At 38.2% G+C, this 135,366-nt stretch overlaps 1 protein-coding gene across 4 annotated transcripts; it reads left to right on the top strand.

Annotated features, from left to right (window-relative positions):
- Positions 1-56,486: 56,486 nt before the first annotated feature.
- On the top strand, positions 56,487-134,026 carry GOLGA4 (golgin A4). 4 transcript variants are annotated; one of them, XM_066557627.1, is made up of 25 exons: positions 56,487-56,725; positions 62,483-62,578; positions 81,487-81,552; positions 82,645-82,959; positions 84,987-85,034; positions 85,423-85,479; positions 89,104-89,202; positions 89,723-89,861; positions 92,491-92,678; positions 93,659-93,742; positions 94,544-94,691; positions 101,313-101,491; positions 102,498-102,629; positions 104,593-104,748; positions 107,288-111,366; positions 112,078-112,199; positions 113,322-113,452; positions 117,552-117,665; positions 124,230-124,250; positions 124,415-124,483; positions 125,112-125,187; positions 126,908-127,011; positions 128,670-128,756; positions 131,149-131,212; positions 133,288-134,026. In XM_066557627.1, exons 1-24 carry the CDS (start codon positions 56,639-56,641, stop codon positions 131,176-131,178), a joined length of 6,627 nt encoding a protein of 2,208 aa, XP_066413724.1. In that variant the 5' UTR covers positions 56,487-56,638; the 3' UTR covers positions 131,179-131,212; positions 133,288-134,026. The 4 variants fall into 4 exon arrangements, with proteins under 4 accessions (XP_066413724.1, XP_066413716.1, XP_066413739.1 ...); XM_066557619.1 differs by having other exon boundaries at positions 128,670-128,765; XM_066557642.1 differs by lacking the exon at positions 131,149-131,212.
- Positions 134,027-135,366: the final 1,340 nt, after the last annotated feature.

Here is a 135,366-nt window from a genome sequence, read left to right as displayed (position 1 = left end):
AGGAAGGAAGGAAGGAAGGAAGGAAGGAAGGAAGGAAGGAAGGAAGGAAATGAGAAAAAGAAAGAAAGTAAAGAAAGAAAAAGAAAGAAAGAAAAAAAAAGAAAAGAAAGAAAAAGAATGAAAGAAAAAAAGAAAGGAAAGAGAAAGAAAGAAAAGAAAGAAAGAAAAGAAAGAAAACGAAAGAAAAAGAAAGAAAACAAAGAAAGAAAAAGGAAAAGAAAGAAAGAAAGGAAGGAAAAAAGAAAGAAAGAAAAAGAAAGAAAGAAAAAAGAAAAAGAAAGAAAAAAGAGAAAGAAAAGAAAAAGAAAAGAGAAAGAAAAGAAAAGAGAAAGAAAGAAAAGAAAAAGAAAAGAAGAAAAGAGAAAGAAAGGAAAGAAAGAAAAAGAAAGAGAAAGAGAAAGAAAGGAAAGGAAAGAAAGAAAAAGAAAGAAAAAGAAAAGGAAAGAAAGAAAAAGAAAAGGAAAGAAAGAAAAGGAAAGAAAGAAAAAGAAAGAAAAAGAAAAGGAAAGAAAGAAAAAGAAAGAAAAGAAAAGAAAGAAAGGAAAGAAAGAAAGGAAAGAAAGAAAAAGAAAGAAAGGAAAGAAAGAAAAAGAAAGAAAGGAAAGAAAGAAAATGAAAGAAAATGAAAGAAAGGAAAGAAAGGAAAGAAAGAAAAAGAAAGAAAGGAAAGAAAGAAAATGAAAGAAAAAGAAAGAAAAGAAAAAGAAAGGAAAGAAAGAAAATGAAAGAAAGGAAAGAAAGAAAAAGAAAGAAAAAGAAAGAAAAGAAAAAGAAAGGAAAGAAAGAAAATGAAAGAAAGGAAAGAAAGAAAAAGAAAGAAAAAGAAAGAAAGAAAATGAAAGAAAGAAAAAGAAAGAAAATGAAAGAAAGAAAAAGAAAGAAAGGAAAGAAAGAAAATGAAAGAAAGGAAAGAAAGAAAAAGAAATAAAGGAAAGAAAGGAATAGAAATAAAGGAAAGAAAGGAATAGAAAGAAAAAAGAAAGAAAGGAGAAAAAAAAAGAGAAAGAAAGAAAAGAAAAAGAAAGAAAGGAAGAAAGGAAAGGAAAGGAAAGGAAAGGAAAGGAAGGAAGGAAGGAAGGAAGGAAGGAAGGAAGAAAGAAAGAAAGGAAGAAAGAAAGAAAGAAAGAAAGAAAGAAAGAAAGAAAGAAAGAAAGAAAGAAAGAAAGAAAGAAAGAAAGAAAGAAAGAAAGAAAGAAAGAAAGAAAGAAAGAAAGAAAGAAAGAAAGAAAGAAAGAAAGAGGAAGAAAGGAAAGGAAAGGAAAGAAAAAGAAAGAAAGAAAAAAGAAAGAAAGAAAGAGAAAGAAAGGAAGGAAAGGAAAGAAAGAGAAAGAAAGAAAGGAAAAGAAAGAAAAGAAAGAGAGAAAAAAAAGAAAGAAAGAAAAGAAAAAGAAAGGAAAGAAAGGAAAGGAAAGAAAGAAAAAGAAGAAAGAAAAAGAAAGGAAAAGAAAGAGAGAGAAAGAAAGAAAAAGGAAAGGAAAGAAAAAGAAGGTAAAAGAAAGAAAGGAAAGAAAGGAAAGGAAAGAAAGAAAAAGAAGAAAGAAAAAGAAAAGAAAAAGAAAGGAAAAGAAAGAGAGAGAGAAAGAAAGGAAAGGAAAGAAAAAGAAGGTAAAAGAAAGAAAGGAAAGGAGAGAATGAAAAAGAAAGGAAAGAAAGAGAAAGAAAAAGAAAGTAAAAGAGAAAAAGAAAGGAAAAGAAAGAGAAAGAAAAAAGAAGAAGAAAGAAGAAAGGAAAGAAAGAAAGAGAAAGGGAAAGAAAGGAAGGAAAGGAAAGAAAGAGAAGGAAGGAAAGGAAAGAAAGAGAAGGAAGGAAAGGAAAGAAAGAGAAGGAAAGAAAGGAAAAGAAACAGGAAAAGAAAGGAAAGGAAAGAAAGAAAAAGAATGGAAAGGAAAAGAAAGAAAAAGAAAGGAAAGAACGGAAAGGAGAGAAAGAAAGAAAGAAAGAAAGAAAGAAAGAAAGAAAGAAAGAAAGAAAGAAAGAAAGAAAGAAAGAAAGAAAGAAAGAAAGAAAGAAAGAGAAAGAAAGAAAGAGAAAGGAAAGAAAGAGAAAGAAAGAAAGAGAAAGGAAAGAAAGAAAGAAAGAAAGAGAAAGGAAAGAAAGAAAGAAAGAAAGAAAGAAAGAAAGAAAGAAAGAAAGAAAGAAAGAAAGAAAGAAAGAAAGAAAGAAAAGAAAGAAAGAAAGAAAGAAAGAAAGAAAGAAAAGAAAGAAAGAAAGAAAGAAAGAAAGAAAGGAAAGAAAGAAAGGAAAGGAAAGAAAGAGAAGGAAAGAAAAAAGAAGGAAAGGAAGGAAAGGAAAGAAAGAAAGAAGAAAGGAAAGAAAAAGCAAAGAAAGGAAAGAAAAAGCAAAGAAAGAGAAGAAAGAAAAAGAAAGGAAAAGAAAAAGAAGGAAAGAAAAGAAAGGAAAGAAAGAAAAAGAAAGAAGAAGAAGGAAAGGAAAGAAAGAAAAAGAAAGTAAAAGAAAGGAAAGGAGAGAAAGAAGAACAAAAGAGAAAGAGAAAGAAAGAGAAAGAGAAAGAAAGAAAAAGAACGAAAGGAAAGAAAGGAAAAAGAGAAAGAAAGAAAAAGAACGAAAGGAAAGAAAGAAAAAGAAGGAAAAAGAAAGGAAAGGAAAAGAAAAAGAAAGAAAGAAAAGAAAATAAAAGAAAGAAAAAGGAGGAAAGGAAAGAAAAAAAGAAAAGAAAGGGAAATGACAAAAAGAAAGAAAGAAAGAAAGAAAGAAAGAAAGAAAGAAAGAAAGAAAGAAAGAAAGAAAGAAAGAAAGAAAGAAAGAAAGAAAGAAAGAAAGAAGAGAAGGAAAATAAAGGAAAGGAAAGAAAGAAAAAGGAAGAAAGGAAAGAAAGAGAAAGAGAAAGGAAAAGAAAGAAAGAAAGGAAGAAAGGAAAGGAAAGAAAGAAAAAAAAGAGAAAGAAAGAGAAAGAAAGAAAAGAGAAAGAAAAAAAGAGAGGAAAAGAAAGAGAAAGAAAGAAAAGAGAAAGAAAAAAAAAGAGAGGAAAAGAAAGAGAAAGAAAGAAAGAGAAAGAAAGAAAAGAGAAAGGAAAAGAAAGAGAAAGAAAGAAAGGAAGGAAGGAAGGAAAGAAAGGAAAGAAAGAAAAAGAAAGAAAAAGAAAGAGAAAGAAAGAAAAAGAAAGGAAAAGAAAGAGAAAGAAAAGAAAGAAAGGAAAGGAAAAGAAAAAGAAAGGAAAGGAAAAGAAAAAGAAAGTAAGAAAAAGAAAGAAAGGAAAGGAAAGAAAAGAAAGAAAAAAGAAAAGAAAAGAGAAAAGAAAAGAAAGAAAGAAAAAATTGTGTGTATGATACTTGTGTGCCGGGACTGTTACTAGATATAGTAATGCTAAATGGAACATATATGTGAGACCAAAACAGTTAAATTCATTGGATGTCAGTTTCTCAGAATCAATGGTCTGGTTTTTCTATCTTGAACTACATACTGCTACTGCACAGAACGAATATTATGATGGAATAATAGAATCGTTTGGGTTGGAAGGGACCGTAAAGTTCACCTAATTTCACCCCCCATGTCATTGGCAGGGACACCTTCCAGTAGACTGTGTTAAGCTCAAAGACCCATTCACGCTGGCCTTGAACACTTCCAGGAATGGGTCACCCACAATATGTTCCAGTGTGTCACAACCCTCCTGGCAAGGAATTTCCTCCCAATATCCAAAGGAAACATATACTCTTCAGGTTTTAAAGCCATCAACACTTTTCCTATCACTACGTGCCCTTGTGCAGTTCATCTGCCTCCTTCTGGTAGGCTGCCTTCAGATACTGGAGGGCTGCTCTAACATTTTCCCAGAGTCCGCTTGTCTCCAGACTGACAAGATGCCTGAATGACTCTGGCTTGATGACAGACTCCATGTGCTGCACTGGGGGCTCAGGCCATTCTTCTTCTTGGAATTGTTGTAGGATGCTCAGCCACTGTTGATTGTTCTTCATTGTGATACAGGTAATAAATAGTTGATTACTTTCATATAGACACACTTGAAATGATAAGAGCTAAATTTTAAAGAAAAATTAATTTGAGAAAGATTCCTAAACCTGTGGCCTGTTACCCCGACCCATCTATTGATTGTAAATGACATTCCTTGCAGATGTTATGATCCATGAACCAAAGCCAAGTGAAGTATACTACTTAAGACAGATGTTCTACCTGCTTACTGGAATATGTTCTTATCGTTCTAAAACAATTCCCTGAACTTTAAGAACAACAGATTACATCATGAAGTAATGGAATGCTTTGGTTGAAAGTAAAATGCATTTGAAGGAAATGGGTTTCGGGGCTAGCACAGCAAGATCTCAGAAATGAAGTGCCAGCTTAGTTCTCTGGTTCAGAGACAAGTGAAGCAATTCAGGAGTGTCCTCCTGTGAAAACAGTCGACAGATCTTTTGCACAGCAGTTAACAACCAGCATCAGAAATGTGTGCAAATAAAATACTAGCCACTGCAAGTTTGCCATCCATGAGTAGTAGAGCAACTCAGACTCATAGCAGTGGTTTTGCTGTTGTGCCTGTTAGAATAGACAGAAAAGAATGAGGAGAATGATTTTTTCCATCTAGTTTGTTTCAGTATTGGTATAAAGACTATTTTCCTGCCCTCAGGAGACAGCAAAAACTGTTAACAACTGAAATGCTTCAGAAATGGAAATGATCTGAATCACAAATATTTCTTTTCAAATAAAATTTAAAACGTAAGTCATAACTATAAAACAGAGCTATTTCAAGATGAATTCACTATACATACTAAAGTATTCCCAGAGATAACTATTGTATCTTAAGTCTGTTTAAAAGTCTAGAGTTCCTGGTAAAAAACTTGTACACAACTGAGTTATATTCTCATTTCAGCTTAATTATACTCTTCAGTCTCACCACCTCTACCAACTGATTTCCACAAGTCCTTAGAAAACAGTAATTTAACTTTTTTAGTTCTATTTTTTTAAATTACAGTTATTTGCACTCCCTATTTTCTGAAAAGCCTGAACATCAAGCCTTAAGAACTTGATCTTGAATTTTATTTCATATCAAACTAAATTTAAAGCAAGGGGCAGAGAGAATGGGAGCCTGAAGCAAAAGGATTTAGGCTTCTAATTCTTATATTGTCTTCTTACTTACCTATGACAAGAACTGGAAAGAGAATTGATCAGGGTTAACAGCTGTTTGACATTTGTACACACTCTTCCACTAAAGAAGATGGCTTCCTGGCCCTCCCTCCACAAGCTGCAGTATAGGTATGTGTTCCTCCACAGTTCTCCAGGGACCGCTGGGAGACAACCTGCTTCACTATGATGTCCTCCAGGGACTGTGGGGGATTCTCTGCTCTGTCAGCTGGAGCACCTTCTCCTCCTTCTTGTCTCACTTTAGTGTCACGGAGCTGCTTCTCATACTCTTTTTTCCCCTCCCTTGTCACTGCCTATTCATATGTTTTGTGCTTTTTACAATATGTTTTCACAGAGACTGATGGGCTCAGTTGCAAAAATGTGTCTTGCTAGAAAATTACATGCTTTACAAAACCATGATTTTATAGAAAAGAATAGTGGAAGTACAAATATACTGCTAAAGAACTGGGAAATTGTCAATGCTTCATTGTAATACGTCCCCTCATTTTGCCTTCTTGCTCCTTAAGATCTGGAAAGAATACTGGGCAGGAGACAGTGTTGTTTCAAGGAAAAGACTTTTTTAGGATTCTAGAGTGCATGTTCCAATTTCTTGAGAAAATTGAGAAAAGGCACTTTGTCTTTTGTGATAAATATCATTAGCTGTGACTGTGGTCACAAGGGTTTTCAGGATGAAGAAGAGACAAGAATGTTGGCTCCATGATCAGAAGGCTTGATTTATTATTTTATGATATATGTTACATTAGACTATACTAAAAAGCAATAGAAAGGAAAAGTTTCTTGAGAAGCTAGCTAAGCTAAGAATAGAAAAGAATGAATAACAAGGATCTGTGTCTCAGACAGAGCAAGAGCCAGCTCTGCCATGAGTGGTCAAGAAATCCAAACACCCACAGGAGACCAATCACCTGTTGCATTCCACAGCAGCAGATAACCATTGTTTACTTTGGTTGCTGAACTGCAGCTTGTCACAAGGAAAAATCCTAAGAAAGGATTTTTCATGAAAGATGTCTGCGACATGTCACCTTTTTTTATTTAGTTAAATTAAAAGGAAAAAGTGTTTGTCATTTTCTCTGCTGTACTCATGCCGAAGAAAAAGACAAACACTTGACAGGTTATCTGTTGCCAATCAAACTCCACTCAAGTGCTCCTGTGGAATGCACTGGGAATTTCTTCACCTGTAGAACATAAAATTCTATCATATTACTAAAACAATTCTATAATATAAGAAAATGCAAAAACAATGCAAAGAAAATTCAAGTCCAAGCAGCTGAGTTTCAGGAAAAGTCCATGGCTTGAAGATGTTCCTCTTTGCCATATCTGAAAGTTTCTTTTGGTCCTGAAACAGGCTTGCTACAGAAAGGTCCATCAATATTTATCAAAAGTCCATTGACAGTCTTCAAACAATTTTGAGAAAATTAGAAAATTTCTGAAATGTCTTGCCACAGCCCTTCATTGAACAACTTGGGCTGAAGCCAATCCCTGGCTCCTCAATGCCTCTGAGCTGCTGCCAGCTCTTTCACCCTTTTTTATTCAATTTAAATTTTTTTTTTTTTTTTTTTTTTTTTTTTTTTTTTTTTTTTTTTGTCTTGTCGGAAAGAGCAGCAGCAGCAGCAGAGGAGCCAGAGAGAGGCCCTTGGGGGCCCTGGCCCATGTGGAAGGATCAGGAACCCCAGACCTGGCCCACTGAAAGGTGGCCCAGGACCAGAAGGGGGAAGCAAAGCCCCCAAACTCAACAGGAGGCTGGGAGGTGGCCCTGGCCCAAGCAACCAAGCCAGACAGCCCAGGCCCAGCCCCCGAGGCAGGCTCTGCATTGGCACAGACCCGCACCCTTTTGCCAGTACAATGGCAGAAGGGGTGACCAAACGCTTCCTTTCCCCAAAATCACCGAGGCATGCCGGCAATGGGAAGACAGAAGCTGTCCCGAGAAACTTCGTCTCGGGTCTGGGGATGTCCTTTCCCCACAGCAGACAAGCGATGCTCGCTTCCTGCTGTGCCCTCTGCCTCTGCAATGCAAATGCAACAGGTGTTCCTCCCATCTGCCTCACGGCACCACCTCCACCCCCTCTGGGCTGGGGACCAGGGGCAGAACTTTCGGGACCCACCTTCCCCTCGCCGCTGGGGCGCGCGAGGGGCGGCAGAGAGATTCGCATCCCCCAGGGGGAAACCCCGGACCAAACACCCCCCAACCCGCCAAGAATGCTGATCTTGAAAACAGGCAGTCGCGCTGCGCCCACAGCCAGCTGTCGGGCCATGCCTCCTCCACGGAAGGACAGGCTGACGCCCTCTTCCCCTGTCCCAGCTCCCCCCGTAGGGGCAGCCCCGGGACAACCCGAAAAACTCGGGGAGGAAGTCACGCTGGATGCAGGAGGCGCCTCTGCTGCTGCCGCCGGCTCCAAGGCAGCCTCTGACGCAGACATGGAGAACGGAGTCCCCGCAGGGGCGGGCAGCGGGGCCACCTGGGGAGGCGGCGGGGGCGGCGGGGGCGGCACGGGGTCGGCAGCATCTTCTGCGCCGGACTCTGACATCGGCCGCGGAACCGCAGTCGCAGAAGGCGGCGGGACGGCCGGGGGGAGCGGTGGATCGCTGTTGCCCAGCAACATCGGCGCAGCCGCGGGAAGCGGTGTCTCTGAGATAGATGCAGGCAGGGAAGCCGGTGGAACCGCGGCTGGAGCGCCCACAGGCTCCCCCGGAGGGGCGGCCGCGGGACGGGCCGCGCGGGGAACCGCCCGCACCCGCGGGGCGGGTTGGGGCGGCGCCCGCGGCGCTGGCCGGGGTGGTGCTCGCGGCGCTGGCCGGGGCGGTGCCCGTGGCGCTGGCCGGGGTGGTGCTTGCGGCGCTGGCCGGGGCGGCGCCGCCCACTCCCATCCCCCCTGAGAGCAACGGGAGGGGGGAACAAACGGCTCCGTCTGAGCATGCTCCGAAGACGCAGTAAAAAAAACTTCGGCTGCGGGCGAAACTTCGCCCCCCCACTGTGGTTCGGGGGGGCTGGAAAGCAGCAGAGCGTCCCCCTCCAAAGGGTCTTCCCCCGGAATTGGGGGGAACGGGGCTTTCCCCTTGCAGTTAGCAATCCAGGGAAAAACAGCTGCTCTCCGTTTCAAGACTAGAAAGAGCTTCAAAAAGGTTGGATAAATCAAGGGGCATCCGAACCCCCGGTATAAAAAGAATTGGAAAATGGAGCCCATACACTCCCAGACAAACACATCGAGGGCGTATAGCACATTCGTAAAAAACCCAAAGAGCTTCGCCCATCGAAAAAACTCATAGAGATCTGCCTCCAACAGGAGAATTCTGTCCTCTTCATCCCATTTTTGCCAGAGGGCAATAAGTTTCTCCTCTGAAGGGGAGAATGGAACCTCATCCTCTAGGGGAGGAGTCCTCCAGATGAGCAGCCACAAACTGCGAATGACCTCATCTTTAGGAGGGGAAAAACCAACAGTACCTTGTGACAGTGTCCAGGACTCTCTGGCTATCTGCACGGTTCTGCTGAACTTTCCGAACATCTTCCTGGAGGCTTTTCAGAAGGTTCCCTTTGTGGTCAGCCTTGCTGTGAACTCTGTCCAAATTCGGATCTTCAGTTCTTCAGCTCCTGGCTAGAATCCACTTCTGTGGTCACTTGTGAAGCAACCATCAATGCCACACATTTGAGATTTACCCAGTGCAGCAATGCTCCTCTGGTGGTCTCACCAAGTGATGATTGTCCTCCTCAGTCGGGGGTCACCAATTGTGACTGTGGTCACAAGGGTTTTCAGGATGAAGAAGAGACAAGAATGTTGGCTCCATGATCAGAAGGCTTGATTTATTATTTTATGATATATGTTACATTAGACTATACTAAAAAGCAATAGAAAGGAAAAGTTTCTTGAGAAGCTAGCTAAGCTAAGAATAGAAAAGAATGAATAACAAGGATCTGTGTCTCAGACAGAGCAAGAGCCAGCTCTGCCATGAGTGGTCAAGAAATCCAAACACCCACAGGAGACCAATCACCTGTTGCATTCCACAGCAGCAGATAACCATTGTTTACTTTGGTTGCTGAACTGCAGCTTGTCACAAGGAAAAATCCTAAGAAAGGATTTTTCATGAAAGATGTCTGCGACAATTAGCCAGTAGTGACAAATTCTGACCAACAAGAGCAGATCAAAATCTGGTCAGACCAAGCAATATACCTTGAGTGGCCAGGACAGAACCATAGAGTTGTAGAATCAGTTGCATTGGAAGAGGCCTATCAGGATCATCAAGTCCAACTCCTGGCCTTGCATGGGACCATCCTTGAGAATCACACCATATGCCTGAGAGCAATGTCCCAAACTCAGACAGGCGTGATGCTGTGACCACTCCCTGGAGAGACTCTTCCAGTGCCCTGCCATCCTCTGGTTAAAAAACTTTTTCCTGATACCTGACCTAAACCTCCCCTGACTCAGCTGCATGCCATTTCTTTGAGTCCTGTCTTTGTAGACCTCATTTGAGGACTTTCTAATACCAAGGTGAGGCCGCCCCAAAGCAGAGCAGAGCAGAGCAAGACAATCCCCTCCCTTGCTCAGCTGGTGATGCTGTGCCTGATGCACCCCAGGACAGGCTTGGCCCTCCTGGCTGCCAGGGCACTGCTGATGCACATTCAGCTTGCCATTGGCCAGGAGCCTGCGTCCCTTTCTGCAGCGCTTCTCTCCAGCCTCTTGCTCCCTACTCTATACACACACCAGGATTGCCCTGTCCCGGGTGCTGAATCCAGCACTTGCCCTTGTTCTACTCCATGTGGTTGGTGACTGCCTGTGGGAATCCTTAAAAACAAAGGGTTTTGGGAAAGCTGCAAAAGTCAGGCCTCAGAGACAGCAGGACTGTGACTGGAGCTAAGCAGTAGTCATAAGGTTTGTCAGCAGAAAAATTGTATAAGAAGTAGAAAAGTAAGGACAAATAGAACAATGATCTGTCTATTAATGCTTGTCTAGAATAACTCCCTAAGCTACAGCAAAGTATATCTAGCCAGATGTTAGGTAGTTCTAAGCTTAATAATGGAGCTCTGTGCATTGTATCTTAAGGCTTACAAGCGGGTCTTTTATTCAAAATAAGCAAGCATTGTTTTATCCACAGGTACATGTGCTTATAGTGATTGGATAGAACTACTGTCAATATGCTTTTGCTTTGTGTGATTGGTCAAAAAACTTTTAAAGTAAGTTGTGACATCAAGTTTTTTGTCTGCTGCCAGGGACATGAGCTGCTGGCAGCTTCCCATTTTCATCACCATGTAATGAGACTGATGCTGGAAAATACAACAGCTTGAGATGCCGTCCCCAGCAGTCCCGCCCCTTTTGTGATTTGTGCATAGACTCCTGGCTGGCAATAAGTGCCCATCTCTCTTATTTGTCAAGATCTCTCTGCAGGGTCTCTTTGCCCTCATGAGAGTTAGTTCACAGCTCCTCCCAATTTAGTGTCTTTGGCAAACTTGCTCAATATTCCTTCAACTCCCGTGTCCAAGTTGTTCAAAAGATGTTGAAGAGAACTGGCCCAAGGATGATGTCTTAGCCACTGAAATTAGCGCTTCATACTTCTTCTTGTTCCTTAGTGCAGAAATCACAACAAATGTCTTCTTTGTTTCTTTTCTATCCATGCAGATATCTTTGCTTATGCTCATGCTTTTTATCCCAACAGCAGCTGACAAGACATTTACACACACAGCAACAGCACACTTTTCCTGCTGTTACTAGACTTAACAATTTTGCAATCTGTGAATCAGTGACCTTTGCAACTAAATTGAGACCTTCAGCATTTCTCATAAAAAGAGTAAAATGTCCTCAGAAGAAGAGAAAACTTTGCTGCATACTCTGTAAGACTCCAGAATATATGATAATGAGTTAGCATCACAATCATTTAAGCACAGACCCTATACTTTAGCAGGGAAAAGATTAAAATAAGAGTTATTTTATGCAACAACATATCTGAGAAACAAAACAACTAGGATCTTCCAAACTGTTCCCTGTGGTAGAAATGTACTTGTAAGAATACAGAAGATAAAAGATGTGGTTTTGAAAGGCTATATCCTTGCCAAGCTAAATTGGATCTCATCCTGTAGATCAAAGATCAAGGAGCTCAAAGTGGAGCTAGAGAGACACGTCCAGATAATGAGATACAGCAAAGCATTTTTCACGAGAATTCAGCATTCTGGTGGACTGAGCAGTTAGGTTAAATCTGCCACACCCATTTACTTTTGGGGACTGAATTGTGGAGTGCTAAACCATATCTGCTGCTGTGCAAAGTAAAAGAGATCCATCCAAATGGTATGGTTAGTGTGAACACTCTCACTCTCTATTGTAAAACACTTAATAAGATATAAACCAGTCTTAAAAACAAAATTAAATAAAGCCGTTATACCATCTTGGAATGGGAAAATATGTTCAAAATATTTTTTTTCCTTATGGTGTTTGGTTTTGTTTTTTTTTTTTTTATCTCACAACATGTGAATCATAATTTCAACCATTCTGGAATGCTTTCAACAGATGAACCCAGCATAGTATTTTTATTACAGGTTCTTGCCCCTCTATGCTTCATTACAGTTTTGGAATATACTCCACAGTCATGAGCAGTTTTTTATCTCTTTTGCCAGAGAAAACTTTTAAAGGACTACTTAACCCCAAAAATCATAATATCTCTGGTTTCTTGAAGCTTTTTGAGAAAGTTGTTTTGTTTGGTTTGGTTTTTTTAAATATTGCATCATTCCTAATGACTTCAGACCTACTACAAGCAGAAGTTTAAAATAAATCTTATCTTAAAGAGACTGTTAAAGGTAATGTACTGCCAGTCTTGGTATTTGTATGTTTCTAAATCCTTTTAATTTCAAGGTTGCCTTCCTGAATTCTCAGTTTAATTAGAAAACATTGTGTTTATAAAACAGCCCCAGTTCAATTGCTTCTGCAAATTCACCTTTATTTTATAGGATTGTACTTCAAGAAATCTTGTTTCATTCAAACATTAAAAGTGTAGATTTGACATCATATGTGACCCTTTCATCTGTCTGAACTGTATTTCATTGTGTGAATTTCTCAGTTGCTTCAAATAAGGACAGATTCTTTTCAATTTGCATAGCATGTTATCTGAAGATCTCCTCTCTGCTTTCTTCACTTGCTTAATGGGAAGGCAAGGGAAATACATTCTGAATGTTATCTTTTATAGTCTACTTTTACCTACCAGTATGCTTATATCTACTAGAACCAATTTCAGCTTGAAAGAACGTATTGATGATCTGCTCATACGAACAGGGGTGGTGATGGTTCCTTAACTGATCTCGGAGTGCAACAGACAACACAGAAAGGGGATTGCAATATCAATCCAAACAAATGCACCTTTATAGAATGACCACAGCAAATGCCTTAAAGGAATTAGGGAGAGGAAAAGAACAGAAAAGAGAGGGAGAAAGAGAGAGTGAGTATAGCTACCAAACGTGGAGAGACAGAGTCCTGGTAGTCCAGCCAATGGAGTTTGCCTAGTCACATCGGGAAGATCTCCAAATCCTGGTTGACTCAAGGTTCTATTATATTCCATTGCTGAGGGGCAAACAGATCTTGAAATGGCTGAGGGGGAACAGATACACTCAAGAAGAAGTCTATTGAAATGGCTGAGGGGGAAAGAGGTATTGAAGACAGGTAGAGACAGTCCATGTTCTCAGCAGGATAAGTCAATATCAGCAGTGAGTGGGACCCATTGTTTCAGGACTGTTTTCTATGGGAAATCACTCTAGGTCCAGTGAACACATCTGCAGGCAACACTTAGCAGGCATCCTGCTTCAGTCAGGCAGGCACCCCTGCGTCAGAATGATGGGCATCTTTGTCTCAGTCCTTGGCAGAGGGGCTTCAATCTCCGTCCCTCACGGTGGTAGTGAAGCAGATGAAGGTTTTTCCATGGGGGGGCTACCAAAGTTGCCCCAGCAAATCCATCTGGCCAAGAGGTAGGAAAACTCCTGGGCTATTGTCATGAAGCAGGTCCAAGCATATAGGGCGCGTCGCCCCTTGGCAGGCCCTGCTAGAAGCAGTCACTGTAGCCACAGAGGTGAACAATCATTTGGCAGGCCCAAATTCTGCTCAGGGGCCTCAGGATTTTTGGTGTTCATCCACCACCAGCAGGCCAGCATTCCGATCAGGGTCCTCAGGGTCCTGATGTCTGTCCTCTGGACGGTCGTGAGGCAAATAAGAGGAACTTCAGACCGTCTTTCCCACGTGTCAGAAAATCTATTTACTATAATGGCCCACAAGAATGCGTAACATTTAGAATTAAGAAAAAAAAAAAAAACACCAAAACTTTGGAGCAATGTCATTCTAGAGAATGCCATGTATCTATGAGAAGTACAAAAAACTTCTATTTTCAAATGCACTTACTAATCACCATTTTGCATCTGTTTTTCTGTTTGAAAACTCTGGCACTTATCTGGTTCCTTTTTGAGCTAGTTCAGCTCATTAATCTGGTAAGAAAGCAGTTAAAAATAAACCGAAAAACCTATGGAGAACAGGATGCCACTTCAGCCATGTTGTAGTGAAGAGTTAGGTCAGCCTTCTGTGTTGTAGAAATATGTCTGTCATGTTTGAAAAGCAACACATAGCACTATCTTATTTTAAACTTTCTCATTGCTACTGGCAACCTGAATGATCAAGATGGTTTAAAAACAGCACCCAGCCCTCTAAGATACTCCCCAAACTATTCCAATGGAATAACCTTATCAGATGAAGAGCTCACTATGCAAAAGCTGAATATGATGTCAAGAATGCTTTGTTGTGGATTACCATTGTTTGGGATCGTTTATCCCTTACCCTCCCATGTAGGTATAGGAAAAAAATTAAGTAGCCACAAGGTTTTTAGAGCTGTTCTTGTATTTTGGGATAGTAAGGATTTAGGGTAGTGAACAAATCTATGGTGAGTTTTACTATTGACTTTATTGCTTTTTCACTTTGAATTAACTGCTTTGCGTTTCAGCTTACCCATCAGTATAATGAGAAGAATAATATCTTCCTTCCTGCCCAAAAGATGTTTAATTATGCCTAAGTGATGTCATGGACTTAGAAACAAAAAACATTGTGATTGAAAGGAAGTATTGGCATGCGACAGGGTAACTGCAGTGAGATGTGTTTCCTCCTCAGCTTCACTGTTCTACTCTGATTGTAGAATTTTAATTAGCAGTTCCAAAACTTTGTCTTAGCATCGTCTGGTGACATATCTCAATAGAGCAGTGTCCTAGGGTGACTTTATGATGCTTGTATCCCCAGCCATCTGTTCTGTTAATGCTGGATATTATATTCTCTGCCTTCAAGACTGGTTCTGAGAGCCAAGGTAGGGAGAAGAAGAAGAAGCACTGAGATTATTATCAGGGACTGCACTCACTCCTCTAAAAGCAACACTCCTCCACATTCTGCACTGGACTGTGTTGTCTGGGCACTGATGGAGCAGAACAGAGCTCTCCTTTGCTTTTTAATTGGTTTAGCTAGCTGAGGAAGAATTTTCCCTGGACTGTTTTTTTTTTTCTTTCCCTTTTCTTGGAACTGTTCCAACCTTCTCTGGACTGGGGACCTGGGGAGCAGCAAGAGCTTGCATTTTGTGGCCTATGGGAGCCTACTCTGGGCAGTGGCCCTCTTTTGGAGGTTTTCTGCCAAATTTGCCCTAAACCAGGACAAGCAGGATATGAAACTTGTAGAGAATGATGGAATCACTTTGGTTGGAAAAGACCTTTAAGAACATTGAGTCTAAATGTAATTAGCAAATGCAATCATCAAGAAGTGTTTGGCTGTTTGAAGAGAAGACAATTTATCTGGTAAGCTTTTCAAGTATTTGTGTCATCACAAGCACACATGTCCAATGCATTAGATGGGAATATAATAAGAAACCTGTGTAAATCAACAGAATGATTCTCAGGGTAGGATATTTGCATGTTTCATCCTTCTTCCTGACTTCTTCAGATGAATTATTTTTATAAAGTAATGATTGCAATTGTTACTCTTTTGACAGTTCTTAGTGTATTACTGACATTTTTGGCATAGGAATGCCAAATGGGTTGATTCACCTAGTTTGTCAGATAAAGACCGAGATTTAGTGTTGCTTAAGGTGGAGGCAGAAATATTTAAATCCTCCAGCCTCCTTCTTAGTACCTAATTGGTATTACAAAATCAGTGCACAATCTTGTCCCTTAAGGTCCAGCTGTCAGCCAGCTGAGCTAGCTCACTTTATACCAACAGGGTAACATTAGTACGGCTCATGTGATGCTGCACACAGAAGCCCTCAGTGTGCAGCTATAGCAAACAGTAATTCCATGCAGTTGGGCAATCCCAGGGCTGACTTTGGATCACCAGAAGAGTAGAACTAGAGAGATTTAATGGAGAGGTCTCTGGAGGAAGTGGCCTGAAGAAGATGGCAGAAACCCCATCTCTGTGTTTGTACAAATAATTTAAATACCATTTACAGAAAAAGATCTTCAAATCTATCTAGCTTTTTCTGCAAATTATTTGTAAACTATATGCATTACATGGACAGTTTCACTGAGCATCTGAAATACAGCTGTGTTTAAGTGGATTGAATCAGGGTTGGGAAGCAGTAAAATAAAGCTTTTCAGGAATACCTGACATCCAAGTCCCGCAGAAATTTGTCTATTTTTCATGTCCAGATGCTTTTTAAAAGAATGGGTGATCATTTAGCTACCTAATATTTTTAATTGTAAATACAAAGAAAATTTTAAACTCCCATCTTTTATAGCTTGAATTTTTTTCTTTGTTTATTTCCTGGTTTCCAATTCAGTTATACAATTCAGATGATTAGGTAATGAGAACTCATGCTGTATAAAAATATTTAATGCTACACTTCCAAGTTTAGGCCATTTTTTTCCTGGAACTGTTTAAAACAAAAAAGCCTATCTGGATTCTCTCTTCCCCACACTCATTATTATGTGAAATTAATTTAAATAATTTTTATTGCACCTTTACATGGTGCAATTATATTCAGAAATTCAAGGCTCTATTGTTAGATTGTTTACATAGTTTTCTGGCTATTCTAACTTCCCACAACCACTCTTTGCAGCTATATATTTTTGCAGTAAGGCATCACAGGGGTCTGTGAGAAGTTTTAATGTGAAGCAGAACTAACATGCAAAATACTGGTGACATATTCGACATATTTCACTTCAGAAAGTTACAGTATGCTTAGATGGGATGAAATAGGAAATAAATAAACTTAACACAACATTTCTAAATCTTGGAAATCTATTACCTGGACTTTGAGTCAGTTTGCAGGACTCTGTAGAAAAGCAAACGTGAAGTCCAAGGAATAGAGCAGAAGGTGTAGTGGGCAGGGGTACAGAAGATTGCTCTGAAGGGTGATGTAAGCAAGATTGCATCCCATAAAGATAGCAGCTGCTTCTGCTGGTGCCAACATAGAGAATCTGTGCCACCAGCCTAGTTTTCTGGGGACATTTGTCCTGTACACTCTTGAGGGCTTGCAGATGTGAATGAATCTGTCCTTTGATCCTTTGAATGTCTATGACTTGATCTGGTATTGTGTACTGTACCGTATCGTTTTATAAACAGACATGTTTCATCTGTTTGAAAGCTGTAGTTGAAAGGGAGGTTGCAATTATGAGTTGGCTGTCAAAAGAATTAATTTTCTGGTTTAAGCAAAATATCAATAGAAACATTCAATCCACTCCTATGATACAGATCCATTTTGAATTTACAGGGTTATTTGCACTAGTGGTCGTACCGCATGTGCAATAAATATGACTTGCTTGGTTTCTAATGATGATAATAGTCCTCTTTGTATTACTACAAGGATTGAATCTACCATCATTATTTTCCTATTGCTATTGTTCTGTAAAGGAAAAATGGTTTTGCATTAACTAAGGAGTAAAATGCATGTATTTAGCATCATTCTTGCAGGTAGTCCTCAATTCTGAAAATACCTCTCAGGAGCTGCATCAAACGGGAAAGCTAGACAGATGGCAGAATGCAGAACCTGCCATTTAGGATCGACTACAAAATAACACCCAAGAAATTCTTCATGGATGCTGCGTAAGTACAAAGATGCCATTATTTAAGTTGAAAAATAGTCACTGTGAAACTTGTTCAATGAATAAGAAACTATGATAATCAAAAGACTACAGTGCCAAGTGTGCTACAAGGCATTTTTATAATTCACATCATTCCCAGCATGGAAAAATACTATTTTTATTGTAGATTGTATAAGAGTGCACAACAGTTTCAAAAAAGTGCTTTTCTTTTTCTATTAATAAGAACAGCGTATCATTCTAAGAGATACTGTAAACAGGTTTTTGAAAACAATGTTATTTTAAAGGTTAATTCTATTCATAAATGCTTCACATGAAAAAAATTTGATTTGCTGTTAATCCTGAAGACTCTTAAAGGAAAATGTCTTTGTTGCATTCTCTTCTCACTAGTACAGGAGCTCAGTCTTACCTGCATTCTAAACGCTTTTTTATGTTCCTGATGGCACATCTTAGACATCCTTGTTTCCATTACCATCATGATTTCCATATCAAGTGATGAGAATTTTTGTTCATGACTGGTGAAGTTAAGTGTCATAACATTTATGTCACATCAATTTGAAGTCTCTTTTTCAAAAGGAGTCCCTTCCTAATGAAAACCATTGGCAATAGCAAACCTACTCAGCTTTTCAGAAAGTGAAATAATACACCTGCACTGTACAATTTCTTCAGTTTTTTTTTCACCAAAACTGCTGTTTTCTTCTTCTATCACCTTAGACTTACTTTATTCAAAATCGTTTTACACCTTTGAATTTCTATTTATAGCTAATTCCTTTCACAGTGTGCTATAGCATATGTATTTCAAAAGGCCAGTTTTACACATTCAAATGGCTTCCTTCTATTCTATTAAGAAATGGCTGTACTTATATTAAGAAAACAAAAGGTGCAGTAATATTTTATCTTATACAAAATTTTAAAAAAACCCAACTATTAAAAATGATAACAGCAAATGATGTCTGTATGACTGTGGCAGGAGGTTTTATCCAGAACAATGTGCAGTTCTTCCCAATTCTATTTTTCCCTCTGATTACTTAGTACAAAATATTTTTACACAGTCTTCTAACAGTGGCATGTTACTAGTGGGGTAGAGTATTGCCCTGCCACCATTGGAATTGACTCCATTGTAGTTGTGTTCAAATTTGCTAATGGGACAAGGGGTTTTTTTGCTGAACACACTTTAGCAAGCAAGAGAGCTTCTTAGTCTTAAGATGCTATGAGTCCCAGAAGAAGATGAATGAGGTGATGACATGCCTTGTGTTCTGAAGAGAGATCAAAACTTATTTCTGGGGTCACCCCCTCCTGGTAGAGAAAGCACACAGAGGGCTTTGAAGCAGCACTTTCACCCTCTTTGCATTCACTAGTAAATCGGAGACAGAGCTTGCCCCAAGGTTTGTGCAAAAATACTCTTTTGATGCAACTGTTAACCAGACAATATCTTTGGGAAGATTTGCAGTGGCAGAAAGCAAGTCCTTCCTGGGAAATCTACTGAAACGGTTCAGAAGTTATTCCCATTCACTGTTGCTAATCTCTGCAGTCTAGCTGTCAGATAGGTTTAGGACCATGTTGAAATAATTCTAAACAATGTAATGATGCTGCAATATTGAGCAAACATAGGTATTTTCCATAGGTGTCAGGGAAAAATATTTCTATCGGTAAAAATGAGTTTAATATAAAAAAAGTAACAGCATGGTAGAAAAAAAATTACATCAATAGAATAAAGATGGCCAGAATTCTTATTCTGAAGTTACACACTGAGTGAATATTTTCTAAAGAAGGTTGTGAAACTTATTAAGAAGTAGGAGTACATTCCACATGACTGGCGCACAAGCTCGTGGTTCCAACTTATAAAAAACATATTATTAAAAGAAAAATGTTCTGCCTTGTGGAAAAGCAGTCCATTAGTAATTTGATCAAAGATAGGATTAGATCAAGTATTCCTACAAGACAGTAGCAGTACTACAAAAAGCCTTTTGGCGTCTATTTAACTACAGGAAACTTGAGAAAGCGGAAGAGTGTCTTTTCCTTCTGCAAGCTGTACTTCTATTTGCTAGTGCTGCTTAAACATTGTCTAAAGAAAACTTGCCAAAATAAGACTATTGTATACAAGCAACTGTGACTATCCATTCCGTTCCAGCCAATTTTAACTAGCAAGTATGAGAGACACACTGTAGTTGAATATTCTAATGCATAGACGGAGTATACCATCACTAATAAATGGGGACTCTGAACAAAGGAGCAAATGCAGATGAATTTCAGGGAAGGAAATGATTGGAGAGCTAACTGCAGTCCCTCGACTTTACAAGGAATGATGTCCAGTAATCCCAACCAGAAACATATATAACTCCATTTTCAAATGGGTTGCATTTATGGTCCTCTGTTCTTCCTATATGAAGTGTTTTGAATCAATCTTCAAAATGCTATGGCTAAAGACCTTAGATGCCTCCATTTTTTTTTTCCCAGAAGCAACAGTCTCAACACCTCTTTAAAGCTGACTTTTCCACTTAAGATGCCATATTTTTAAATAACATCTTGTCATTTAACAGGGTATTCCAAATATCATTCACAAGTTTAGACTCTTTAGAGTGACACTCTTCTTAGTAATCTTTCTTTTTTTACAGCTCAGTGCTAACATAGGCAGCAAAGAAGAGAAGAGACCACAGCTCTTTCTGGAGCATCTTGAACAAATGCCCTTGCTTATGTTCTGATCATTCACTTCACTAAAATACCTAACAAAGAAGACAAGGTTGTGAAGGCATTACAGGTAGTATTATATGGCAATGGATGGGTGTGATTTCTCAAGTAGAATTTGTGTCACATAGATGATACTTGGCAAACAGCAAATGAAGGGGTTTTCTTCGGCTCTCAGACTGATGTTACATGTCAGTAATTTAATAAAAAGATAACAAGAAAGATATTTTTTACCAGTTGACATGAAACTTAATTACACCCCTACCATGGACATCTGAATCTTATGAATAGACAGGGTCTGATTAAGAAAAAAAATAAAGAATTATCACAGTTCAAAGAAACATGTGACCATAAACACTTTGCTGATGGAACATAGCCTATTCATTGGCTGAAATGAAGCAGGTAGACAGGACATATGAAATATTTTTTTGTGGATCAAGCATTTATTTTCTAAAGTGATGCTGACAGATGGTGAACTCACCAACCTAGAAATTGCACAGTAGATAAGGGTACATAACTTGCTCCATCAAGTTATTCCTTGGAATCATCATCCATGGGGATTTTCCCTTGCATCTGTGAAAATGTGTTTACCTTTTCCACACTACTTTTGCAGCAGCATTGTTAGGCCTGATCAGCTGGTATGGAGGGTGAATTATCAGCAGCAAGGTGACTGGCCAGGGTAATTTCCTTCAATGGATTTTGATCTACCAGGTGTTTTGAAGACCTGCTTCAGCCCTGTTTGTCAAACACAGCCTTTAAATGGTGCTAAACAATTGTTCAGGCCGTGGATCACATGAAGAAGTACTTTCTGGTGTCTGTACTGGGCCATATGCTCTTTATTCTCTCCCTCAACTTCTCCATCACCTCTCATCTGTTTCACATGAGCTATGTTCAAGGTCCACAGGCTACTTTTCACAGAATCTTGAGGCCTGATGCAGTAAGAATGATGAATAGAACACAGCTGGGGTGAATATTCCAGTTTGGATAAAATGTATTGTGCACACAAATCCAATGAGAAGGTGCTCCCCCTATACCGGAAAAACATTCACTAGTACTAGTGTTCTACATAAAATGCAACTTAGTCTGAAATAAAAACTTTTTTCTGAAAGTGTCTGAGAGGTTTGTATGAAGCACAGATATTTGACAGATGCAATTTTGAATATCAGAGGAAAAAGAAAACGGCAAAAAGTTTTAATTTTACTGGTTTTAATTTTAAGTTCCATGCACTTTTCCAGAAAATGTCAAGCTCAAATGCCCATCAACATATTTTATTCATCTGTAAGTTAGTATTCACATAAAATGTGTTTCAAATCAAAAGAACTTCAAACCATTCCTCAAGTTTATATGCCTAGATTTATTATTTCTGACATATATTATATAAAAAGAAGACATTTTTTACTGTGGGGGTGCTGGAACACTGGAGCAGGTTGCCCAGAGAAGTTGTGGATGTCCCATCCCTGAAAGTATTCAAGGTCAGGTTGGATGGGGCTTTGAGCAGCAACAAATGAGACTCTTGATGGTAGAGAAACGAAGTTTGAATATAGAAGAAACTCAGATTGAAGTATAGGAGCAAGTTTCTCTCAGCTCTTGGGGTAAATTCAAAGTTGTACAAAATTGCATTTATCTGTGATTTTCACTACTGTAACAGAAAGGTTCATGAAAACTATGCAGAAGATATCAAATTTTAAAATAGATAAGAATTACAACATAAAATACATGGGATGGTTTTCAACATGGGACACTATCTAAGAGAAAATCTCTGTATTTCAACACTTCAACATGTTAGGATTTCATGAAGTGCCAAAGAAGATGGCAAAATATCATTCAGGACATTATTTACTGTCGTTCAGCCTGGCCATTAGTAGGAATTGGTGTTTGAACTAATGTAGATATATCACACACACTTTCCATTCACTGAAAAATTACTGTTTACAACCAATAAGCAATGAGGATCAAAATTGATTGAAAGCATCTTAAAAATGTAAAGTATTTCATTGTAAATGATCTGTGATTAAAATACTTGTTCCACCTTAGTGAGGGATAAATCAATTTTTCCATGTCATGATGGTTTAAAATGGTATAAACCAATGTTTTCTTCTGAAAAGATATCATCTATTTTTTTCTATTTTGAGAAGAAAATATTCCTAGCCATACAGCACGTAAGAATTAAGTAATTTTAAAGAAACAAATGAAATTAAAATATTCTGCAAATATAATTAAATGAAAAGCTGTGTTTTAAATAAGAGGTAGATATTAAACAGAATTTTTGTACTAGTTATTTGAATTATTATACCAGCTATTTTCCCCACCAAGAGAGGTTTTTAGCATTTCAGTCTTTTCCAAGGTGTTCATGATCTGCTAGGCTGATCTCTGTGTGTGCCCAGGTGTGTGTGGAAGGGGATGCATGCGAAGGGGAGTGTGTATGTTTGCTTAACGCTTGTAGAGGCAGATTCCTGCCTCAGCTCCATAATTGTTTTAGAAACTTCACAGAGAGTGGATATGAAGTTTAATATTAACAGGAGATCAATTCCCAAGGAGATCAATTCCCAAATCATGCATTTTCCTCTACCTTATAAATCATATGCTTTGTTGCGTATTTTATCAAATATACTTTCAAGCCACATGGAGGAATGAGAATGTGGAGAATCCCTCCAATGTCTTGCAACTTTTATGCAAATAGATTTTCAACTAAATCATAATTTCTCTTTTGAATACTCTTTTTCACTAAAATCACTCTTTTTTTAAAGACTCTTTTTCTCTGGGACAGGCATGATGGTGGTGTCAACCTGTTGGGGTTTTGGCACTGGGAGAAGTTGTACAAAAGGATTGGTTTTTACCAATTGACCAGTTACTGAATCAAGTGCATGAATACATTTGAAATTCAACTTGGGTTTCCTTTTTCTAGCAGACTACTTCTAGAATTAGCTTGCAGACTCAAGCTGACTCTTTTTCTCTGGTTTTGTTTATTTCCTATTTTCTTGGCTTCTTTGCCACTTTATATACAATTTTAGGAATTTTTCCCAACTAAAATTGTTTCATAGTCCGATAATTATGATACATTTTTTACAAGGAATTTTTAAAATCTTTGTTAGAGTTAAGACAGTTAAGGACTTAGGTCTTTTTCTTGCCTTATGAATATTGCAATGAAATTGTTAAATAAAGACCAACTCCTTATTTTTATTTTGAACACAAGTAGATAATTCCCATACATTAATACATTTTGTGGACCAATATCTGCCATTCTGATGTAAGTTGTCACTTCTTAACAATATACCTTCCGTGACTATGTTGACAACACTTTTGGTGAAGATCCTGACTGGTCTTAGACACACATAGGGAGAAATCTGCTCAGCCAGTGTCAGTCTTAGGCATGTGTATCATAAGAACTTTATATCCCTGGGAATTTTCCCATGAAAAGGATTCAGTTATGGAAGAGACAATTATCCCAGAGTTTTACATTCTTCTTGAACACTACTTAAGGACCTTCAATCCCACGCCCATTTGGATCTCTCTCTGCACAGGACTTTGTCATGCCAGTCCTTGAAATGCATCCCTCAGAGAATTCACTATCACAGAATGAATGAGGATGGAAGGGGTCTGTGGGGCTCACCAGGTCCAACCCCCCTGCTTAAACCAGGATACCTAGAGCCTGTTGCCCAGGATTCTATCTGGGCATCATTTTAATGTCTTCAAAGATCCAGACTCCACAATCTTTCTGTGCCCATGGTTCAGTCACACTCACAGTAAAAAATCATTTTGTGATGTTCGGAGGCAATCTCCTGTATTTCAGTGTTTGTCCACTGCCTCTTGTCTTTTCACTGAGCATCACTGAAAAGACAGTGGTTCCCTCCTCTTTGCACTATTCCCTTCCTGTATGTACGTGTGCTGCTATGTAGATAAATGTCAAAAACCTCCCTGAAGCCCAGGCAGACAATGTTCTCTTCATCTACCAGGCAAGTTAATTCGTCAGATGAGTTTAAAAAGTTGTCAAGCATGAATTTCCCCGAGTAAATCCATGCTGACTACATTATTTTCTCCTCCTTCATGTGCCTGGCAATGCTTTCCATCGACTTCCTGGGGATAAAAATGAGGCTGGCTGGCTTGTGCTTTTCTGAGTCATCCTAGTTGCCTTTTTTGAAGATGGGTGACATTTGCTTTCATCCAGTCTTTGGGCACTTTCCTCACTCACCATGATCCACCAAACATGATTAGGAGTAGCCTCATAATAACATCTGCTAACACCCTTGAGACCTGTGGATCCATCTCAACAGGGCCTGTGGACTTCATGGAATACTTACCAATTCAGTGACTATGCCCATAAAAATTTGCATGGGATAATAGGACATATTAACAGGTACCTGAAGATTGAGTGAAAAGCTATGGAAGCAATCCAAAAGGACAAAGACGAGAGTTTCCTTATAAGACAAAGCATCCTATCATGGAGCTGAGCAGCTTTAGATGCAGGTAACCTTCCCCTCTGAAAGGATACAGAAGGCATGCTTTTACCTTATCTAGTAATAAAATGCATTGACCATTCACTTGCAATACAAAAAATGAAATTATTTCCAAAATTACTGCCGCCTAACTAGACAATAATGTACTGGCTGGGTATTCCCCTAACAGATAAGAGCACCTCTTGCTATCTCTTATGCATACAGACTTTTCTAATTAGGTCATTTAAGTGGGGATTACTAGTCTTTGAACTTTCTTCTGATGAATTTGGAGTATTTACTGAAGCAAGGACCTGAAGATGAAAACTTCATTTCCCATCAGTGCACTCTAACATCCATGGCTGTAATGCCATTGTTTCTTACCGAGTCAAGAATTTATGAGTGCAAAGTGGAACAGCTCCAAAAGGAAATATAAAGGCTGGATAATAGTCTCTCTTGGTAAAGGTATGTATCTCAAATGAAGTGACCAAATTCTAATCATTCACTGGCCTAAAGCTATGAGGAGGGGGAGATGGACCAGGTTTTCCTTCCACTGCTGTTCTCTTTGTCACCTCAGTGTTTAATATGGGTATGAAGAGATTCAAAAAGATAGCTGTGCTGAATTCATAAAATTCAATCTTAAAAAATAATTTTTCAGCAGCTGAAATGAAAAGAACAAATAAAATGCAATTAATTCCATGGAAGATTGAAATTATTATTTCTTCATTTTGCATTTGGTGATGTATATTGTGTACGTTTGTCTTGCCTTGTTCTACTGGTTTTCTAACTGGCACACCTTTCCTTATGAATGCACTGTCCTTTCCTAAATACTCTCATATGGAGGAACATGCTTCTGATAAGAAGAGCACTAAGATGTCTTTATTTGACCTTTTATTTTTACTGATGCTTGGCCGTCTGAAATGACTGTTTTTTTAAAATTGAAATGTGTTACTATTGTTCCCACGGGGTAATCCTCAGACTCTTCCTGTCAGATCTGTCACTAGTCAGCTATTCTCCTATCTGCCCTTAAGCAGTTGAATGTTCTTGTCTAAAAGTAGCACCATCTATGCAGCCATGCTCTTAGTTGCCAGTGCCATCTTCAATCCAAACACCCTCCTGCGAAGGACTGCCAGTTCTGCAGTCAACTAAGGAAAAAAAAGCGGTCCATTCTTGCTTCCTGATCTAAAATGTTAGGGTATGGTGTCCCTACACAATTCTCTGCAGTTGAACACTACTTATCTTTGCTGTGTTTCTTCAACTCACTTGCAAGTCATTAATGAGTTAGGTTATTGTGAGAATTGCTTGGTTTGAAGATGATTTAAAAGGGTATGAGAACACTTTTGTGCCTCTGGTATGAGGATACTTTTCAAATCCTTGCTTGCTGCAAATGCAAAAACCTTCAGCCTGTATTGTCCTAGGTCACAATATAAAGATGTATTCTATTCCCATCCTCAAGAGCTGCTGAAACCAGGAGGGGCATAGTTTTTTTCCTTATCTCCTATTAATGAGCCCATCAATGTCTTGCCTCATGACTCAGAGATAACTCCCTCTGGATATCAAATGTGTATCCCATGGGGCGCTACACCAGGACAGAGCAGACTGGGGCAGAGCAGGGCCGTTGCAGGTGATGGGCCCATGCAGAGACTGAGGCAGTCATGGAGGAGCTACAGGCATTCCTAGATGGGATGAACTGACCTGCCCTGTGTTATGCACTAAATCTGGGTTATGCAGATGTTACTGGAGCAAGTGGAAGTGTCCCAGGCGGAGACGCGGGCACTGCCATGCCACAGCTGTCGCTGGATGACCAGCAGAGCAGGTTTGGCTTTTAGCAGTGTCCTGCAGCATGCACTCACATGGTTTGGCACGCGGATGGCACTGGCTGCCAATGATGGCGAGGCCAGTGGGGTGCAAGAGTATCGCTGCCACAGCTGAAGCAAGCCTTCTACAGCATTGAAGCACTGCTGCCTGCAGGGTTGTGCTGTGGTGCTGCTGTATTTGTGTACTTCATCTTAAAAGTGTTCCTGCGGCTGCTCTTCTGGACCATATTCTGTGGCACTTTCCTTCACTGCTCACGCACTCTGGTACTTCTTGCTGCCAGGACCTCTAAGCTTCAGACATGTGGGCTGGGGGTTGTTTTAAAAGGGAATACACTCAGCAAAGGGCTGGAGGGGGGTAACCTCCCCTTGTATGCAAAATGTGGCTGCAGCATGACCCCTGTGAACAGACCGTTTTTACAGACACATCCAGCAAAACCAACAAAGCTGCAGTAGTCTAGCATGGCGGTGACTATGTCCATAGCATAAGAGAGTAAGTATTAATATTAAACAATGCTTCTGTGCAAATTTTAGAATTGACTGCTATGCCTTTCCATTATTTCCACAGGAACCACTTACCATCATAACTAATTCTTCATATGCTGCCAATGTTGTATCCCATTCAGAATTTTCCTGTTTAAAGCATATTAATAACCATTTTTTCTTTACAAAGTTAAGAGTCCCACACAGGTTTACAAGAGACTACAAAAGATAACAACTATACAGGAAAGGTTGTGTTCAACCTACTTGGTCTCTAAATAATAGTTTATCTCTAATTTGTGTTTATGATGTTTCATAGTATTTTCACATTCTGCAAATTTTGTCAAATATGCATTTTGGTGCCTTTAGTGTTGTGTCCAATAGTCATACAAACTCTCATTGAGAGATTGTGAAGCCCCTTACACAAAATCCATGGAGTCAGAGATCCCCGAGTTCCTTCATGTAGTCTTTACAAGTTTGGAGTAGATAGCAATTTTGGATGCCCAAGAGAATGGTATTATGCATAGTGGGCAGTATTTAAAAACTAAGCAGTGATTAGGTCAGCATTTCATTCCACTGAAAAGACTATGATATCTTCAGTGCACCTAGTTCCTACTAAAGTGTGGAGAAGAAACCCCCATCTGCATTCGCTTTGACGACTAACTGTGGAAGCTAAAACTACCCTTGCACACTGTGTTCAAGCCCTCAGAACAAGAACAGCTTTCTGTAAAAACAAACAAACAAACAAAACAAAACCAAATAAAAACGAACAAAAAAAAATAACAACCAAAAAAAAAACCAACAAAAAGAGACCATTTCCTATTTAGAACCATATTTGGCTTCTTCTTTTCCCCCAAATTATATTAGGAGCCACAAGACTGAAAATAAAGACACCTCTTAAATTCAGCACATTTACAAAATATTCATTATGATAGTTCAACACCCACACTGCCTTTTTTTTTTTAATTATAAGATCTAGCTGGCTATGGAGGATATTTTTGTTGCCTCTAGTTAACAGACACCATGCTCTTCAGTCATTATAAAGAAATAGAAGTCACTTAACTCACAATCGATACAGAAAGAAACCAGAAACATGTAAGATTCCATATCTTTCCAGTACTCATAAGAATCCTGTAGGTGTTGTCACGTATAACAATTATGCAGATGTCACTGTGATGACAGGTGTGGTACCAATTATTTTTGATCTCACAACTTTTTAATACAAATGAAGAGATTTTAGTTGCTTTCTGACAAAAGCTGTTGTGTTTAAAGGGCTGAGGGTTTCTTTTCATGCAAATATTTTTCCAGCGTATTGGCAACAGCATATCAGTACACTTTATTTAAAACTGAGATTTTGGTATGGTTTCATACTTGGTACATTTGAAAGGAGATCATTGTACAATAGATCTCTAATTTAAAATAGATGATAAGCAAGCCATTCTCTTACAAATCTTTAATTTTAGTGTAGAAAATTGCAGCATGCAGTAAAGGAATGTCTTGTTCAGTCTTAATCATCATTAGCAGTTGAAACAGTATTAAGCTATGGACTTTGCAATGCTTCATGACATGAAACTTGAAAAAGTCTTTACTAGATTGCAGAAAACACCAGGCAGCAATTTCAATTAACTTTCTCACAAACCCTTGATATTGTGTTGTCCTACTGATGTTACCTATACCCCGCTGTTTAGCAGTTTAAAATATGTTTATATATGTTTTAAGTGTCTTGTTAAATTTACTTCAAAGGTACTTCAGACAGCAAGACTGGCAATGATATGTTGCATTTCATTTCAATAATGCTTGCTAGTTTCTTTTGTACATAACTCCTAAGATTAATTTCCTTAAAATATTTTTTAATTTATACAGAAGAATGTTAAGTGCTGATTTGACAATATTAAGTACTGCAATATTTAAGTACCAGAATATGACCTGTAAAATCTACCTGAGACAGAGATGTTTCCTTTGATAGTTTTGAATTGGTTTTTTTGTGACGAAAACATAAATGGTATTTTCAAATAATTGTATATATAAGCACATAGTTACAGTTATTTACAAGTTATTTATGAGAAAGCCAGCTGTTCTGCAAGTTATTACTGAGAATTTATTTTAAAGATAGGATAGGGAAGCTCCTCCCAGTCTAAGTCTTAGCCCTGGTCAGGCTATGGCCTTGACTGACAGAAAAAGTATCAAAACCAGGTGTTTCTGTGCTAAAGATGAAAGCAAGTCACTTTGCCTAGCTGACTTGGCTTTGCAGAAGCTGGACCACTTTCCTTTGAGATAGACATGGACGCCTCGTCCAGAAGAGGCTTTCCAAGTCCTCTTTGTGAAAAGAAGGCTCCTTGGCAGACCCTGGGTCATAGCAAAGCTTAGAGGCAGTTGTAAGTTTTACCTTGTTAATTTTGTTCAAAAGTGTATGTTTTATTAGAAGTGAATTATATTCCTGTTAAGTTATTTTTGCTTACACCATGGTGCTATCTGGCATTGGCTCTCTTGTTTTACCACTCTAGGCTTTCCAGATACCATCAAAATGGACAATGGACCTGCCTACCCCTCGGATTAAATTCATAACTTCTTGAAGCAATGGAGTGTGTCTCACAAAACAGACATTCTCCACTCTCCCACAAAGCAAGAACTTCATTCAATTTAAAAACAAAAGGAGGGGCAGTTGGGGTGCCCTCATAACAAAGTAGCTAAAAGCTCTAAAGTCCTCAGTTTTTAAACTGGGATGAGGTAGGACAGACTTCATGCGAGAGACAGTGGATTCCATCACAGCATGTGCGACCTTTTGTCGCACCATTCTGATGTAGTTGCTATGTTATAGGCATGTTACAGTTTTTGAAAAGTTGTTACAGTTATTATCATTGTTACTTAAAAAAAAAAAAAAAAAAGGAGTGAGATGTGGGATATGAGGTTGTGTTTGTTTAAAGGTGATAATAGTTCTTTTTACCAGAAAGCCCTGTGGGAGGGCACAGCAGCAGACTGGGCTGTAAGAGGTCAGCTGGGAGATGAGAGGCAGTTGTGGGGAGAGAGGCATGGACAGCATGTGAGCAGGAAGCTGATTGGGTGGTGAGACACATGGAACAGCAGCACTGCAGCTGAGCAGCCAATGGATGCCCTTCTTAAGTTTTGGTTATGTCCAGTGGAAGCTAAAGATGAAAGGCAGGTGTATATAAGGGAGGTATTTTCTACAGTAAAGCAATTTCCTTCGTATACACAAGGGAGCCTGTGTGTCTTTGTTCCCCATTGCTACATTGTAATATTCCCCTGTGACAGGTGGAAAATCAACTTTCTGTGTCTACACTGGAAAGTAAGTGTAAACTGCTTTTGTAATGTAGGAAGAAATCTTGCTTTTTTATTTGTTTTGATTTTCAAAACAATTATTGGATATGCGTACAGAAGATTCTTCCATCATCTTTTGTTAAGAATTTAATTTCTACTGAAGATACGTTTCTGTCATCAGACACAGACACAAATACATATAGGATAAGTGTTTTCAATCCCAGCATCGATATGGTTTTTTAAATTTCAAGAGGAAAAGAAGCACAAAAGATGCCTTTTTTTAGGTTACTTTTTTTATGTGATCTTCTCTCCACCAATTTTTAAACTCCAAAATCATTAGAATATCTCTACAAAATCCTTCTAATCTTCCACAGAATTTATTGGAATATAGAGGGACTATTGTCAGACTTTCCATGTATGGTTTTTGCATACATATAACATTCACCAAGTTGTGGAAAAAAAACAAGCATTCAAAATTCCCATCTGTTTTTTGTGGGCAGATGCACATTTCACAGTTGTTATTATAGACTACAAAGTTTCTGATAGTGCTAGGTAGTGCAGAATGAGTGAGATTTAGTTTTTCCTTTTACCTGGTTTACTTTAGTACTGGAAAAATCTGTAGGACGCAGTAGGAATTATGCACATATATGTGCATTTTGATGGGGATGCTCTCTAGCAGTAGAACTGCATGAGTTTCCATTCTGTTCCAATCAATTGCATCCTCAGCAGTAAAAGAATTAGGCTGGCTGTTGAATAGCTGTGGGTGGAGCTAACTAAAAAATTTGTATTCTAATGTTTTCCAAAAAAACCTAGACAACAAAGCAAATGCACCCTTTTTTAGAAAACTTCCATTTTAACACAGATTATTTAATTGACCAAACAATTGAAAGCAGAATGTTCTTGATATTCTAGATTTTCATTGTTTTGGTAATTTTGTGTGTGTGTGTGTTGGTTTATTTCTGTGCTTGGAGTATTTTTAAGTCTTTCAGAAACAAGGTAAGCATTAGAATAATGTGATTTATGTTTAGAATGTGTTTTTAGGATGATTTTTTTAAATTGCTATGGATCAGTATCCATGAGTCTCATTTTGAAAGACAGGTATCTGCCAAGGAAGGTGGGAATCTTCTTTGGAATGGAAAATGTGATCCCCTTCCCTCCAAATTATTATAACTATGACATTACTGGGCTGTCAGGCAAAGCTATGGGGAAAGGAATAACAGCTCTTTACTAAGTGTGCATAAATATACATAAAGATAGATAGATAGATAGATAGATAGATAGATAGATAGATAGATAGATAGATAGATAGATAGATATAGATAGATAGATATAAAACAAGGCAAACAAACGACCACAACAGCAGCAACACCAAACAGAAGAACAGAAACCCATTAAGAGGTTTCTCCCGGCTGTGGCACTTTCCCCTTTGGTGCAGTTACAGTCACAGCCGGCAGGGGCGCTGTTGGCTCCTGGCCGGGCAGGTGCGATGAGTCCCCCACAGCTGCAGGGGGCGCTGTGGCACGAGCCCCGCTGCCTCTCCCGTGTCTAATAGCAGCACTGTTGGGGGAAGACATAGAAAGGGGCTTCCTTTAAAAACTCATGGGAGGCAGCTGGTCCCAGTGGCCCTCCAGATGGCAAAATGGGCTGTAGCAGGAACCTCAGAGCAGCAAGCTGGAATGGCAGAGGCAAGCAGACCCCGGGGTGGCAAACAAAATGTAGCAGAAACCCTGCAGCCATAGCAGGAGCCATGGGGGGTTGGGAAGAGATGGGGTCTCAAGTTAAAGAGTAGCAAAAAACCCAAAGCAGCAGCAGAAAAGAGTGGGGCTGGACAGCTGCAGCTGAGCTCCCACCAACAGCTGTGAGACACTCCCTTGGTGGAGGAGGGGAAGGGATTGGGGTTCTAGATTTTCCTCTGGGGCACCTGAGTAGATGGTGAGTAGTGGTGTTAATAAAGTCTCAGTTCAATGGCTGCTCTTACAACCAAAGGCTCACTTACAGTAAGGAAGAAGCAGTAAAGGACAGAACTCCACAGTAGAAGGGAATTCTCCCCACAGCAGCAACAGCACCGTCTCCTCCCCTGGTCCCGAGAGCAAGAGAGAGCAAGCGAGCAGCTGAGCCCTTACCCCTCAGCCAAAATCTCATGGTATCTCTGCACTTCCAAAGAGAAAGCCCACCAGCTCCATAGCACACTGCACTCTTCCTCCTCCTCTTTGCTACATTTTTGTCTCTCTTAAGTACTATTGTGATAATCTCTTAGGCAGCAAATGGCAGAAAAATCCTTGAAAGAAAAAATAAAGAAAAAAAATCCTAACCTTCAACATCATGGTTATATAATAAAATATTAAGAACTGGAGTTTCTGAACAGTGTTCCAACATCAACTAGATAGACAGATATTATTAAGAATTACGGGGAAGATGCATTGTTTTGATCATCCCATTTAGATGAAGGTAAATTATTAAATATCTTAACAAGGTTTGTGGATGAAGATTTTTTATTTCTAAAGAAAAATATGAAACAATATTCTAAAATTAAAGTTTTATTTTAAAATTTGGAGATAATTATACTATACATAGCAGTATATTTAATTTTCATGTAAAACTTTTCCATTCCAGCTAGAGATCCAAGTGTCATCATACTTACAGACCTGATAGACATACTTCCAGATGTCTTTATGTTCTGTTTGATCTATATAGAAATGGTGATAATTTCCCATGCTAAGATCCTTCTTGAAAACTCAATCTGGAGTCCGTTCTATCTATTCTATGTGTGCTATATATCCTGAAGAGAGGTTGTGTAAATGTTAATTGATTTACTGATGGTGTACGAGCCACATAGAGGAAATCACTTGCTTTTACATAGTTTTGTTGAGCTTGTAAAACTTAAAAGCAGTCACTGGGTTATGTGAGTAAACATGGATCTTTCAGTATGTACTCATTTTTCTTTGCCACTTTTCTGACTCCCATTATATTTTAAAATTTAGAAATGTCATTAAAATGAAAAGTTTAAATGCAAATTTTAATACATTTATATTTTTATAACACACTAAAATCTAATGAACATTTATCATAACTCTTCTATGCCGATGTCCCCACAACCCAATCCTCACCTATTACAGTGAAAATCAGGTATGCGGAGATAAAGAAATTTTTCATTACTAAGACATATCTACTATGGATTTTTTGGCATTTTTTAAAAAATATAATAAGAATTTAAATGCTCCTATTTTTATTCCTAGGTGAAGCAACCACTCCTTTATGATTCTCTTCAAAATCTCAAATGCATAGATTCTTCATACAGCAAAAATAGTTTTCTCTAAACCTCCTACAAAGGTGATTGCTATAAGGGCTAAGAGAAGAATGACTCCGACGTTTCAGGTTTCTTTACTTAGGTATGAGCTGTAGTAGAATCCTCGGCCAATGTGTAAGTAGATGCAAATGAAGAAGAGGGAGGCTCTGTTTGTGTGGAGGTTATGGGTGAGTCAGCTGAATTGCACATCTCCGCATATGTGGGCAACGGAGGAAAAGGCTAGGTTGGTGTCTGCTGTGTAGTGCATGGCTAGCAGGAGAGCTGTGACAATTTGAGTAATTAAGCAAACACCTAATAGAGACCTGAAGTTTCATCATGTTGAGATATTTGATGGTGCTGGGAGGTCAGTCAAGGCATCATTGATGATTTTCAGGATTTGGTGGTTTTTACGAAGATTGAGGGCCATTGGTTGTTTCTGTATGTGGAGATGAGGATGATGAGGATGGATAGGGCAAATGATCCTAGGTAGACTTTGATTAGGCTGGAATGGAGGGTAGTTGCAGTTTTGGTTGCTATGAGTTGTAGGTTGGCTAGTCCTTCTGGGCCTAGTATTTTGTATTAGGAAAGGTCAATTAGGTGAGAGGCAATGTTTTGTCTTCCGTTGAGGAAGTTAGTTATGCTTAGGAGGTGGATTAAAGGGTTAAAGTATCCTAGAGATGTGGAGAAGTTTGAGAAAGGGGTTTGTTTTGTGAGGATGAGTCTTTGGGCTATTTTTGAGATTTTTAGGGCTAAAGCAATGCCTAGGGCTGTTACAATCAGGGCAGTTATTTTAATGGAGAATGGTATGGTTGTTGGAGGGGTTTTTGTGGGGATGATAAATGAAGTGATGAGGAATCCTGCTAGGATGCTTCCTAGTGCGAGTAATTGGAGAGGTTACTGCGGGGTTGTTTTCATTTATTTGGGTTAAGGGCAGAATTCGAATGAAGCCGGTTTGTACTAGTACAGTCATGCGGACTGTGTATACTGCGGTGAATGATGTGGCTAGTAGGGTTAGGAGAAGGGCTCAGCAACAAAGCTGATGCTGTGTAATGTATTTTATAAATAACCAAGCAGAATAGCTGACAGCCAGACAGAGAGAGATGCTTCCTTTCCATTAGTGTTGGGACTGTGCTGCTGCTTGCAGCTTCAGTTCACTTCTCTGTTGGTCTATGCCTAACATTAATTTGTGTCATCATTTGAATATGAAGGTGGATTTTCCTTCACACAAGTACTGTTAAAGTGGAGAAGCAAAAGGACACTGAAATTTAAATTCTAAATCTCAAGGTCTGAACTGTACTTTTGAGATTGTCCAATCTGTTTATTGCTTGCAGAAAGAATCAATGGTAAATTTGTATCTTCTTTTGTATGCGTAATCACCAGCTCCTGAGCAGTTGCTGCCTCTTCAGTCAAGGGCTGCTGTGGATGATTAGCACTCCAGAGAAAAACAGTCCATTCCAAATAAGCAGATTTAGTTCAATAATTTTGTTTGCTGAACTGAAAATCAGAAGGCTGGAATGAAGTAATATTTGTCTATAAGGCATGTGCACCCCAGATCTACAGCAAAACCAGCTTTGCAGGTCATATTAGAGAAGATAATAGCTAAAACACTTAAAATTTTAGAGCTATCATGCTATACAAATGTTTCTTGGATTTTTGTGGTATTTTTTAAAGGTAAGTTTATATTCTTAACATTTTAGGGAATTTAGAATTTAGAACATTTAGAGAAATGCAGAGCTGATAGAATTCAAACACTAGGAATCAATAAGGAAAAATGTGAAAAGTTCACATAATCATTAATTTAACTAAAAACACATGAATTAAAAAATAAACTAAATACAGTTTAAACCATGTCTTACTTACCTGTAAAATATTGCCTGATTAAATTTGTCTTTAATTTAGTAATTTACTTTATATAGGGTTTTAATACAGCATATCCACCTGTAATCTTTCTTATGACAATATGGAGACCTTTCCTTTAATGAAATTAATGGAGCTACCAGAAGACTCCAAATATCTAGTTGTAACATTCATATTGGCCAAAGTGAAAAGTGAATAAATCATTTAAACCTTTAAACAAATTAATTCAACTAAATTAAATTGACAATACTCCTTGAATATACATTGCATTTTAGAGATTGAACATACTTGCTTAATTAGGTTTTGTAGCAAATTTATGCATATTTTGTGTTGAATTTTCTGAGGGTGATCGCAGCTCAACCTTTTTGAGCCAGGAGTAAAAAGCAAATATTTACGTTTCTGTATGTAATGTGTAGTTCTGATCTAAAACTAATATTGTAGAATTCTGTATTTGATGAATAAACAAAAAAGATTATATTCAGTTTCTGAGATTTTGTTTGGCCTTTTCAGGGTTTATTAAGATAATCTTGCAAATAGTCATGATTGTTAAGGGACATCCTAAATTTTACCTATGCATAATATCTATGCAGTTCTGTGAGACTTCTTGAATTATATTAGCAAAAGTCAAACCAACTGAAAGAGAGTAAAGAAGGCTATAGATTACACAAGTGGAAGAATCTGTCTTCAACTGTTTCTAGTCTGAACAAATGTAAAAGCACTATAAAAACAAGATGCTACTCTAAGTATATACTGGACAATTCTACTTCCAGACATGACTTAATTCTGAAAAGTGACATGACAGTCTTGTTTAACACTTCTGTAGAATTTGAAAGGAGAGACAGGGTAACTTTTCTGATGATTCGTGCCTGAATATTTTGAACACTTACTGTTCTGACTATCTCAGTTTAAAAAGTGAGGGAGAGCACACACAACTGGATTATAGGTACTTGTGCAGACTGGTTTATAAGCATCCACTTGAGAGACGGTTGCAACTGAGCTCAACTTTAACAGATGTCACCAAAGTCAACTGAGCTCAACTTTAACAGATGTCACCATACATACAAATGGGACCAAAGTCCCATTAAATAATGGGATTACACAGCTGTAATGAGGATACTATTTTGTAAGGGAGTACATTTATTACAGGAAGTGAGATGGGAGCAAGAAATAATGCTGGGTGATTAAAGGAGCCAAGGCTGGTTTTGTACATCTGGCAGTATTTTTTGTAAAAAACCAAAAAAATACCTGCCCAAAATACTCTCCTAAATAAACCCAAACACCCAAAAAACCCCAAATCCCATCTCTCTGCATGACTATGGAAAGTACATGCTATGTCAGAATCAAGGCAAAATAAATACAGATCCTTTTTCATGCTGTTTTTATGTGAGTTTTTCGGAACAAAACTATAAGTTGAACCATATCTTAAGATTTTATGCAACAACTTAGCTTTGTTACTTTGTTACAGACATCAGTTTATTTAATCACTTAAGACTGAAACAAAAAACTTTTAGGATTTGTAAATAATAGAATGGATTAATCCACCAATTCAAGAGTCCTTCACATCACCCACTAATAAAGCCTCTATTCTGGCCTTATTCTCAAGCAGTGCAAGATAGCTCAGGAGCCCAGCAGTCAGGGGGACAGGGTGCCTGAAAGCTAGGCAAGCTCGAGGCCGGTGCTGCGGGCCAGCCCTCATAGCAAGCTTGGTGATTAACAGCTCTATAGTGATCGCAAGCTCTCTTAGGATTTCAGCTCTTGCTTGCTAGGTAGGGTGCCCTTAGCTGAGGCTGCAGCAGATGGAGAGGGAGGAGAAGGAGAGGTGCTGGCAGTTCCACAGAGATGGTTTTGTTGGGGGAGTCTGTGAAGGGTCCCAGCGATAGCTCTTCTTCTGTCAAATGGGCTAAAGTATGCCCCTTTTATAGGGTTAAGGGGAATCCAAACTTGACCAATAGTAAGGGTTAAGTAACATAGCCTATAGGGTTACAGAGATAAGCTTTGGGGCGGGGGTCAGGGAGACAGGAAATCCTGTTGCTGTCTCAGCATTCCTATTGTTCGATTCTCCATGGAGCTTTACCTAAGTCCATGGGGTTTACTACAACCCACTGAAATTGTAACTTTTCACTTTATGTATAAAATACAGATACATGAAAAATCTATAAACTAGAACATCATATGCTAATAAATTAAGTATTAAAACTGATAGAGGCTGAACAGAATCTAAAACATGTCCCAGTCTCTAATGACAATCAATTACTTACATAACCATTTATTGTTGTTAGGTTGTAACTTCATCAAAGATGTTATGGTATTCTCTTAACTTTCCATGTGTGCTTTGTGTCAAAACTTCTGTGAAAAAATTAAAATTGACACCAGACTAGTGTAAGTAAGATGTGTACTGACTTTTCAAGCTTGGCCTGTTTCCTGAAAGCAATATTACAAGTCTCAATTCCTGTTAAGCAAGACATCCATGCTTATTTTTAGAAAAATCAGTTCTGCATCTGCATTTGTCCACTTTTTATGTTATGGGGAGAACACTTAGCTGGGTTGCTTGTAAAAAATGGTACCAAGAATAATCAGTAGGATGAAAACTGCTTTCTAAACATAGAAGTATGGGTTAATGGAACTAGAATTTAATTGATTGGGACTACATAATACTTGTTGTGTTTCTCATAATTTGTCATTGATAAGTGTAGAAGTAATATCTGCAGTATAACCTAGAACAAGAAAAAAGTGGCTTCCTATCTAAATGTTGTTACTGAAAAGACAAACACTCTTTCTTAAAAAAAAAAAGAAAAAAGACCCCTCATTGCAGTTGAGACAGAAGCAATGACACAAAATTCCATTTTCATGCGACAATAGCCAACTTACTTGGCTTACTGGGAACTGTTCGCCTTATACAGCTTTGAAAGCCCACGCAGTTATTTCTGATTGGCTAAGTTAGTTGCCACCTGACTAACTGGCCAATGGCTGCCTGTGTCCCCATCAGCCTAGACCTGCTCCCCAGTGATCCAGACTGGTCAAGTGATATAATTAAGGTAATTATATAATTACTTATATAAAATTATAATTGGGATTAATTAAAACTGTAAGCCCTCCATGCCAGTAGTTAGCCATGACAGTTCCCCTTTTTTGTTTTTAAATACAAAGGCACTGTCTGTCATCCTCTGCAGGTGCCTTGCAGACAGGGTTACAAACACAGCACGATGTACCGAACAATCATGATGATATAATCCAGGAGCCATCAGGAACAGCTTCACAGGATGGTATGTCACAAACTCTTCACAACCATAACCCAATTATAACAAACACCTAACTTTCTTAGAAAACTGTTAAACCTTAAAAACTACTATGGGTAACATTTTATAAACATATAAATTATTTTCAAATAGTTAAACCTTAAAAACAATTATGGGTAACGCTTTGCTGGTTTGTTTCTATTGAAAGGTACAAATCCAAGTGCTTAGTTTTGTTCCCAAAATGTCTGTCTTCTTGAGACTAAGTAAAGTTACAGGTAGAGGTAGACTGTCATTCCACTGGTCCCACATCTTCCTACAGTGGTGGTAAGTGTCATTCCAATTACTGCTCTACAACATCTGCTGCAGGATTGTCAGGGAGATGTGGTTGGGTGTGATCCCGAGCAGGGTGTAGAGCAGGACGCACACACCAAGCAGGCACCTGTCGGATGCCAAAATCAGTGGAAATGCAGGCATAACTGCATCCCAGAGTAACAAGGTCCTAGGGACCTTCCCATTTATTGGTAAGGAGGTTCTTTACTGACACCTTAAGTTTGGGTGACTGAATGTCACTAAAGATTGCATTGATAAAAAATTATTTAAAATGACAGGATTCTGAGAATTAGCATGTACTGTTAAGTGATTTAAAGTGTAAAATGCTTTAGTCACCTGTCTTAAGTTGAATGATGTAGCTAAGAATGAGTGTTCTATTTGCCATCTGTTAGAAAATATCTTCTGTTAATTGAGCAATTTTCTTTATTTCTAACAACCAATCCTCTCTCCAGGAAATATGTTCTTTTATTGGGCCACTGAATCTCACTGCATGACTAATAAAATTACATAATTCCATTGTGAGATCCTTTGCCCAAGGGGAGAAGTCAAGCATTCCTCCTTAGATATAATCTGAGATTTAGAACACCAGAGACAGCCTTTTCCCACCAGATTCTCAGAGGAGCAGTTTTCTTCTCCACTGGATTCCCAAAGGAAGACCAGGCCCATCTACACCACCACTGGACCTTCAGAAGAAAACTACACCTTTCTAAAAGATCACTGCTTCAACAAAACCACATCTGTCACTCCAAGAAGACTACAGCCACCATTTAATCGGATTGCTACAGACACCCTGACCAACAGGGTGTCAGGTTGTACTTTGACTGTGTCAGTGGGGTTTTTTTGGTTGGTACTACTGCATTTATATTTTTAATTTTCCTAGTAAAGAACTGTTATTCATATTCCCATATCTTTGCCTGAGACCCTCTTAATTTCAAAATTATAATAATTTGGAGAGAAAGAGTTTACATTTTCCATTTCAAAGGAGGCTACTGCCTTCCTTAAGAGACACCTATCTTTTCAAACCAAGATATTACCCTACTCTGTAGGATTTCACCACACATTCCCTCCTTTTGTTTTTAAAATATGTGCTTTATGGTGCAATGGGCACACTCAACAACGGCCTGTCCCATAGGGGAATGAGGAATACCAGTGTGGCGAAACACATCCCAGAGTTTTAAAAGTGCCGAGTATTTTGCAAAATGTGTACTGGACCATTATTGGTTTTTAATGTATGGGGAATGCCTGCAGCAGCAAAGGCTGAATGCCAATGTGCAATGACATCACAGCCTCTTTCCCCTGTGTGGACTGAGGCCCATATGGCTGATGAAAAGGTGTCCACTGAGACATGCATATATTTTAAACATCCAAATTCAGAGGCAAGGGTGACATCTGTCTGCCATATGTGTAAGTCTCGCAGACCACAGGAGTTTACCCCCATCTGCAGTGGTGTAATGTGACCTTGACAGTTGGTACAAGAGTTAGCAATGTTGCATGCATCTGTCAGTAAGAATTGCCCTTGTAATGCTCTAACACCTTGATGAAAAAAGGCATGGGATGCTCTTGCCTGTGTCAGCATGTCAGATTGTGGTGCTGTCCAGGCAGAACTAGCTAACCAAACAGCCTGAGCATTACCCTCTGCTATAAAACCAGGCAAATTAGTATGACTCCAAATCTATAAAATATAATAAAGACATATTCTGACTTTGATTGTATGCCACAAACTTTTAAACAGTTCAAATAATGCAGCATTATTAATTTCTTTCAGTAAAGCCTGGTCTAATCTTTGTGTTGTATCTGCAACATAGGCAGAATCAGTTACGATATTTAAGGAAGTGGGAGGAAATTTTTGGAAAGCCATAGTGATAGCCTGTAACTGCAGTAATTGGGGTGGTTCAGTATCATGCCCTTTGAGTGTTTGCCACCCATTGTCCTCCTTCCAGGTCACCTTGCCTTTCCCCATTTTCCCAGATCCATCAGTAAAAGACAGTGAGACCTTTCAGTGGCGTACTGGTCTCAGTGACAATGCAGTGGACCCACTTAATTGCAGTGGTTTATGACTAGGTAGGTGGTAGGTGATTTGTCCTGAATAATTTTGTAAAGCACTTTGCAGTGCCATGGTGTTTGCAAAGCACCATTCAAAATATTCCTGTGGAACAGGTATAATAATTTTTGCAGGATTTTTGGCATTTAATTGTAAGCCTCTTTGGTGACACTTAACAATTAATTGAGCAATTAATTCAAATATGGAAAGTGCTTTCTTTTTAGGTTGATATGGTAGAAAAACCCATTCCAGAATAAGTAGTGGGTCTGACCACTGAGAGTCCCGTTGCCCAATGATACTCGTAGGATGTAAATCAGCAATAACAACTAATGCTGTAACACAAACCTTTGGACATATCCGATACACTTGTCTGTTTGTTATGGCCCGTTCTGCTAAGTCAAACACAGTTTTTGCCTCTGGTGTTAATTTTCTTGATGAGGTTAAGTCAGGGTCACCTTTAAGGATGTTAAATAAAGGTTCCAATTGTGGAGTGGTTAATCCTAAATAAGATCTTACCCAATTAATGATGCCCAAAAGTTTCTGTGCATCATTTAAAGTCTGAAGTTTCATTGAAAATTGAAGTTTTTGCAGTTGTATGGTTTGATCTAATATTTTGACTCCCAGGTATTTCCACAGTGGATTTGTTGTACCTTCTCTGGTGCAATTTGTAAGCCAAATTTTTGCAGTGCCTGCATCAATTCGGCCATGTTTTTAAAAGGCCTCCTTTGGTTGGTGTTGCTATTAGGATGTCATGCATATAATGATAACAATATGCCCCTGGAAACTGTTCTCTCAATATTTAAAGTGCCTGTGCAACATACCGCTGGCAAATTGTGGGGCTGTTCTTCATTCCCTGTGGGAGCACTTTCCATTGGTACCCCTCCCGTGTGGCTCTTGCTTGAGCACATGGTAAATGGATTATACCAGAAGACCCCAAGCCCATACAGTTTGTAGGTACTATATTACCCAATGAGACTTTCTGACATTGTTCACACCTGTAAGAAATTAAAAGGTTTTAACAGAGGTTGGCAAGAAGGAAAGCAGTATGTTATTTGCTTATTTGTTCCTAATGGACTAGCAGAAGTCTGGACTTCTAGACTATGAAGAACAAAATATCCAGAAAAATACTTTGAATAATAAAATTAGTGAATGTGTGATACTTGTGCCTATATAGATAAAAGTAAATAAACTGGTTTTTAATACATGGAGGAAGAGAAGAAAATACTGCATGAAACAATTTCAGTGCATCCATTAGGGTACAGTTTGAACAAGAATTATATAATACCTTGCTACAGTACAAGCTGTCTTGTAGTAGACAATTAATTTGGTTACAAATAGGAAACCCAGCCTAGTTCCAATCAACCCATCCTGGCTTGAGCTATGATACAATGGATTTAAATATATACAGGAACTTCACCCTATCACATTTCACCCTAAGCTGCAGACATCTCACTGGCACAGGATCTGGGTGGTGTTTAAGCCAGACCAATGAGCTGTCTGGACCGGGAGATTCAAATCCTCCTATTTTAGGAAGGTAGGAACAATAAAACACACTGCTGTCACATAAAGACCTGGGAGGGTGTGTCGTCTCTGTCTCCAACCCACTTTCCCCCTCATTACAATACACGATGCTGGTTAATGCATTATGAGAGCATGTGAATACTTACCTTTCTTTCAGTATCTGAACAGAGCCAAAAGGAAGTTATGCCTTCCTTTTAAGAATTCCAGTGCATATTTATAGTATAATCATGAAATTTTAACTGTTAGCAACATTTTTTCTCACAATAATAATAATCTCTTTCTCTCGGTGTACCAACAGAAATATTATCTTTGTGCTTTGGATTGTGGCACTTTATACTGAAGAATGAGGTGAATAGGGGTCTAGAGACTTACATGGCACAGTAATAACATTAGTAACTATTTTGAATAGTTACAGGGATGAACTGAATAAGGTAGGATAATAGAAGAACAATAAATAACAGTTTACACTTGTATATCAGAGACTATTCAAAGACTATTCTAGTCATTACGGGTAGGAGACAGAACAACATCTTGGTGTATCCATGAGTTCTGTGTATTTTGATTCAAGAAGCCACAGCAGGCCTCCCTGCTTGAGAATGTCTGCTATTCATCTCAGGCAAATAATTCAGTGTAGCACTTCTGTGAGGAAGTAGTATCACGTGTTTAATAGATAAGAATCACAAGAGTAGAAATCATACTGCAAATTCTTCAGGGAGCAGTGATTTCCATCATACTTCTGAGTTTCTTTGGGTGCATGCAAATTGCTGTTAAATCAGGGTTGAGAAGCTCCCAGTATGATTCCTGGTTTCATAAGGACTTAACAGTAATGGAAGTATAAAAAGAAATTGCCTGCAATTATTTAATTTAGCCAGACAGAGTAATAAAACACAGTTGTCTTATTCTTTTTATGCCTGGCTAGCTCACTCTATGTTGTAGTACTAAAAAAACTTGTAAAATTTCTAGTATCTTTCTAGAGCTGAACTTTCTGATTGTGGTGTCTGTCTGACCCTAATATACTGAATACAGTTTAATACTGAGACAATCATGATCAACACAACATCTGTTTTATTTCCCGAAGTTGCTATTCCAAATGAATTGGTACTGCAGGACAAGCTGAGGTCAGCCTAGTTTTTCATAACAGAATAATCTGAGTTCAAATTTGGTTTATTAAAAATGTAACTGTGTAATTGCAACCCCTTAAGTTAAACCCCCTTCCCCTTCAAGAGTCTCATGGAAAAGTTTAAGTGGTTTGAAGGAAATTACCAGAGGAAATACTTGCGTGAAGACTCCTCACTGTTTTGTGGTGATAAGGGTTTTTTAAAAGTGTTTCTTTTTCTTGTGTAAATGTAACATTGCAATACTTCAATTGCAGCCATCGGAGTTTATTTTGAATTGTTCGAAAACAGTTACCTTGCTACTTAGAAATTATGTGTTCCATTTTAATAGATGAACTCATCAATAAGTAACATTTTATATTAGTAAACCAAGATGTTATATTTTATATTAACAGTTAAGCGTAAGTATTCTGTGAGCTGTACCTGATTTTTAACCTAATATCTCTGGCCTTTTCTGCAAAAGCAGAGAAAGACCTAATGTGTGAGAAAGGGGTATGGAATCAAAGTGACAAAGTGGACAAAGTCTGAGAGAGAACAGTTTGATTATTAGAATTTAATTTAATTTTAAATAGTGCACAGTAAAAGATGAAGATACGTAATGTCTTGGGGTGATTTTATGAGTATCACTATTCCCTGCTCATCTGCTTTATGTGCAGAAAATGGCTGCTGTAGCCTTAAGATGAACCCGTGGCCGGAGCCTGAGAGAACCCCAGTGTTCAAACTCTCCTCGCCCCAATGTGGTCAGGTGCAGCACAGATTGTTACTTCATTGCCTTCACTGGATTAGTTTTTGTCAGTTTAGGCAAGGAGCTTCTGGTATTTTTCCTTGCCATGGCCTGGAGGCTTTTTACCAGCAAATACTCTCAGCGGCCTTTTGTTTGTTTTGTTGGTTTTTTTGGTCGGTTGGTTGGTTTTTCTTGACCTGTTTCAGGCTGGCTCTTTTTTTTCCTTTGGTCCGTTCAGGCATCTGGTCGGGGGAAGGTGGCCCAAACCTGAGACCTCGGAGAAGCTGAACCATCACGAAAAAGGACATTAAACTCTATCAACTTCACCCGCTGCAAGGAGGAGACCCATGTCAGAAATCCATCAGGTTCCCAACTGCTTTGTGAACTCTTTCCTCTCCTTCCCTGAGACAAAGAGGGGTAGCCACCATCTTTGCCTCATGGCCATGCAGTCTGGTGGGGGGTGGGGGTTAAGGTTTTGAAATTGAAATCCTTTTCTGTGCCTTGCATGCACACCACCCACTCCCCCTCCCTTTTCTTTTTTGTTAATAAACAGTTGGTTGGTTGGTTGGTTTGGGTTTTTTTTTTTTCCACATGCTGGTATCCATTTCTCTCTATGGCAGAATAAAAGAAACTTATTAAAGTCCTTTCTCTTTAGAGAAGATGCTCATTCCAGGGAGTTTTCTCATGAAATTTGTCTTGATACCAAAACACAGACTCACATACCTACAGCATTCTGAGCAGTTTGGTAATTGCTTCCCTTTATATATATTTTCCAAGTCAAAGATTTTCACATCTCAAGATTCTCCATTAGCATTATTTCTTTGTAGACAAGGGGGAGAATAAAAAGGAAGCCTGTCATCCTTATATATAGGTGAGCTCCTAGAAATCATAAAAGAGCATGAAAATGCAACAAAGGAAGCATCTATTTTCATAGTGGATTTACAGAGTTACATAACTGTCTTCTAGCTAAAGGATTAACAATATTTTAAATTATAAATTTTGAGAACAGTATCAAATAGTCCACACTTCAATTCCATTGCCATCACTAAGTTGCTGTGCAGTATCTTGTGGTTTCCAGAACTTACTTTACTCACCTGTAAAATTACTTGTGTTTATTTTATGGGCATGCCATCAGACCTGGCATGCATTTGTTTATAAAGCGCTTCAAGAAAGCCAGATATTATGTGTGCAAATCAATACTGAATAATAACTGTGGTTCTGTTTTAGTTCAGGAGAGGTGATGAAGTGTGGTATTTTCAGGGTCCCCAGGATGAAGGAGGAATTGAGAATCTGACTCCATTTTCTTACAAGGCTAATTTATTATTATATGTTACTATATTATATTAAAGAATGCTACACTAAAACTATACTAAAGAATAGAGAAAGGATAGTTACAGAAGGCTTAACAAGATACTAATGAATCTCGTGACTCTCTTCCAGAGTCCTGACACAGCCTGACATGATTGGCCATTAAGTTAAAACAATTCACATGTTGGATAAACAATCTTCAGCCACATTCCAAAGCAGCAAAGCACAGGAGAAGCAAATGAGATTATATTGTTTTCATTTTTCTCTGAGGCCTCTCAGCTTCCCAGGAGAAGAAATCGTGGGCAAAGGATTTTTCAGAAAATATGATGGTGACAATGAAGTACTCTCTATTTTCAACTGAAAGGCAAATTACTCTTCTTTATGTAGAAGTGCCCTATGGGCCTCTTACTGAAGTAGATAAGACATGAAAGTAATTTCAAGCTTCAAGCCTTTGGTCTCTTCAACCAGATACTCCACCCTATTCAGTGGGTGGCAAAATTTGTACTTAATCCTGGGAGCTAGAAAAGGGAGTTATGTAGGGTGAGAAACACCTCCCTCCAAAACATTTCATTGAAAAATATAAGGAGTAGGGAATAGAGTATGCCAATACTCAAGCAACAATATAGCAGTATCCAGATATTATCTTAAATGCTGACAAGTTTCTAATCTGAAAGTGGTGCCGTTAGAGATCTGTTACTTTCATAATCCTTATGTCCTGAATGCAAGCACTAATTGATAGATCTAGCTACATAAAACTGTTGTCCTTTGTGAAATTGTAATGGCTTTGTGCAAACAGACGGGAAAAAAAGTGTATTTGTTCTGTGTGAGAGACTGGAATGGTTTATGCCTTAAACATTGTTTAAGGGGTTTCATCCATTATAGCAAAACCCGTGTAAAGACAACCACAGAAGCCTCCTTGAAGATGCCTGACTCAAACTTTGGACAGTGAGATAAGCAAATAAGATTAAGGGGATTGTGAAAAACGCCAATCACTTGTTTTTAGAATTTTAAAAGTCTAATAGAAATAAAATGGTTATTAAAATAGTAATATAATTAGAATAATAAAAATTTGGACAATTAGGATTTAGGACTATATGAGACAATAAAAACAAAGAGTTACGGACAGGCCAGGTACCTCTTTCTGGGTAAAATAACCCAGAAAAAGGACACACGTTAACAGAGTGTGTACCTTAAAAGCAACAGTCTGTTGCATGTTCAATACACTTCATACATGATGCATAAATTCCATTCAAACACAGGATTCTGTATAGTCAGTGTCAACTTCTTCCTCTGAATCCTGACGGCATCTTCAGGGCTGAGCAAAGCAGGAAGAAGTTCGTTTCTTCTGATAAGGAAGGCATAAATTCTTTTTCTCTGAAAGACTTAGGTGTCCTGTGGCTGCTATCTTGGTGCGAGTCCTCTCTTAAAAAAAGTATCTTACATAGTATAATTTCTATTTTAACATTATGTTATAACCTAAAACTATATTTATCACAGTAAAGAAAATTAATACTGTATAACTTTCTAACATAACGCATATAATATTAATTTTAATATTTGCGAAAAGCCAATCATAAAATATGCATTTTTCACAGGATGCTATTGTTCAATCATCTCAGGTATAGGGAGAAAAAAATAAGGCTGAAGGAAAGGAATGCATCTACAAGAAAGCCAAATTTAGCAGAAAATCATCCCTGGCTGGGTTTGGTGTGAGGATACCACAGCCCCCAGAAACCAGGCTTACACAGACTTCTCCCAGCTGAGGAGAGAGGAAGAGGCTTCGCAGTATGGCGTAACCTCTGATCAGAGGCGCTGAACATCCATCTTCCTGTACACAAACCAGCCCAGCTGTGAAACCCCCAGCCCCACAGGCCACATCCAAAGGACATTCATGCAACAGGCAACTGAGGAGGTGTCATAATCCATCAAAGACCCCCCAAGGTGCTTCCCAGTCTTATTTCTGAGGTCATGCACCACAGCATTGCATGTGATGCAAAGGAATGCAACCAACCCAGAATCCGCTGCAAGAGACTGTGTCAAACTGCATTCCCCTCAGGAGAGGTACCTGGGAGTTCCCGCCCGGTCCGAGCATATATTAATCCACTGGATTCTGTCCTTTTTGGGGGGGGATGATCACCACCCAGAAGACCAGCTGGAGAGGATCAACAGAATTTAGTTGGGATCCATAGAGTATTGAGATACTGGGACACAAGACAGACAATAGACTTTGGACCTGGTTAACATAAGATATTTGATAACAGGATGCCTTGGCAAAAGCAAACAGAACTTTGAAAATTAGACCTAGATTGCAAGAAGATTCAATCAGACAGGTTTACCAGAAAAAGAAAATCCCATTAAACTCTGCAAGCAAGAGATGTTGTTATATGCATAAGTTTGTGCATGTGATTTTAACCTAATCATTGTAGTACACATTACTAGTCTCCCTAAAATAGCATATAAATATCTGTATCCCACAATAAAATCAGATTCTGATCACTGAGCCAGTCTCCATCTCTCTCCATCACTGTCATAGAGTGGTGATATTTTCTTTAATATGTCTCTCTTTCTGTCCCCCACCTCTTTTCTACTTTTTTATCTTCCTTTTCTTTCTCTCTCTCTCTCATATTTACTATTAAATAAAATTTGTACTATTAACTTTGGCATATGGTCTCATTTGCACCTTAATTCAGGCAGAAGCATTTCTAATAACCTAAAAAAACTAGACTGTAACAATTCTGTTTCATAGATTCCAGAAACTGTGATTCAGAGAAGTATTCTAATTTATTCCTAAATTGTAACTTTCTGTGTTCTGCATACATCAGTTTGTTATAGATGGATAATGAGACAATTGGCTCTTGCAATTAAGGGATTAATAACGTGTGAATATTAAGAGACGCTTTATTGAGGTACAGTTATGTTACTGTAGTTTAGATGTCCTCTGTACTCCCCATAGTTCCCTTCCCCCCCCTCCCCCCCCCGGTATTGCGGTATTGTTGCCATCAGACAGCCTGGGTTGTCTAGGACAGGTAGAGGGAAGGCGTGCACATGTGTCCCTTACCTGGGGCAGTTGGAAATGGAAAAGCTTGTTGCTAAAGGGCCTGACAACGCCTGATCTCCAATCAAGTTACCAGAAAGCAGTCTCCACTGATAAATGGCAAAGAAGAGCTGACTGACAGACTTTGGGAGGAGCCAGGGCTGGCTGATGCAACCCTCAGGAGTATAAAAGTCTGAGCATCCATCTTGAAGATGAACCAGCCATGTGGTGTACAGCTACGAGGGCAGGTTCCAGGCCTGTTTTTGCCTTATTTAGGCCTTTTGTTGTATTTTTGTTAAGGTTTAATAAACCTTTTAAATTTCTGAAGAGATTAGTCATCTCTCACAAGTTTCATAAATTTGATGCCATAGAAGGAAAGTGAGCATTTTTCTTAATGACCAATCAAATTATACAGTACTGTAATTGGGAAAAATACTTTCTGATTCTCCTTAAAATAGCTGCTTATTTTGATGGTGGCAAAAGTTATTCAGTACATTTCTTTAAAAATCTATTAGGCTATAACTTAGTGACTTTTCTCAGCTGTTTTCTACTTGGTGCAGCATCTCCAGTGATGTGGTTTTAGATGTTCTGTATTTTAGCTAAAGGAATCATACATATTAGGGGTTTTTTAACTCTTCCCAAATCAGTGTCTCAAGATCTTTGCATGAATTCTTACCCCTGTTGACTAGAAATTATTAAGCAAAATAATTTGCTGTTTCTTAATGTTCGTGTTTAGAGAAAAATATTATCATAGAATAAGAAAAATCCCAGCAGTCCTAGTTGTGTTTTATGGCTGTAGATCTCACAACAACTAAAAAGCAACTAAATAAGCAGTCATTCCTTCAAACTTGTTGGGATTTAGGATTCCTCCTTTTGTTTTTTTCTCTCAGAGAATTTTCTCCCATATGTGCTGCTAGGAGACAATAATGACTGTGTATTTAAGAGAGACAAAGAAGCTGCTAAGCTCAGGGGAGAAGGGCAAGTGGCTTCACTCCTCTTATTTGAGGGTTTCTCTTGGAGGGGCAGAGATATTTGAGAAGTGGGCTAAGAAAAAAGGGGCTGGGGCAGCTTCTAGCCTGCTCTTGCTCTCTCAGCATACAGAGGGGAATAAGGCTGCAGTCATTGTGGGAAGAATCCACCACCATTGCAGGATTCTGTCTTCTGCTACCTTCTACTGTGAGTGGAGCTCTGCTCCTTAGAGCGACTGTTGCATTGGGACCTTATTAACACCATACCGCACTGAAAAGGACTTTCACCATTGTTATAAATGATCAATCAAAAGCCAAATTATCAAAAATGTGAAAAGATTTATTTATCTTTTTCAGCGACCAAAATACGGTCCTCAAAACCACCACAGTCACAAAGACAGCGTTGAGCCCGGGTTCGGTGCTGGGTGAACCTGGATCTGACCTCTATCGCCTGGACCCTCCCCCGTTCACAAGAACCGCTTCTAGTGGGGATGTTTTATACAGTTTATTATGCCCGAGGTGAAGGAGTCCCAGTTTCTTTTGTAACTCTGCACATTCTTTCACTGTGCAGAGCTGGACAATCGCCATTTCCTGGCTGATAGCCAGCATTGATCGAATCCTGGGAAGTTGCGTATTCACATGTATCTTTCTGCTGACTTCGGCTATCTTGATCAATGTTATCAACAGGGCAATGATCGCTCTTAGGTGTCTTCCGATGGCGATGGCTCGGGATAGCGATGATCATCGCGCTGGGTGCGTCTATTCATAAGATGGGTGCGTCTATTCATAAGCTAAGTGCTGATTGTTCTCCTGCCGCCTTCAGGAATTTCAGAATTCAAATAGAGGTCCGCCTCTTGGGCTGCTTGTGGTCAGAGACTCGTTTGGATTTCACAATCTTTATAAAATACATTCTTTTATAGCATGAATTATTTCCCAACATATATTACACCATCCACTCAGGTGCCTCATGGGAAAACCCGGGATCCCTGAGCCCCCTCCCCCTCCAAGGGAGCCTCTTTCTCCTGTCACTGGAGCCCAGCAGCCACTGCCCAGCCCCCACTGTTTTTTGCCACTGCTCCGAAGTTTACTTGCTACACTGTAACTCACACCCCTGCCCCGCAGGGAGGCCCTGCAGTTCCAGCTACAACTGTTGAGCTTCTGATACATCTCATCTACCACCCCAGAATTTTGCTCATCTCTGCCTTCCTAGCTTGCCACTCTGAGGTTTCTGCTACAGCTCCTTTTGCTATCCAGAGGGGACAGAAGGATGGACTGAGTGAGTTTGCAAGGGAAGCCCCCTCTCCATCCCTTTCTGCCGGCTGCGTCCGCCATTACCGTGTGGAGAGAGGTGGCGCCACAGCGCCCCCTGCAGCTGCAGGGGAATCATCGCACCTGCCCTGCCTGGCTGGGAGCCAACAGCGCCCCTGCCGGCTGTGACCATAACTGCACCAAAGGCAAAGTGCCGCGGCCGAGTGAAGGGCGTTACTGCGTTCTGGGTCTGTTTGTTGTCACTCCCACTGTTGCCTTGTTATCCATATACTTACTAGTAAAGAACTGTTATTCCTTTTCTCATGTCTTTGCCTGAAAGCCCCCAATTTCAAAATTGTAATAATTTGGAGGGAAGGGGGTCATATTTTCCATTCCAAGGGAGGCTCCTATCTTCCTTAGCAGATATCTTGGTCTTTCAAACCAAGACAGACCTTTCTATCATGAGCAAGACCGACAAGATAAGAGGAAAACTAACCATGTGTTTGCAGGAAATTGGATAGGATCACTGTTTCTCATAAAAATACCAATGGAAGCACAAAGATGCAAAATAGCTTTCCCACTATGGGTGACCAGGACACTGGAAGATCTAGGAATAGAGCCTAGGTTTCCTTCAAAACCAGCCAAGTCCTCTGCTCTGAAACAGCTCTGTCTTCAGGAGCAAGTTATTTTCTCTTTTTTGATCAAGGTCCCTGCTTATATAGATTTGTTTGGGCGGGGGTATGGAAGGGAAGAGGTGTCACTGTCATATTTTCTGAAAAATCTCCTCATCAGGATTTCTTCTCCTGGGAAGCTGAGAAGCCTTAGAGAGAAATGAAAACAATAATTACCTGATTACTTCTCCTGTGTTTGCTGCTTTGGAATGTGGTCTGGAGATTGTTTACTAACTGGTCATTGTTTTAACCAAGAGATTGTTTACCAACTGGTGAATTGTTTTAACTTAATGACCAATCACCATCCAGCTGTGTTGGGACTGTGAGGAGTCAGTAATGAATTTTTAATTAGTATCTTGTTAAGCCTTCTGATGTATCCTTTCTCCATTCTTTAGTATATCATTCTTTAATATAAGTAACATAAAATAAAAAATTAGCCTTCTAAGAACATGGAGTCCAATTCATCAATTCCTCCTTCATCCTGGAGACCTCAATAATACCACCGGGAGGAATGTTTGGGGGTTTTTTGTTCATATTGTAATGACAGAAATAGGGACGACGTGGTCACTCAAGTGACCATCTTATGCGAACTAATTTAAAGTCAAACTCATTACTTGTATTACTATTGATAAAAATGGTTGCTGGTTTATTGTATCATTAGCTCCCTTTCCATGGTATTCAGAGTTTTTAAGATAATTAAATTAATTAAAGTAAAATAGAATTTAAAAAAAAGGTTCTGACACTCTAGAGAAAGCAGAAAGGAAATACCACTTAACAAGGTAGTGATAAAATTAATATTTTTGTTTTAGGAAAGTCAGACTCTTGCAAGATCACACCATGCCACTCAATTTTAAATCTCTTGATCTTTTATATTCCCATTCATATAAAAAAAAGATATCTCATGTGAGCCAGCTTACTGCAGTGGTTCTTAGTAGTTTGTCTTTAATGGCTGAGCTTGCACTTTGTACTTTTGGAAAGAGAGGTATATGGCAATGTGATCTCAACTTTCCCATTAAAACAGAGAGGTTCTGCTCCCTCTCAAGGTGCAGAGCAGTGATGCCTATTATTTCTTCTTCTCTCTGAAGTGACTTCATTCCTCTCATCTTCTCAGCATGAACAATTTCAGCCTTTATGGTACCTTTCAGCACTTTCAGACAGTGCTCTTGCTCTTTTCATAGCCTTGTGCATTTTGAACACGCTCACTGACTTCTCTCTCATGCCACTCACCATCTTTATTCAATTAATTAATGAACCTCTTTCCTCTATTTTACTTGCACTGAGTTCAGGCCACTATCTGGGCAGGTGAATATATGAATGCATAAATCAACAGCATGGACTTTTTGCTATGAACTCAGGCACACGGTAAAGAAATTTTGTATTTGATATCCAGTAATTTACTTAGAGTAACCTATACTTTGTACAGAGAATGATTATACAGCTGACAAAGAAACTCTGGGTTTTGTTTGCCCCTGACCTGAATGGTGTTAATTCCTTTCTCGTTGGTATGGTTTTGCATTTGTAATACTGACAATGACTCTGCAGAGGTATAATCTCCTAGAACAGTGTCATCTGGTGGTGGTTGTAAGTCACAACATCTAAATAGAAAAGTAAAATTAGCAGTCAGATCAGGCTAGAAAAATGCTCTGATTACATCTTTTATTTAGATTAAGGCTTTTAGGGTTCAAATCACAGGAGTATAATGAACTCACTTTGCACAACTGCTTCTCATTCTGTAGGTTGCAAGTATAATGAGTTGCCACAATTTTCACTGTCAGGTAATGTGCTGTGTTTTGTAACATTTGTATTGAAGTAAAGATCAAAATATTTCCGAACTGAAAATTATTACCTGTGTAACTGTGCATGATATACTCCCTGACTACTTTAACATCAACAATAGTATTTTGATTTTTATGAGTAGGAGTAGAAACTGCAAATATTACTAAATGCAACATTCTGTAAACTGTGTGCAAAGAACAGTGGTTTGTACATAGGCTCTGGAGAGTAACTCCTGTTACATGATCAGTACTTCTTTATTCTTAGTTTTTTTACTCTATTACCAGTTCTTGTTAATTTATTTTTAAAAGAATTCCCTCAATGTCAAATATTATCCAGGTGGAATAATAGGAATGTTCAACAGTGTTTTAACAGCACGATGATGAAGTAAAGAAAAATTCAAACATGAAAAACCTCCTTCCCAAAAAAATATGAACCAACATTAAAAAGTTGGTTTTTATGTTACTCTTTTCTATATCTTTTAATATTTGTGTTGGATAACTGGATTGAAAGAACTAGCTGCTAGCATATTCATATGTCTGTCCTAAAGTATTTGGATTTGAATGTGCGGGAAAATATATTGAAAGCCATATTCATAATTTATGCCCATGCTTTTTTGTGACTTCCAGAAAGCTACAATATTAGACAGCATTTTAAAAATTAGATTAGATTGGCTAAAGACTTTATGCATCAGTAAGCTGAAGGCTAAAGACTTCAGCCATCAGTAGGAACTAAGATATTTGAGATACTTCCACTTCTTCCACTTCTAAATCTGCTAGGATCAGATCAACCCTTTAGAAATAAGGTATCATTCAGTTAAGTATGGAATTTTGACATTCTGTGTGTAAGAATGTAATTTGAGACATTTTCCCCAGGATTTCTGTGGGGTTTAGAGTAAACACTTTGTTTGTTTCAATATGTTTCAATCAAATCTGCTCAGATGCTAAAACATTTAAATCCCATTTAGAAGGCTTATGGTAAGAGTTATCATACATATCTTCAGAATTTGGACACTGCTGCTTAATGTGGGAATCCACTTTGTATTATTGGAGCAATACTAGACACATAGCTATGTATCACAAAAGATACCAATTCAGGAGTACAAAAATTCACATTAATTTTTTTTAAATGCCACCAATCTATATATGATTAAATGATATATACAAATATTATTTCATCTCTTTCTAAAACCCAGGTTAGGCATCTCCTGTGAAGAACAGGAGGTGATTAAGTACCTTGAAACTGACACAACAAAAGACCTTGCTGTAGTAAAAAAAGTCCTGTAGAAAATATCCAATTATCATATGCTTATTAGATTACTGTTATTGCAGCCTATTATCAGAGTTTCAACTAATAAATCCCCTTACCATTTTCTGTAGTAATTAGGAATTTAGTGTAGGAAAAAATTACTTATTTTGTAATAGTTTCTCATCTCAGATTTGTTCTATTCCACACAGCCTTTAGTCCTACAAAAACATCAGTACATGAGAAACACTCACAACATACCATTTCAAGCTTTAAATTTTCTAAGGAAATAAATACAGAGCTCTCTTTTGTGTTGTATACATTTTAGGAATGAATTAAAAAAGCTGTGCTTTTCTATTTGATAGCTACAGGAGCTAGTGTCCTTTCAATTATGCATCTGTCCATCAAATTCACATACTACATCTAGTGACTTAGGTTTAAATCAGAAGAGTAATCTGAACAGAAAAAGAGACTATGAGCTAGCATTTGTAATAGAGAACATAGGTATGAGAGCGTAATGGATTTATTAGGTTATTGAAGGTTGTTAAAGGGTTTCCCAAAGCATTCATCAGGCAATGTTCCTCTCACTTGATAATCTCTGAATTTTACCACATGCTGCTGCATATGATATTTAGAGGAAACAGAAGCTACCCCACTGAAGCAGAAAATGTTTAATTTTTATGGATGCAATAAACTTAATTGCCCATTTGATCTTATTTCCTTATGGACTGCTATTCAGATGGTTTTGCCTTTTTAATTCTGGGGACTTTTTCCTATAATTCTGTTTCAACCTACAGGAAAGATACCCTACAAATCTTCAAGATACTTACCTGGCTATTACAGCTTGTAGGTTCAGATTAGCTTTTTTGAAGATGTTTGAATTCAACAGTTGCTCTCACGAAAAATCAGTAGAGTGTGCAAGTCACTGCTGTCATCTGAAGTATGCATACAGTCTTAATAGGAACACACAATATGCATATAGTCTTAACAGGAACACACAAACAAATGGGTCACTACCAGTCACAGTTTATCTACAATTAAACAGACTGTAAAAAAAAATGTTTTTTAAAAAAGGGGGTTTCTTTGCTATTTAAAACATAAAACCATATTTTTATGTTTATTTAATATGGCAAAAAAACCTAGGAAAACCAGCAATTTATTTTTGCTGTATATTTATCTTGATTACTTTTTTAGTCAGTGTAAAACAAATGGGAAAATAATTTCCTATCCGTTCCCCCCCCCCCCCCCCCATCCAAATTACTTAGAGATTTCAGGAGTGTATTTCAGTGAAAACATTTCTGGGCATTTGTGATTATTGCATACAGCCTCCCTAGTAGAAAGCTTTATAGAAGAACGCGTGGTTCATTGTTTCTTGCAAACAGCACCATGTATTTTTTAGCCTTCATACAATGCCACTGTCAACACAGTAAGTTTGAAAATAGTCCCGTTGTTGGAGAATGAATGCTGGCTACTGCTGACAGCCCTTTGCGTCTACATTCGCAGCACTGAACACACACGCACAAACGTCATCCAACAAGGGATCTAAAGCCAGAGGTTTTAACCTTGAGCAGCCAAGAACATTTCTGCCACAGTGTCGTGGAGACAGTAAAAGCAAATGGTAGCGGTAGTAGCAAACACTGTCTTTCCACCTTCAATGGAAGGTTTTAGTTGTAACAGTGTATCTCAGGTTTACTCAAAAGAAAAACGTCGCGACTTATTAGCAGATAGGTTTCCAGGCAGCTTCAAAAAGCAACTATTGGGCATTTTTTTAGTCGGAAGCTTTCACAGGTCTTAGAACCGAGCACCTTTTTGTTACCTTGCTGTCCGGTTCTTCGGCTTGTGAAAGCTTGTCCTCGACACTATCGCTGACCGACTCAGCTGTAAGTCCTCTTACGCGAGGACTTACAGCCCCTCAGAGTCAGCATGCTGGCAAGTCAAGCGTCTCCGTGGCGCGGTTCAGGGTACGGAATCAAACGGCTACGGCGGCGGAAAGACGCAGCGAGGCGGCAGCTTGTACTGCTCTGTTTTTCGTCCGTCCGGACAGAAGTAATCACTCCTCCGCCTGCTACATTCCCAGGACGGCACCGCCTCCCTCGCTCTCCGGGAGAGATGGAGCAAGTAAAGAGATGGAGGCCAGGCAAAGCCGCTTTGCCCCGCCGCAGTCCTGACGCCCAGGGCCGCTCAAACTGCACCTCCGCCCGGGTTGTGGGAGGAATAGCGCCGCGCATTGCGTTTGGAAGTTTGTGCCTCGCCGCACACCGTGCCGACCGAAGCGCTCGGCTCCACGTTGGCTGCGCAGGCGCAGCGGTCGCGGCTGCCTGTGCCCCGCGGAGGGGGTCCGAGGGCGGAGCGGTGGTGGCTCCGCGGGCCGGGGTGAGGAGAGATCGGTTCCACCGCCCCCTGGGCGCCCCTTGCCGCCTGACCAGCCGGCCCGGAAGCCGTACCCTCATCCTCTTCTCCCTCCCGCCACCATGTTCAAGAAACTGAAGCAGAAGATTGGCGAGGAGCAGATGCTGCCGCGCGGAGCGGGTGGACGTGCGAGCTCCCTCCCACCGCAGGTACGGCGAGGAGGGGCTGCTGGGAGACGTGTCCGCCGGACCGTTGTGGGCGCTAGTGACGGCCTTTCACCTGTCGGGACAGGGCCGCCCTTCGCCCGGCAAGGCCTTGGTGTCCTGCAGGTCGGCCGGCCAGGCCTGCGCGACGCGACCCTCCCGCGGCTGCGGCGGCGGGGCCGGTCCGATCGAAGGCTCCGGGGTCGGTCGGCTGGCGGGAATCGCTGCCGGGTCGCTGTCAGCGCGGGGCGGCTTCGCTGGAACTTCGTCATCTAAGTTCTTACCGATCCTCCTCCTGCTAGAAACTGTGCTTCGTTTTTTCCACTCTACAAAAGCTGTCTTGTGGAAGAATGTAAAAACCACCTCTTGCCTGAACGTACAATAGCATGAAACAGAAATGGATTTCTTCTTTAGCATTTAAAGTAATGATACTTTTACGTGTAGTGAATAACAATCCAGCATTGAGTTCCCTAGTTATCCTTTTCTTTCATCTTAATGCTTGTTCTTTCAGTTCTGTACGTCCCTTCTGTTAACATCTTGTAGAGGGCTGGTTTGCTTACCTCGACCTTATTCTTGCATTTTTTGCATTTTTTTAACTGTAGATTAATTGAGAATATAGTATAAATCTGAGAACAAGGCACTTATGTATTCGTTCTAGTAATAATTTAATTGGCCATTTTCCTCTTGTGTGTACTTTCTTTCACTAAGTTATTATAAATGTATTCTAGTAAAGGCTATTTTTAAGTGATAATAATACCCACCAGATAGGGCATGTGTCCAGAGTATGTAAGTGAAAGTGGCCAAAAAAAAGTTGTGATGATTTAATGCATGTGTCAAAGCGGAATATTTTAGGTAGAAAGACTTCAGCAAGTTAACATCCTATTGGCAAAGTCTGCTGATAATGGCTGCCTGTGTCTCATTCTAGGTTAAGTATCCGTGTATCTTGGAATCTAAAAGTATAAAAACTAATATAAACTCTGAATCCTGTGAATGTTAAGCTAGAGACAGGTAATTTAATTAATTTGACAAATAGGTGATTAGTTGCTTGCGCTTGATCTGAATGTAATTTGAACCACTGGGAGATTTGGCACTGCATAGTCACAGTATTAGACCATGGTTTCAAAACTGCTGACAGTTATGTTCTATTATTTGAATCACTCATTTGTGAAATAGAGGTAAGATTTTTGGAAATGGATCTATTGTGAAGTTTTGTGTAGCTTGTTGAGTCTTACTTTAAGGCCTTCCATAGTATTCATTCTGTGCCTTGTCTAGTTAGTGAAGTATGTTTGTGTTAGTTAAGTTTAGAGTGCTGTCTTAATTGCCATATGTGGTGAGCTTTCAGTGCAGTGTAAAAGAGTTTGCAGAGTTTACTGTTTTCAATGTGCAGCAGGTAAATTATGATACCTTTCACACAGCATTGTAATCCACTTAGTTCAGGATATTGTAATCCGCTTTGTTCGGGATGCTCTGTGCATGTGTTCAAGAGTTGATACTCTCTGAAAATCATTCTGCTGAATAAATATGGGCTTACGTGCATATATGCACCCAACAGCATAATATACTTTAGTCTTTATCTGGCTCTTGAAAAATTAGCTTTGACAAATACTCTGAAACCTGATATGAGAGTTTATAGTAAATTATACCTAGTCTATAGACCTAGTCTGCTGTACTGTGGACAGAGCAGATTATGTAACTCAAGGGTTGACATAAATGGAAAGGCAAAAGCAAGAAATTACAACAAGACATTACAACAATTTTATTTCATGTGAAATAGTTGTCTTGCAATGTTTCTTACTACTCAGTTGCTCTCAAGTAACACTAGGGGGAAATAGTTAAATTTGATCTTAGGAGTAAACTAAGTTTGTCTTCTCACTTCTTGTATCTCATTTGAAAACAGAGTCTGAAGGAAAAAGTGAGGTTTTGAGGCTTATACTGTTGTCTTGCAAAAAGTGTGGGATATGCTTTTTTTCATTTGCTTTTATTCAGATCAGTAATTCAGATCCTCATAATGCATTCCTTCCTGGCAAAACATTTTCAGACCAAATTTTCCTAACTCTTACCATTTCTTAGTTTATGAAACTCATGTTTGCATTAATTTTTGCTCTTTTTTTCCCTACACCCTGTTGTAGAGAGGCTTCACTCACTATGCTCTCTACCCTCTATGCTCTACTTATATCCCTTACTTTGAGACCTAGAACTTCACATTTGTACTTTGGTTTGTAGTGTCCAAGACTAAATTTACTAATTTAAGACTGGTGTAAAACTGGAGGTAAAATTTCTCAAGTATAACTTGAGAAATATAACCTTTTCTGAGGAGGTGTTTGTAGGCCTTCCTCTTTCATATGAATGGTTAGCTAACTGATGTCATCTGTCAAATTGAGAATAGCTGTCCCTCATAGTCTGAGGAGCACATCTCTTTCTGATGGCTGACAGGGTGGAAAAAAAGCGCCGTTGCAATTACCAATGTCTTAAACTGCTACTTGTCCAAGATTGTCACCTGACAAATAGGGATGAAGAAAAAGTGGAGACAGGCAGTACTTTCTTTGCCACAGTTTTTAATAGTACTGACAGACCTTGGTCTGCCTGGTCCTGAGTCAGAGGACCATGACTGCAGGAACATTAACTTTTCATTTGTGAGCACGGAAATTTTAACAGACAAGTTGTGTCAGTTGAATGAATGTTTATAAGTTCATGGGGCCTATGGGATTCAACCCAGGGTACTAAAGGAGCTAGGAGATGTTACGGGTAGGACCCCTCTCAGCCGTCCTGGGAATCTGGGGAGGTCCCTGCTGACTGGGAGCTAGCCAGTGTTATTCCAGGTTACTGGAAGGGCATGAGGAAACATGCAGGAAACTACAGAGTTAACCTCAGAACCTGGGAAAATTATTAAGAAAATCATATTGTATGCTGTTGAAAGACATGTAAAGAACAGTGCAATCATCAGACAGTCAACGTAGGTTCACAAAGGGAGAATCCTGTTTAAAAAACCTTCTGCAGTAAGTTCACTTGCCTGGTAGACAAAGGGAAGGTGGTGGATGTAGTTTTTCTGGGTTCAATAAAGGCTTTTGGTACTGTTCTTCCCGGTATTTCTTCCAGCAAGTTTTCCAACAGTGTGATGAGCAGGTATGCAGTGCACTGGGTGAAGAACTGGTTGAAGAGCAGGGCTCAAATTATTGCAGCAAACAGGACATCTGGCTGCTGACCTGTTACCAGTGGTGTTCCTCAGGGCTCAGGTCTAGAGGCAGCTCTGTTCAGTCTCTTCATCAGTGATCTGGAGGCTGCAGTTGAATGTGCAGATAGTTAGGTGATGATACCAAACTGGGAAGTGCTGCTGACTCTCTCATGGGGTAAGAGGCTTTGCCTTGCAGAGGGATCTGGATTGATTGGAGCATTGAGCAGTCACCAGTGACATGAAGCTGAGCAAGACCAACCAAATGCTGGGTTCTGCACCTGGATGGAGTAATTCCAGACACAAGTGTGAAGTGGGAGAGGAATAGCTGGAGGGCAGCCCTGCAGAAGGGGGTTTGGGGGTGCTGGTTGGCAGGAAGATCAATGGCATCAGCAGTGTGTGTGCCCTGGCAGCCAAGGGGGCAAACCTCATCTGGGGGTGCATCAAACACAGCATCACCAGCCAGCCAAGAGAGGTGATTATCCCACTGAATTCAGCACCGGTGCAGCCTCACCTCGAGTACTGTGTGCAGTGCTGGGCCCCACTATTTTAAAGGGATGTGAAGGTCCTTGAGTATGTCCTGAGAAGGGCACCAAAGCAGGGGAAAGGGCTGGCAGGAATGTGCTCTGGGGAGAACTGAGGGCACTGGGCTTGTCTGGTTTGGAGAGGAGGAGGCTGAGGGGTGACCTCACTGCTCCCTACAGCTTCCTGAGGAGGAGAAGTAGAGAGGGAGATAGTGAGCTCTTCTCCCTGGTACATAGCACCAGAACATGCAGGAATAACTCAAACTGTGTCTGTCATGGGAGATTTGGACTTGACATAAGGAAACACTTTTTTACCCAGAGGGTGGCCAAAACATGGAATAGGCTTCCTGGAGAGGTGGTTGGTGCCTTCCTCACCCTTGCCTGTTAGTGCTGAAGAGGCATGGGCAGTGCCCTTAAAGCCATGCTTTAACTTTTAGTCAACCCTGAGCTGGTCAGGAAGTTGAACCCTTCCAATTTAACTGTACTATCCTGTTTCAGCTCTTTTTGGTTTTGCATAAGATCAATGAATATTGGTGCTGCAAAGCTTAGTGCCACTGAAATGACTGTAAATTGACAAGAAGTCTGAATGCAGCAGTGAGAACTGTAGAACCATTAAGGTCAGGGTGAAGAGATGTGTTCATACTGCTTCTAAGCAGTGACAAAGTGACCTTGAATGTTTCTGGCCCTCACCAAACAGAAGGAAATTGATTTTCAAATAATCTTTAAAACCCTGGCATTAGATTGAGGGTAGGAATAAAAGAAGAGTAGGCTGTCAGCATTAATAGGTTAGGTTTTGTATAAATCCTATGAATACTTTGGTATGATTGTTTTCAGCAGAACATAAAGCTTTCATGATGAATAGCTATTTGGTACTAGGTAAGCTGTTTGACTTTTGAATAGTATTTTCAAGTTGAGACATTGGCCTGCCTCTTCAGACCTGTAACTATGACTGATTTTAGAATAATTTTGATATAAAAAAGAAAAAATACAGCTACCACTCCTGGTTCCAGACCTATTCAGCTGATAGAAATTTCAAGAAGAGGTAGGGTCAAAACATGCATGTGCTTGCCTTATATCCTGGGTGAAGTACCCCTGGGCCCTTCCCACAGGTGGAACTTCTGGTCATCTGACCACTCTGGGCCTGGATTTGGGCTCCAGGGGCAGAGTATGGCACATTTCCTCAGGTGTGCCAGGTATTGGCAGCCACTGCACGACTGGGATACAGGTCCAGAGGGATGGGGTCTGTGCAGGAAGGCATCACCTCATCAAAGCAAGGCCTGACCTTCCTCTTCCTCCTGCCACATGCCTGAAATATTTCCTTCCAGCATTTCACAATATCTGATGAGAAATCTTGCTAATTACTTTCTTTTGTATAGATCTGCTTGTTGATAACTTTATTACTCATTACATTTACACTGAAATTTTATATTTGAAGTTTGAATGATAAGGTTGGCAAGGTAGTTTCTTTGAGTTGGTGTGACTTTTTAGAACCTCAGTTTGAATGAAGTTGTAAAATTCCTGTGAATAGATGTTTAGTTTTGATAGGAACAACAAGTACATATAGACATCAAAATATATAGCAATTTCTTGCTCCTTTTTCATTGTTTAGATTCAGTGTTATAAATACCACAAATTTAAAGTTCATAAATTTTCTTAGTGTAATTTTTTGTTGTTAATTTTCTAAGTTCTTGATCAGATTCTGGTCCACTTCTAAATACTTGAATACTTGACCCTGTCAAATCACTAAACTTTTAAACCTCAAGCAACTGTAATATGTTCCTAAAATATTAGGAGGCTTGTTTTTCCAATATGGTCTAAGAGGACCATAGTCAGAAATAATGAAAATAACCCATTTTATTGTTTGTTCTTGTGGCTGATTCATGACACATTTTGCTCTGGGGACTTTTTAAGAAGGTAGAACTTGTCACAGACAGTTGTTTTCTTTAAAAAGATCTAGGCTAGGTTTCACTGAGATGATACAGTTAGTAATTCTTGAAGTAAATTATGATACAGAAAAATTAGTTCTGGAGTTAATAGTATAACTTGTTGATATACATGATCTCTCTATAGGTCCCTTCCAGATCCCCTCCATCAACTGGCAACAGAATAAGGACAACTTCATTTACAGATCAGAATCATGAAGGCACTTTAACACCAGACAAAGAGGTCAGTTGAGAACTGTTTTTCTCTGCTTTTCACCTTAAAAAATCTGACTTTATGTCCTTTTTTTATTTCTCAATCTCACTATTTTCTGTGTATTTATAGCTATGAATAGTCTGTTTTTTAGGTTAAATACTGAAGTGTTTAATAGTAATAAAACAGATCTTTAGGCTGTAGTGATTAACCCCCAGATTAGGAAACGCTTTAAGTCTTCAGGTCTTAAAAATCTTACTCCTGAACTGAACTCAGTGAGGTAGTGGGACAGAGGATACATTCAGAGAGACTCACTTCTTTTTTGTCCCACTTTTGGTTGAAAAGCTAGGTGAATCCAGGTAATTTGAGGTGGATGATCCAAAGGATTTATACCGAGCATTTGTGATTGTTTCTAACTATGCCAGTAGTAAGTATCAAACTCTTATTTCCCTCACTCCACTTCCTTTCTCCCCTCCCCCCAAACTTAAAACCAACCCAAGCCCCCCTGCCTTCCTCCCACCCCCCCGCCCCCCCAAAAAACTGAACAACAAACTAAACTGAGTCTAAATTATCAGTCATAAAATACCATTAAAATCATTATCAGGATGATGGGTAACCTTGACTTGCATAATAAAGCAAACAAAGAAGATAATCTGCACTTACCTTGTTTCATATGAAGTACTATGGCTCTTTTGAAGCAACTTGATTTAAAAAAAAAGGCAACAAATGCAAATAAACAAAACATTTCCCTGGCTTAGTGAGCATGGACATAGTCTGGTAGCATAAAACAGGATGCTTCTGTGATTCTGTGAACTTTTTCAGAGGAAATGTTTTGTCCTTGTCAGAGAATTCAGTTGCTTTGTTTTGCTACAAAAAATGATGCATTTTATTGCAGTGGATCAATCCACTTTAATTTTTAACACCATTTTTTCTTTAGGAGATAATCAGCTATACCTGAAATTTGTAATGGATTTCATTATGAATGCTATCAGTGATTCCAGCTTGGCAGTTTGCTTCCTGCAATAGTAGAAATTGAAGGGAAAGTACTTCATGATTTTGTTTTGTATTTTGGTCCTTTTTAATAAATGCTTATTTTTTCTACTGTGATATGTATATATATATGTGTGTGTGTGTGTATGTATATACATCTGTAATGAATTCCCTCTCTCCTTGGAAAAAGATTTTCTGTTAACTGGTGCTCCAGAATGTTAGCAAGCAGCATCACTTGGGATAATACTAAGTTTTTCAGTAAGGAGAGTTTTCTGTTTTTAATACAGGGTATAGAAGTAGCATATTGCCACATGAGAACTACTACTGTGGCCTAGAGGGAGTTGGTACTGAGAGTTGATTCCCCTGTTTGGTTTTTTTTTTTTTTTTTTTTTTTTAATTGTATAACCTGCAAAAGAACTGATTTGGCCAAGGTTTTCTTCATGATTTCTATTGAGAACTACATTTACTTCATTACATAAGTGTTGTCCCCAGCAAACTCCATTTTCAGAGTGCTGTTCCAGAGAAACAAGAGAAGCAAAGGATTCTCCATAGCACATGCCAAGTTACATTGGAAGAACATTAATCTCTAAATAGACTGGTTAGACTGGAATGACCAGAGAGGCAGAAGAAGAAAGAAGATTAGGAGTAGAAACAGAAGTATTAAAGTACCATCAGATTTGCAGTTATCCTTGGTCTTAGGGGAGCTGCCATAACAGTTTTACTTGTGAAACACATCCTTTAATTAGAAATTCAAGAAGTAGTGAATTCCTAGGGGGATGAAAACCTCTTTTTTTTTTGTTGGTTTTACATCAAACAGAATATTTTACAAAAAATTAAGTTTAAATGATTAAAACAAGAAACCTAATTTCTCCAAAATTTCTCATAAATGTTGGCAGTATGATTAAAAGTAAATCATCTTTGAAATCTGTTGGATTAAATTTTCATAAAATTCAGTTCAGCAGCAGTATACAATGCTTAAATAAGATGCAGATATTGCATATTGTCACTGAAAATACATGCCCTGATTCTATGAATGCATTAAGTCTTTTGGAGGGTTTTTTTTTGCGGTGTTCTCATTTGACCAGGCAGTTGTTTTATGTGCCGGTGTCAATGGCAGTGGCATTACAGTGAGCTGTTAGGCTACATTTAATACACTGAAAATATTTGGTTGAGGAGTATTGTATGCTAAAACGTTTTTGCAGTACATGAATAATTGCTATCCCTTTTTAGTACTGAAAGCTAAGCAAAATTAGTGTTTCATAATTTTTTTGTATGTTTTGTGTCCTCTGTGAGCTATGTTTTAGTATGTCTTTAAATAGATCAGGATTTTGTATTTTTACTTCCATAGTATTAAAATTGCAAGTATCACACATGAAATCTTTGGTTTATTCTCAGAATATTTTTATAATAAAAATAATTTCAGAATTAGTTACAGTTGTAAATGACATCATTAGTCTAATCAAATAATTATAATAAAACATACGTGCCAGCATTTTTGCTTTATACTCTACAATGAGAAGATTTAAAAAATAATATTTCAAGATTCCAAGATGCTATCAGTTTAAAATAAACCTACAACTTGTATGCTCCATTTATGTAATACCAGGTAAGTTTCTTTTTAATGCCAGCTTTCCTTTTCAGCTTGTATTTTATTTGATATATGAATCTGCAGTAGCAGTGTTACAGAAAACCTCAAAATTTTTTAATGTATAGGAAAAGGCAGAGGTCTGACTAGTTCTGTATTCTCTTACTGCAAGTAGCTTGTAAAACATGATCACATTGTGAGGTAAAACTACTTCCGGAGAACTTCACTGACATTTTGCATACCCAGTGCTTTTTGATTTGGTATGCTGCTATTTGAAACAGCCCTAGACTATTAAAATATGCTTATTTAGTGAGTTCCTTCTTTTCTATGGAAAAATAGTGTTCAGTTTTCAAACTGTTACCACATTGACTTTTGAACAGAGTTTGAGGTGAAATACATAAATTGTATTCATTACAGCTCCTGTAAGTTAAAAATGTTATTTTTATTCTACGACGTTATACTTGTTTACAAGTATACAAGACCCAACTGCAGAAGATAATAAAGCTAGTGCTAGTTTGCTATCAGCTGAGAGCAAGCAGCTGATGGATTGCTGTGGGTGACCTACCAGTCATGCATCCAAATGTCACTGATATCATAATGAGTGTTATGGAAGTGACAGCAGAACACAATATATGTAGCACTTAGACCTAAAGAAACTTAACCAAGGTACTTTTTGGTCTCAGTTTAATGGTATATAATGGCTGTTTTAGTAAATTAGTTGAAATGTTTCTTTAACATTGGTTATTAATGAAGCATGACAAGTAAAGCTGAAATAATATACCTTCAGTACCTTTGTTATTCCTGTGTCTTTTCTGTATTCATATACTTTATTTGAAGTACTTCTAAATAGGTGTTGCCATGCAAAGATGGTAGTGGTTCAGATATATCTGTATTTTTTTCCTTTCTGATATTTAGGACTAATTTTTGGAGGCTGCATAAGCTAGTTTGAATCTAAACTACTTGTATTTTATAACTCCTGATACATACAGGATGCTTAGATGCTTAGTTGGCTCATCAAAATGAAAAGCAAACCAGAAAATACCTATTTGATTTCTGTACTACAGCTTTCTGAAAGTGCAGTTCAGCTCTCCTAGATCCTGGGACTTTATTGCAGAGAGGAACTCTTGAAACTTTAGCTCCTCAGTTTTTCCTATTCCCTTAGGACAAATAACCAAATATATTTATATATTTTACTCTGGGGAATACGTTCTTTTTAAGTAAGAGTTGAAAGAAAACCTTTAGCTGATAGTTGACATCTTCTAGCTTCTTGAAGTAGATGAGGAAATGGTGGCTTTTCACTTAGACAAGTTTTCTAGTCTCATCCTCTTTCTTCTGTCTTGCTGTGCTGGTATATAACATAACAAAACTACTCATGTACAGTTAATAGAAGCTTTTAAGTGTTAACATACTACAAATACACATATGCTGTGATGCACTTTGCTAACAAGATGTATGAATTTTCAAATTTGCTTGATAACAGGCTAATACAAAATTTAGAACTACTGATTCTCTTCTTTTTCTGAAAGGGAATAATCATTACCTTTGGCAATCAAACATACTACATGCATGTAACATGTATAATATTCACCTACTGCCATCTCCAGAACAATGAAACTTGGGCCAAACTCTGATCCCTGTTGAATTTTGGGGTTTCTTTCACAGCATATTAAGGAAGCTGTTTAATCTAGGAATTGCATGTTCTTTGGCCTTTGCACCCCACTCACCAGAATCCTTGTGAAAGAAGATTTGAGCATGGTAATTCTTCAGAGGAATGAGGAATAATAATAATAATAAGAACACAGTCATTTCTAGAGTTCAGAAAGTCCTTAAAGATCAAGTAAGGCTGCTTCATTTAGGCCAAACTTGAGGGCTACAAAAACTCTTCAGAATGTTGAAAATCCAAAGGTTATTTAAACAATAACTGTATGTGTCCTTTGATAGGATACTGAAGGTAACATCATCTGGTGTTTGGCTTCATCAACCATTTTACCTCATTTGCAGCTTTCTATCCAAGATAGAAACATTTGTTACTCAATAGGATTTTACTTGCAGAAAACCAGAATAAGCCTTAAATTTTGTGTCAGAAGGTCAGTAATGTCACAGTTTGCTAAGGAAGCATTCCTCTTTGACTGCCCATGAGCCACTATGGCAGTCGCACTCACACCACCCTAGGCTTTTGCTGCTGGGACTGAAGCCCCTTCACCACAAGCAGCTCCAATGAGCTGATGGGTGCCCCACCTGACTCCCCACACACTCATACTGAGACAAGTTTCACGATGCTCACATGTCAGACAAGTTTCCCTCACTGCCTTGATCCAGGGTTTCCCATAGCAGAGTCCTAGACTCTGCTTCCTTTAAGAATTTTTATCATGGTGCAGCAATATAATGGCAGATGGAGTTGGGTATCTCCTTTAGGGACCCTGAACAAAGGAGTGCCTGGCTTTCATTTTGTGTGCCTGTTTTAATGGTGATATTTGATCTGGGGTCTTCTCACTGTTCATTGGGTTCTACAGAGTCTCTGGGTAGCTGGACACAGTCCAGCTGGCATGGCAAGGCTGTGCCTTTTTGTTGGGCAAAGGGCTCATCACTGGGGGTTTCAGCCATTTCTCCCCACCCAGGGCACAATCTGTAGTTTGCAGTGCCATTGTATACTGAGCTACCTGTACTATTTGTAGTCCTCAACAGCCTTCAGTTTATAAATTTGGTGCCTGAGATTAAGGTCAGTATGGGCTAGGGAGATTATTTACCCTGGACTATCACAGAATTAGGATTGAAAGGAACCTATGGAGATTGTAGCATTGGAGTCTTTCGGTTGGCAAGGATAGGTTGGATCCAGTCTACACAGGCACCCTCACCCAGTGTCGTTCAGCTCTAAATGCAGATGTATCATGGGCCAGAGAGCTGGACGGTGCTAAGACCTCAATGAATCACATGTGTAACTGGAGCTCCTATAAAAGGAGCTGCGGGAATAAACTCAAGGCTGTTCATCACAAGAACTTTGGAGTGTGTGTCGTCCCTGTCTCTGACCCACTCCTCCCCCCACCTCCTAACGTTACAGGAGATCATGTAGTCAAACCCTGTTCCAAGGCAGGGTCACCTAGAGCAGGTTACACAGGAAATGAATGTGTCCAGGTAGGTTTTGAATGTCTTCAGAGAGGGACATTCTATGACCTCCCTGGGAAGCCTGTTTAGTGTTCTGCTTCCCTAAATGTAAAGAAGTTCTTCCTCATGTTGAGGTGGAACTTTCTGTAGTTTAGTTTATGGCCATTACTCCTTGTCCGGTCACTGGGCATCACTGAAAAGAGTCTGGCACCATCCTCTTGACAACCTTCTTTGAGATATTTGTATGTATTGATTAGATCTCTTCTCTGTCTTCTCTTTTTAGACTAAACAGGCCCAGGTCCTGCAGTCTTTCCATATGAGAAAGATATTCCAGACCCCTAATTATCTTTGTGGCCCTCTGCTGGAACCTCTCCAGTAGCTCCTTATCTTTCTTGTACTGAGGAGTCCAGAACTCCACATAGCACTCCAGATGTTGTCTTATTAGAGCTGAGTAGAGGGGAGAATCACCTCCCTCAACCTACTGGGCACAGTTTTCCTGATGTATCCCAGCGTACCATGGGCTCTCCTAGCTGCAAGGGCACTGCTGACTCATGGTAAACTTGCAGCTGCTCCAAGACTCCAAGGTCCTCTCTGCAGAGCTGCTCACTTCAGCCCCTAAGATGTACTGATACTCGGGGTTATTCTTTTCCAGGTGCAGTCCCCTTGTTGAACTTCATTAGGTTTCTTTGTGCCCAATTCTCCAGCTTATCAAGGTCCTGCTAAATGTCAGCACAGCCTTTAAGTGTATTAGCCACTACCCCCAGAGTGTATTTGAAACAAAGTGTTGGAAGATCTTAGTAGGATTTCTATAGCAAGCTTCAAGTATGAAACGATGGTATTCTTAGGATTAGAAAAGGTTAAAGAATGATCTATATCTTTGCATCTTCTGTTTACAGTATGCTGTATGCTTCATCTCAGTTGATTCTAGCTTATCTAGTTTTATTGATTGCTCTACCAGCCTACTGCTGATATGCTGCTAGTGATACGTTAGACAATATAGCACCAAATGTATTTAATGTTTCTGAAGCTAGTAAGATAATTCATAGTGGGTTTTAGAACAAATCCTGAAGCACAAGGATCCTGTGTGGTAATACTATTTAATGTTGGCTGACTAGCAGGTTGCTTCTTGCCTGTTTGCAGGCAGAGGTGAATTTTTTTTTTGTGATTTTTAATAACCCCTTCCTTAACATCCCCACCCCAGAGTTAACTAGACAGTTAGTTCTTAAAGTTGTACTGAATAGTTGGTTGAAAAAAAAGAAAAATGCAGATAAAAACACATGTATATATTGGAAAGCATTAAGTAGTGTAATTACAGGACTCACTAGAGGGCTCTGCCCATAATTTAACTAAATATGTACCAGGTTATGAGCTGTCAGAGTGTTGTGGTGTGACATTGGCCAGATGTCAGGCACTTAGAAAAGCCATTCACTCACTCACTCTTGTTACAGTTGGGCAGAGGAGAGGGAAAGGAAATTAATGGAGGGTTCATGAGTTGAGATAAGAACTGGGGGAAAACACTCTAAGGGCAAAATAGGTTAAAATTTAAAGGTGTAAGGTAAATTTGTTATTAACAGAGTCAGAGAAGGATAACAAGAACGAAAATAAGCCTTCTAAATACCTTTCTTCCCACCCCAGCCCCTCCCTCTTTCCCTCTGACAGTGTAGGGAGACAGGGAGTGGGGAATTTGGTTAGTTCATCACCCGAGATCTTTTTCTATTTGCTCAGGGAGGGAAGTCTTTTCTCTGCTATGCCGTGGGATCCCTCCCATGGGAGATGGCTCTCCGTGAACTCCTCCAGCCTGGCTCCAATCTTACAAGCAGCAGTCCTGCCAAAACTGCTGCAACATGAGTCCCTCCCATGGGCAAACAATCTTTCTGAAATTGCTGTGGTGTGGGTCGCTCATTTGCAGGGTGCAGTCCTTCCGAGGATAGGCTACTCTAGTTTGGAAGTTCCACATGGTGGAAGCTTGTAGCCATTTCTCACAGAAGCCATTTCTGTGGCCCTCCCTCATTACCAAAAAACCAGGCCATGCCATGTTGGGGCCTCTAGCTTGTCAGAGTGACCCTGAGAAATGTTAGAAAGTCTCTTTTCCCAGCCTGGTGCTTGAAGAAGGAGTCAGAACTCTTTCATTTCTTGGTCTCAAGGTTGTTTATTGTATCTTATCTATAAAATTCTTTCTCCTGTCCTGCCGAGGTCCACTCAGCAAGACAGTCACAGGCATTCTGCCTGCCCCTGGGTCAGTGTTATGTCTTTATACTAAAAACTACGTATACGATGTTTGCAATTACTTTCCAGTACCTATCACCTATGTTAGACAGTGAGCTTCTACTCTAAACCAATCTAAAAGTGCCAACATCACAGCAGAAGATGAAGGCCAAGAAGAAGGAGAAAGGCAGGACATGCCCAGATCCCTCCATCTTGCCCCCCTGAATCCCATTCTAAAAACCCCAAAATCTACTTTTTCACCTTGTGATAAATTCACTATCATTCTACTTAATTTGTCATGGCTTGCAGATCTTCATCTAAGGTTGGTAACTTGCTCCACGGGTCATAATCAAAACCACAGGCATTTCTGGGCTCTGTGCCAGGGTCTCTGAGACCCCTGGCAGGCTCTTGGCTGCTCAGGATAGCCAGAGAGATGTCCTGGGTCCTGACAATGCCAAATCAACACAAATATACTGTAACAAAAATACTGTAAGCAAGTCCTTAAATGTTTTCGTTGTTGGGTCACCTAACATTGGAGAGTGGAGCATGAACTCACTAATGGGCAAATGCAGCCAGATCCATATGTATTAAAGAAATACCACTTTTGGACCATGACTGTATATTCTGTCTTTGGTAGCTATTTGAAGTGTGAAACACTCGTCTTGGCTACTGAAGAGGAAATACTTTGAAATTTCATCTTGATAGAGGGCTCACTGTTCTGTCTCACTATTGTTGTGCCTTCTTTACTTGTAAGATTGGCTCACAGAATCACAGAATTAAGGTTAGAAAGGACCTTTGAGATCATCAAGTCCAACCTATGACCTAACATCGCCTTATCAACTAGACATGGCACTAAGTGCCCCATTCAGTCTTTTCTTAAGCACCTCCAGGGATGGTGACTTCACCACCTCCCTGGGTAGCCGATTCCAATGCCCAGTCACTCTTTCTGTGAAGGACTTCTTCCTGATATCCTCCTAAATGTCCTAAACCTAAACGTTCTCTGATGCAGCTTAAGACTCTCAGTTGTTTCCTGGGAGAAGAGACCGACCCCCACTTGGCTACAACTTCCTTTGAGGCAGTTGTAGAGAGTGAAAAGATCTCCCCTCTCTCTCCTTTTCTCCAGGATAAGCAACTCCTCAGCCATTCCTCATGGGACTTGTGTTCCAGACCCTTCCCCAGCCTTGTTGCCCTTCTCTGGACATGCTTCAGCATCTCAACATCCTTCCTAATTTGAGGGGCCCAGACCTGAACACAGTACTCAAGGTGTGGCCTCACCAGTGCCGAATCCAGGAGAAGAATCACTTCCCCGGTCCTGCTGGCCGCACTATTCCTGGTACAGGGCAGGATGCCATTGGCCTTCTTGGCCATGTCGGTACACCGCTGGATCATGTTCAGTCTGCCATCCGTCAGTACTCCCAGGTCCCTTTCTGCCTGGCCTCTGTCCAGTCTCTCTGTCCCCAGCCTGTAGTGCTGTAGGGAGTTGTTGTGGCCAAAGTGCAGGACCTGACACTACTCTTGTTAAACCTCATATCGTTGGATTTGTCCCATCAATCCTGCCTGTCCAGGTTGCTCTGCAGAGCTCTCCTACCCTCCAGCAGATTGAGATTCACACCCAACTTGGTGTCATTGGTAGATCTGCTAATGGTAGACTCGATCCCTTCATCCATATAATCAGTAAAGATATTAAGCTGGTCTGGGCCCAGCACAGATCCCTGGGGGATGTCACTAGTGATGGGCCACTAATTGGATGCAACACCACCATCACTCTCTGGGTCTGGCCATCCAGCCAGTTCTTAACCCAGCAAAGAGTGCACCTCTTCAAACCATGGGCTGCCAGCTTTTCCTGGATTTTCCCATGGGAGACAGTGTCGAAGGCTTTGCTCAGTCCAGGTAGACAACATCGACAGCCTTCCCTGCATCCACAAGGTGGGTCACCTCGTCATAAAAGGAGGTCAGGTTGGTTAGGGCCTGCCCATCCTAAATCCATGCTGGCTGGTTCTGATCCCTTGGCCACCTTGTAGGTGCTGTGTGATCACACTCAAGATGATCTGTTCATAACCTTGCTGGGCACCGAGGTCAGACTGATAGGCTTGTAGTTTCCTGGATCCTCCTTTTGGTCCTTCTGATGCATGGGCATTAGATTGACCAGATTCCAGTCATCTCAGACCTTCCCAGTTAGCCAAGACTGATGGTAAGTGAGAGAGAATGGCTTAGGGAGCTCTTCTTCCACCTCACTCATCACTCTAGTATGGATCCCATCTGGTCCCACGGGCTTGTGAGCATTTTAAGTGGCTTAGCAGGTCACTAACTGCTTCTTTCTGGATTGCAAGGGGGCTATTTATTCTCTGTCTGTCTGATAGTTCAGGAGGCCAGTCCATCTCAGGACAACCTGTCCATTTGTTAAAAACTGAGGAAAAGAGGCCTCCTTCTCTTCTGTGCTTGCCTTTACTCAAGCAAGAAGGGGCAAAGCTGAGATGATTTAGAAATGTTCTTGCATCATGATCAGCATCAGTGATACTGAGCAGAATTTTTAATTGCATTCTACTGTTTGTGTAAGCTTTTTAGTTATGATGGAGACACTGAAGTTGTATGTCTGCAAATTCAAGCAGTACTGCATCAATTTCCTTTTTCTCAAATTCATAACTGCTATATGGATTGGCATGTTTTAGGCGTTGAATAGTTTGATCTTACTGTGTTAAAACAGGGTTGCATATCCCTATCAGTTGTCCAGGTAGCTTAAATGAATTTTAAAAATGAACTTTTGCCATTGCTTACAGTTCTGTCATCTTACCTGTATGTTTTGGGTTTTATAATTAGTATTTTGTGAAAGAATGAATTTGTAGATTTGTGAATTTATGTCTGAGCCTTCTGAACGTGGCTACACTAACATGGTCATCGACTTCCAGGGATTACTGAAAATCTAACAATTCACAGACACTGAACAAGCTGACAGACCATCTTTTTTGGGGGGGATGAACTTGTTAGGGATCAAATAGGAATCCTTTTTAATGCAAACTTTGGTGTACTAAATAATGCAATTAGGATTAAGCAAAGTAATGCTATGGTGAAATGTCGCAACTTAGTATTTCGAGCACTAGCAGGCTATTACTGTGAAGAGATAATTTAAATTGTATGTGGTTCCTGAAGTTCTTGATGGTCATGTTGTTAAAAGTGATTTAATTAAGCTGAAGATAATATATGTTACATGTTAATAATGTTCATAATCTTTTGGTTAATAATATTTGCCTAATCCATTTATCAGTGCTTTGCAAACTGTCTTTCATTTTCTTAACTGGTCCTCTCCAAACATGCAAAGTAATTTTTATCTTTAAAAAATTGATAATTTTATTTGTGAGTTTGCATGCTTCTAATTCATGAGGCCATCAGGCTTGCTTGTAGTATTGCTGCTGTATGTTTGTACACTTTTGTATACATAGTACATGCCTTTTCTTTTATTGGCATATGCCCTTTCAAGAGGAGCAAGAATTTGTGCAGCCATCAACAGTTGATGAAGATTTTCTGGATCCATTATCACTTGTCAGTTTTGTCAATTTCCTTATTTTTCTCTTGTCTGAATGCTCAGAGGAGGAAAAAAATGTAGGTGGGTTTTACACGCCTGTATGTGTATATATATATATGTATACATACATACATGTACACATATACAAATATATGTACATACACACATACACACACATTTATAGATATAAATGTATGCATGAGGAGCTTTTGCAAGAGTAAGCTTTTAAGCTTACTCTTAAGAATTGTACTTCTGACAGGCTGAGAGAGGAGGACAGCAAACTCCATGTGTTGTTGCTACCACAGTGAATGCATAGGGCAAGTGTGTTGAGGCTCTGGGGGGATGAAGATTGAGAGCATGAGGAATGTGACCATTTTTTTATTAGCAGCTCATCTTTGCAGTAACTTAAAAGTGAGAAATTTCAGCTTTGTTGGCAAATATTTATTGGTGAATCTGAGGCTATTTATTGTATATGGCTCTCACAGAATATTTACCATTTCTTATATTTTGTGAACATAAATTCAAAGTCATGAAGGGTTTGGCAAACACAAATTCAAAGTCATGTAGCCTTTCAGATCTTCCCTGTGAAAATATTTCTCTTTCAATTTGAATTTACGTAACTAATCTGCTACAGCACTGGAATAAATGTAATTGTCACCAAAAAAAAGTAATTTAAACTCCTAACTTATATTAGTATTTGATTCCTAAAAGTACTGTTTGGTAACTTGATAGAGGGGTTTGTCTCATTATTTCAGAACAATTTTGTTTTATTTAGTTTGGATCTAGTCAGCAATCAGTACAATTCTGAAATCTCAAGCTGTAAGGAAATTGAACTTTGAACGTAGGTATGTGAGTATAATCATGAGAGGAATATTTTTGTCTCTCAGTTACAGCATCCTAAATGCATTACATTACATTAAATGTATATATCCAATTTGAATTCAAATTCCAGTCTCTTGGCTTCATGTTTTCACCTCTAGGAATTTATATCTCTTCTTAGATACTGACTTGATAAAATGGTTATATTCAACTTATGGAATTTTTATGAAATAGTCTGCTAGTAGTTTAAAAAACTGTAAGGAATTTTTAAAAATATAAACAGCATTCTAGTGTATAATAGCATCAGATGATAAATAGTCAAAAGCAAGCATTTTAGATTATATATAACTGAAATACTGATAGAATTTTTAGAACAGTGAGTTGTTAATGAATAACTGAGAGCAAATAGGGCTCAGTGATACATGAAGACAACTCATCCACAGAAGTTAAAAAAAATTACAATAGCAATGCCTGAAACATAATTTTTTATCTTGGACTAAACTAGGATCTTTTAAATAGTATGCTTCTTTTGTTCTAAAGAAGTTTTGATCAAAACTGTATTTTGGCTGTTCTGAAATGATCTAGTGCATATTTTCTAGTTACATCCTCCCTTTATTGATATCTGTTGTCTCATAAACTGCTGTTTTGTTTTGTTATGTATTTAATAGCATGGAAAAATGGAGTAAAACTTTGCGATGTTCTTTATTGCTTGATTTATTTTCATTTTCCTCCTTTTTGCATTGAATAACAGCTGTTAGCCGGGATGATAGCAGAACCTGCTTTTCTCTCTGAGTATACTGTCTTTGCTTTGGATCCCACCAAACAACCTAAGCCACAGAGTGATGGTGTGGTGAGTCCTCCCCACCCCTCTTAGTGATGCCTTTAGCAGGTGGAGGAGAGTAATGTACTAGAAGGCAAACTTACTTGCTTATGGCTTGTTCTCACAAAGACCTCTGTCTTAACTATTTTGTTGCTAACCCTGCACTAAATTTCACAGAGGTAGTAGGTGATAGCTCCTGGCTGGTATGCTGGTATGATATGAATTTATTGTAACATAAAAAAATTAACATATTTTTTCTTATACAGGCAACAATACACAAATTTAAATAACTGTTGCACAAGTTTGTATGTGTGTTGCATAGAAATTTCCTCTTCATATTTATGTATATCTGTATGTATTTCAAGATAAATGGATAGAATTAAAATTGGGATTGGTTATGTGTAAAACTTACATGCTATTTGCTGCTTACGGTGAAATATAGCATGTCATTTACTTCTAATGGTAGCAGGAAATAATTATTTCACATAGACACATAAATTAATCTACATCTAGTTGATAACCTGACAGTTATTATTGTGAGGATGAATAGTCTTTTTTTAATAGTTAGATTTTACTTGAAATATATGTTTCTTTGCCTGGAAATGTTTTCTTCACTATATATAAGTAGAGAAGCTCAGTGAGAAGTGGCAAGCAGTGAAGAAAAGGAAGCAGGCATAGGGAGGAAGTCAGACTTCTGCTTTCTGATATAGGCACATAGAAGCTGTATTCTTCTTGGCACAGGACAGGAATGGCATTTTTCACATGCTTTAGAGGCATGGCATTCCCAAGTCCATAATTGATTTAAAGCACAGTAATTTTTAGCATCCCAGCTCATTGTTATACTTCATGATTACTTTGTAAGTACTCTTTTCCTGCTCATGGTTTAAATTGACCAGTCACTGAAAGCTGTAACAGGATCAACATTTAATAACCACGACATAGCACAACACACTTGTTGGACTTGTCTCTCTCTCAGGCAAAACAGTGATTAAAATGGTGGTCCCAGGAAAGTGTATTCTGGCCATATTCCAGGTCTAGTAATCGTTCCTTAAAGATTCACTGCAAATTTAAGTAAGCTTTGTTAGTTTTCACTATACAACAGAATTATCGCAAAAAAAAAAAATTTCACGTAACTGTTTGTGTGAGTGCTCCAGTGTTGTCTTTATATGATCTTTTAGTATGCACTTTAGTGGCATATTCAGTGGCTCGCATATTTATATGCAAGACTCCAGTAATGAAACAATTATTGTTAATGTGTTACCAATGTGTACTAATATGTTACCTGCAAAACTCATTTTGTTCTCAGAACTTCTTGAAAATTCTAGGGCAGTACTCACAGTAAGAACTAGGAGAGGGAGAAAATGTTTAAAGATAATAGGATGACTGATTAAAAAATATATTAAAGAAACACCCACATTATATATTTTACAAAACCTAGGTACAGTAAAAATACAAGAGAGGAAAGTTTCACCAACACGCACAAATGCATATTAATTCTGCTAAAACAAAACAGTATTTTAGTTGTATATGTGATCTGAGAGTGAGCAGCATAAAGAAGTGACTGTAAACGTGGATTTTTTTGGCATAGATGAAGTTAGTATCAACTCTGTACTAGCTAAGCTGCAAAGGTTTTGTGCATGAAGAAACAGTTAAAAATATTCTTGGACACAGTGGTTTTTTTAAGGAAAAATAAAAGGAAAATGAGGGAAGAAAGCATTAAGCTCTCCTTCCTTTCTCCCTTCATAATTACTCAGTTTTTGAATACTTGAGAAAGTATTACTATTAAAAGCAGTAAATGTTAAAATGTTTCTAAATAAAAACATTTAAGCTTTCACTTCTCAGGCTTGGTAATCTATTTATGCCTTTGAGAAAAAAAGTATCATTTTGCATTGCAGAAATAGGGAAGTAAGATGATGAAAAATGTTAGTGGAACACCCTAATGTGCTCCAGTTGAAACTGAGTTCTGATTTATACATCTTCATAATAAAAAGCAATGGTTTTGTTAGATATTGTAAGTATAGCTCTCTTTGGATAGAGATATGGATGTTATGTTCTATGAGTTTGTGGAGGAAAAGCTTCCATTGGTCTCCAGAAACCCTGATGTAACTGCTGGTTTTAAGACTTACAAAATGGCTGCTTGTGCTCTGTGAGTCTAATTATGCTGAAAGCTCTCTTCAGGCTTATGAAAGGCTCAGGCTTTTAAGCTTTTCAAAGCCTCTTGGATCTATATTTAAATATAGCAACTTCCATTCATGCTTACCATTCAGTGTGTAGATACCCAAATACAATCCTTTGCCTTAGAGCACAGTGATAGAGACCTTCAGCAGCCAGATACCTATGGTGGTCCATTTTTTATATGAAAGATTACTAATTTATCCCTTTTATTATTTATGCCAATAGAAAGTTTAACCCCAAATCTTTTGTTCCCATAGATTGTATAAAAATGCCTGCATAGTGAGTAGGAAACTTTTAAAAGTGTCAGCACTAGTTTAGCTTTGAAATTACATTGTGAAGGATCTTTATAGGTCTTTAAATGGTAGCTTTTTAAAGCATCTTCACAGAAAGAAACAGTATCCATGGGTTCTATATTCATAAAAACCTTATTAAATTTAATAAATCTACTTAATCTTATGTTTTAAAATAGATGCTAAATATTAAATTGTACTTACAAATTACATGCACAAACCCTCCAGACTTTCCTTTAACTCTTCTTCATGTGTATCAGAATACCTGATTTTTGAAAGAAGTATATTTAGTTTGTAAGTCACAGAATCACAGAATTAAGTAGGTTGGAAAAGACCTCTGAGATCATTGTGTCCAACCTATGACCTAACACCACCTTGCCAGCTAGACATGCCACTAAGTGCCACATCCAATCTTTTCTTAAGTATCTCCGAGATGATAACACCACCACCTCCATGAGCAGCCCATTCCAATGCCCAATCACTCTTTTTGTGATGTCTTGGTAAAGTGTTTGTCTTCCTTTGTTGTCAGTCCTATAGTAGCATAGCAGATGCTTTGTAAATTATGAAGCAGAAGATAATTTTTTATCTGAATTATCTTATTATTAACTTTTCCTGTTAGGAAAAAAAACAAGAACAGGTAGTGGAGCCAAGAATACAGTGTAGAAGTGCTTCAGTTTAAAACCTTTAAAAACTGTTAATCCACTAGCAACAAATTCACTGCCACAGGATAGTGTTCTGAAGTAGAATGCAGATTTTGTTCAAGCTAGGTGAAGCACAGTTTCCAAATCCAGACTTCTTGTATGGCTTGTTTTGTTTTGTCTGCATATGGGTAACTGCTCAGTTCTCTGGTTTCCTTAACTATCTGGATTTCTCTTTGTTCTGTGTTATTTCTGTACTACCTCAAATCTGCTCCATGTCCGACCTTTTTAAAGCGCTTTTATCATTCCTCTGCCACATTAATGTTAAGGTGTGCTTATTGGCATATCCTGATAGAAGCTGTGAGTGTGATCATGTAGGAGATATATATATACAAGGGTGATTGTGACTGAGATTTCAGTTCTACATACACCTTAGATTTTGCAGCTTGCATGTAACTGTCAGGGTATAGCTTGATTAAAAGTTGAGAGTTACACTGCTCTTAGGTAAATTTACGCATATTTTGTTTGATATGCCTCAGTGTTTCACCTCTGTTGAAAAAATCCATGTCCTAGATGGTTTCTAGCATATTCTGCTAATTCAGTTGGACTGGATTTATACAGCAAAAAACCATCAGGATGTGTGTAAGTTAGAATCATAGAATATCCTGAGTTGCAAGGGACCCACAAGATTGACGCAAGTCCTACTCCTGTCCCTGCACAGTACAGCCCGAAGAATCACACCGTGTTCCAAAGAGTGTTGTCCAATCACTTCTTGAACTCAGACAGGCTTGGTGGTATGACCACTTACCTGGGGAGCCTGTTCCAGTGCCCAACTACCCTCTGGGTAAAGACCCTTATTCTAATATCCAGCATAATCTTCCCTGACAGAGCTTCATGCCATGCCCTTGAGTCCTGTTGCTGGTCACCAAAGCTCCTGCCCCACCACATCCCCTCATGAAGAAATTGTAAACTGGTTTGAGGTCTCCCCTCTGTCTCTTCCACGATGAGCAAGCCAAGTGACCTCAGCTGCTCCTTGTACAGCTTTCCCTCAAGGCCCTTCATCATCTTTGTAGCCCTTCTTTGGATTCTCTCTCATAGCTTTGTATCTTTCTTATGTAGTGGCACCCAAAACTGCACACAGGGCAGAGCAGAGCAGGACGATCCCCTCCCTTGCCCAGCTGGTAATGCAGTGCCTGATGCACCCAGGACATGCTTGGCCCTCATGGCTGCCAGGGCACTGCTGACTCATATCCAATTTTCCATTGACCAGGACCCTCAGGTCCCTTTCCGTGGTGCTGCTCTCCAGTGTCTTGTTTTCCCCAGTCTGTCCATACATCCAGGGTTGTCCCATCCCAGGTGCAGAATTTGGCATTTGTCTTCATTGAACTTCATATGGTTGCTGATTACTCAGCCCTCTAATTTGCTGAGGCCCCCTCTTCCAGGGCCTCTCTGCCTTCAAGGCAGTCAACAGCTCCTCCCAATTTAATATCATTGTCAAACTTAGTGTACCTTCAAGTCCCACATTGAAGTAATTTATGAAGATGTTGAAGAGCACAGAGCTGAGGATGGAGCCCTGTGGAACCCCAGAAGTGACATCTCTCACCAGTCTGATGTCCCCCCATTCACTCTAAAGCTTTGAGCCCAACCCATGAGCCACTTGCTCATGCACTACATGATGTGTTTATCCAGCTGCATGCTGAATATTTTGTCCAGGAAGGTCCTGTGAGAGACAGTATCAAAGGCTTTAGTGAAATCCAAAAAGATTACAACAAGTGACTTCCTTTGCTCATCTCACTGGGTAACCTTGTAATAAAAGGAAATCACATTTGGCAAGCAGGAGCGTCCCCTTATGAACCCATTACTGGTTGTGACCAAGGATTGTTCTGTCTTGAAGTTGTTTTTCAATAACTCCCAGAAAAATCACCATAATTTTACCAGTCAATGAAATGAGTCTAAGAGACCTGTAGTTTCCAGGGTCATCCTTCCTGAAAATTAGGACTGGGTTAGCAAACACCTGAACACAGGACACAGGAAAGGCAGGATAGACAGGCTAGGAACAGAAATGTCTAAACTCTAAAAAAAACCACCAAACCAATAAAAAACTCCCAAAACCCAAACCAAACAAACCAACCAACTCCAGACTACTGTTTTTTGTTGTATTGGTTTTGTTATTTTGGGTGAAGTTTTTTAATGTGTGTGTGTTTTGTTTTCCTTTCTTTGGGAATGCAAAAGTTTTGTTAAAGATATATTTTCTGAAAGTCTAATTTTCTTTCCATGCTTGTTGGAGTTATAAACAGTTTGTTACCAGCACTTCTTTTCCAGGTTGTTTCTGCCCCCTCAATGCACTGAAACAGAGAAAGATGGTGTTACAGCCAACTCTTACTCATATTGGCTGTAAATACTAGTAATTAGTATTTACTAATTACTAGTAAATACTAGTAGTATTTACCAGTAATTAGACTTTTCCTGCTATAATTTTGTCTTTTTGTTGTGTCTTTGATTTGTCCATAAATGTTATATAAATAATCATTATGACTTACTTAATTGGAGATGTCCATATTTGCAGATGTCTCATACTAATCCATGCACACATAGCTGCTTTGTAGTTCTGCAATTGCAGCGTTCTGTTTTGAATTTAACAAGCTAGCCTGTTTGCATGAAGACATCTTAATAAGCTTTCTAAAGAAGGTACTAAAAACAAAGGCAAAGAAAAAAGCACAGATGCTGTTTCTAGGGAACCACAGAATTACAGCCCTTGTACTCTGTTTCTTCTAACAGTTGTTTTTACTTCCCGTAGAACTTGAATAAACAACCACTTCCTGGATCCACAGAAAACAATGGAAGTGAACCTGTCTCTCCACAGGTATGTGGATGGCATGGGAGGTTTGTTTCCTCCTTCACTGCTGTGCTGTCTTTGTGTTACATTGGTTTAAGTGCAGAGTATTTCTCTTCTGAAGTAGGGCTAAGTAGTTGCCTGTGAGGACGATCAGATATCTTATTTGTGTGTAATCCTATTTGCTGGTATTAAGTATTGTCACTGATGTGTGGAGCTTTTCTTTTTGTAAGGACTGGTTAGCAGACTGCCAGCATTGAGATGCATCTTGTTGCACAGCATTAAACTCACTTTCAAAAGTAGGGGGCCTATTGCATGCTTGGAAAGCTGAAGAAAAGAACTGATAGGCTGAAAATGTTGTCACTAGTGAGAAGGGTGCAGGTAATTTTTAAATATGTCTCAGGGAAACATTTAGCTTACTGAAGTGGGATTAGCAGTGGCTTCTGGCATGTGTCTCCCAACATCTGATTGTAGGGGCAACATCTTGCAGTAATGCTTTCACATCACTTCTGTAGCACCAGCAGTAAAGGTTACCACAGCACAGAATCTTTTGGTATAGAATGAAGTAAGTACTATAGCTGCATAAATCAATAATTTTGTTTTATGTAATAATCATAAAGTCATTTAAAATAAAAATAAGAAAAGGACTGTTCAAGATGGTTTGCTAGGACTAACTATCATACAAGGATCTCTACCATTAATTTGTTCTCTTAGTCATAGGAAAGTATCTATGTCTTTGAGATAAATCCAGTCTTCTGTGTAATACATTAAGAAGTGAGTCAGTTATATTTTTCAAGTTTGAGACAATAGACATTTATATTAGTTACACATTCCTCACTTTTTAGAGGGATTACACAGAAATACATTTTCCTAAAAGTTTAAATCAGAGCTGTAGTTTATTAGATTTAGTTGCTATCTGAAATTGTGCACATCTGGTAGTTGCATGCTTGATTTTTCTGCACAAGTAGATGATTTTTTTAAGGGAGTAGCCGCTATTTGGTGTCATGCATGTGTTAGACAACAGTAGTTTCTTTGCACAGGTCAAGTCTCTTTCCTGGACTTCAGTGTGTCTGTCTGCCTAAAAGCAGTGCAGAAATAATTACTTTCTTTCAATTTTTGCAGCAAAGTGACAGTCAGTCTTTTGCCCAGAGGCTTCAGCTTCGAGTTCCCTCCATGGAGTCTTTGTTTCGAAGCCCGGTAAAAGAGACCCTGTTTCGCTCTTCTTCTAAAGAGTCCCTAGTCCGAAGTTCTTCAAGAGACTCACTGAATCGACTAGACTTGGAAGCTCTCAGTCCCACCTTTGATTCACCTTCTGACATTGAAAGTGAAACTGAAGAGCCTCTGGGAAATATGGACACCTTCAGCAAAGAGCAGTTGCTGCAGCGTTTGCGTAGAATGGAGCGCAGTTTAGGCAACTATAGGGGAAAATACTCAGAGGTAGGCAATGTAACTGGTTTAGCTATGCAGAAAGGGGAAAGAGATTAAGCTAACAGGTACTGCAGCAGTGGACAATCTTTTTCTTTTCCTATTTGGAGCAAATGTTTAAACTTAAAACTAACATGGTAATTAACTTACTCTAAATCTAGTTATTTTTGACCTAAAAAGGTTAAGTGTTCTTCTGGTAATAAAACATGGAAATCTTTTTCTGCTTCTTTTTCTTCTCTTGTTTGTAAATAATTTCCTGATACCAGCAGTAGAGGTTAATTAACAGTTACTCACACAGAGCAGGCCTATTGAGATTTCAAACTGAAAGCATCTAGCAGAGGGTGAAGTTCACTACAGAGATGAGCATGACTTGTACTCCCGTGACAGCAATTTTTTTTTTTCCAACTTGTTCTTGAAATGCACAGTGTATATTCTAGCCATGTGCAATAGGCAAGCATTTTGTTTTCAAGAAACAAGTTCTATTCTTCATAATTTCTAGGTATTCCCTGAGAGGAATTAATTCAAACATCTTATTTTTTGGGTATTTTAGTAAAAACCAATTATATAAGTAGTTTCGCTACTCGTTTTCCAAATTATTGGGGAAGGTAAAGCTGTCAAATGGAAGGTGGTGTTTTGGTATTGGGTTTTTTAATTAGTTTTGGGGTTTTGTTTGGGTTTTTAAATTTATTTTTTTTTGAAGTGTGTGTTGTATTTAAAACTGGATGTTTGTACTGTTTTTTTACAGTTCTTTTAATGTTTGCTGCCCTCAAATACAAATTCCTGTGCAGACTTTTGTCAAAATCCCTGGAATCTAAAATATGTATACAGTGACTGCAGTATTCAGCATATGCCTGAAAGAGCAGTCCTCACAGTGATTTTTCCTTCACTTCCAGCTAGTGTAATAAGTATTTTTTTTAAGTTTGTGTAAATAGTAGTTGCTAAAATGAAAATTCTTCAGTTTATGGGTTTGTTTCAATGCTTTTTTTGGTTGTTTGGGATTATTTTTATTAGTGTAATCTGTCCACCAAGTCCTAACTTTCTCTGTCAAAAAGGCTTGGGTTTTTTCCTGGTTTTGTGAGTTTCTTCACTTCAGTTGAAAATAATTGTTTTGCTGGAGCTTGGAAGAAACTTGTTGCAATATATAATGAGTAATTAAGGCAGAAATATTTTTTCCTCTTAAAGTAGGATGCATAGTTAGCATCTCAAAAATATGGTAGAGGAAACCACACATAGCAGTTTTGATTTTCTTATAAGGGCAAAATAAATATAACTTTGAAATTAAAAGCAATTTTGAATTCTGAAAATGTTTAGTTTGTTTTAAATTAGAATTTGAAGATATATTTTGACTTTCTAGTTTCGGTGTTCTAGATTTGTTTTTCTTAAATTTTTCATCAATTTGAAAACACAGTGTTCTAATTTCAAATGCCATTATGCTACTTCACCATAATGCTACTTGGCAGTTGTAATCAAATATTTAGGTAAACTAAGGTGTACCGTTCCTCCTTTTGTAAGTTTACTGTGAGAAATGAAATACTGTCTACTTTCAGTCTGTCTTTGCTGGATATGTGCAAGGCATATGGGATGAGAACATTACACCTTTTTTGTTAAATTTAGAAATGTATTTTTTAATGCACACTTTTTGTAAAATCATTTTTGCTTAATCTCCCTGGGACATGTACTCTTACAAGTGGTCACCCCTGTGAGGTAGCTGTCTGAGATGTAACTTTCTGATACTGTTGGGTTTGACCCCCTGTGTTGAGGGGTGGTATGTGGTATGTTGTCTCAGGGAAGGGAAAACTGTATGAGTGCTGAGTAACATCATTGTTTTGTCATGCAGGCTTGTATTTTTTAAGACATTGGAGATATTTCATAGATAGATAAAGAAAACATTAAGAATATTTAAGTACATTTATATCAAAAGAAAGTTCTCAAGTGGAGCAAAGAGTTTGAAAATGCAGGTAGTGATACAACTAAGGAAATTATTTTGATGGCTGTATGCAGATGTATTATCATCTTTATATCCGATTTGTTTATTTTAGCTAGTGTCTGCTTATCAAGTTACCCAGCGGGAAAAGAAGAAGCTACAGGTAAGCATTACTTTTCATGTTCTCTTACCTGCATGCTTTTTTCAGTCTTAAAATGTGTAGTTACAATACAGATTTAATTTTCAGTGTGTTGTAAGTATGTAACAGATGATGATTTCTTAGCTGGGATTTCTAAGGAAACCAAGGTAAAATTAATTTTTCAAAATAACTGTGAAGTGTTGTACTCCAGCCTTTTCTGTTACATCAGCTGACTTCAGGTGATAGATTGATAGATTGCCAACCCACAGTTGGCAGTTTATGACAATACTTGCATATCAAGTGTAACTTGAAAGAGAAACAAATAATTACATTTGTGAGTTTTTTGAATTTATTTATCCATTTTAAAATTACATTTAATACACCTGATCTTTATTCTTCCTTTTTTCTTAAGAGCATTCTGAGTCAAAGCCAGGATAAAGCACTTCGCAGAATTGGAGAACTGAGAGAGGTAATTTCCTTTACTGATTGCATGTTTATGTTATATCACACCTACATAGGATCTTTTTCTGCCTAGCTTTTGACTTTTTTGTTCACAAAATATTTTCTATTACAGAGCAGGATATTTTACAGCTTTTTTTTTATTGTTGTTTATATGGGGTTACTCCTCTGTCTTACTTCCCATTCAGCAGCTTATTGCTATCCTCCTAAGACTGAGCAGTGCATCACCAACTGAACTACTTCTCTTGTTCATTGTGAAATAGGTAGAAGTGTGTGTGGTTCTTGCAGTATTGTTGGGCCCAGCCATAGATGTCCCTGTGCAATTTGTTGCTCTTCTATTAATGACAAATACTAATTCAGGCAAACACAAGTAGTAGGCACATTTTTGTAAGGATTTCAATGACTATCAAAAAAAAAGAAGATAATTAAAAAAAAATATTCTTTATCTCAGTTGTAATACTTACATTGTTTTATGGATTTTAGTATAGTTTGGTTTCAGTCATAAAATCAAGTAGGTTGTGTTATGATTTGCCTCCTTAAGTTATAGTGAAATTCAAAGGAGAAGCACTAGTGTATTTGGTATTGATAGTAAACACAGTGGACTTAAAAAACATGTATCGATGACGGGGCAGAACAGATTAAAAGGGCAAAATCAAAACCGCCATATTGTCAAACCCTGATGAAGCACAATGTGAAGCTGAAGCTGTTTTATTGCCTCAGGAGCTAGTGCAACACCAGATTTGGAGATGGGTGTGTAAGGGCCTCTGTCTGTGCTCGTAGATTGCTGGAGAGCTGGGTACCATTTAGCCCAAAGTCACAGGTTTTGTCTTATGACTACACATCTGCTTCTGACATGTACAATGCTGAGCAGCAGCACTGGCATGGAGGTTGCAGGAGCCATTAGACTGTGGTGAGGTCCCACCTTTGCCTGAAGGCAGACTTACTCCAGGCACTTGGGTGCTTTACCCATAGACAGGGACTGAGGCCTGTCCCCTTCATAGTGAGGGATGGTGACTGTGAGCTACTCCATGTGTGTACTCAAGGCTCAAGCTCACCCACAAGGACCTATCCCTGTGTCTAGTCAGGCAGCCAGTCATTTCAAGGGAGGTCACTGGCAAATTGCTGGGCACTCTTCAGTGATTCGGAGAGTAATTCAGGTGAGCATGCTGTGAATTGTGTGTGCTAGTGGGATGGCATTTTGGTTCACATCTGTGCTGTTTCTGCCCCAGCAGCTGAGAACAGTGGGTCAGGGCTGGGAGTACTGTGTTCATCTGGGCTATAGCCTGTGTCCAGACTGTCACGATGTCCTAAGCTAAACTATCAGTGCATATGAGGGAAAAAAACATTGCTTTACTGTCAGAATTGGCTTGCCAAGGTTATATCTTTTCCAGATCACTACAAGGTCAAATGAAGCAAGTTTTTTCTGTGGTAGGTCCATATCTACATGCTCCTGTAGGATTGGTTTTCCAGTTTATTCCTATTTGTTGAAGTCAAGGCCAATGTGGAGCAGAGTTAAATCTTTGGCATATGATAGAATTGGACCATGTGTATTTTTTTTTTTTTTACTTCTGTCATAGTCTTTGTGATTCATGTATGTACATAAGTGACACATTTATTTCTGTTTTATATATATACATTTATATATGTATATTTTGTGTAAAATTTAATTTCATTCTTACCAATCTTGTAAATTTAAAGATTCCTTCAAATCTAACACTGAAATTCTTTTTCATTAATTGATACACTTCAAAAAGTGTTTTTCTGATCTTTTGGAAGCCCAGGTGTTGCAGCATTAGGTAAAACAGACAACGAAGGAAAAAATTACAAATAAAATGGTAAGTTTCCATTGTGGAAGCTAACATGGTCCAAAGTAGTTAATTCATTGATGTAGTAATTCGTTATCAGAAATTAATTATAATAATCTTTTTCTTTATCATACAGTCCATTTTTCCCATAAATATGTTGAATCAGGCAAGTTTCTTCTAAGAGGGCCGTGTATGAGGAAGCTAATCTTCCTTTGAGGCTAAAATAACAGTGTGACACAGTCCCTAGAAATAAATGTGGTTTTACTTACCTTAGTTTACTCCTGTTAGGAGTAATTCCTCAAAACCAGTCTTAGAGCAGTCTTCAGTGTTCTCCTTCACAATACAGGATCAGAAGGGACTCTGAGAACCAAAGAGGACCATTTCTGTGTTGATTTCAATAAATCTCTTTGATACTTGTTCTCACACTGGCCTGCTTTGCTTTGTTTGAAAGGAATTGCTTCTAAAACTCAGAAGCACAGGGCAGAAGTGTGATCAGTAATTGCTGAGAACATGAGGCAATGGAGTGTTAAGAAGTGGATATAGTTGGGAAGAGAGTAATAGTTTTTGCAGTGATGCTTTCCCTCATCATCGTGCCTCTGCATGGCCCGGCAGGCTCAGCTCATACAGCTATGGTTTTCAATGCTGGTATCAGCCTCATCTGTGGCAGGGCGTTCACTTTTGGAGGTAAGGGATAGACAGCATAAAAACAAGATTTGGAGTTGGAGGAAAGCAGCTCAGGAAACATCCAGTGCTGTTTTGTCTCATTTGCTTTTTCATCCTTTCTTTATCTATCTATCGTCCTCTGTCTTTGCCTGGCTAATGGAACTCATGTTTATGGGTGGTTATTGTTTTATACAAGTGATCTTTGCAGAATAACAGTCATAGAAGCATTCTTTTCCTGGAGTAAATTATGGGGAAGATATCTATGGAGGAAATAAACATATAAATTAAAAATATTGAAAATTTTCTGAAAGTATTTGCAGTGCATGCATGATGTATGTGTGGTTCTGGTTCTCGGAATAAGCAGTTAGATGTGAATTAATTTAGGTACATGTATTTTCTATTAGAATTATACTTATTTAAAGAAATTTAAATGTTTAAACTTTAAAGAGTAGGAAGTAATTAAAAAAAAACTCCTTCGGGAAATATAAGACTCTGTAGATACTACTAAAGAATTTAGCCAATATCTACAAGCTTCTAAGAGTTTTCAGCCAAACAAATGCATATAAGTATCACTTAAAGCCACATACTTAAATTGTTTGGTATTCTCTGCCTTTCTCATTTGAGACATGCTTGTGGAATAAAAAGACCAATTTTCTTCTCTTATACATGGCATTTGTCATTTTTGGAATGGCGGCACATTGAATGAACATAATGAATTTTACATTTCTTCTCTTTATGTTGATTTAATCTGGTGGCAAAGTGAAGAATCTTCCAAAGTGCAGTTTTCAGCTTCCAGGAGAAATATGTGCATGGAAGAGAGTTTTTCAGGAGCAGGCTTGAAATGAACCCTATGCAAACTTAGTTTTAGGAAAAAGAATCCTTGATAATTTTCCATCAGATCTAGACTCTTGCTGTTTTAATCGTGGTATTATAATTGGATGTTCTTACTATATTGTGTAGAATGTTGTATGGTAAAAAAAAATACACTTTATTGTTATATTTTGGGATCACAACTATGAAAGAGATATTTTAGATGCTATTTCATAATATTTTCATAAGCTTTTTGAGTTCATAATATTTTCATAATATTTCAGAATATTTTCGTAAGTCTTTTGAGTTCACATTCATTGAGTTCACATTCATTTGAGATGTGTTTGTATTATCAGGAGCTCCAGATGGATCAACAAGCTAAGAAACATCTCCAGGAGGAATTTGATGCTTCCTTAGAAGAAAAGGATCAACTTATTAATGTCCTGCAAACTCAGGCAAGATAATTTACCAAACAGATGATGTTTAAAACTGCTCTTCTTAACTTTTCTTTTTAGCTATGTATTTCCTATGATGCATATCCATGTTTTATTATAATTGCTCTGAAGTTGAAAAGCATCTTGTGAATGTAGAATTTTCTGGAAATAAGTGTGTCTTTGTGGTAGAGGATACCTTGGTAAAAATCTCACTCATGTTAAATAGGATTGGCTGATTTTCACTTAAATACTTTTGTGATGTTTTTGTTATCAAGACATCAGCATTAGCAGATGTCTGACCTAAAATTGCTTTTGCAAAATTCATGTATTTTGCTTAATTGGTCTTTGTTTCTCTACCCAGTCTTTTGTTAATTGGAAGCATAATTCTGACTTCTAAAAAATGGTAAAAAATTTCAGACAGATTTTTCCTTTTTCTACTTGCTAATATCAAAATTAATTTAACTCTTCCTAGTTTTGAAGATTAAAAAATTATCTGCTTTGAATCCTTAGATTTTTTTAACAAAAAGAACATTTTGTTTAGGTGTTGTTGCTGAAACAGAGATTACAGAATGGTCAGATAGGCACTGAATTGCCTGATCAAAATGTCCAATCAGAACCACAAGTTCGAAGTCCAATGAAAGAAGTCAGTGCAGAAAATATTGTGGAACCAGGAAGCAACGGTAGGCATTGTGGCTTTTTCAAGAGATGTTACATTTTGGGGAATAAACCTGTCGTTATTTATGATGGAGTAACAATATTTAGGGCTGACCATGTCATAGTAAGGATAAATTTTCTAGAAGAAGACAATAGTTTTGAAAACCATCTGGCAGCTAGAGGACAGGATAATCCTTTTAAGAAACTAAATTTTCATAAGAATTCAGATCTTGTATGTCTTTCCTTTGTCAATATTGATAATAACATTGTAATTATTGCTTTGTTGGTAGGTGTTCTTACTATCCCAACTTAATGCAATTGAGAGATTCTGTCCCCCATAAGTGAGGACCTATCCCTGGAGTTTAGAGAGCAGATTAGTTGCCAGTCTTGTCTTTTTGTTTGTGAGTTTGGGGGTTTTTCTCTTGTTTTATCAGAAAAAAAGTAAAAACAAAGATCAATTTTGATATTCCTGCTATTGAATAACCTGAATATTCCTCACGTCTGGAGGTTGTTTAAATTAGTGGGCTTCTCAGTGTTGTATGTATTTGATTACTGAGCAATGGACATTATATATAATGCTGATACATAATAAAAGTGTCTTTCATTGGTACCCTTCATAAAAGGTAGGGTTAAGACAAAGGTAAACATACATCTTGAAATTATATTTGTTCAGCATCTGCTATGGTTTTTATATGCAGGGATGATAGGAAGTGTTAGGGGGGAGATGTTCTTATCTAGTGCTGTGGTTTTTGTACCGCTTAGTCAATAATGAAAAATTGTGATTCCAGATGTTTTCTGTGCGTGAGTCTGCTTCTGGACTGTAGTGTGCCAGGCATCCACCAAAGCGGCTCTCTCACTCTCCTCCACAGCTGGACAGAGGAGACAAAATTTAAAGAAGGGTTCATGAGTTGGGATAAGGCCTGGGAAAGATCCCTTACTAAATACCATCATTGCCAAAACAGGCTCGAATTATAGATATGAAGCAAATTTATTACTAATAAAATCAGAGCAGGATAATGAGAAGTAAAATAAAACCTTAAAAACACCTTCCCCCTCCTTGCCCCCCCGCCCCAGCTCTACCTCTTTCTCCAGAGGGTCAGGGAATGGGGGTTTATGGTCAGTTCATCACCTGTGATTTCATCCACTGCTCAGGGAGAGGAGTGCTTCTGCTGCTCCATTGTGGGGTCCCTCCCACAGGAGACAGTTCTCCAAGAACTTCTCCAGCCCATGCATCTCATGGGCAGCAGCTCCCTGCAAACTGCTGCAATGTGAGCCCATCCCACAGTCCTCCTCAAACTGCTGCAGCATGGGTCACTCTTCCACAGGGTGTAGTTCTTGAAGGACAGGCTACTCCCAAGTGGGCTTCTCTCTCCCATGGGCCTCCCACAGGGTCACAGTCTCCTCTCTGGCATCCACCTGCTCTGGCAAGGGCTCCTCCATGGCTTGCATGTGGATCTCTGCATCCCCTTGGTCCTCCATGGCCTGCAAGGGCATGGCTGTTTCACCATGGTCTGTACCACAGGCAGCAGGGGAATCCTAGCTCCAGTGCCTGGAGCACCTTCTCCTCTTCCTTGCTAATATCAAAATTATGTCTGCAGAGTTGTTCCCTTCACATGTTCTCACTCTGCTTTTCTTTGGCTGCAGTTACAACTGTGCAATAACTTTTTTCTTCTTTCTTCTTAATTTTTGTATCATAGAGGCGCTACCACCATTTCTAATTGGCCCAGCCTTGACCAGCAGGACACCTGCTGGAAATGAAGAAAGCTTCCGGCAGCTTTCTGGCAGCTCCTTGCAGAAGCCACCCCTGTAGTTCCCCTTCAACTATTGAAGCTTGGCCATGCAAATCCAGCACAATGTCAAATACTCTTGCAACCTCTAGAGCATCAGAGCAGAAGCACACAGTAAAATACTACCAAATGTGCTAGTTATACAGTGATTCAAACCTACTGAAAGGGCATAGGTTTAAATTATAGATATTAGAAAAAATTCTTTACTGTGAGGGTGGTGAGTCACTGGAACAGGTTGCCCAGAGAAGTTGTGGTTGCCCCATCCTTTGAATTGTTAAAGGCCAGGCTGTATGGAGCTCTGAGCAACTTGTTCTGTGAGGTGTTCCGGCCTATGGCAGAGGTTGGAACTAGATGATCTTTAAGATCCTTTCCAACCCAAGCCAGTCTATGATTCTATGAGTACTACTCAGAAAGACACTAACCTTTATCCTGCTGAACCTAATATTGCGAATCTGGGTATTTTAGAACTAATCTCATACCCAGCCTTGGGAAAGCAAGTGCCTGGCACTTGAGAGTTGTGATTTACTTTGCATCACATTTTTTCTTACTTGTGCATATTCTGTTAGTAGCAGCAGGCAGGTTTATAAATCATGATGACTTTTTAATTATGTAAAAAACCTTGTTTATTAATAGCTTCATTTTGAAGCTCATGAAGCATGGGGTTTTGTAAGCTAACTTGGTGTTAAATAGTCTTTACTACTCTGTGTATGTGTGGAATATTTCTGGCACTTACAGGAGGAACTAGGAAGTTTTGCACACTTCACACAACTTTCTTTAGAGACTTGTGAGTCCACTGCATTGTGAATGATTGCAGATCTGCATTTTGGAAATGTCATGCATGTGGTAATGTTGGTACGTTGTCTTATAGAGGATAATGAAGATTCTGTTAAAACACTGGAAACTCTTAATCAGAGGGTGAAGCGCCAAGAGAACTTGCTGCAACGCTGTAGGGAGACTATTCGGTCACATAAGGAGTCCTGTGCCCAATTGACCAACGAGAAAGAGGCACTTCAAGAACAGCTGGAAGAGAGGCTTCAGGAGCTGGAAAAGATGAAGGTATGGAAAATGCTCTTAGCTTTATGGGTAACCATGAAAATACAGTAAGAACTCCAGTATTTCCAAAATTTATTGATAAAGCAGACCATGAAACAAATTTTCCCTGTACTTATTTGGAGAAAAAGGTTCAAAACACACCTGGAATGAATACACTCAACAATTACTCTAGAGTGGTGAAGTAGGGTATGAAAACTTACTGTATAAATAACCATCAGAATGGTATTAGAAATAAGTAGTTGTGGGAAATTGTAGTGAGAAAAAGACTGTCTTAGCACAGAAGACAGAAGGTAAAGTAAGAAAAGTGGAGCAGAACTAAACCTTTAAGATATAGTGAATGAGGCATTAATTATGTAAATTAAGAGAAAGAAAATGAAGGTGGGGCAGTTGAGATCACAATATAGTGAACATAAGTGCAATCCCAAAGCTAATAAATTAATACTTTGCTCAATTTTCCTTTTAAGGCCATTAATGATGAGTGTGAAGTGTAAGTAAGGTGGCTAATAGTAATGAAATCTGAAAATGTGCTAAGTATAGCTGTACTTAACTTTAGTTACAGAGATTAGATTCCCATCTCTGTCTTCATCTCTGAGCACTAGCCTGGTTTGAAAAAGCTCTGAAAGACTTGAGTGTTTTAATGACATTTTCTAGAACACGGCTAGTAACAATCATTTATGTTGCATTGCTGAGATCCTCTTGTAAACCAAAATGCAGGTAATAGAGCAGAAATCTTAGACATATTTCTTATTTTACTTTACCAACTCAGACTTCCATGTGTGGAGGCTCTAACAAAGCCTTCAGATCTCTGAATTATTACAGAAGCCATAAGACAGCCTACCTCTGGGAGATGTAAAAGTAATTTAAAACTGCCCACTTCAATTTCCTTTCATTGTGTTCTGTGTTCTTCCTCCAAGGCATAGTGCAGGGTCAGAGCCTAAGCTAAGCTGTTTGTCAACCAACTTGTGGTTGGGATCTTTTTTTAGGACCTTCACATGGCTGAGAAGACTAAACTGATTACACAGCTGCGTGATGCAAAGAATTTGATTGAACAGCTAGAACAAGACAAGGTAACAAAGCTGTAGGTTTTGATGAAGATTGTTTAAAACACAAAATATCTAGTTCTTGGTATTAGAAGCTGGTTTTAGTGGTCTGATGGTTTCATCTATGTTTTAATAAACAAGTAATTTAAGCTATTTAAGAATTTTATTGTATATATATCATATGTCTGTTAAATTATACTTAATACTGCAAGACAACATTATATAGGATGAAGCAGATATTCTGAATACATTCCTTGATGCCAATTCTAAAACAAACTAAGAAACCCCAAACACAAATAAAGATGAGATACAATTTAATTAATTTTAAAATAACCAATAAAGTAACTGTGCTTTCAATAGACAATAAAGAGTTTCTCAGTTTTTCATTCCTTAAAAGTTTTTTAATCACAGTCTTGGTACCTGGAGTAACTTCTGGTGGTGTCATAAGTGACATGACTAACATTGTATGGTGTAATCTCAAAGGAGAAGTACGGACTCTACAATGCTTTTAGTTTGGGTTTGTTTACGGAATACGTGTTTCAAAGGAAAGTGTCTGTACTAGAAGGAGGAAATTTTTGGATGGTCTGTGTTTGCTGGAGTTCTTTTCACCACTTGATAAATTTTGGATACTCTTAAAAATAATCCCTATTCTTATTTTCTTTTTGTTAGCATTTTCTTTTTTCTGACATAGAAAAATCCTATGATCTCTGGTCTCATAATAAGAGACTACAGTTTATTCCTGGCAAAGATTGTGCCCTGGCTTGAAATTGTTTCAGGTATATGTCTTATTTATTTGCTAGCTTTTTATCACAAGGACCTTTTCCATAGGGCATGGTAATTGCAGAGACAAAGCGGCAAATGCATGAAACATTGGAAATGAAGGAGGAGGAGGTAGCCCAACTGCGTGCTCGAATCAAACAAATAACAACAAAAGGCGAGGAATTAAAAGAGCAGAAAGAAAAATCTGAAAGAGCTGGTAAGAATATACCTAGATTATTTGCCTTCACATTTGTACATCAGAAAGCTTCAGTGTGGTCTTTTTCTGCAGTTGTTTGGAATGAATATTAAGAGATGCTCTTTTTTCTGTTGTTCTACACATCACCTGTGGCATCATTACTAACTTCATTTCTGGACAGCAGAGTATAGGGATGCTTTTGACTGATCTGTTACCAATAAAACTGGATTTAGGAAAGAAACTTCTGAAAGGCAACTGTACTTCCTTGTTTGTACAGGAAAAAATTGATGGAGTCTTCTTCTGGTCTAACTAAGAAGAGAAACTTGCAAGTACCTATAAATTGTCATTATAATACCACCAGGAATTCACATAGAAAACATAGCAGTGAGTGTATAAGAATTTGTGAAGAAGTAAAAATGTTATAACCATAGTAAGCATTTTCTTTCAATTATTTTAATGGAAGTATTTCTGATTTAAGTGAAACAGCAGTGATGATTCCTTTGGGCTCAGGCTTGTAACAGAGGAACATTTAAGTTACTGTTATATGATGTGGTTTGCTTTTTATGGAAATTAGGTAACATTATGTGGGCTTGGAGTTTTACTTTTGCATGAAATGAAGTTTAACCATTGTTTTTTAAACAGTGAAATTGTTTTGTACTACATCAGAATTCTTTTAGAATAATTTAATTTGTTCTCATGGGCATGCAAAGAAGCTCACTCTTTTGGCAGAAGCTCAGGTGTTACTTTGAATAAAATATTATACATATTTTCTTTCTCTAAAAAGCAATGAAGAGTTCAAACAATGCAGTTCATAGTGGTTTATTTTAAATCTATATAGATTTACATTAGAACTTGCAATTTTAATTTGGATAGATCATTCTGCTGTAATGCAGAAAACCAGCTGGAACATCCATCTTGTGAATGTAATAAACATTTTCATTAGGTCCCTTCCTCTCCTACCCTTTCAAGGTTGCATGCATCTTTTTAGTTCTGGAAATTCATACTTCAAAAGTCAGTCAGTTCTACAGTGTATTTTGTTTGGTAATGGGAGACTAGAAAGCTCTTAATGATTAAAAAAAGAAGGTGAAGAATCTTTTAATACTTCTGTAGATATGAAGTTTTTATCATAGTTGTATGCAATAGTGTTTCTTGAGGCAGGAGAAACAATTATGAATTATTAATGTACTATCCACACACACTAATTAATGCAGTAATTTCTTCAAGTTTGCTTGGCCAGAAACTGAAATCAGGTTAGAGATGATTCTGTAAACAACTGGAAAACTTTCTGTTGTGTTGAGAAGTAATTTAATTTGAATGAATGTTGTGTTGAGTACACTACACTTTTCTAGGGGGAGATTTGTGTGTTAATTGTGCTCTTTTTTAAACAAAAAATTTAAGTACTTTGGTTGATTTTACAGTGCATAAGTGTCAACTTTACCTTTGAGTGCATTTATTTATTACAGTCTTTTAAGCATGCATATATGTGTGTTGGAACCCTTGGCAAATTAGTTAACACTGCTTTTAAGACAGAATTATAAGGTGACCTTTATTAGATTTTTCTATTACATCCTTGGCTTAATACGTTCCAAAAATATTGTAATTTACAATGTTAGTGTGGTTCAATACAGTTGAACTAAATTATTTGAGAAAACCACCTTGCATACCAAGAGAGCCTGAAATTGATTTTAGGCCTCAACCTTTAAGTTGTAATGGATTGATTTATGAATTGGGAGATTTCATGTATTTGAGGTCAACATTTAAAAGTTCTGGGTTTTGGATAGTTAATGTGAGGTGACTTTCACAGAACCACAGAATTGGTAAGGTTGGAATGGACCACAGTGTATCATCTGGTCCAACCTCCTTGCTCTGCTAGGGTCATCGTAAACCACATGGCACAGGACTGCACCTAGACTGTTAAATTCTAGACATCTTTTTATATGTCATGGTTTAGTGAAGAACTGAAATCATGGAATGAAGAAGAAATGTTAATTTCATTTATGTTATAGTAAAATAAGGATAAGCATAATACACTTGAAATTTACTTTTGTAGTGCTGCTTGGAGACTAAAAATTGGTATAGATTTCTGTGTCATCTTGCCTACTGGCATTTTTCTTTGTAAATCGGGAGTTTAGAATTGCTCTGGTGTTGGATTTAATGTGAATGCATTTTTGTGTAATGAAATCATGAAAAGATATGTATGCTTATTTTTTGTTGTGTACAAAACAGTATAAACTGTAATTTGGTCTCCTCAGTTCAGTTCTTTTTCTATTTGTAGTTAGAGGTACATTATGTTGAAATCTCTCAGAGCATCTTGTTTTTGTGCATCCACATATGCCAGTAAGTGAATCATGGTGCCTTTCCCAAGCCTTGTATGAACAGGACTGGGGTAAGGGTGCTGGTTTTTTTACATCACACATTGGGTGCTTAAACTGGGTTCTAAAAGTAAATTCTGTGCTTCTCAGGCACTTCTACTTGAAGTAACTGCAACACATTTCTTTTTTAACTTTAACAAAGATCTTTTTAGTATTTATAAATCTAGCTAAAATTAAGTCTTTTTCTCTTAAGATTACCTAGCCTAAGTACTTAATGACTTCTCAGGATGCAGATTACTGACTTACTAATAGTCTATGAGCAAACAAAAGTCTTTAGAAAGCAAATCCTACTTATAGGCAGCATTTTTTTGCAAACTTAATTAACATATGCTAAGCACCTTTCTTCAGTGAAAACAAAAGGCTTGGACTGCGCATTTAAAATCCTGCCTAGATGCACAAGTTAGCTGTAGGAATGATTTCAGCCTTTTTTTTTTTCAAAATTTGGACATGATGCCTGCTCTCAGCCCTCAGAAATTGAACGTGAATATCTCCTTTGCCAGCTGGTATACAAAGCTGGTTTGCTTCCTTCACAGTGTTTAGCACTAGGAGGCACTCTAGACAAAGAGAAAAGGTGTGCAGCACCAGCAGAGGAAAACAGAAGACTTTGCAGTGCAAAGTGTTACTCTGGGTGTGAGTAAGGTGCAGGGAACCGAGACTGGTACTTTGGAGTGGTGTAGGTAAAGTAGTCAACTGTCCACCACATGTTGTATAAAAAACAGATTTGCAAACCTTGCACTCCTAAACTCTGCTCAGACTCATTTTTTGTGATTTACATACTGCACAGGAAAGTTTTCAATTTGTCTGGCTTTGTCACATGAATGGGGTTTTGCAAGACGAACCTGAGACTCTGTTGGTGTGCTTGTTTCTATTTCTGATTTGCTGATGTGCCTTTGTGAGACTTCATTCAACCAATACTTGGTTGAAAGATCTTCCCTGAACAGAGTTCTGCAGGCTGGAGAAGAATGCAGAGGCAGTGCCTTTATTCTCTACATTCAGAGTAGGTATATTTAAATAAAAACATGGACTTTATTTCATGTTTTGATGCAGAGAATTAAAATCTCTCACAGATTAAAAGTAATGGTGATAATAGAGACCACATTCTGTCTGCTTGGTGATAGTTTAGCCCTCTGCTGGTTTGAAACTTGGTTGTGTCTAGCTACACTAGAATTAACTACTTTGAATGAAAATATTCTGTTTTGCTTAAGGGTTAAATGTGCCTGAGAGGTGTATAATTTAACTTTTAGTGATCCAACTGTGTTTCTGTGAAGTACTGCTTCTTTGTGGTTTCATACCCTCTTGGCTTTTTAACCATCAGCTTTTGTCTAGTTTTTGCATTAGCATCCTGCTTGTGATTATGGTGATGCAGCTTTTGTACTGCATGTTTCTCAGCAATTCCATATCACTAGTCAATCCTATTGTGAACATGGATCTTCTCTTTGGCTGATCTGTGGGCTATGGCAAATGTATTCTCTTTCCTTTTGCAGAAGGAAAGAGAATACAAATGAAAATAAATGAAAACGAAAATAACATTTTCTCAAATGAAAATAACTTACATGATGCTCAGAACAAGAATCAGAAAATGTGTATGGAAAAGTGAAATAACTTAATGTTCTACATTCAGGCTTTAGTTTCAAGCTATACTTTGCAAAGGTCCATAGGATGGGGTGGATTTTTGTTTTGTTTTATATTTTTGTTTGCTTGTTTGGTTCAGTTTTTGTTTGGTTTTGAAAAAAGATGATGCTGTAATACTGAACGACTTCACCAGTTTTGCTTGGCCTGCTTTTGTTAGGACTGAGAGGAGCATCAGAGAAGTCATTACCGTTCTCCAAACAGAGTTTTGCATTATTCTGCAGTATTCATAATCAACTTGTGCCTGGTGTCACAACTGGGGAGAACTTGAGTCCTGTAGATGGCACGTGGCAAAATGCCTTCATAGGACTGTGAAGAACTGTGCAAAATAAGGAACTATAAGCCTTGTGCGTGCTTGTATTACATTTTAGACTGTTTCTGCTTGAAATAATCTCTAGTGATCTTAATTTTTTGTAATAGTTTTAGCATTTAAGCAGAACCAGAAGTGGAAGAGTGGATAAATAAAAATAAATAAAAATACAGTGGTCTGCTTTGGTATTGCCAGAATCAATAACAGCCCCATTTTGCCTTAAAACATGATTGTTGCTGTGAGTAGTCAGAAAAAGGCTTCCTCAAAAAACAAGAAAATTCTGTAGAAGGTCAGAATTTGGGTGAATCCAGTTGTATGGAATTAAGTTACTTGAAGACATATTTGCAGCACTGTCTCAAAAGTACAGACTGTGGTTAAAATCTTCAGTGTTTAATGTTGTCAAAAGATGTGGAATGGAAATTATTGCTCACTTCTCAAATACATGCTTGAATATTATTAAAGATAACTTAAAAAAAACCAAAGATTGCAATAACTGCTGTGAATGCCTATGAACTAATGATGAATCAATAAAACTAGAGATGTGAGAGTCTATTATGATTTTCTTTCGGGAACAGAATTTATTGGAAGAAAGCTTAGCATATAATTAACACTTCAGAAGTTTGGTTTTTTCTGTTTCCTTGCAAAATAGAGTCCCAGTAGTCCAGGGTATAATAGAATAATATGCTTTTAGGGGCTTGTGCTCTGATAAATTACAGTCTTGATATTGGCATTGTGATTTTGAATTTTACAGAGGTGTTCTGCCAAAATTCCGTTATGCTAAGTACGAACCGTATAGTAGGATGTTCTGACACTAAATTTTTCTAATAATGCTGTAGGGGTTTTCTCTCGCAGCAGACAGAGGTGGTAGAGTGCCACAGCCTTCCCAGAGGAGCGTCTTTAAGAAGACGTCCTGGGTGCACAGGCACATCTCGCTCCTGCTGAATGATTTCAGCTCTCGGGTGATTTCAGCCACGAGCGATGCAGAAGGAAGGGACGGAGTCTTCATATGGGGTTGCACGGAGGGTCTTTATTGAGCTCCTACCTTGAAGGGGTCCAGGGACAAAGAACTCTTTTAGGCAGAGAGAGCAGGGGTTTATATAGGGATCGTGAGGGGTGGGGCAGAACATCAGAAGGATTGAGATGAGGGCACAGGGGCAGAACAAAGGGGAAGGGTCAGTGGGATACATAGAATCAACATACAGCAACAATGCATTCTTGGGGAAGTTTTTTTCCTCGCCATGACCAGGGAGGTTGTTACTTAAAGGTTGTCCCTCCAGGGGAGCATGGTAAGCTTTTCCCCAGCTGGTTTACTGTCCTCCACAGTTTTCCACATTCATGATCCATTCAGGAAAAGAGATTTCCCTAATAATGATTGAACTCTAGTCTTGCGTAATTCTGTATAGACTCTTACATCAGTTGTAGTGAGTTTTAGGGGTATTGAATAAATAAACAAGCTCACAATACTGGAATTTATTTGCTTTCATTTTATATCTAAATTATCATCTGTGAAGTGAATAAAGCATGTTAGGCTACTTCTGCTTAGCATGAGATGAAGCTGTGGAATTATTGCTTTTATTTTGTAAATTAAAATGTGTTTCAGTGGATTTGTGCATCCTGAGCAAGAGTAAATAAATCTCAACACTGCAGCTTGAGTGTTCTTTTGAAACAACTTACAGCTATTCAAGTTTTCTGGGAGCAAATCTTAACTTCTAATTTTTTTAATTTACATTTTATTTGTGAAGTTAGAAGTGCCAGACAGTCAGCTACTACACTGATAGAAGTGTACATTAAATGTAAATAGTGAGATAATGAAATTAGCAAAGCCATCTCTGTGGACTCTATGAAACATAGTTTAAAGAAACGATTCTCTAGGTTTTACAGTTTGGAATTATTCTTAGGTATATTAAGTGCCTGATACTATACATTAGTATTCTATTCAGGAGAAACTCTTCATGACCTGCTAATAACTGACTTGCATAGTCGTCATTCTTGGTTTGTTTCTGTCTGCTTGTTTTAGTGTGAATTACCTTTCTTTGTGCAGCTATTTTCCACTTCTTCAAAGTTTATTCAGCAGGTATGGGCAGAAGAGGAGTGTTATAGTTCATTCATTAATATGGTTTATGCATTTTATAGTGATTTTAGGCAAAGAAATAGAAGCTACAGGATGTATTGGAAGAAATTCACGTCTATTTTTCAGTTCTCTTTCCTTTCTAGAAAATAAACATGTGAATTCTAGGTTAATTCTTAAATTCATTCTTCTCTTTTTGTGAAATTCTTCTATCAAAATGTATAGATATTTCTCAATTATCATATACTTTTTTTTCTTCACAGCTTTTGAAGAGCTTGAGAAGGCTGTAAGTATTGCCCAAAAGACAGAGGAAGCCCGTAAAAAACTGCAAATAGAAATGGATGAAAAAATTAAAGCAGTAGAAAAGGCAAGTGAAGAAGAGAGAGTAAATCTTCAGCGGGAATTAACCAGAGTGAAACAAGAGGTGGTTGAGATTATGAAGGTAAAGACTATTGTAGTTAAGCCATTGTTGTAAAATACATCAGTATGACAGAACTCTGTTATAAAGCTTTTGCTAGTTAATAAAATCCATAAAAATTATTTTCTGTGATTAAAGATTTACTTAATGAAAAACTGCAAACTCTTCATAGATGTTTTTTTTTCAGCAATTTAAATCAGTTCATTAATGGCATGTAAAAATAAATAGTATTATTCTTTGCTTCACGGTATTTAATAAAATTGTTTATTAAAAGTATACTTGAGACTTTAAACAAAGACAAGAAGACATTAATGGCAGGAAGCTCACACATCCCCGGAAGGATTTTGGGTTTTAATCACTTTTAGCTTTTAATCATTATCCTAGCTGACTATGTGTAAATGTTTAAGAACTTGTTGCCATATTGTTTGTGGGTTAAAAGTTTCTATAATTTGTTTTTTCTGGTGTATTTAGTTAGGAATTGCTGGAATACTTCACATGCCTTACAAAGCTGTAAATTTGAACACCCATAAGTTACAGTTCTTGTAATGATATCCACAATGGTATTAATTTTTCTAAGAGAATACACTGATGCTTTAAGGGGACCACTGACGTGCTTCACATTATTCTTAAATAAAAGTTGTAGATAACTGTCTACACAGAGTATCACCACTTGACTTTCTGGCTCATAAAACAAGAATACTGAGAAAGCTACAAAAAAGTTCCTTTTCCAATGTGTTACCATGTTTGAACTGAAAACACAAAGTTTGCCTTGGAGAAGAGTCTTTAGAAACAACTATGTGTCTTTAGTACAACTATGAAAGACTTGAGAAGGAAGATGGATAACTTAAAGCTTGAAAATAAGAACTGTCAGGGCTTAATATTAAGTACTCTAAGTGATCATAACTTATTCAAAAGGAGCAAAGAGATGGTTCCGGTTTGTTCTGTCTGTCTTCACTATTTTCTTATTAAGAAAAAATAGAAAGTGTTTTGTTAGTTAATATTTTGAAATTAGTTTTTTCTGACTTCACAGAAATCTTCAGAGGAACGAGTTGCTGAACTAGAAAAAATCCATAAAAAAGAACTGGCTACCAAAGATCAGGAGTTAAATGAGAGATTAGAGGCTCAAGAAAAGGTATTCCAGGAGAAGATGAAGGCAGCTCTTGTAAGTAAACCTACCACACATAAAAAACCATTTCTCTAAGTTTGAGTTGGGATTAGAAGTCTTGAGTTGACACTATTCCACAGTGAGAGTCCTCCTATGCTTAAAGATAGGAGTGCTTTCCAAAAGTCAAATAGCTCATAGACTTCACGATCGTGAAAAGAAAGCAGCTGCAATGATCCAGACTAAGTTATAGTAGTAATAGTAATAACTTAGTAATGATAAATTATCACTGTCAATGATCAGTAACAGCTGTATCTTGTGGAAACTATTTATTTTTTTGAAATTTTTTAGACTTGATTTTTGATATCTTTCTGTGGATCATTGGCAATCAGGCCCAGAAATTAGAGTAAAAGAAATACAAAAAATGAAGTTACAAAAAAACCCCCCTCCCTCCGAATTTTTAGAATCGTGAAATTAAGGGGTTCAGGCAAGATATGGGAAGAGGAATAACAGTTCTGTACTGCTATGTATAATAAAGCAAACAAACAACAACAACTTTGGCATTAACAACAAACAGAACCCAGAACCCAGCGACAGCCTTTTTTGGCTGCGGCACTTTCCCCTTTGGTGTCGTTACGGTCACAGCCGGCAGGGGCGCTGGTGACTCCCTGTGGACAGGGCAGGTGCGATGATTCCCCGGCGGCTGCAGGGGGCGCTCTGGCGCTGGCTCGGGGAGCAGATGGCAATGGAGGCTTTTGTCCGAAGATGGGAAGGAGTGGAAGAGAGGCTTTGCTTCACAAACCCTTGGGGCAGCCAATTCCTGTGCCCCTAGCAGGACTCTCAGAAAGCAGCAAGCTGGGCTGGCAGGGGGTGAGGGGCTCCCAGCAGGGCAGGGAGAGCTGAGCTCAGGATCCCGGGCACCTGAGCAGACAATCATAGGTGTCTTTTTTAGTGAGGTGGGTGTTTATAAGGTCCCAGTTCAGTGGCTGTTCTCATGAGCAGAGACTCACCCCACGGTAGAAGAAGCAGCTCTGGCCGGTCTTCGGCAGCAGCAGTGGAAGTCCTTTCCCCAAAAGCAGTGGCTCTGACTGTCTTCCTCTAAAACTGAAACAGAGAGAGGGAGAGCTAGGAGTTGCACCCACCCAGCCCCTTATCCCAGCCAGAAAGAAAAAAAACACTCCCGAAAAACCCAAAGGAGTTTCCCCCTCTCTGCCATTCTTATTAGCTACTCAATGGGAACAAAATTCCACAAATAACAATGAAGGAACGGGGAAAAAAACCGCAAACCAAAACCCAAGCCCCAACAACTCCTCTCAGATGTTATTCTCAATTAATAGTGGTAAACAAACCAAAATGTAAAGCTTGATTACATTATGTTTTTCATGCAAAGACAAGGGGTGTGACAAATGGCTACTCACTTTTCATAAATTTAGAAAGGTTTATTAAACTTTATCAAAAATACAATGGAAGACGGAATAGAGAAAATGCTATGGTGCTGGGAGCAAAGGATTTTCCCTACCACGTGCTCACCCACACAATGAAGGTTTTGCCTTTTAACCCTTTAGCACCTCCCAAAGTTCTGTCCATCTACTCCTTCTTCACTGTCCAGTGGTGAAGTTTACTTCCTCAAATCCTGGCTGGAGGTCAGGTGTTGCCATAGTGACAAGCCAACCCTCCCAGATGTCCCAACCCCAGCTGTCCCTTGATAACAACGCAAGGGGGTAAAACATAACTATAAATCTATAAAACTTTTCTTAACCTACATACATGATATTTGTCTGTTAATTGTGAGAGTCAATCATCACATTACTCATCTATCACAAGGGGTTTCCAAGAAAAAAAAGAAGCGATTTATTGCACTTATGTTTTCACAAACTGAATAAAAACTCTATTAGTTTTTGTGCAGAAAGTAAAGGTGATTAGTGTATGACTCATATTAACTTGAAAATATCCTATCATAATGTTCTTGAAGGTGTGATGACTATATTTGTAGTTTATTGTTCAGTTGTTCTTCTTCATGCAGGAAAAAAATCAGAGTGAGTGCTTAAAAGCCCTTCAAGAGCAAGAACAGCAAGAATCCCTAGCCTTAGAAGAATTAGAGCTGCAGAAGAAAGCCATACAGTCTGAGTGTGACAAGAAAGTCGAGAAAATGCATCAAGAGTTAGAGACTTGTAGAACTGTGAGTAAAGATTCCAAAAGACTAAGCATTTACAAGTATGTATTTAGCTATGACAAGTTTACAAATGGTGATTTGTTGTGATTGGGTTTTGTGGGATAAAAGTGACAAAAGTTTAATATATTGCCATGCTATTCTGCAGCCCCTAGCTTTTTTTTTTAAGACTAGGTGGCGTGATGCCTTGAGAGGCTGATCTGGAACAGAGACAAGACAGAGCTAATAGAATAAAGTAGGTATTTATTAAAAGGCCTTAAAAAGATACACCTTGGGCAGTACAAGAGCCTGGCCAGGGCTACACCCAAGACAGACCCAAAATGGTCACTAGGTTTCACACTTTTATCCATTTCCATATTGGGTTAATTGTCCAATTACAGCTTCAGATTATGAAGTCCCATCCATCTTGTTTTCTCTCTTCAGTCCACTGTATGGTTTTTGGGCCTGAAACTTGTAACAGTTGTCCTTGGTCTTAAGCTGGAAAAGGATTGTTTTGTCTACCTACTCTGTGAAGAGACCTTACTAACACTTAATATGAAGCTCAAAGCTATGCACCTAGGCAGAACAGAATCTGAAAAATATGAAAGCTAAAACTTAAGGCATCAGCAAAATATAGAAATACATTTCCTTTATAGCATTATGTGGGATATGAATATGTATCCATTTATTTAATTTTTAGGTATGTTATAAAGAGGAGTTAAATTTCAGGCTCTTTAATTTCTGGGTACTGCTGCCTTACAAATGCTTATAAGGATACTTCAGTAAGTGTTACAAACAAGTGTTTGAGATCACTTAAGAAAATCAGCAGCAAGGGCATCAGTGAAAACCAGATTTAATATTAAGCAACAGCACAACAAAGTTCGTTGGTAAGATTCAATCTACTACTTAGAGGACAGTTAAAGCACACTAAGGAAAAACAAGCAACAACATAACCAAACAAAATCCAGGCAATCAAACAGAAATGAACTGAGAACTATCTAGGGGATGTGTGTGGGTGGATGTGTGGGTGTGTGTGTGTTTAGGCGAGAGCACAGATGAAAAGGAATATGGCCTAAAAGTTTACCAGCACTCAAACTTAAGAGTACTTTTACTTAAATTATACCTTAAACCTAACAATTTAACAAAGGAATAACACTTAACTTATACCTAACTCAACTTATAACCTTACCTTAACAGTTTAAGAGAGGAATAACATTTAAAAGCATTTAACCTATAAATTAAAATTAGCAACTTAGCAAAGAAAACACTTAGCAGCGTTCCACTTAGCTTATAATTCAATGAGTTCACCTTACTACAGGTCTAACTTACATAGATACCTAAGGTGCTCAAAAATCTAAGAAAGCAGCATTTCTCCTTGCTTTGCTATAGCATATGCTCATGTGCATGCACACAGACAATAAACAGTGCCAGCAAGGTGCCTGTGAAAAATTCCCCTCGAAGGTAAGCAAAATACTCACTTTGGATGCCTTTGCACCTCCCCAGCGAGTGAAGGGTTGAGCCTTGAGGAGTGAGGATATTGGCCCAGTATTCGTAATTTTTTTGTCGTTCCTCCAAGTACAAAAATCTTGAGAGTGCACTAGTTCTGACAGGTGTCCCACTTAGAGGGAGATTGCTGGTTGCAGCATGTGGTCAAAGAGAGCTCAAAGGGCCCCATTTTGGACCGCTGTTTATGGGATCACTAGAGTGTGGGCTTTAGTCATAACAATGTTTCATCGTGGTCACAGTTGTGTTGGCACTTTCTTTGAAAGTGTGAGAACAGGGATGTTATGCCATTCAGGCAAGAAAACTAGTTTCTAGTGTGGTTTGTAAGGAAAACTCGAGCTTGTTAGACAGCAGCAGTTCCTGGGAATAGACAGGGTTTTTGATAAGCTTGGAAAAAGCTGAGTCCAGATACTCTTTTTTCAAGGCCAAGGCCTAATGAGCATTTCTCAGATGTCAGTGCAGCCTGAGAGGAGGGGGGAGTGCACCACCACAGTAAGCAAAAAGATTTGCTTAAATTTTTAGTGTCCTTTGCTTTATGTAATGAGTAAGACTGTATTTTCTGCTAATCCAAGTTTGTACATTATTCCACCACTCCCAGATATTTGTTTCAAAGTTTTGCCTACATCAGCATTTTACATCAGCATTTCCATGGGAGGTAGAATTATGATAAATCATTAGGCACATACAAAACTCCATGAAGCTATTGTAAATTTCCTATATTTTTCATCCTATATGTTGGTACTTTAGTTTAAGAAGAAAATGTGAACATACTTCTCATAAATGTCACTACTTACTTTATTTGAATTAGTTACATTATTTTCAGGTTTTTGTGTGTATTTTCACTGCAGTGAGATAGCGAGTTTTTTATTAATTAGCTAACTCTCCATAATGGAAGCAAAAGTGAGAACAAACCAGATGAATTAAAGGCTTATTGAGGAAGTTGACATTCACTAAAAATAATGGAATAAGTAACCTGTAGTTATGTGAACCTGGTAAGATTTTTTAAAAATTTATCAAATTTTTACCTTTTGAATATTCATATTCTTTTAAAACTGTATTCTAACAGAGGATTCTTGAACTGGAAAGCTCTCTTGCAAAGTACTTGCAAGATGACAGAAAGCAATCAGAGGAATTAAATACTCTCATAGAGTCTGAAAAAACCCAGCACAGTAAGGAAATCAACGATATGGTTGAAAAACACAATAAAGAACTAGAGAATGTGAAACAGCAGCAAGAAAAGCTTTGGACAGAAAAACTTGAAATTTTAAAGCAACAACAAATAACTGAAATAGAAAAAATAAGAGAGAAACAACAACAAGAGATACAAACCATTTTGAAAGAGAAAGAAACAATTTTCTGTGCACACATAGAAGAGATGAATGAAAAAACATTAGAAAAACTTGATGTGAAACAAACAGAATTAGAAGCACTGTCTTCTGAGCTCTCAGAAGCACTAAAAATACGTCATGATTTAGAGCAAGAGCTCTCTGAATTAAATAGTAAAGTGTGTGAAGCTAAGCAAGAATTGAAAGGAAAGTTGGAGGAAGAGAGGAAATGGCACAATGAAGTGATTGAAACAATGTTAAAAGAGCATGAAATGTCTATTCAAGGTGTTGAGAAGGTACTCAAAGAGGAACTCAACAAGCTCAAACAATCACTGGAGGAGAAGGACAGACATTTGGAGGAGCTAAAAGCACATGAACGGAAAATGAAGGAATCTGCAGAAAGATCTGAAGCTGAACTTGTCCAAGTGTCTGCAAAGCTAGAGGAGCAAAGAAGTGAAAATATACAGAAAGTAACCACTCTAACAGAGCAGTATGAATGTCAACTGAAGGACCTACAAAGAAAGGCTGATGAGATGAAGAGAAGTCTGACTGAGAAGGAAAATGAAATGGAGCACATGAAGAAGTTACAGAACAAGCAAGTGGAAGAGCTTAAACAGAAACTGTTAGCTGCAGAGGAGAGAATTAGTGCTTTACAGGGAGAGTATGAAAGTAAACTGAAATGTCAGGAGAAGAAAGTGGAAAAAATGAAACAGAAATCAAAAGATATGCAGGAAACTTTCAAAAATAAACTTGCTGAGCAGGAAGCTAAACTAAAAAAGGAGCTTGAAAACAAGCAGTTGGAATTCAGTCAGAAAGAGAGTGAATTCAATACTAAAATTTTGGAAATGGCACATGCCAGCTCATCTGGAATCAATGATGCAGTGTCAAAACTGGAATCTAATCAGAAAGAGCAACTAGACAGTCTTGCTGAAGACCACATAAGGAAATTAGAAGAAGTAACCCAAAGTTGGGAAAAGAAATTTAATCAGCAGATTGAAGAGCTCAAGGAACAACATGCTATGGAACTGCAAGTGAAAGAGCAGGAAGTTGGAGACCTGAAACAGAAGCTTTTCACATTCAGTGCTGAAAAGGAGGACTCCAGAACAGAAATAATCCAACTGAAGGAAGAACGAGTGAAAAATGAGGAATGCCTGAAGGAGTTGCAAGAGCAGCTAAGGCAGTCAGTGGCTAAGGTGGGTGCTTTGTCAGATAAGGAAAGTGACTTGAAAACACAGTTGAAAAAAATGGAAAGTGATCTTAACCAGTCCCTGAAACAGCAGACAGGACTTCAGGAACAACTCAGTGAACAGAAAGCCATTGAAGAGAAGGACAAAGCCACAATTACGGAGCTGGCTGATACAGTGAGAACCCTTGAAGAAAAACTCCAAACTGTGCAGTCTTCTCAGTATAAAGATCATGAAAATTATGACAAAAAAATAGAGTCAATTCGGCTAAAAGAAACTGAGTTTAAAAGGTTGTCAGGAGAACTTACAGCCCAGTTAGATGCTTGGAAGAATGCTGAAGCTTCGTTGCAAACTAAAGGCCATGAATTAATTGAAAGATGTAGTGAAAAAATTGGCATAATAACATGTAAAATTGCAGACTGTGAGCGCCAAACTTCAAAGATTAAAGAAGCAATAATAATCAAAACAAGTAAGATAACTGAACTAGAAGCTCAGCTTAGGGAAATAACAGAGCATCATTCTGCTGCTACTACTTCTTTGCAAGAGTCAATTCAAGAACTGCAGAAGAAAGACAATTTAATTATGTCTATGAGAGCTGACATTGCAGGACTTGTAACAGAAAATAAACAATTGCAAAAAGAGGGAGGACATCAGCAGCAAGCAGCATCAGAGAAAGAAACTTGCATAACACAGCTGAGGAAAGAGTTATCTGAAAATATCAATGCTGTCACATCAATGAGGGAAGAGCTCCAGGAAAAACAATCTGAAGTGTCTGCTCTCAACAAAACAGTTACTGACCTTAATGTTAGACTTGAAAGCACAGTAAGTTTAACAGAGAAGGAAGCAGCCATATCTCTGTTAAGCAAACAACATCAAGAGGATCGGTTGCAGTTGTTAAATCAAGTGGAAGAGTTATCATCCAGAGTTGAGATGCTGAGTCAAGAAAAAGCATCAGCTCTTGATCAGATAGATCTTTGCACGGCCCAGTTGTCAGAGTGGAAGATGAAAGCACAAACCAAGTTTACCCAAAATCATGATACTATCAAAGATTTGCAGAGCAAACTTGAATTAAGCAATACCGAAGCCAGTAAGAAAGATGAAGAGCTAAATAAACTGAAGGAACAGCTGGCTAAACAAAGCAGGAATCTTGATAGTTTAAAAAGCGAATTGGAACAAAAGCAAAACAGGAGGGAAAAGGAAGAAAGTGAGTTAACCTCAAAGTTAAAACAACAAGCAGCAAAAATTGCTGAACTAGAAAAAGACATTGCTCAGAGAACCTTAGAAAATGATTCCTTGGTGGAGGAACTTAAAAAGTGTAATGAACAAAAAAACACAGAGAAAAAAGAAATAGCTTGCCAACTCCATCAGGCAGAGAAGGTGGCTTTTGAAAAGGAGAATAGATTTAAGAAGGCTGAAGAAAAAGTGCTTAATCTTGAGAAGCAAATAGATTCACTGAAAGCTGATTTTGAAGCAAAGGAGAAGGAATTTGATCAAATGAAGTCAGTGATACTTAAAAGGAAAGAGGAAGAACTGAAAGAATTAGAAGAGAGACTGAATGCAGAGAACAGCACTAAGCTGGCTGATCTGAAAAAGAAGGCAGAGCAAAAAATAGGTTCTATTAGAAAGCAGTTACTGTCTCAGATGGAAGAAAAGGAACGGCAATTTAAGCAAGATAGGGAAGATCAGTTAAGAAAGTTGGAGCAGAAAGTACAGGAGAGAGAAGCCAAAATCGAGTCCTTAGAAGAAAAACTTAAATTAACAAGAGATTCCACAGAATTAGAGAAGGAGATGCTGGAAAAAGTAGAGAGTGTAAAAGCTGCTGTAGAACAAGAAAAAAATAACTTACTTGAGAGTGTCCAACAGACATACAAAGAGAAAATGCAAGTGTTACAGAAGGACTTAACCGAAAAAGATGCATTATTACAGAAGTATGAGAAAGAACAACGGGAGAGTAATGACTGTCATCTAGAACTGCAAAACAAACAGAAAGAACTCATTAAAAAACTAGAATGTGTTGAGAAGAGCCATCAGGAAGAGCAGGTTAGGACCAAAAGTCTGAGGAAAGAACTTGAGGAGCAAACCAAAAAATACTCATTGTTAGTGGATGAGCATGCTTGTTGTGGCAGTGTTTTAGCAAGCAGTAGGGAAGAATTGAAAGTTAAGGAACAAAAATATCTTGATATGGAGAATATAATTGGAGACTTACAGAAAAAAATGCAGGAAAAGGAGGCAGTCAGTGAGTCTTTAGAACAGAAGATAAAAGAATTAGAAAATAATATAGTGAAGAAAAATGAAGTGCTTAAGATTGAGGTGGAAGATATTACTTTAAGATATGAAGAAAAGGTAAAATGTCTACAGCAGCAGTTGAGTGAAAAAAATGACCGTCTGAAAGCTTTTGAGGAAAATGCTGAAGAAAAGTCCAGATCTGTTTTGGAGCTGCAGAAGTTACTAGTGGATATGCAGAACCAGCAGAAGGACTTACAGACTAAACTGGAAGAGACTGAAGGGGAGAAACAGAAGCTATGCAAAGAGGTGAATAATCTTCAAAAAGACATACGTACTCTGCGAAAGGAACATCAGCAAGAGCTTGACATAGTAAAGAAGGAGTCATTAGAGGAAATGGAGCAAAAAATCAGGTAAATTCTTTGTTCCTGTCTGTGTTACCACTTCTATATTTTATCTCTAGCCACTAAAACCTCAAGAATACTTTTAATACTTTTTGAAAGCTCAGTTTACAACAAAGAAATAATGACTGATGTTTTTCTTTAATTGTTCTAAATAGACTTAGAGAAACAGAAAGAAAAGAGGTTTGACATTTGGCAGAGTAATACCGTTTCTGATCTGTTTCAGTGACGGTGATTTTCAGCATTGCTGAAGCATATAATATAATTCTGTTTTTCTCAAACAGGAAATAAAGTTTATTAAAACTTAGTACTGAGAGTGTTCATTTTCAGTTGATATCAATAATTGTTCATACATACTGCACAAAATGCGGTGCACTGCTTAGCACTTTTAATAGTTTCTTAAGCAATTCTAAAAATTCCCTAAAAATTCTTTTTATGGCATAATCTTTTCTTCCAGTTCTTCAACTTCCTCAGCAAAAACTCCGTATCTTTGGAGGGGTTCCGTTCTGGGTTGTTTTTAAATGAAACACCCACACCTACCAGGTGAATTAGATAGGAGAGGAAGATAATGCCTCTGTGAATCTCACAGAATTCATATAATTCAAAACCATCCTCTTCTAAAATAGTTCTCAAGAAATTCCCAGATCTCTTGCCTTGCCTTGTATTTTCACACCCTCTTTAAATGTTATATTTCCTTGCTGTATGTTTTGACCTTTTTTACAGATGTGAACAAGAAGACATTGAGTTAAAGCACAACTCCACCTTAAAGCAGTTAATAAGAGAATTCAATACTCAGCTGGCTCAAAAAGAGAGAGAATTAGAAACAGCAGTAAAAGAGACCATCAGTAAGTGCAATATTAATATAACTGTAATCAGTAAAGTAGTCAGAGAACTGAATCTTCAGTTATTTCTGTTTTGGGGGAGGGATTTTACCTGTGACTGATAAACACAACGTGTTCTATGAATGTCTAGAGAACTTAGGGAAATAACTTGTCTTGCTCAGGAAATAAATATTAATTGTAGTACAATTAGGAAAATGCATATGTAGCTGTTCTGCAGGATGGATCTTTGATTTAGCACTCATTACATCTGCCATGGCATGATAGCCATAGGTACCTATCTTTCTGTCATATGTATAAAAGAAAAGAAAATGAGAGTAAAATTTTGAAGATGAAAGTGCATTGGTAAGTTTCCATTGCAGTGCTACTTTGTCTCCAGTAGTAAAAACTTTAACATTCCAGTGTTGAATATATGGCACTTGGAGAGAAACTTACTCAACCTGTAGAGAAACTTAGATCCATCTGAGAATCAGAATTGTGTTTTCTTAGCTGGATCTTGCAGACTTCATTCACTAACCACTAACAGGTACCAACTGGGTATGATGTCTGATTGTAACACAATGTGATTATAGCTAGAGTACAACATATTTTGTCTTCTCAGTCTTTTGCCACCATAGTGTAACTTTGAGATTAGAAAAGTGAGAAAAAGTTGTGGTTTGATTCCAGTTACTAGAAGTACACCTACAGGTGAGGAGTTTCTGAAGATTGCAAAAGCTTCAGTTACATTTCTAGATAGAATAGGAGATAAAATTAGTTAATAAATATTCGTTGTCATCTTCTAGAAACTAGTTCCAGCACCAGATAGAAAAAATTGCTTCAGGTTACAAACTGCAGACCACAAATTTCGTACATGTTAGGATCAAGGGACATAATAGTAACTGATAGTGTGGAAAAATGAATTTTCCTGGCAAATTTTCCTTATAGTTACTTTAAAGCATTTTTTAAATGTAGCAAGTCCTACACTTACTTTTCCAGAGTAAGTGTGTCATCATAGTTTGTATTCCTGAGATTTTTGAATAAACCAAATTTCCATCAGCAGTTCTGGACTTGTTATCAGTTATGACATAATTTAAAAAAAGCAAAACCAAAATCATGCTTTTTTTAATACTGCCTAACTTTTTTTTGTAGGTAAAGCCCAGGAGGTAGAAAATGAATTGATAGAAAATCATCACATAGAGACCACACAGTTGCATAAAAAAATTGTTGAAAAAGATGATGATCTAAGAAGAACTGTGAAAAAATATGAAGAAATCCTTGAGGTACCTTTTTGAAAAGTGATGACTATATAAATTTCAAAATTATTCTTTTTCGGTTGCATATCTAGATAGAAAAATTGTGGTTCTTTCTAGTAAAGGTCTTACTGCTAGAATTACACTTGATATGTCTGGTGACCCAGCTTGCAATTAAGAAAATATTTGTTTCTGTATTAATGGGCATGAAAGTACATCAGAAATTAAGCCTTAACTTTGATCATTCAATAAAAATTAGATGGCTAAGTCCTTACCTCTTTAAGCAGTTTGTGTGCCAGACTGGAATGAGAACACGGAGTGACATTTAAACTTTTAGTAGAATTGTGGTGGTGGTGGTGCATTGTTTTTTATAAATACAGTATTTATGGAGCAGTCTCACTCTCTATCGCCTTCCTCTGATGCCCTGCTGAGAGTGGTGCCATAGCCCTTAAAGTAAGGTTCTGTTCCATGCAGGGTGCAGTGTGTTTGCATAGTTTTTATGCAAGTAAAGATTTCTTTTTTTTGCTTGTAATGAAGTTTTTCTGCATGATATTTGCAGATAGACATACTTATTCTCTAATAGCATTTCAACCAGGAGTTACCAGTCAATTTCAGTTTAAGTATACTTCACCAAGGATGCCTCTTGTTTTAGCCAAGTAAATTTTCCCAGTCCTGCCTGTACGTGTTGAAAACATTAAATGGTTTTCAGTGCTAGACTGTACATCATATTAGAATGCAGGCTTTAACTTTGTCAATCTTAGTCCTCTTTTCACAAATAGTGTAATAAAAGAGACTATTCCATGAATAGAGCCAGGAGTAATAGATGTAAGTGGACTGTTTGTGATCAGTTACCATTTCAAAAATCTATGCACTTAACATTACTGAGTGCTTCATACTAAAAATTTCAAACATCTAAGCAGGCTGGTATGTTTCACTCTGATTTTTTGATCTTCTAGCAGGATGAATAGCATTAGAGGGGTTTATATTTACAGTCCCCTTCTTTTGTTTCCTAATTTAGAAAAAATGATTGATATTAAAAAAACAAGGTTGTTTTTGGGGGGTTGTGGGGGGTTTTTTGGTTGGTTTTTTTTTTCTTTTGTTTTTGTGGGGTTTTTTAGTTTTTTGGGAGTTTTGTGTGTGTGTGTGTGTTTTGTTTGTTTGTTTGTTGGTGGTTTCTGTTTTGTTTTGTAGGGTTTTTTTCATAACATAGGTCTAAATTCTGCATTTCTGGAGGATTTAAATTTTTCTTACCTCAGTGTGCAGTGTGTTGCCATTCAGGCCCAGATAGGTATGTGATTTCAAGTCATGCCGGTGTAATTCCTTTGTGTTTTCTGCTCCTTTCATCCGTAATGTCAGAAACAAGTATGATGTAGTCATTGTATGATCCTGAAGATTTAGGCTAATTTGACTTACATGCAATTGGAGGCCATGAACACTGTCTTTTTTTGCATCTCATTGATGATGGCAATGACAGTTACCTGAGACTGAAATAAACTGTAGTTAGATGTTTTAAATTACAGAATACATGGGTATTCTGTATATCTGTCTTTCATAGTTATATGTGGGAGTGTTTTATTTCTGTTATTTTAGGGAATTAAAAAAAAAAAGTTTTTTTTCCTGAAAGAAATATTGCAAGCATCTCAGAAATTGAGAAATATTTATGTTAAATTGGATGTATATCATGTTCATTGACATCTCTGATAGAAATAGGAACATATACATCACTAGATTTAGCCTAAAGTTACCAGTTATCACCTCACTTATACTTGACTTGGCTTATGGTGCGTTTGACAAATTTCATATGATGCAGAAAGTTTGTCTCAAATGGTAAGAAGATGAAGCAAAAATAAAGCCAATTGCAAGAATCAATCTTGCTCATATAACTTTGTTGCTCTGTTGCATTTTCAATATGGTTGATGCTAAAAATTGTCTAACTTGGTTTATTTATCCTCGAAGACAAGGAAGAATCATTCCATCTGTTAAACTTAATATGATTTGCTTGTGAAGTGCTCCACTTTCGCTTTATGTGTTGTTTTCTTTTATGAAAACTTTTATCATGTAAGATATCATGAAAGTCTCCCTAGTTAAAGGATTTTTAGATTGGCATAACCTCTAATTAGGGAGCTAAGTATTTTTTCTTGAAATAAACTATATCATTAGAGAAAAATTGAATGCTGTTTTCCAGCTAGTTTATTTTAAGCCTAACTATGAGCTAAAAATAAAATACCTAACTTCAGTTACGTATCTTTTCATTTTTTGTAATGCCTTCTATGAGAGTACAGGATAGGCTTTCTGATTAAGATTTAGGAAACTATAACTTTTTTGAAGTCTTAGTCTATAACTGTAATTAAATCCAAATATCATGTAGCTTATTTTCAGAGTATGCCAGATGCTATGTAGAACAATAAGTTCTTACTGTAAATGCAGATCAGTAGCATGTTGGAACTCCACTTGATTGCTAATAATTTTAAATTCAAAAATAATCTCTCTTCAGGGGTTTATCCAAATATTTGCTCACAGGTATGTCCCTTTTACAAAAGTGTCATTCATCATTTTGAGTTTAATTTCTTTTCAGCCTTTCAGCTATCTTTTTTAACTAAGAATGAAGTGCATTCAATTGTGATTTATTAAATTAAACAGTTGTGTACAAATTGTAAAATTTTAGATTCTTGGTGGACAAAAAAAGTAAAAAAAAAATGCAAAAGCCAAAACAACAACCATCACTATCCCTTAATACGCCAGGTATTGAGAATTTTTAAACTGGGGAGTATAACCTTCTATAAAAAAATTTAAAAAAAGTTTCTTAGAAATTATTAATTGTTGATGCACTTCTGAGGGCATAGAGGAATCATGGGAGTGAATAGAAGTTAACATTGTTTGGAGGTCATGATGTTTGAGCAAGGTTTTCCTTGAGCATGGATATTTTTTAAACTTTGAGGCTGTAAAAATTGCTCAGATACTGCATCATATTGCTCAGATACTGCATTGTACCCATTATTTGTGGGTAGATTTGCTTAATTTCTTTTTGGTGATGCATTCTGGACTGAGGAGCTGCAGGGGAAAGGTGTTTTATTCTTAACTCATGTGCAAGGAACATCTTAAAAATTGGTCTTAGAGGGAAGTATTTCTTTTATTAGTAATGGCATACCGTAAGTCTTTTAAACCTAGATCAGCTTTCTAGTCCTACACTTATTTTTCCAGAGAATATTCTTTATCATTATAATTTATACTCCTGAGATTTTTGAATAGAACAAAATTTCCATCAGCAGTTCTGGACTTGTTATCAGTTAATTAATTGTACTAATTTGACTTGAAGTACTACTGTGTTAGTAAAGCCATCAACTGACTGACTGCCGTGTACGGTTAGCATGAGTGAAACTAGAGTTTTAGTTTTGTTCAGCAATGGAGACATGCACTAGGAATTGGAGTGCTGTTTTATAAGGTCCCTAACATATTCTCTCACAAAAAGGCCAGAGGTGACACAAGTTTTAAAAATACTTGTTTTTACAAAGTGCCATATAGATGGATTAACTTCCTAGGATTTAGGTCATTGTATTTTTCTCCTATACAGGAAGAGGTCATTTCCTCCCTACCATTCTTGTTACTGCTTCTTTCCTCTACAGTGAATACTGCCTTCCAAACCCTTCAGAGTGGGAAATTGTTGGTCATTGTTTTGGAAAATGCGCTTAAAACTGCTTTCATAGCATCTTTGTGAGAGTGGCTGAGGAAAAGATTTAGGTCCTTGTCACTTTCATAATATAGAAATTAATTTTATGTTGTCATCTACTCCTTCCATGAAGGTAATGACCTTCATGCACTTTCTGGATTATACTTGAATGCTGTTTTAATGCCCAAGAGAAACAGATCTTTTTTGGAATTTAAAGAATGTAACTGTAATCCTAGCTATGTAATCTTTATTGTTGGAGGCCTACAAAATCTTGGTAAGCACCAGTTCTTTCTCTTGGTCATTTCTGTAGGAGTCTGGTGTAACTAGCCTTTACACAAATATCAAGCATATCCTTTCTGTGTATAGTATAACGTTTGTTGATTGTTTTATGTTCACCATAGTTAAAGTTTTGAATAGTTAAATGATTCATTGTATAAGTAATTTTTTGCCTGTATTTTGAAGTCTCGTGAAGAAGAGATGACAGCAAAAGTTCATGAGTTGCAGGCACAGCTGGAAGACTTGCAGAAGGAATACAAACAAAGGATTGCGGAAGAGGAACATTGCAACAGTGAAAAAGTGAGCTGGCACTGACATTTGTTTTTATATCTCTAAGTGTGAAATTCTTGGTCCATGGGAAATTCTGTAGTTTATTACTAATTGGACTGTATTTATGTATCTGGCCTTCACTTTCCCATACAAAAGGAATCTCTTTAGAAACTGCAATATTTGGTGCTACCTTTTTGGTTGGTATGTTGAAAAGTGCAGTTCTGTTGTTATTATTAAGGTTGAGTTTTTTTGTCCTCTACATGTGTTTATGTTGGTTTTACTGGAAGCCCTTTAGAAGGAAAGAAAATCCCATTAAGTCATTTTTAGAGTGATTTTTTAAAAATTCGCATTTCAGAGGTGTCTGAAGTAGTGCCTTGAATATATAAATTACTGGTATAGAGGCCTTCATTGAAAGAAGACTGCCTTCATTCTTTTGTCTTTCTGAGATTACATTTTAATTTGAAGAATTCTTTGGTGAAAATACTAATAGCTGTTATTATACTGAGGAGATAAAAAGTGTACAAGTTGTTGAGTGATTGATGAGAATTCATATTGACCTTACTTTTAATATTTTCATTTTTACAACAAGTAGCCCTGGGAGAGAGTAAATTTATATATTTGACATTAGAAACCGAAAGTACAAATTATCTCACTGACCTAGTGTTTGTTACTTCTGCCTTGCACTTGTGTACAAAACCCTTTATATTATTTTTCCATGGTATGAGTTGTTTTCATAATAGGAAAAGCAGAAATCTAAGACTGCCTTGTATTCTTAATTAAACCTTGTTCACCTACTGATAGTCTTACATAATCTTATTATCTAGAGGAAGATTCTTAAAGAGACTCCTAACTTCTAAAACATGATTATGAAAAGTCTGAAGAGTACTTATTCTTTAGGACTTCTTTGTTAACTGTTTCACTCCTAGTTTGTTATAGCAGTCTGCTATAAATATAGGCAGTCATTACATATTGTATTATACATTCATCTTCTGGATTACTGATGTGACAGTTATATCAAATTTATATACTGGTAAATGTATGTATTTCATGTATTCAGCTCAGAAGCAATGCACCCAACAAGGAGTAAATCCAGCAAAAATTCCAGGAGGCCTCCATGGATGAATGGGAGCTGCTGGACCTGCTGGGCAAACTCAGAATAAAAAAAAAAAAAAAAAAGCTTTTAGGAAGTGGAAATAAAGACAGGTGGCCTGAGAGTAATACAGGGAAATTGTACGGGAAGCTAGGGACAAAGTAAGTTAGGGAAGCCAAAGCCCAGTTAGAATTGTTGTAGCCAGGGAAAGTAAGGCAAACAGGAAGAGCTTCTATATGTATGTTGTAAACAACAGAAAGACTAGGGATAATGTGGGCCCTCTTTGCAAGAAAATAGGAAACCTGGCTACCCTGGACAAAGAGTAGGCTGGGATTCTCAACAACTTCTATGCATCTGTCTTCCATGGCAAGTACTCCAGCCACACCATCCAAGTCAAGAAAGGGAGCTGCAGGCACTGGGAGGATGAAGACCCTGAGTCCACTTGTCATGGTTTGACATTGGCCTAATGCGAGGCAGCCATTAAAGCTGCTCACTCACCCTCCCCTACCACAGCTGGGTAGAGGAGGAAAAAAATTAGTGGAGTTTAGATGAAGACCAGGAGAAAACACTCTAAGGGCAAAACAGGCTCAACTTAGACTTACTAAGTGAATTTATTACTAACAAAATCAGAAGAAGATAATGAGAAGTAAAATAAGCCCTTAAAAACACCTTTTCTTCCCCCAGCCCCTCCCTCCTTCCCAGTGACACAAAGGGAGATGGGATGAGAGTTTTGGTCAGTTTGTCACCTGAAGTTTTGTTCTGCTGCTCAGGGAGAGGAGTCCATCTGTGCTCTCTGAGGGGTACCTTCCCATGGGAGACAGTTCTCTGTGAACTTCTCCAACCTGGTTTCAATCTTATGAGCAGCAGTTCTCCCAAAACTGCTGCAATGTGAGACCTTCCCAAGGCAGACAGTCCTCCCAAAACTACTGCTGTGTAGGTCACTCTTCCACGGGGTGCCGTCCTCCAAGGACAGGCTCCTCCAGCCTGGATGCAGGGGCCAACTCTCTCCACTGGGTCTCCCACTGGATCACAGCCTCCTTCAGGGCATCTATCCACTCCAGTGTGAGCACCTCCCCCATGGGGTGCAGGTGGATCTCTACACCCCCTATGGACCCCCATGGGCTGCAGGGGCACGGCTGCTTCAATATGGTCTTTACCACAGCCTGCAGAGGAATCTCAGCTCTGGTGCTTGGAGCACCTCCTGCCCCTCCTTCTCCACTGACCTTGGTGTCTCCATGTTGTTTCCCTCACATGTCCTCACCTCCTCCTCTTCTCTGCTGGAATTAAAACTGCACCACCACTTTGTTCTGATTTTCTTCTTAAATATGTTATCACAGGGGCGTTACCATTATCTCTAATTGGCCCAGCCTTGGCATGTCCATCTTCAGAGCCATCAGAGATTGGCTCTGCTGGACATGGTGGAAACTTCTAGCAGCTTCTCACAGAAGGCACCTCTGTGGCCCCACCACTACAAAAAACCAGGCCGAGCCAAACCAACACATCACTGTAGGATAGGATCAGGTTCAAGACCATCTAAGGAACCTGAATATGCACAAGTCCATGGAACCCAATGAGGTTCGTGCGTGGGTTCTGAGGGAACTGGAGATGAAGTTGCTGAGCAACTGTCCATCATTTTTGAAAAATTGTGTCAGTTGGGTAAGTCCCTGATGACTGGAAAAAGAGAAATATAACCCCAATTTTTAAAAAGGGGAAGCTGGAATATCAGTGAAACTACGGACCAGTCAGTCTCACCTCTGTGCTAGGCAAGATCACAGAACAGATTCTACTGGAAACTATGTAAAGGCACATAGGAAAAAAAGAAAAAAGAGGTGACTGGTAACAGCCAAAGTGGCTTTACAAGGGGAGATCACAATTTTAGTGATCTTCTCTGATGGGGCTGCAGCATTGGTGGACAGGAGCAGAGCAACTGACATTGTCTACCTGGACTAAATGCAAAGCATTTTACTCTTCTGCATGACATCCTTGTCTCCAGATTGGAGAGACAGGGATTTGATGGATGGACCATCATCTGGATACAGAACTGGCTGGATGGCCACACGCACAGAGTTTGGGTTAATGGCTCATTGTCCGCATGGAGAAGAGTTACATGGAGAGGTTGCATCAGTGGTAGAGTAGCATAATCACCTCTTTTGACTGATGATGCTGTGTTTGATGCAGTCATGGGGTCAGTATTAGCTGGGGCTGATACTATTCAATATCTTTGTCAGTGACATAGACAGTGAAACCTGTCAGTGCTGAGTGCACCCTCAGCAAATTTGTTGAAAACACCAAGCTCTGTGGTGGTGCAGTCAACACAATGGAGGGAAAGGGTATTACCATCCTGAGCGATCTCAATAGGCTTGAGATGTGGGCTGAAGCAAACCTCATGAAGTCCCACAAAGCAAGGTGCAAAGTCCTACATCTGGGTCACTGCAACCCCAGACACACCGATGGGTTGGGCAGAGAAGTGATTGAGAGCAACCCTGGTAAGAAAAACCTGGGAGTTACAGGTGATGAAAAACTCAACATGAGCCAGCTGTGTGTGCTCACAGCTGAGAAAGCCAATCAAGTCCTGGGCTGCATCACAAGGAGCGGGGCCAGGAAGTCCCCTTGGAGCACTGTGAACAATTTTAGTATCCCCAGCATAAGAAGGACATGGAACTGTTGGAGCAAGTCCAGAGGAGGACCATGAAGTTTGTAAGAGGACTGGAGCACCTTCCCTGTGAACACAGACTGAGAAAGCTGAGGCTGTTCAGCCTGGAGAAGAGGCAAACTTCCAGTATCTGAAGGAGGCCTACAGGGAAGCTGAAGAGGGACTTTTTATCAGGAACTGTAGTGAAAGGACAAGGAATAAAGGGTGCAACTTGAAAGAGGGGATATTTAGAGTAGATGTTAGGAAGGAATTTTTGAGGGTGGTGAGACTGAACAGGTTACGCAGGGATGTTGTGGATGCCCCAACCCTGACAGTGTTCAGTGTCAGGTTTTATAAGGCCTTTAGCAACCTGGTGTACTGGGAGGTGTCCCTGCCCATGGCAAGGAGTATTGAGACTAGATGATCTTTAAGATCCATTCTAACCTGTTAGCATTCTATGATTCCTCAGTTGTTCCCAGAAATGTATCAGACAGATGGGCAATGACCTGTAAAGTATTTGAATATTGCCAATACTAAATGTCTAAAAGTGAATATGTTTACAATTAACAAAATGAACATTTAATTTTGCCTGTGTCTGCAATGTCGTCCACAGCTGTCTACTCCTTGGAGTTTCCATGGCAGACTTTGGAGAAACACAGAGGAGTTCTCTAGTGTATAATTGGGTACAAACCAGTTCAGAGAACTCCATCACTGATAAACAGTTTAGTTTTAAAGGATAAAGATGGTTTCATTTGTGGGGGAAGATGAGCAGGTTGTGTAGTAGTGCCGATACTTAGATACAGTTAAAGCATGCAGGTTCAAAGTAGTTGCAGAATGAGAATGCAGGTTTGTTGTTTGTTTTTTTCCCCGAGTGTATATATGTGATTTCTCTAGAATATAGGCATCAGACTTTTTTGAGTAATTTTGAGAATTCCAACTAAATTCAAATTTAGCAAATTGCTCACCAGATTTCTTTTGCATAGCTGATTCAACTAAATGTACGATTCACAATGGTGATTTAATCTCAAAACAATGGAATTATTCTAATAGATTGTGCTGTGGAATTTGCATATAATTCCTGGTATATCTTCTGATCCAAAGAGCTCAAATATTTAGAGTAATGTAAGTGGGCTTTCAGTTTCTATTTTATCAGTATTTCAGGATTTAATTCTTACTCTGACACGATCTGTTCTGGGGTTGACAAGTAGTTTTCTTTTGTCCTACTTAGAAATTGAGTTGTTTTTAATTTTTACTCCTGTCTCATTTTGTGTTTTGTCTGTGCTTGGTATGCTTGTAGGAAACTAATTTTGCTTTAACCTGGTTCAATAGTACATATTTGCAACAGCTACAATAGCGTATATAGGCAGCATTACAGAGCTATATGAGAAAATTAGACAGGGCCTGTGGAACTTGTCAAATACCTGAACAAAACTGTATAAATCCACATCTGGATTTTACAGTGCATTCAAATTGATTATATTTGCCTTATATAAATTATATTTTGTATTTTTTGTCTCACTTGATTTCTTTTTTATTTTGTTGCTTTGCAACATTTTGGAGTTTTTTTGGGTTTTTTTTACCCTTCAGCACTAGTAGTTAAACAGTTTGAAGTCTTCCGTTGACTGGATGCAACTTTTTGTGGGCAACGTATTTTGTCTAAGATCAGGGACTCCCAAATCACAGAAGTTTTTCATAAAACTTTCTGTGCTGCTGCTTGTCAGCCTAGACTAAACATTACACATAACATATCCACTTTGACATGAAGTGTACCCTAGATATTGGAACAGTACTTGTCTGATTTTGATAAAAAATTGACAAATACTAACAACTATAAGTACTAATGTTTGGACGTAAAAATATCAGAAAATGTCTCTCCATATCAGAAAATAAATGTCTGATTGAGGTTTTCAGAAGCAAGAATTTAACTTAGAAGTTTGAGATCCTTAGAGGAACGATTTTGCCCTATTTTCTGTCTGTAGGAGACCCCACAGATTTTTATCTATCTGAGACAGGGAATAAATCTCCTTTTCCGCACAATTGCAAAGGTGCTTGGGAAGAAAAAATTAATATTGACCCTGAGATCAGCTGAGTTGGTTAAAGCATGATGCTAATTATGCCAGAGTCACAGGTTTAATCCCTGCATGGGCCATTCACTTTAAAAGTTGGACTCTGCTCCTTGTGGCTCCCTTCCAACTTAAAATATTCTGTGATTCTGTGAATACGTACCATTTCTGTTGTAAGGTTTAGCCTACCTTAAAAAAAAATTCACACATAAATTATTTGGTGTTGAAATGCTTATGCAGCCTTGAGTTACATCCATGACTACTGAAGCATTATTTTCCTTAGGAGTTGAAACACTGAAAGATAGAAATTTCAGCTTAGACTTTTTTCTGTACTTTATAAACATCTTTGCAAGATGTAGAGCTCATGAAGCTCTTAACTGAAGCTATTTTCAGGTATATGTTCACATTTCCGAATGTGACTTGAAGAATTAAGGAAAAACATAAAATATTCTGAATAGTATTAATTGTAGTTAGGGCATCCTGTGATGTATTTCATACTCATTCAATTATTATTCATCTCCAATATGCATTTCATAAACGTTTGGAAACACTAGCTTCTTTTAAGTTACATTTATGATGATTGTCTTACAAAATTAAATGAGATAATTTAAATATCAGCTTTATGTATTGTCAATACAAATAACTTAAACTATTTACAAGACTAGTTGTTATTATTGGGTAATTTCAATTTTTGTCATCCTCAATTAATACACTGTATAAGAACTCAATTATTGATATTTCTTTCTCCAGTGCTTGATATAGTCAGTATTTTTCATACATTTTAATCTAAATTTTTATTGTTGTTATAGGTCACAATAACAGAACTAAAGGTACGTCTTACACGTTATTTTTCTCTCTAATACTTTCGTTGCGGGGCAGTTTTAAAGCTGAAATACTGCTTATAAGTTTGTGTGTGTTAAAAGGAGAAATAGGTTTATTGCAAAGGTACCTATGATGTATTTTCAGCAATTTCCAGACGTGACTGTCTTTTCAGGCACAACTTGCACAGAAGACAACACTAGTCAATGATTCAAAACTGAAGGAGCAGGAATTGAAAGAGCAGGTAAGGGTCACGTTGAATGAGTAAGAAGTATTCTTGTTTGATACTTGGAGTTTGCAGTATTAAAAGGTTTGTTCTTTTCAAGTGACGATGTGGTACATCTCCATACAAGGTACTATGAATATAATAGACAAAAAAATAGTTTTCACTCATACTTGCTCTCAGAAGATCTGCGTCCTTTTCAAAGTATTCCTCTATCCCCTGAGAATAAAAACACTACATGCTTGTGATACTGGTTAGCAAAGAATTGCACAGTGAAAAAGGGAACAGTGCACTTTATGAAATTCTTGAATTTTTTTTTCAAAACGAAACCTTTTTTAGTGTTTAAGTATAATTTTTGTTGTAAGCTTTTTTATCTACAAAAAAGATATATATGCTTATATATAAAATGAATACATGAATATATAATATATGCATAACATCTGCTATATATATTTTTATGTGTATATGCAGATGTGCAACATTGGGACAGTCTTTAATAACACAGTTTTTAATGTTTTCCTTCCTTAAAAAGCAAATGTATTTTGCTTTTATAAGAGATGATATGTAGCTGGAAACTGTTTCAGTTATGCTTCTTTTAGCTGCTGTTTAGGTTTAACACTGTTTATCATGTCAACTGTTTTCTGTTTAGATTCATGTACTGGAAGACCGGCTGAAACATTATGAGAAAAATATGTATGTCACATCAGCTGGAACACCATATAGAGGTAATTACTCAGTTTTCATCACAAGTAAGTTTTTCGTTTGTTAGAAAGATACAGTTTGGTCTAGAAAATAAAACGTCAGGTTTTTTTAAAACACATAATGCACTTATGACATCCTTGTTTTCTCTTGTCTATTATAATAGAGTTTTATGTCATCCGATTAAAAGAGCTCTGTATCAGAGTTCTTAAGTTCTCTTCAGTACAGGACCCAAGAGCGTCCAGTAGACAGGGGCAGAGATGGGCACACCTACAGCAGGGCACAGGTGGGGACAGAAGGTCCCAGGCTGAGCTGGGACACATCCCTTGGGCCCTTGGCAGGAGATGGTGGGGGTCCCAGGAGGCTGGTCCCAGCTACCCAAGGCCTGTGAGCAGCCCCAGAACCCAGGCAGAAGTAGACTTGCGCTGTTCATGTGTTGTCCTTTAGACACTGGTGGTTAGACACTTTGGAGATAGAGTATGTGCTTATGGACCTTCTCTCTGGTGGTATACTGTTCCTCTCAGACTCTTTTAATGTAAGATTAATTAAGAAAAATGCACAGGGAAATGAACAGGTATTGCTCACCTCCAAAAGATTTGCAGCTGTTTAGTTGAGGAGTATGTACTGCATGAGACAGAGGGCTCAAGCATTGAGCCTTGCTAATGTTAGAGATATGGGGCTTTGCCATCCTGTGCAGACCCATCTTAGCTGGATGAACTCAGAAGACTTTCAAAAATCACATCACACTTGCTTTTTGCAAATTTGTGCAAATGGTCAAATTATCTCAGGATGATCTGCATCTCTCATCCCCTCAGAAGGTCCATGCCTGCTTCCCTCAAGGTGACTGAGCCAATGATGGGAGATGGTTGTGGGTATTTAGTGCCTTCTGCTAGTGCAGGGCTGGGAAGAAATGTGATCAAGGATTTCCTCGGCATGTACTGACAGGGAGAGGAGCAGGAAACATACTTCATCTAGAAGGGACCAACATCAGTTTCATAGTCCAGCTGTGTGACAACTTCAGGGCTGATGAAAAGGTAAAGTATGTCTTTAAGGGCACTGTCCAAATGCTTCTTCAACACTGATAAACAGGCAACAACCACCTCTCCAAGAGGTCTGTTGCAGAGTTTGACACCTGTTGGTAAAGAAATGTTTCCTCTCATCAAGTCTGAGCTCCCCATGATAGATGAACCATTTTCCATGTGTCCTGGCACTGGGTACCAGGGAGAGGAGAGCAGTACCTGCCTATCAACATCTCCTCAGGAAGCCGTAGAGAGCACTGAGGTCACCCCTTAGCCTCCATCTCTCCAAATTAGACAAACCCAGTCTCCTCAGCTTCTTCTCATAGGACATGCCTGTCAGTACCTTATCCAGAGGTACCCTCTGGGTGTGTTCATGTACCTTCCCATTCTTTTTAAATGGGGCCCTGAACAGCACACAGTACTCAAGGTGAGGCTGCACCAATGCAGAATAGGATGGGATGATCACCTCTTTTGACCAATTGATGATGCTGTGTTTGATGCACTTCAGGATGAGGTTTGCCCTCTTGGCTGCCAAGGGCACATACACTGGTGACTCCTGTTGCACCTCCTGCCAACTAGCACCCCTAAATGCCTTTCTGAAGGGCTGCAGTTACTCCATCTAAGGTGCAGAATACAGTATTTGTTCTTGTTTGGTTTTGTGCCATTACTGAAACTTGGATTCGGATGAATGACTCTCAGAATAAATATTCTCTTTTTGTTTACACAGATGGAAACCTTCACCATACTGACGTTTCCCTATTTGAGGAACCCACTGAGTTTGAATACTTGAGGAAAGTGCTCTTTGAATATATGATGGGTCGTGAGACAAAGGTATGGAAATTTGTATATGCTGACAGGTGATCTTGCTGTATGATGTGAACTATCATGTGTTTGTGATTTGGTATGTGCTGTTTATTTCTGACAATAAAGTATTCAATAGGCTTTCACATTTTTTTCCCAAAGAGACATGATTCATAACTTCAAGACTTCATCAGCCTGCCAAGATGAGTGGTAGGTGGAGGGAGTTTTCACATCTCTCACTGCTGTACCTATCAAGACAAAAACCATTATGGGTAGATACAGTTTTATCAGTAAAAGTCTCTTTGTCAGTCAAACTTTATGTAAAATGAAAGCTGGTATGCAGAATATAAGCAAAAGTGATCTTTTCATGTAGTCTTGACACAGACATGGTAAGTTGCAGTTGGATTAAATAACAATTTGTTAGTAGCTGTGTTACCAGCTGAAGATGGTGAAATACCTCTTCAGTAGTTGCTTAAAGATGTTTCATAGTATTTATAGAATCTGTATACCTTAGATGTTATTAATTCACTCTTAAAAGTAGTGAAAAGCTGGACAGTAGGCTTCTTGATTTCATATGCTGGTTTCCTTTCATTCATTAGATGTGTTTCTGGAGGACACTGAGCTTCGTGTTTGCTTTCTTCAGGATTATCTCACATAATCATAAATCTATGGATATATCTTAAGAACTGATTTCATCCTGCTACGTGAACTGGAAAACCATGAGCAGTGATGATGCAAATGATAGAACTTTTTAAAACAGTTTTAAGTATGCTTGTAAAGTATTACTGTGCTTTCCACCACTACCCCAACACAGTTCTTAAGTTAAAAGATCTGTAAATTTATCTTCTCAGTACAGATGTTCCTTTCTCTCAACTTTTTTGTTCCTGGACAAGAAAAGACATTTTTTTAATCTAATTCTGCCTTGTAAGGTCATTTTGGTGGCCCTTCTCTGTGCATGATCCCCTATACTAGTGCAAATATGTATCCCTTGTCTCAAAGGTGATTCAGTAGTGGAATTGTTATATCTCTGGACATGCTTCCTCTTTTTTGAACAGAGTTCAAAAGAATCTGTGCAAATTATCTAGGATGTATTGCCAATTATGCATCCTAGTAAATGATACTGGAATGCAATCAAGACATTAATGAATGCACTGGTTCGTCTACAGTATTGGAGACATAAGAGAAATGTGGAGGTTGATGCGGATCTAAGAGTCAGGAATTAGTGACTTTTAATGTGGGTAATTAAACACATTTTTTGTAAACTGCTTTACCAAGGTGTGTATATGTATTTGCTGAGAAGTTTTACTGTCTTGCCCTCCAATCCAACTTTATTATTTGCCTCTTGCTTGGCAGGATATCTGCAACAAGATTGACAGATTGCTTTTTCTAGGCATGCACTTTATCTAGTATGCTGTCTTATTAATGGACTCTATCATTTGAGCATAGATGCCGTAGAACTTAAATCCCACTACAGCAGCTGAAGTTTGTGACAATGTGCAAAAATTGTTTTCATATAATTCACATTATGCATATACAATGTGAAACAAATAGTTATATCTTACTGATTTCACTGTTTTCCACTGACATTAATAAAATAGTATCCAGTATTACTAAATTAAATTAATTTAAAATATTACGGACATCTTTGTGGATGTGGAATTATGTATGGATAACCTATATCTCTTCAGACAATGGCCAAGGTCATAACAACAGTGCTGAAGTTCCCAGCAGATCAGACTCAGAAGATACTAGAACGAGAAGACGCTCGACCAGTGGTAAGTTATGTAAGTAAATCAATTTTATGCAAGAGGAGTAGGTTTCAAGAATAAGGAATTAGAAAATTTTTATGTCTTCTTTTCTTTGTGTCCACATTCAGGTGGACTCCTTTTCTCCTTACTTCACTTTTCTTCAGTGGAATATCAAATTCCAGCTCTAGTTTTGAATTTATAGCAAGAGTGAGAAAAAAAGCAAGCATGTTTGCTTTACTAGTATTTTTCCTCAGTTAAGACATATTTCTGATAGTGATGGATAGGACCAAAGTAAGTTCAAGTATCACTACTATTTTGTGGAATTAAAAAAGTAATCTGACATATCAAATAATATAAAATTAATGCTTCTTAAATTTAGACGTTTTTGTGGAGTCATACCAGTTTTTATAAAAATATATCAAGAAACATTACCAGCCCTGAGATAAAATTTCTGGCAAAAACAACAGGCATTTTGCTTGTAGAATAGAAAGTTGATTATCTCAATCACCTGAGATATGTATTTGAAGTACGATGTGTACTATTTTATCTTAAGTGGGTATCCTAACAAGCTTGGGATTTTGATTAGGTTTTGGGGGTTTTTGTATGATCCTGCTTATTTTTGTATTGAAAAAACACGAAAATATGTTAGTTTTCTCTGGGTCAGGACAGGTCAAAAATAAGAGTTGTAAACAGTTTGGTGTTGGTTTTTTTCCCCTTTTTTTTGACATTTGCTTAGTATTTAGCAGTTGACCTATTTACTAGAAAGGTGAAATTGGCTTTGAGAAACAGATAAGGAGGTAAAATTATTTGAGCATAAGCATTTCTTAGGTATTACTTTTACTGTTTTATGTATAGGAGCTACTTTTAATTAAAATAAAAACAGCAGTAATAGTCTCCTCTACATGTGATTTGGAATCAACACTGTGAACCCTCTCTTTGTGGGTCACCTTAGTGAAATATTTAGGAATTAAAGTGAGAGGAAGAATTGCATTCTGTTTCTCTCACTGACCTTGCATATATATTTATTTCATACTTGCAAATACAGAATAAAATAAAAATTCATTTCACTTGTAGATACATTAAAGTCCTGTTGATTCACAAAAGAAAAATTTAAAAGTCTGTATTTTCATCTTGCAGTATCACATTTGAGGAAAGTGTTAAGTACTTTAACATTTTCCTGTACACTTAGTATTTTTGAGAGCCTTGCAATCTTAAATATTTCAAATACTTTTAGAGGATAAAAATATTGATTATACTGTAGCTCCAGTATCATGTATTCAAAGCATTATTTTCTCTCTCTGACATTAAAATAGAAAGCTGAGACTGTTTTGTTTTGTTTTGTTTCGTTTTGTTTTGTTTCGTTTTGTTTTGTTTTGATAAGCCAGAGTAATATTTAGGAAAGATTTTGAGAAAAGAGAGATGGGCCTTGTTTTGCAGCCACTTCAGCTTTTTGATATTTAAACCTGTTCTTTCTACAACAGACATTTACAACTTCTGATACAAAATAAAAATTCAACTTGAATTCATCCAACAAATTTTCATCCTTGGTATTAAATTTTGTCTAAAACACACAGTGAGATTTTTTTGTAGGCTACAAGTGCTTTGATTTGTTAATTATATCTTTGTTCAAAGAGCTTTTGGGTTTCACATAGCAGTCCCTTCTTGGCTCATATCTGGCCTATGAATTCTCTCCTTTCCAAATCCACAAAGAGACTGAGTTACACATCTAATGGAAACTCAAATATTAGGGCATATTATGAAGGAAGAAGTATTTTTTCCTTTACTTTCAACATTATATGTTCATTTGCTGAAGCACAAATTATTCTGGGCATGAGTCTTCCATAATTCTGTTTAGAACTAAAAAGTTAGAGATGTCTTTATAAATTATGCTATCAAGAAATATGCTTGGTTTCTTTTAGTTTCTATTTATTGACTGACATGGCACTAATGTCTCTCCATACTTAATATTGGACTGATACCTGCATATGAAAATATCCAATGTTTAGCTCTCAGGAGCAATGAAGTTCTGAACTACAGCATAAATGTGCATTTTAACATAGAGCTTTTAGTTTATTGCTAATGCATCTGTAAGTAATTTTGATGTGTAAATTATTAACTTACTATGCTACTTACTTACTTAACTTAAGACTAAGTGTGTGGTACTAAAGTATCTGTGAGTAATTTTATACCCTCTTAGTGGATATATATTTAACAAGTTTCTGAAAACTTGTAGCAGTTCCTGGTTAATAAATATATGCTAGATCAATGTAATCTTCAGTAATCTGGCTTTTACTATGTTGATGTTGTGATCTAACTGCAGCATTTCATCCATAGATGTCCACAGAGTTCTTATTTGTTAACACTACATAACACTATCAATCAAATAGTCCAATAAGCTCTTTTCTTCCTGGCTTTGTAGTTTGCCTCACCTCGCAGTGGTATCTTTTGAATATGCCACCAGTCTGTGCTTAGCTAGCGTGTGGGTGAGTGAAGTATAATACATTCTTGTTTTATGTAAAATGAAATCTGTATTATGCAATTAAAGGTTCTTCTGGTTTTTTTTTCTTGCCTGCTTTCCTTCATTAAAGAACAAATTTTGGCTGTATATGCATATGATAATTTGATGATTTTTGTTTTCCTCCTAATCATGTCTTGTTTTACAAAGCTGAGTTTGAAAATGGTAAATACTGATTCAAAACCGATCTTTTTGAGTGACCCTAATCCTAAGTATAATTTCAAATGTTGATTGAGCCACAAAAATCTCAGTAGTAGAAATGAAATCAGATTTTAGATCAATTAATATGTAATATTGAATTTTATTGCACTTGGCTTTGTTTTGTATTTATTCATTTTTTAATTTCCTTTTTTGAATAGGCAAACAAATCAGGTTTGTGGGAGACATACTGTACTGCTTGAAATTAATTATTACATCTTGTAAATATGAAAATGCATTATCTTTAAAAAGATGAATATTCTCTGCAGAGGGTTTGGGATATAACTGGGTTTAAACATTAGTACCTTTCTGAATCACAGCTTTGGTTTGATATCAAAAGATGCTAAAGCAGAGAGATGGTGGAGAACAATTAGGGGAGCTTTATGCTCTTAGTTTGTGTCTTTCTTCAAGTTTTGTTACGCTACTTCAATTATGAATCTCCAATGCTAGTTGTAGCATTACAAGAATGGAAGAGCTGACGTAGGCCTGAAGATGCAAGTTGCAGCAGACTAGACTAGCTAAACAAGCAACACACATGCAATAGCTGGTTGAGAGAGGACTGGGCTATGGAACAACACAGGAAAAAACTTCCTGCACTGGCTGATAAAGATTATGATTTGAATCCCTAGTGGTGTATGATACTTAATAAACTCTGCAGATGAATTCTATAGAATATGGTCAGTTCAACTTTTTTTCCCTCCTTTGCAACTGGAAAGCTTTGCACAGTTGCCAGGAGTTGATTCAGTGCATGTGAAGCAGTTGCTATCTCTTGGATGAAATGCATTTGTTGGCCTCCATCACTGTCAGAGCAAAATTAATTAACTTAGGCTATTGCCATTGCCATTTACCCTTTACCACATTGCAGTTGACAGGTTATCTTCCTCTCCTGCTGTCATGTGAACACAGCCTTCAACACAAAATAATACCTCTTCCAAAGGAAAAAAATTATTTCTCTAACAGTCACGATTTCTACTTTGTGTTTTTTTCCATCTTTGAATAAAATTGTGAATGTACTTTATTGCACTTAAAATGCAGTAGAGTTTGGACTGTTTGCCAACATCCTTCATCAGTTCTGACAAAATCAGCAACTGTTATCTCTATCCCTTTGTTGAAAATAATTGAATTGTAAATACATTTATCTACAATTGGAACAAAGCTATTTACAACACTGTTGCAGAATAGGTTTCAGAAGATATGTTTGAAACTTAGATTCTTGTCATGCTGTCTGTAATGCTGGTGTAAAAAAATTCAGGTGGTCTGAGCTGCCTTTGAAACATATCACAGAAAGGCTTGTTGATAGTGACCTTATTGTCAGAAATTATTGGTTACACTTTCATAACATCAGCTAATGTATATGTAAACTGTTCATACTTCATTATTAGATTGTAGTTGCCAACTTAATCTCAAGTATTTTTGTCACATACTCTTGCATGTATATAACTTAGAAATTAAGGGAGATACTGACTTCATTGTGAAGGCAATTGATATTTTCCTGTAGAGGAGGCTATGTGCTGGGTCCAAAATTCTGCATCATCATTTCAGTTTTGATGATAAGCCTTATGCAAGAGAGTCCAAATTTTTTTTTGTTTGGATTAATATGCAGTGATGTGGTAGACTATTTCCAGTGAGACTGCTGACCATTTTGCTACACCTTGTTTTGTTTTCACCAGTTTCTCAACTGTTTTGCAGGTACCGGAATGGAATTGCTTGCTCAAATAGTTTGGTAGTTTGACTTATTGAAATTCTTCTGTCTTCTGATTATATTAATAAACCATGCAATTATTTTAATATTAAGAGCTTCTAAGTTGTTCTCAATAATGTAACACTTGATTTCATTTCTTCTAGTTGTGGCTACGACCATCTTGAAGATTTTGTGATGAGAATGTCTCATGACAGTGCTGCTTAAAAATAAGTTTATATCTCTGTTGCCTCTTGAGAAGGGACAAGAAGAAAAGCTATTATTCAAGGTCACAAACAGAACAGCAAGAACCAAAACTCACCACCACCTTTGGACTGTGAATATAATCTACTGCCTTGGCAGAAATGCTAATCAGGGGTTATTTGGTTATTTCTCTACTATTGAATACTGTCTTCTATTTTGTGTTAAAGGTTATTTTTTTAAAGGAGAGAAAAGACTTTATCCTAGGAAAGAATTGCCTGCTACTGTATCTCTATACAGGTTTTACTGAATGTTTTCTAAAAGTTGAAATAAATGATTTGTTTCTTCTATTTATTTTTTTTATTTTTGATTGAATTGTGCAATACATTTTGGATGGATAGCAATTGAGGTGATTTTTCTGATGAACTAGACACTCTTCTTGACTATTCTCTCCTGATTTGATCTTGATTGTTTGCTAGAAGGTCACTTCTATATGCTTTTGCCTACAATAAATCCAAATTGCAGTACCTCGTTTGTTTACTCCTAGCTTTTGTACTTATATTTTCTGAAGAAAAGATGTGTTCCTGTAAATTGTAAATAGTTACTACATAACTGTATCATATGCTGATCTGTGACTGTTGACAGCACGAGTATGAATAGAGCTAAGATGAAATAAAGTTTATTTACTGTATAATTTTGGAACAACTTTGGTATGATTTTTCTTTTAAAGGACACACCAGTTTTGTTCTTACTCCTGTTGGAGACATTGTTAGCTGAGATATTTCCAGGCTGAAATCATTCTCATAAGAACAACTATTCAAGTACATTAAATTGTAAGTCAATGGAGACATTGAAGTTTCCAAGGGGTCACAACCTGCAAAACAGATATATGATGGGCTGAAAAGCTAGCACGAGGATGTAGCAAATAGAGAAGCTTGATTTGTAAAAGTTCTGAATGATCATAGAATTCCAGTTTGGTTTGGGTTTGAAGGGACCTTAAAGATCATCTAGTTCCAACCCTCCTGCCATGGGCAGGATATCTTTCACTAGGTTGCTCAGAGCCCTCTCCAGCCTGGCCTTGGATGCTTCTAGGAATGGGGCATTTACAACTTTTCTGGGCAGCCTGTTCCAGTGCCTCACCATGCCCACAATAAAGAGTTTCTTCCTAACAGCTAATCTAAATTTCTCTTCTTTCAGTTTAGAACCGATCCCCTTTGTCCTGTCACTATCTGCCTGTGTAAAACCTTGTTCTCAAAGGCTGCAATGAGGTTGTTTTGCAACCTTTTCTTCGCCAGATGAACAACCCCAACTCTCTCAGCCTGCCTTCATAGCAAAGCTGCTCCAGCCCACTGAGCATCTTTGTGGCCTCCTCTGGACCCACTCCAAGAGATTCATGTTTTTTCTTGTGCTGAGGACCCCAGACCTGGGCACAGCACTGAAGGTGGGGTCTCATGAGAGAGTAGAAGGGGACAATCACCTACCTTGACCTATTGGCCAATCCTCTTTTGCTACAGCCTAGGATACCTAGGCTATATGTGAGTGCACATTGCCAGGTCATGACCAGCTTTTCATTCACCAGCACCTCCAAGTTGTTCTCCAGAGAACTGTTCTCAATGATTTCTTCTCCCAGTGTTCTCCTGGACTCATTGAAGTTGCTCCTGACCAACGTTATAGGACTTTGCACTTAGACTTATTAAATCTCATGAGGTTTTTATGGGCCTACTTTTCAGGTTTGTCCAGGTGCCCCTGCATGGCATCCCTTCCTTGTGCCAATTGGACCACTCAGCTTTATCAATTCTCATGCTGTGTCCATCCAGCCATTTCCTTGTCCACTGAACAGTCCACCCTTTAAACCTGTGTCTTTCCAATCTGGAGATAAGGATGTCAAGAGAGACCATGTCAAAGGCTTTACAGATGTCTAGATAGATGACATTGGTTGGTCTTTGCAGTCATTCCATCATAGAAGTCCACCATGACGGAAAATTATGTATTTTTGTTCTTTTAAATTATTCCTGTCTGGTCGTTTTGGCATGTAAGTTGTGAAC

The sequence above is a fragment of the Molothrus aeneus genome, chromosome 1 (assembly GCF_037042795.1).
Source record: "Molothrus aeneus isolate 106 chromosome 1, BPBGC_Maene_1.0, whole genome shotgun sequence".
Taxonomy (NCBI): domain Eukaryota; kingdom Metazoa; phylum Chordata; class Aves; order Passeriformes; family Icteridae; genus Molothrus; species Molothrus aeneus.
This window is presented reverse-complemented; position numbering and strand designations above follow the sequence as displayed.

Coding starts and splice junctions, on each gene's coding strand:
- GOLGA4 (XM_066557619.1), top strand. CDS start 56,639: ATGTTCAAGAAACTGAAGCAGAAGATTGGCGAGGAGCAGATGCTGCCG. Junction 62,579..81,486: donor CTTTAACACCAGACAAAGAG/GTCAGTTGAGAA, acceptor TACTTCCCGTAG/AACTTGAATAAACAACCACT. Junction 125,188..126,907: donor AGCTGGAACACCATATAGAG/GTAATTACTCAG, acceptor TTGTTTACACAG/ATGGAAACCTTCACCATACT.